Below are 126,496 nucleotides of genomic sequence, written 5' to 3' on the forward strand. Positions count from 1 at the left end.
ATTATCTCTTCTCTTATGTTGCAGTTTTCAAATGGCAATTTGCCATTATTCTTCAAAATATCTTCCCACAACAGTTTGTTTCTACTAGACAGCAAGAGGCGAGCTGTCAGCTGTCAAGTATCAGCACATTATTCATATCCATGCTATGAAAGCTAAAAAAGCTTCTTCAGATATTTTTGCAATTTAGTGCATTCCTTATGGAAAAGAGCTTAAAGTGAACTTTAGTCCAGTTAGACTCTGGACAATCCACAGTTAAAAGAGCCACCATGAATGCTCCAACTGCTGGAAGTATTTCTATTAAACACTGAGGCATTTAATGACCAAAAAGACCGATCCATAAGGTAGAACTTATTTCCTCAGCCACTCAAAAAACTGCCTTTATTTACCACTTTTCCTCTCTTAATCTCTTACTGGTTTTGATTTAATAATTTCATTTTAATATATACAGAGGCTGGCATAATTGTACCATTCTTAGAAAGGAACTAAATTTTCAGTTTTTCAATCCTTTAGCAGGATGGTAACAGAAACATCTTATACCTGTGACTCATCTTCCAGTGGCAAGTCTGCTGACCACTTGAGCACTTTCACATGTACATATATAGATATATATATACACACACACACACATAAAACACCCACACATGCACAGAGCACATATGGAATGTGGCACTGTCTTAGCACCATAGTCTGCAAACCAAAACCCTACAATACTTTGCATTTGTGCTACGATATAGCCACAATCTAGACATTTCTTACCAAGTATACCAAGCCACAGCAGAAAGATCTCATCGTTCTCACAACTCTAATTTATACTCAAAACAAAATAACTCACATAACCAGGACAACATTTTCTATTCACACAGAAGAATGGAAGTGTCAACCTGCACATCACTGGGATTGTTACAAGGCTTATATACCTGGCAGTAAATTGAAACATACATAGACTGGAATAATTTCATTCTAGTATGAACACTAAGCAGCTCCAAAATTTCATGTTCTAGGATGAACAGTTACATCTCCAAAAGAAGTGTCTTTTAGCAGCAACAATACAACCACTGGTTTATTATCAGCCACACCTGCTTGCCTGACCACCCTTTTCATCAGAAGCACATAAGCAAGTCCTGCTTAATAACTTCGAGCAGGTTTCACATGTTTACCTTGCAAGATGGGAGAAAAGCTCCAACTTTTCTATTAAATATTACAAAACTAAGTCAAGAGCTACTCACATTTCTTGGGGAGGACAAAATAGGATTCTCAGTAATCAAAAGAAATTAAGACCTTAGTATACACAGAAAGAAAATCAATTTTATAGTGTTAAAAATATAACAGAAAGAGTAGCTACTGTTTTTCATGTCTGAATCTCATTCTCACCCACATAAAATGAATAAAGAAGAAACAGATTTAAACACGCACCACTGCATAAATATTCCACTACCTCTGCTTTCTGTGAGTACAGTTTCACTTCAGTGTTTCTCCCCAGTTAACAATGAAATTGATTTCTGTATAACCAGCATATTTTGTTTCCTCGGAATTTCTAGTCATGATTTCTTCAGAATTAAAATTCAGGGACTGTCAGCAATGTATCCAGAGCTCAGAATGAATAAAATTGTAATTCCAGGAGAGTATTGATGTTGCAAATTAATTTGACATTCATTGTGATAAGTGATCAAGGCAAACTACTTTGCTGTTGCTGTTACTTTGCATGTGTTCAGAGGTATTGTCTGTCATGATAGCTATTTACACAGCATTAGAAATCTAATGAAATCTACCAACCTCCCGTTTTTAAATGTAAATTATTTCCTCTTCATGTGGAAGCGTGGGTTGAAAAGAGCACCAGATTTAGTTTCACCCATTCAAATGAATCTCAGAATTTCTGGTATTCATTACAATTGATCTTCTCTGACACTTCTATAGACATACAATAAAGTGTGTCTCTCTTTAATATTTTCACATTTAACATTTCAGTATTTAACACTGTTCCAAGTTCATCCTCTTTCTTCCAGGTTGCTAAACACATTCAATGCTCAGCTAATCAGTAGAGCCAGAGAATCGTGTTTCCAAGACCTTATTTTCACAGTGGGAACAGTTGCAAAGCTGTTAGCTCCTACTGTCTGGCATATTTAGCAAAATGAACAAACACATAAATAAATTATTACTTCTAAACAAGCAAAGTTTCTGAGAGGTCCCTAATGATCATTTCATAGAAATACAGTTGCCTAAGCTGCAATTGTGTATCTCAGGTATAACTCCACAGAAAATGGTGCCAAACGTCAGTCATTACTCAGTATACCAGAGATGCCAGTATTTGGCCAGTAACTTAGGGACTCTTTCCATGTGTTTTTATGAGAAGATCTTCATTTACATAAAAGATAATCTGTAAACATAATTTAAATTGATTAAAGCATGTAAACACTATGGATTTGTACAATTTACTTAAATGCATTGATTGATCAGAGGGCTGGAGCACGTCTCCTATGAAGAAAGGCTGGGATAGTGGGGGTATTTCAGCCTGGAGAGGAGAAGGCTCAAAGGACCTTATAGAAGACACCAAGTACCTAAAGGTGTCTAGCAGAGACCTGGAGAGGGACTTTTCCCAAGGGCATATAGTGACAGGACAACAGGGAACAGTGGTAAGCTAAAGGAGGGCAGCTTTGGATTAGACATTAGGAAGAAATTCTTTGAGTGTCGTGAGGCACTGGAACAGGTTGCCCAGAGAAGCTGTGCACTTCTCATCCCTGGAATTGTTCAAGACCAAGGTGGATGGGGTCTTGAGCAACCTGGCCTAGCTGATGGTGCAGCTACACACAACAGGGGGTTACAACTGGATGTTCTTTAAGGTCCCTTCCAATCCAAGCATTCAATGACTTTAGCCAAGGAGAATTCCATGTAATTTCATCAGGAGTTTTGCATAAGGGCTGTTAGAGCATGTCCCTGGTTAAAACAAGAGACATCGAGTAAAGACAAAATATGAGAAATATTTGCTTCTGATAGCAAGCAAGGTGGACCACAGCCAGTGCTACACAGCATTCCAACTTACGTTTCCTCTTTCTAGGGGGAGTCCCAGACACTAGGGCAACACAATGGTTTTACATTCAGTGAGGTGAATGTGCCAATGAACATGGCTGGTGATATTGTAGCAACTACATTGTCTTTAACTCAAGTCTCATGTAGTTCTTCAGCTGGAACAGAATAAAACACCCATCAGTTCCTTTTCCACGTATGAATTAATCTCAGCAAAGGGGAGGAGACCCTGCTGAGTTCATAATATTGAATACTGTAATACATTTGTCTCTAAAACTGCATTACATTAACTGAGAATAATGCAGCCTTTATTCTTTCATACATATATTAGCCTAATGAGCCATTAAAATGTCTAGTATTTAAAGCATACAAAAAGATCTATAGTTTAAGCTTCAGAAGTCATACAAATATCCTACAAGTGCCAATAGTACTCTCAACAGGAGAAATTTAGCCTTTCATTTATTTTTAAATTGCACTTTCATTTTATTCCATAAAATGGATTTATTTACAAGAAGGCAGTTGAAATCTTTAATACTGAATCAAGAAATCTAAGTTAGAAAGAGCAAAATGGGAACATATATGTTGGATAATACCCTGCTCTTAATCAGGTCCCAGGAAATTAGACTCATTTTCTCTTTTTCTTTCTCTATTCAATTAATCAGAAAATTCTTCCCTTCCCACTGATCAAAGTTCCATAAGGAAATCTGTCCCCTTGGAAGAAACAATATCCACAAAGGGGCCATATGCTTAGGTAGAGACCTCTAGATCTCCCAAGGAGGCTATTGAAATACAGAAATGCTGTGTTTAGATGTCACCATGGGAATTCCCCAGCACTCACATGGCCTGTAAATGTGACAGGGGAGTAATTGATTCAGCCTTGCCACTTTTGTAAAGTCCAAACAGTTTGAAACCACAGCAGATGCATGCCCAGAGGACTAAGACAGAACATGGTTTCAGAACTACAACTATTTTCTATTGCAGAGCAGCCTCACCCATGTCTTTTTGCCTTCTCATAAGTTTACTGCATCTAATTGCTTCTGTATTATTGGCTCAGGAAAACACCCATAAATCTGTGAAATGTCTACATGGTATTATCCTTGCATAACCTTGGCTTACTTGTAAATAAAAGCCTTCACCAAATGGAAATTTACTGCCAGTAGCTTCTAGGCAGATGTGATTTTCCAAAATCTGTTATTTTACTCAGTATTCTACCAGAAGTCTGGTCTGTCCTGTATTTCTATATATGATGAATAATTTCAGTAATGTTATTTTAAAAGAACCTTTGAGCTCTGTTATTTCAATTTTTCCATCATTCTATATCTCATAACTATTGCCATTGACTAATATGAAAAGGTAATTACAGCAGAGCATCAATTTAGCTGATGCTAAAATATACACATATATCAAGAGTATTCAACAATTTCCTTCCCCTTGGTTCCAAAATAACTGCATATAATACGATATAACCTCTATTATAACTAAATGTATGTTTCATGGTTGTGAGAATTTTAATATATCTCAGTCTAAAGTCTACTGGTTCAACGTGTGTGATGGTTCAGGACTGCTAGCAAGATTAAAAAAAAACAAAACCTTGTGCTGTCATACTTAGGAGGAATTACAGTTTGTGAGCCAAGAAGTAGCTCTGTCATGCAACAAAAGACTGTAATTCAACACACCTGAAAAAGCTCAGCAGCTTTGAAAGTGTGCCTTTTAGGCAGAAAAGACAGCTAAAGGGCTAAAAAGGACTAACAATGCAAAAACTTTGATAAGGAACCTTGGAGTTTTCAATGGATTACTTCTTTTTTCCACCTTCATAACTTCTCTGATAAATACTTTTTAATAGGGTTCTTAATTCTACTTGAGGCAATACGGAAATCATAGAAGACCAGTTCATGCAGATATGTAAAAGCAAAGGAAGCCTTCAGAACAAGGAAATGAAACTACTGCAATTTCTACTGTTTGTGGGAGAAAAAAAAAAAAAACAATGGAGAATGTTTGGAGAGGACTGAAACTCCTGAGATGCTAGAACATATTCCAAAACACATTTGCAGCAACAGTGCAAACTAGTGATAAGTGATGTAAACAGTAGTAAGAAATTATATTGGATCTCAGCATATTTTCCAAGATATACATAAAAAATTTACTTAATCTAACACTGTTGAAGACTAAAAACTTTATAGTCTTTATGCCTGCTGAAGAAGCTCTGCATTCCAGCACAGAGTTCTGTCAGGCCTATTTAAAGTCAAGTTCAGACTACCCATGGGCTATACTCATATCCTTCATTTCTCCTTCTCTATTTCCTTCTGAAGGCCAGAAGAGAACTGAAAAAAAATGAGTTTAGGCTATGTTAATAGTTAATACTCACTTGATAAGCATGCAAAAGCTTTATTCTCCGTAGGCACATGCAGAGAGCACATGTATATACCATATCTATACATATATATTCACACGCATACATATACGCAGTTGGCCACACATTCTGTGGAATGGTTTGGGCTGGAAAGGGCCTTAAAGATCATCTACTTCCAACATCCCTGTGCTGGCCACCTGCAAGGCAGCAGTGTGGTCCAACTTGCCCATGGCTACACCACTGCTATTGGTAAGGGCCGCTGGGGGACAAGGATGGGGCAAGTGAGTGCTCCCCTCACTCCTGTGAGGTGACAGGGTAGCCAGAGTCACAAGCAGGAATGGCATCCCCTGCCAGCCTCTGCCATAGCTGGGAAGCTGATCTCAGTACTGATTCCCACAGAATCACAGAATATTCTGACTTGGAAGGGACTCACAAGGATCATCAGGTCCAACTCCCAGCCCTGGACAAGCCAGCCCCAAGAAGTCCACCACATGTGTGAGAGCATTGTCCAAACTCTTCTTGAACTTTATCAGGCTTGGTGCTGTGACCACTTCCATGGGGAGCCCATTCCAGTTCCCAACCACCCTTTGGGTGGAGAACTTTTCTCTAAAATCCAATGTAAACCTCCCCTGACACAGCCTCAGACCATTCCCTTGGGTATTGTCATTGGTCACCATAGAGGAAAGTTCAGTGCCTGCCCCTCCTCTTCCCCTCATGAAGGCGTTGTAGACTGAAGTGAGGTCTCCCCTCAGGCTCCTCCAGGCTCCAGAAGAGACCAAGTGACCTCAGCTGCTCCTCATACAGCTGTCCTTCGAGGCCCTTCACCATTTTGGTTGCCCTTCTTTGGACACTCTGTAATAATGTCCTTTTGATATTGAGGAGCCCAACACTGCACACACAACTCAAGGTGAGGCTGCTCCAGTGCAGAGCAGAGCGGGACAATCCCCTCCCTTGCCTGGCTAACCATGCTGTGCCTGAGGCACCCCAGCACATGCTTGGCCCTCCTGACTGCTAGGGCACTGCTGACTCAGATTCAGCCATCAACCAGGACCCAGGTCCTTTTTTTGGCACTGCTTTCCAGCATCTCATTCTCCAGTCTGTACACACAACCAAGGTTGCTGTGTACAAGGTGCAGAACCCAGAACATCCCAGCTCACTTCTCTTCACCAGAAATTAGAGGAAGAAGTTAAAGGAAACATAAAATCAGTTCCTGCATCTTACAGTGACAAAAATATTTGGAAGCTTTGTGACAATATCAGGAGTCAGAATCAGGACCCTCTAGAAGAATTTCATGATGTTTCCATGGAAAGTAAACATTGTTGTCTTGAAACGGTCTTTCACCCAGTGTGCAAGGTGATGATCCATAATCAGAGTGGAGGTTATGTCTGGTTTCCTTCTTACAGTAAAAGATGTTTCTTTCTTCTATTCTTCTGTTCTTAGTTGCTGCAATTACTGAGACATTAAACATATTTTTTCCATTTGGGAGATGTACATCGACATTAGAATGTACTGAAGTCAAGTATCACAGATAACTTAACATCGCAATTTCTTTCTTCATTGCCTAACAAGAAAAAAAGACAAATTAGGAGTCACAGTGTGAATGAAAGCAAGAGAACCTTGTTTGCTTCTTCATCAAAAGAATCAAGAGTCTGTTGATAATTACAATTATTAGTAATGTTTAGCCAATACATGTGCTAACATCTTTCTAGACCCGTTAGCGTCAAACAAATCCTTAGACCCAAAATACAGAGTAGGCTAGAGAGACTGGAGGAATCTGTATTATGGGACTATGGATCTTTCTCAATGATGGTTTCAAAAATGAGAAAAGAAGCAGTTCCCAAAGTGCCACAACTAGAAGCTGGAACTGTTCTTTTCTGCACTCTGATTAAGTACTTGTTAAAATCTCTCTTCATATACAGCAAAGGTTTCTCCTGATCAAGTCATGCAGGCACTCTGAAGAGGAGGTATTTTTTGGTTAAGTGGAAAACAAACAAAAAAATCAAGTCCAATCACAAAAGTTCAAAAGCACTGAAATAACATAAACAGGTCCCTATTCACACCAAACCACATCATTATGAGAGAAGGGTGGGTGCATTTTTCAGGACTGGCCTGCACAATCAGAACAGAGTCTATTCTAACTCTGCATCAGCTGTGGAAGAAGAGATTGAGATGACTAGGGCCAAAGAGAACAGGCTTGCTGGCTTGCTCAATTTTTTAAGGCAGACTGAGAGGCATAACAAATTTTATCTATTCTCAGGCACAAGCATCTGAAAGACAAATGAATTCAAGGGCCTTGAAGCTGAAGATTGAATATCCAACCTATCTTAATGAACTGAATACTGGGAATGCCCAACTGGGACCATGGGTTCCTGTGGAAGATTTCTGCCTAGTTCTGACAACTCAGAAATCCTCTCTTAGAGGCAAAGATTAGAAAATTTGACTCATTAGCAAACTATCATAGGCAGAAAACTCCCCATTTGTCAAATTAAAGATGCTTGGGCCATGCTAGCTAAAAATAAAATGTGGTGAGACTAGAAAAATCTCAAGTTCTTGTTATGCGTTATACTTCTTTTCAAGAATGGAATGACTACTATACAAGCATTACCACATGTGCCTGTCTGCAAGAGGGGAAAGAGGAAGTGACACACTGAGAAATGCACCCTCCTTTCACAACCTCCCACCCCTGAAAGGCTTCTGGAGAAGACTATTGACAGACTGAGGTTAAATGGTTTGAGAGCCCTGAGTGGGTGGACCCATTGCCTTCAAGCCTTTTCCTGCTGAAACTGCCAAAAATTATGCTACATACAACAAAGGTTTTACTATATGGAGAAATGTTTTCCAGACTGAAATTAAAGCCTTGAGAGACAGGCAACCAAGCTGTACAGAGTAATGCCAAATAAGCATGATGTTCACAGTGCACCCATACAAATACACACATGTATAATAGCATGTGACACAAAGGGCTCCAAGACAAAAAATTCACCTTCACTAACGCAGTTTTGTCATCGTCTTCCCTATGTCGGTAAATGCACTGGCTAAGAAGAGCATACAGTCTTTCCATGCGAGATATACTGACATTCTCTGTTGCCACAATGACCAAATCCAGCACTTGCTGAAGCAAAAAAATAGAAACTGCAATTCAGAATAGCACAAGATACATCCTACTTTCTTATATTGTTAAATAGAAGTGGCACTTCAGAAAACTGATTGAGTATCTCAAAAGATTTAACTGGAGGAAGCAAATTAATATTCCACACATCAGAGAAAAAGCTTACATTTCAGACAGGATTTTCTTACTCATCACTATATGACATCAGTGATCATAACTGTGATTCAACTGCTTCTAGAACAGTGGGGAATGACACGATCCACTTTGTCACTGAGGAGCTGCCTCAGGGAAGTCATGGTTGCATTTCATTAGAAATGCAATACAGGGCCCTAGAAAATGTGTTTTTAGAAATAAGCCTACAGATCTCCCAGACAGGGCTGTACCAGATGGAAACGGAAGCATCCTTAGGTGCTCACCTCTACCCATTAGCTGAATCTGTACTGTGACTAACATCAGTCAGCTCCTACCCTTCAACTCAAGAGTGGATGAACTAGCAGAGCAGTCTGTAGGAAATTACCAATCTCTCACACAGTCCCTTGTGTTACCAAAGACCTGAATGTGGTAATCTGGGGAAAGCAACACTAACAAACTAGCAGCAGCACTGCTGGGGCTGTTCAGTAGCTGTGTGTTGAGAGAGGCTGTACAGATGTAGCTGAAGAGTGCAGCCACACCAAATAAAAATATTACAGCCTCACACCTGCTTGCCTTCAGACTCAGCCTCCCTTACATCACCAATCACAAGATTTGAGTTCTACACCTAATATCAAGCAAATAAGTGAACACACATACAAAAGAAACCCCCAAGAAAATAAATAAAATCAACTAAACAAAAACCCGGTACAAAACCAAGCAGATCCATTTTGGAGGGGCTCTCTGCTATAAGCAGTGAGTTTCAATGACACCCATGTTAAGGAAACAAGTCTTCTAAAAGATGTGTTTCATGGCTGTAGCCCTCTCCTCACAGCTGAAACACATATGAGCAGAAACATCAGTAAGGGCTCTACTCTACCACTTCTCCAGTCAGTAGGCAATAATTTCAGATTACATGCCATTAGCATCCTGATTCTAGAAGAAAACCATGTAGCTTTTTCAAATATACAAGCAGCCATGAACAACACAAACCCCTGAAATCTGCTTCCTTTGGAAGCCATCTTGGAAAGTTAATTTAACCTCTACAGTTCAGATCAACACTTAAAAATGTGATAGAAATTATGCTGGTGACCTCTTTTACCAAAGGGGACTTTCTACCCTCACAAGGGAAACAACCTAGTAATACTCCCTTTCTCATCATGGCAGGTAAGCAGCAGCTTCTTCTACTTTGACTGACCTCCAGAAATTCAACCTAGTAATTTCCTGAATTTTTCTTCTGGCTATGTCCCCTGAAGGGCAGGTCATTCTTCCACCCTCTCCAGTTCATGCAAAGGAACCTCTTTTTCCCCTCTGCATCTAGGCCCATGTTTGATCCTTTCCCTGACTACACCTTAGGATAACAACTTCTATCCTACAGGGGACTAGAAAAAATGTGTAACTGTATGCATGCAAAATTCTAACACTGAATTTTGAAAGCATTTGAGAAATGCAGATATTAGTATTTTATCCAGGATGGTCTTTTGGTCAACCTTCTAATTTCAGGTTTAAAGTCACCACTGCTAAAAATCAAGGTCCTTTTCCAGGTCCAAATTAATGAAAGCATGTGAACAGCAAACCAAAATACACATCTCCCCAGTCCATCATAAAAACTGCTAACCAACAGCAGTAGCAGGTTGACAGTGAGCTAACTTCAAACTTAACAAACACTTTTACATTGAAAATTAGGAGGAGAACAGTCTCCTAAAATTCAGTTCACCAAAACCAAAAGCAGCCATCAACACCACCTCTGGAAACAACAGTCATTACAGGGTGAATTATTTCACAAGCTATAGATCCCTCTTGTGAATTGTTTGAATTGGCATTGGTTAACAAGTGACTTGATTGACAACCATACAGGTAGCAAGAAAACATCCTACTTCAGTATCAACAAAATTGAAATTAGACTTACTCTGAGTTCAGAATAATCCACAGACATTCCCTGTGTGTGAAATTTCCTTACTTCCCCACCACATACTTGCAGTTGCTCATCCAGTTGAGAATGTCCCACACAAGTTGTATGATGTACTTGTGAATCTGGAATTACACACATTTTTGAAATCAACATTTCTCTTTATCTGTAATACAGTATCAGTGAAGTATCCTGTACCTGGAAAAGACTAGCCCTCTGCAATAACAGAGACAGAATTGTTATCCATTTTTTTTACAGAGAAATGTTTGACTTCTATCTTTCTAGTGGTGTTCCATAAAAATTAGGAACTCAGACATGAAAAAAAGCACTAGAGAAAAAAGGCAGGGTAAAAGTAAGAAAAAATATTCATGCTGCCACTACAGCACTGAACAGTAAACCTGAAGTTGAAAAAAACAGTCTAAAAAAGTAGTATTTTAGGTTAGGAAACACATCTACACATCTTACATTTCAAACAGTAAGACATAATTCTTCTATTCCACAGGGTTCTCCAGGTCCACACTGTTTTAAGTACAGCAGTACAGTTAGGCTGCTTATTTCTGGGAAATACCTGTACAATTCAGTATCATTTGAAAAACAAACTATAGAATCAAAAAAAAAAAACAGCCACTGTAAAAGACCATGGCTGTAGCCAACATAACTACAGGAGTAACATCATTATGCAAGGAACACTGTGTGTTGATTTGAGACACAAAAGAAGTAACAGAATGACATTCAAGAATGTTAAAACCTAATAAAACCCTCCTCAAGAACAAAAAGGAGCTAAATTACCTGTTTGACCTTTCACTTACCACTTGAACCTGCATCTTCAACAGTTCTGGCTATTTGGCAATCTGGCATTTCACTCTCCTCTCTTAGGTCTGAACATTCAGGAAACATGACACTCTTTTCTCCAGCAGGGGATTTAGCCACAAGGGTCACTCTCTCACTTTCATTTTCTGTCACATTTTTCTGTTGTCCTTGAAGTACATTTTCATGTTCTTCCATAGGACTGTCCTGGGAGGATACAAACTGAACATTCTCCCTCTTTATGGAGATACTTGAAGAGTCTTCCTTCATTTTGCATTTTCTTTTTGACTTATCTACAAAGAAATACCAAAGAAAGTAATCCAAAACATTCCCAAAGCAGTTCTTTCTTCAAAACACAGCAGCAGTATCTTGCAAGGAAAATAACCACAGGAGCTTCAGTACCATCTCCCTACATGTGTCTAGAGAAAAGGTTGCAAGTTAATGAGATCAGTTCTCTATTAGATATATTATAAGCAGGATAGGGAAAAACAATTTAATGTAACTGAAAACTAGCTGAATATTCAAAACAGACACAGACAATGTTTTGAACTTCAAGTTATAAGTGCCATTAAATGTCAGTTGGGACATCAAGGCCAGGCTCTTACAATGTCATGCAGCGAGTGCATTCAATTTCAGAACCATACTGAATGAATGACCTCAGGATTTACCCCACAATTTTAAGCAACATAATGAAAAATTCAATGCCTCTGTCATGAAGAACCAAGCATCACAGGAACCTGCTTTTAGGCCACAGGAACAGAGAAGGTAGCAGTGACTTTAGCACCTTCTCCGAGAAAGTCTGAATGAAATGCAACTTGCCATTAGAGCAGGAGGTACTGGTGTCCATAGGTGCTGTGGGCATCTTCCAATTCTCATTACACTTTGGGTTTTCTCTTTTACACCCGCAGAGCAAAAAATTGGGTCTTGTGTGGCTGGTTACAAAGCATGAGACAAGTCTCTAAAATCCTGAGTGTACCATCAAAAAACGTACCTCTTTCCTTACGAGATTCTTTAATTTTTTGGCAGCGTTGCTCAAAACCTTCATCCATTTCATTCCTCACTATGGAATATGCAGTATCACTCAAAGTACAAGCTTTGTGCCTCAGAAGATGATCTGAAATTTTACAGCCAGAACTGAGCATTTTCCACCAGTCAATGAAACTCTTTATTTTGGTTAATTAGAATGATTTTTTTATTTTTATATATGCAGGTTCTGAAAGGTTATCTCAGACTTTCAGCATAAAACCAGAAAAGTTACTATTTAAGAAAAAGTACTTGTTACCAATGAACACATCTATCACTATTCCATACCCAAACAATATATCTAACACTAAAACATTTACAACCTGGGAAGAAATGCTCTCTGGGGTTGTTTAAAATTGTCTAACGGGGTTCTTTAAAATTATCTGATACTATATCCAGTGTGGGATTACTAAATTTCCGCAGACAAAATCTATCAATTTATACATCTGAAATTTTTCCAAATTAGGGATAAAAAATACACCCATACCTGCAGGCCCTTTATTTGGTTTGTACTCTAAAGCATTGCTACAGATTAGATCAATGTCCTTTAGAAAATCTCTTGCAGTTAAGTATTGGTGCATGTCAATCTTGGAGAGAACTGTCAAGAGGTCCATGGGCTGTTTAATGGTGTCCTTGTTATTGGGTGCCTACAAATTAAATATGTATGCTCAGAGATTTAAGCTACAAAAATTAAGGACTTTCATGAAGTCAAATAAAGGACTTCATAAAAGCCCCAAATATTTCTAATGCCCTCAAAGATGCAGAAAATAACCAGCTTCTTGAAAATAGAAAAGGTATTTCAGGTGTCTTTGAAGAGACAAACCAGGAGAGAGGGAAAAAAGAAGCAGGGTGGTCAGAAGCATATGTGGAGCAGAGAGGGGAACTGGCAGGATGCATTTCACTTCCTTTCAGAAAATCTCAGCAGAGAAATCTTTCTCAGTAATGTCACCTGCGATTCTCTTTGTTGTTGGCAGCAAGAAAAAAAAAGCAGAATTTGCACCTTTGAAGCATCTGTCCTATGCATCTACTCTAGAATGAGATAACTGGACTCAGAAATGTCAATTTCTTTACTCAGAGCTTAAAAGGAGCCTAATGACTGCTTTAGATGATCTATATGTTTATAGGTTATTCGCACCTTGGAAACTACAAGGAAAGAAAATGACAAGTGAGTGGATGCTTAGGGGAATGGGACTTTGCTGAAATGCACAGCTATCTTAAAACTGCAACTGACTTTGAAGTACATGCCTCTGGCAGAGACTTATTCAATAAATTCAATGGGAAGTGTATGGGAGCAAGAAAAAACATGCAGCCCTTATGGCTGATTATGTACCGAGAAAAGCCCCAGATGAAACTGGAATAGTATCTGAAAATTTATTTGACAAACTGCTGCTTCTACTCCTGTTCTCTCAGAAACTATTTAATCAAAGAGCTTTAGACTTTATTAAAGCAACCCTTGAGGTACTTTTTATAAAGTGATCCCTCTGCTTTTTAGTGCTGTAACATACCTATGTATTCAAACCTTGGGATACATAGGTATCCCCAATTTCCTTGGGCAAATTGTGTCGGCATTTGGTGTAACTGGCACTTGGACTAGACCATCCTTGTAGATCCCCTCTAACTGAAATATTCTAAAGTTTTAAAGACCTTTTAGAAAGAATATAGGGCTTTCAATGAATACTCAAATAATAAACATTTGAGAATCTCAAGGAGTCGAGCAAAAGCAAAATTCATTTCTTTCTTCTTGGAAAATCAGAATAGTACGGTCCTAACATGAAAGATAAACCTTCCTAGAAAGAGCACAAGAACACCAAGAAACATAAACACAGAGGAATTATGAATACACACAGTTATAATGGTATTATAAGTCAATACTAACCTCCTCTGAAACAATGGGCTTTGTAAATACTTTGAAACGTTTGTCAATGACAAGTCTTTGAGCCACATCTCTTAAGTAAATCCTGAGTTCACGCAACGTATCCTCTTCCTGCTCTTCCAACTGTCTTATTTCTTCCTCTGTCAGCTTTCGAGGTTTAGGTGGTGGTGCTACAGGCAGCACTTCTAAAGGCTGGCAAGCTTAATTGAATCAGAAAGTTGTAGTTAATTGATGGTACTCATATATAAGCACATGAAAAATGATTGATAGGAAATTATCACCCAAGCAAATACTTTATTAACTGTTAATCTAGAGTTAGCAAAGTTTTGTAGGTAGAACATCCTCCTCACTTCTGTTGGTTTTTAATGCAGGAGGTTGAGCAGCTTGCTTCATAACTAAGTCCTCAAAAAAACGTCTTCTCTCAGCACAGGTAGGACGCGGGATTCTGAAAACTTCTTCATATTCATTATTAAACAATGCTTTTATCTAAGGCATGAAGAGAAAATATACTTCAGTTATACAAGGCCATGCAAACTTCTTATATTCTGTTCCAAAAAGATGAGTACCTCTCTGAATTAAACTGAATACTTATCTGGACAAGACTATAAATTAACAGTTATCTTTGTGGCCTTACAACACTAGGTTTTTACAGCATGGCAATTTAAAGTGCCTTCTCTAAGGATCACATTCTAGATTTTAAGCTACATGAAGAAACTGAATGATAAACAACTGAGAAAGGGGTGACTGGGGATTCACCATCCCAAAGGCTGCTTATTTTCCATTTATGTGCCTTGCTGTCCTTTGACTTGAATCTTTATGGCAGCTACAGAGGGAAAATGGCAAGGCTCAGAGGACAAGTGCTGGCTTTTTGGTAAGGTGTTTGGGCTTTCTCTGATTTTATTTTTAATTAATTTAAATGAAGTGTCTCAATTTGAATACTTCCAAGTTGTATTCCATTTTTCTATTTCTACTACCAAAAGTTACGGAAGGGATTTCAATCCTTATTTTAGAAGAACTTATTAACAGTATGAAAACGTCTGTTACTGAAACAAAATAATCCGAGCAACACATTCACATTTTGAACACCTTCCTTTAATGGGCAGTCTCACATGTCTACAAGGCTTAGCATGTCTTCTTGAGGAATTTTGTTAAAGAATATACCTAAAAATTGATTTCCAAGTTGCTTAAACAGAAACTGAAACTTAGCTTTCTAATGTGTCGATTTCTCACCTAGATGAAGGAAGTAATTATTTTTTTTAATAACTTACATTTGAAATTACATTCCATCAATAACAGTGCGACCTCTGTATTTTTTCAGAAAAAATTCATCTGACTTTTCAGTAAAAATGTTTTCAGAAAAACAGTCTTTCTTTCCTAGCTACTTTTCAAGCACCACACTCTTCACTAAGGACACAGCTACAGCTAACCAACTTGAAGCCACCAAAACCATTGTTGGAAGCAAGTCCATACATCCGTCTAATAATCTTGAGTATGTGAGAAGGGAGAAAAAGCTGGATCAAAGTCAATTTTTACTCAGAAAATACTAGGCAAATGCTTTCAGCACTGTTTTGTCTAAGCAAGTTTTTAAGGGACTGGGTTTGGATGCTTGAGTAACAACTACAAATTTGCTTAAGGGTGGCATATAACTCTAATGCTTCAGGGAGTTATAAATTAATAAGAAATTGAGTAACAAAGGAAGAAAAGTATTGACTGAAATACCTCTTCTGGGAGATTTCTCAGTTGTACATTAGACGTTGCAAGGAATAAAACTGGAGTAAACCTTGGGATATTCTGCAGTAGTGTTGTAAAAACAGATCTCAGTGTAGTTCCAATAGTGTCCCACCATGAAGGGATTTGTGGGACATATATGATACTCGGTGCTGATCTCTGAGCTTCTTGCATCAACTAGTAAAATGAAAGTTTTTTGGATAAAACTCCATCACGTACAACAGACTACTAAATAACTACATATCAGTCAAACTACCTTATAAATAAGAAGTATAAACACAAGACGTAAAGACAAATTGATAAATGACTCCTTAATAATCAGGTAAAATTTGCACTTTGACTCCAATATGGGCATTTTTATGCAGACAGAAACAGACCTCAATCTCAGGCTGATTTCAAAACTACTTAGGTATAGAATAACTCAGAAGAGCCTAAGAACTCAGCCAATGTAGTGGTGTGCCTGAAAAAAACCCCAAAGCTAACCCTTTGGCAAGATGTACTTGCCTGGAGAAATCACTATGCAACTGCAGCTACACCATTTTCAGTTCAGAAGGGACACACACCCAATTTGGACTGGAGCACAGGCTGAACAAACAAAGGCCTATGTGAAAAGGTGAGGGCTAACACAGCACAAGATGCCTGGCTATAATTCATAACTTCAAGCATATTTTATAAGAGGTGACCACTCCTTAGACTGTCTGAAGAGCTAAATCACTCACTGCCTCTCATTACCAAATGTGGGCTTTGGAAAAACACAAACCACTACCTACAGATGGCACCTCAATCACAGAAGACAACATGCATTGACTGCATGAGGGAAGTGGAACAGTCCTTTCACACAACAAACTCCTCCATGCACCATTTCAGATTAACAATCTGAAAAAGACTTGGTCCTTCTATGTCACAAATAAGTATCCAGTCACATAATGTGTCTGTCCTAACTTGTACAGCTCTGAAATGCTGCTTCTAGACATAAAAATATTTTAATACAGCAATGTCACAAAACAAAGTGGATTTACTGTCCAAAAGTAAAAAAGCAAAACAGCACTAAATAGCTTACATTTCCTTTTCCTAGTTAATGAAAACTCCACACCATACAAATCTAAGTATTCCACGAATTTCAACACTTTTGCTGCATATACTGCAGCATTAAAAGCTGCATATGTAAAAAAACCTCAAACAAACAAAAAAATTATTTGCCTCAAAACCTTGGCTGCCCTACAGACATAATTAAAAAAGAGGTTACAGATTGTGCGTTGACATGCTATCGATGCAGAGCCATCTACTGGTAGCACAGACTCTTAAGAAGCAACAAAAACAACTCTCTAAATCCCACATGAGACCAGCAGGATTTCTTGCCACAGAGAAGGGTTTATTAGCAGCAATTCCCATCTTCCTGAGCTGCTAGTAATATTCCCCCTGTTACATTTCAAATGGATAACATGGCTATGTAAAAAATCCTTATGTGGTGTCATTCCAGTAGAAAAGTGGATTTTCAGAAAAAAGTAAACAAAACAGCACATTTAAATCAGGCCACTTATATTGACAATGATTTTTGCTTACTTCACTAGTTTATACACTAATCCTATGAGACTAACAAGAAAAAAAGCTACCTGCACACATGTTTCATCTGGTAATGTGCTAGCAAACAAAGTCGGTGTATCTAGTGTATAAATTGGAAACTTTTCCAGGGAATGCATTACTGCAGCTGCCAAATCAGAAGCTTGCCCAGATCCTGGCTCTTCAATTAGTAACAAGCGTGGCCTGTAAGACGTTGGTTGGTCACGAGGATTTCTACAGCAATAAGTAGAAAACAAGTTTAAAAATGAGTGATGAATAGGAAAACAAACAATAAAGTTTTTTCCTATGCACCTTGTTTGGAAATACTCTCCCTGTTCCACAAAATAATAAGCTGGTCCATGAACAGGAAACCTATCAAGGCCTACTTTCTCACAAACTGGTACTCTGCCTCTGCTAGAAATCCTGTCATTCCCCAGCACATCTGCTACTCTTTTGGCTGGGTTAAGTAATAGCTCTTAAATTCCAGAGTGAGACTGTCCAGCCAAATACCCACACAACAGTTCAGTTTGATGGGTCAGGGCAAAGTACTCAGAACAGGAGTAACCAGCTGAACCTTCACACTTATGTCGGGCAAATATTGATCGCTCCACACACACTCTCAGCTCCTTCATCTAGCATCCCTCACACCAAACAGCTTACACACTCAGCTGTCTTAAAAACAGAGCCATAACAGGGACAAGCATACCTGCTGAAAGCGAGGAATTCTGCCTTCTTGTGATCACACGTTTTATGAGTCTGCTTCTCTTCAGAGATTGATGGTGATTCCTCATCACTATCAATCACATAATTTCCTAAAATAGGATTTAAAGAGAAGAGAGGGTTGTTTCCTGCATAGTCCATCTCTGTCTTGCATTAATACACCTTCAAAATCAGTGCTGGAAAACATTTCTCTTGTATTTTATCATTTGAATGCTATTTCCTGAAGAGTTCATTCTACCACAAATCAAAGGAGAATGCACAAGTCTCTACAAAGCTGTCCTATGTCCCATGATTTGCATCAGGTATTATCTCTCTGTTGACAACAACTTGTGAGTTTTTCTCCTTAGAATAAAGATCGTTAGGAACAACTTATGTGGCTCCCAGACACTTGAAAAACATTTCTCCTGCTTTAAGCATTTATTTGAAAAGAGGTGCTAATAATTTAAAGCTTAGATTCCTCTCTGCAGGCAGTAAATGTGATGTTAGCTCCTGTCAGAAACAGGGTCCTGCAGCAGAGAATGTGTAGCTCTCGACTGCTTTTGCATGTCACTCACAGGTCCCACCCAGCATTGGGCACACACAAATTGTAAAATTGTGCTGCTAGTACAGCTGAGTACATTTGTGTACATTGATTGCACAGATCACAAGCTTTTGCTCTGGCAGATTTTAAAACAAGTGGATGTAGATGTTCTACCTTGCTGTTGGTCCTTCTTTAGTGCAAGCTCAGCATGGGGAAATACTCTCTGCAAGGTTTGTAAAATCCTTTCCAGTGTGTCTTCTAACAGTGGCTTTGAAATAGCTGATAGTGCTTGCCCAGGGGAAGGCACAGCCCTCCGTGAAGCTGGAACAGTCTTCTGCATGGCCATGGAAAAATCATTTGCTTTTATTTTAATTGAATCCATGTTTATCTGCAGTCTCTGTCTGCTTTCGTACAGCTGAGGATAGCGATGCCGCAAAGCACAGAGACCAGTTTCAGCACATAAGGCTTTAATATCAGCACCACAGTATCCTAATAAACAAAACAGGAATCAAATGTTATGTCAATCTCAGACAAAACAGAATTCAAGGCCAGTACTTCTAAAGGGCAAAAGACTTTGTATGCAGCCAAAAATTACCAGGCTAAGAGACAATTTAAAGAGTTACTGCACCGCAGAAAAGTTCTGTTACATGCCTCACAGCCTAATATCCTGCACTTAGGCAGAAGCCTGCTCCTCAAAACTTTGTTCCTGGGAAAGATGTCACAAACCCATTCAATGTTCTGAGAGACAAAAAGAAAATTGAAAGGAGTGTCTAAATTTGTTCCCATGCCAAGTGCCTCCTCACTGCCTCTCTCTGCCACAAGGTACAAGAGCTCTCGGTACAAGAGCTGCCTGCTACAAGCTCAGGTTCCCTAGGACTCAGGTCACATGTGGCAACCCACAGTTTTCAAGCTCACCAACACATTCTTCAGCCAGCTCTTCAAGTAAGTGGTCCGATGGCTTCGGCTTCCAGTCTCGTGTGTGAATTTTGAAAATTTCTTTTCTTGCCTGGAAACAGGTGCATTTCAGTTTGCCCTAAGTTTTCTCTTAAAAGAGCAATGACAGCACAAACCCACAAAATCCCTTATACCAATACAAATGCTTTTCTTATCTGCTAAACCTTTTAGTATTTTAAAGGTCAATTATTAATACACTGTCTGCTTCTTCAAGCAGGAAATTTAATAATTCTGAACTTGTTCCATTAAACTCTTGCTGGGGGCTGCAGTTAAGTAAAAGGCATTTACATGTACCATAAAAGTGAATTTTCCCAAGTGTGAGACCTAACAATTCTGAAGAAAAAATCATTGTAAAATCCTTATCTGCAAACAGAGGTATTTTCATCAAAGAAAATTCTCTCAAATTAAGTAAAACTTCATGAAACTTTTAGCACACAGATTAATTATGGCAGTTTTTTAGAACTCTATCACAGTAGAGAATCATGTATTAGATCTTTTTAATGGCACCTCATCTCCTCTTCCTGAGAGCAGATGAAAACTGGAGAAAAATATTTGTGCATTTCACTAGCTTTCAATCCAATAAGCTTATTTGTCCTTTTTCCAAGAAGTGATAAGAAATATCAGAGATAGCCAGTGAGAAAATACAAAAAGAGGTCTCCAGTTTTGCATGCTATCTCCCACCTTTCAATATTTTTATTTTACCCATTTTTATTTTGCTTAACTATTGCCATTGAACTAGAAGCTTCCCAAGCCCTGCACCTGTGCAGTATCCTTCACATCTTTGTCCAAGTCCCTGTCAATAACTTCCAGTAAGATCACAACATATTTAATTTGCTTTAGCATCAGCCTTGATCAAAGTTTTTGCTACCAAGGAGGCATTCTCTCACCCTTTCTTTTAATTTCGAGATGCTAGAGGGGTAGTTTAAAACTAATTAATATACCCATTCTTTCTTAAACATTTCAGTTACTATCAGCATCCCATTTTCTTCACCAGTCACAGAGAAACCAAAACTAAGTAGAGAATCAACTACTTGTTGAAATCACCCTAATCATATATATTCAGCACCAGGTCTGCCCTGTACACTACAATGCAATTTCTCCAATATCCCTTTTTGTCTCCCTATAGCTTTGTTCAAACTGTACACTACAGATGGAGACTTGCACTGCTGCACAATGCTGCCTTATTACAGGGATTTGTTATGAAGATGGACTTTGCCACAGAAGCACAAGGTTGATTTGAAGTTCTGACCTCTTTGTTTGGCAAACTGAAGCGGAATTCTCGTTCAAAGCGCCCTGGTCTTCGCAAAGCAGGATCTATAGAATCCAGTCTGTTGGTGGCTCCTATCACCACAATCTCTCCTCTGCTGGCTAAGCCATCCATAAGTGCCAGAAGTGTCCCCACAATAGAGCTAACAGAAAAATATGGTTTTCATTCACCAGCTTAGTAAATTTTCTTCAGTTACACATAACCTTGTCCAATGATCACTCAAAAAGTACAAGTTTTTACTGATGAGATGCTGTTTAGCAAAAGACTCATTTTAAGTCATAGTAAAATACAGGGAAGGCAACACAGACCTTTTGCTGATATCAAGCTCAGCAAACTGTTTTCAATTACTGTTTAAAAATCTCTGAGATTCATTTGCATGGAATTACTAATTTTCAGGAAAAATGAATGTGTCACTTGAAGTTAAATAAGTTGCCATCTTTTTTTCACAAAGATCAAGCAGCTTCTATGTAGATACAAAACATGTCCTACCTATGAATTTGGTCTTGTTTATTGGACCGTACAGGAGCCAGAGCATCAATCTCGTCAAAGAAAATAATTGAAGGTCGCATCTGGTAGGCCTACAATGAAAACACAGGAATATTGAGATCAGGAAAACAGCCCTATTTGAAAGAGCAAATGCATGAAAAACATCATGGTTGGAAAGGCAACTAAATTATTCAGACTCTGTTAACTGAGCTAACAGAGTAAAGTGGCATGAGTAACAGAAGACAGCAGCCTATATCAACTCAAGGAGACTGGGTGACAAGAAACAAACCACACCAGTAGTTTTTACATCTACCTGGCAACCACAAGAACAGAGACAGGACTTAGTTAAGTTACAGGCTCTGGAAGCACCCTCTGTTATCAGTTTAAATGACCCTGCTTTCAGCCTGCATCTCTTTCCCTCTGATCTTAAGCCACGACATGTTACTTCTTGAAACATTTTTGTGACTTTTTGGGAGGTTGTTGCATTTGTTTGGGGAAGAGGGGGATGTAGTGGTGGTGCTTTGCAGGATTTTCGTATTTCCTTTACTAACCTTTCCCAATACATCTGAAGATTTCAACCCCTAAAACTTCACTGAAAAAGGAAACAGTCGCAATCCCATTTCAGTGAAAGGAGCTGACAAAACATGTAGATCATAGAAATTTATTTCCAACTCAGACAGAACACATGCCAAATTTCAACCTTACCTCCTCAAACAATGTACGAAGCTGTCGTTCAGATTCTCCTATCCATTTACTCAGGCACTCAGCACCTTTTCTCATAAAAAAAGTCACTCTCATGTCACCTTGACTGCATTCATTAGCAAGTGCACGAGCAAGCAGTGTCTTTCCTGTCCCTGGTGGACCATAGAATAGACAGCCTCTGCAATTAAAAAAAAAATTTTAAAAAGTCACATAAGAATAAAACATCATGGAAAAGCACCTATTACAAACCCCATCCTTAAAACACACAATTCTGCTCTCCTAAACAAAACACCTCATGGAGAAGATAGCAGTAATAGCTGAAGTATAAAAAAAGTCAAAAATGTTCCTGCACAATTCTCCAAAGCAGCAAAAAAAATCAGTAAAGAGGACAACGAGGAAATACAAAACTTTTATCAAAGCTTGCAGCATCCTAAAAGAGCACTCTCAAAACTTCTGGCAATCCAGCAGGAGTGGCTGGAACCAAACAAGAACAAACTTCCAATGCAGAATCTGGGATTAGGCTAACTTAGGAATCGTCAGTTCATTTTTCAATGATGCACTCCATTTTTTTTTCAAATAAGTCAAGGTTTTACAGTAAAACATTTGATTCCCCTTTAAAAAGCTTTGAGTTACTGGAATTGGCTTCCCTTTGCTGGTGATAAAGGAAAAAGTTTAAAGCTGGAAGGATATTCTGCATTTCTGCATTTACATCAACTAGAAAAGCACTGCTGCTTCAAAAAAGAATTTCAATTAATGAAGAAGCAAAGCACAGAAATATTTTTCTTTTTATTTTGAAATACTTTTAAAGTTACTGAAAGCAAAGAATTTTAGGTCCTAGTTCAATATGCCATGACTGAGTTTTGTTGACCAAGAATATATAAAGCTAACAATTAAAGCACTGGTCTTTTTTTGTAACACAGAAGCCACTTAGCTCCGTAAAAAGAAGACAGATTCCTATTTTAGCTCAAGTACAACAAACACTACAAGTTTCTAGTTGCATATCCAGTCAGTTGCAAAAGTGATACTTGAGAATTTGAAAAAAAAAGAGTTGGTGGCAGAGACAAGTGGACTTTCACTAAACAAACATTTGACTTCGAGTAGAAAGTACTTCCTGCTTACAAACAAATCAAGTCTACTTCCATTTAGAGCTATAAAGAAAAAATCCCCAATTCTGCCTTTGAAAGGCAAGACACTTTGAAAGGATGGCATCACCATGCAGTAAATCTTTGGGCCAACATATATATTGGATTCTACCAATTTTTTTTTAATTACGTTTTACTACTGTTGAAAAAAAATCAACTGCTGAGAATTTAGAAGCATGAAACGAATTGATGCCCCAGTTGAATTCTCCTGAAAATAGGTAAATTAGAACTTAAGAGTTTTAAACAGTGTCTGTTACCTTGGAGGTTCAATTTTCAATCTCTCAAAGATTTCAGGATAAAGCAATGGAAAAATGACCATCTCTTTTAAAGATGAAATGTGGTCAGAAAGACCACCCACGCCATCAAACTGCACCTGAAGATGAAGTCAACAGAACACATTTTATATGATAAAGAAAGCTGCAGCCTTGATAAGGTTCCATGAGAAGCTGGATTGCTTGAGAGAAAACTCAAGGGAGTTATAGATGGCCCATTACTGGAAGCTTTCATAAATACTGCAAATGTCTCACTGCCTCAATGAATCAAAAATACTTACTGAACCATCTATTTGTATTTGCTCCATGTCAGCCAGACTTCCTCCAGTTTTCATGGTATCCTTGTCAACTCCACTTGAGGCACACTTCTGAAAGCTGACCAGAAGAGATCTGATTTGAATTGAGGAAAAAAAGGTGCTTTCTAACTTACAATGCAGATAAAAGATTTTTTATTTTCTAATGACAGCAAGTGAATGCAGAAGGCCTTATAAATCAGCAAGAACTTCCTAAATAGGTAAATACTCATTCCAGTGTTTTACATTTAATGGCTATGAGTAGATAAAGGAAAATGGTCACTCCGGACATTAAACTGAGGTAATTATTTTAACAATACCACTTATGAATATCCAAGCCAGTTAACACAGCACATATAGGAATTCAAGCTTAGAACAATTATTCCATATGTGGAGACCATGGACTGACCTTGATTATTATGATGGAAGAATTCCTCCCCTTTCCAAACACACTGACATCTTTCAAATAGTTTTAGCTTTTACCTTCAAAAAGTTACAGCCCAGGAGAACACTTATTGCAGTGAGTGTTAACATTATAAAGGCTGCCCGCAACTCCTGGGCTTTCCTGAGGACTTTGGAATGTGTATGCCAGAAGATACACATCTGAAAGACGTCAGGCTGAAAACTCATCTGCTAGACTGTTATTAAATTAATATTCCTAGAACATTTGTTAAGTAACAAAATCTATTTCCCCTATTTTCTCTTATAGTGGTTTTTGCTTTGAAAAAACAACAGCAAAACACAGCAGCAATGAAGTTTTACATCAAGAAAATACATCAAAGTGTTTATCTCTACATTTCCTCCCATTCCCACCTGGAAATCAAATTTCTTATTAAAAGTCAATCCTAAAAATCCAGTTTAAGAGACTCCAATTACAGTTGTCAATACCAACAGGTATGACAATTTTGAAAAGGTACAAGAGGAAGATGGCAACACTTCATAGTTAGGCATATGCAAAGTCCATATGCAATCCTCCCTCCCCTATTCGCTAACTTCATTAACCTCCTTAAATTTCTCTTCTTCTTCTGTATTTCAAAATCCTCATCATCATCAGAAGAGGAAAAGGAATCACTGCTGAGGACTCCATATCTCTGTCTGCAAACATTCAAACAAGTAAAATATTAAAATGCACTCAAAGTAATACCAAAATTTAAGTGAATAATATCTCAGAGTTTACTTTGAAATAGACAAAGTTTTCAGATCATTGGAAATTTTATCTGATTTCAAAGTACATTGTGTCATTTTCCTTGTGACAGCAATATTTGATTTTTATTAGGAAGGTAAAATGTATCACTAGTGTGCAAAGAAATTTTTAATCAAGTTACTCCTTTTATCTCAGACACACAAATAGAGTTTCACTTAGCATTATGTAGCCACTCTGTGAAACATCAACATTTTAAACTTATTTAAAAACTTGACTTCAAAACCCCTTCCTTCCATAATTGTCTGCTTTCAATGATACTAAACAAAGTGTTCCAAAGGGAAGGCACTCTCTGTGCTCTGTTTGAATGATCTGACACCCCTTTGTCATTACTACTGCAATTCATAAATTGGATTTTCATTTAATATTTTTCTGGTTTAAGGATAGTTTCATACAGAAACATGAACTGATTCCAAAGAGACATCAGAATCAGTGTTTGACTGATTTAAAAATAATCCATTAAAACTTCCATGCAGGCTCTCCCTCTAACTAAATTGTCTTTGGTTTTAAGAAAGTAACTTTCATCTCTCAAGATTAAATAGTCTAAGGTTTTCAGAGGGAGATTCTGCTTCATTTACACAACAAATTAATTTCAAATACACAATCTCAGCCACAACCCTCATCATCACCTTATGTCATTGGACATCACTTTATGGTCATTGGACCATAAATACTGCATTTTCAAATAAGATCTGATGTCTAGTAAAAAGACATCAGATCTTTTTACTGCCACTGTCAGTGTTTGTTTTCTTTATGCTGTTAGACTACCACAGTAATAATAATTATCTTATTTGCCACCAGTCCAAAACCCCTTGAAAGCATTATTTAGTCACGTGACAGCACTATTGAGACAGAAAAACTATCACCTTTTGTTCCCTTTGCATGAATCTCTCTCTGAAACAGATGAAGATTGGACTGAAGAATCTGTGTCACATTTTCTAGGTGCTGTTGAAAGCAAAGAATTTAGAATAATGTCACAATCAAGTTTAAGATAAAGCAGGATAGTCAAAGAGGCAGAAAACAGGATGTGTATCACCCATCTCTAAGTTCAGAGGAAGTTTCAAGGCAGGCAGGGGTTAATCAATGCACAATAGAAATGAAAAAACACACACCTGATTTTTAATGAGAACTTGAGTAAGAATATAAAGTCTCTTTATTTACTATTCTTTCAAGGCTAGATAGGTCATATTTTTTACTGGAAAACAATAAAGATCCCCAAAAAGTAAAAATGAATAGCATGTACACAGGATACAGACATTTTAGAAAAGGTACTGGCAGAATGAAGGTAAGAAATTTAAAGTTGAGTGTGTGCATGTATTTCCATTTAAAAAATCTTGCTTCCATGCAAGAAATTAGCTCTTCAGAAAAACTGTGCCTAAAACCTACTTTCCAATGTATCTTGATAGCACTCAACAAAGCAAAGCTTTTTTCTTCTTGCTTCACTTCCTTATGATGAAATTACTGAACACAACATTAAATTCTTTAAGTACTGTTGCAAATAATGATATATTCAAAATGCCCTACACTACAGGTACTCCCTCCTGTCCACAGCCTTTTATCATGCACTTGTTTTGGAAAAACACTGAGACTTTTTTTGTCTGAATACCTATGAGCTCTTTACCAGTACAGCCCTAGAATCTGTGGGTATGGCTTGTAATGTCAAGAGCAACACAGATTTTTTAATAGATGAAAAAATCTCAGTAATTCAGCCCCTCTCAATTGCTTAAGAAAAAGCTTTTGGCTAGGGTATAGTCAAGGAAATTTAGAACAGAAGTAGCTTACAATGCTACCTGGATTGTCAGTTGTTTCTTTACCAGTTGTTTCCATATGTAGACTTTCCTAATTAAAAGAAACAGGAAAAATTACACAAACATGCAGAAAACCTGTGAGCATATCTGATGCCTTTATAGTATCAATTTCAAGGCACTCCATATGTGCACAAGATTAAATTAACACACAGCAAGAGGGAATAGGAACATCACTCAGGAACCCAGGATTAATAACAAGGATTTCTACTCTAAAATAGGGTTTAGTAGATGTGAAACTTAAACACTTGGCCAGACACAAAACTGGCTGTATCAATAAGTCACAGGTTAATTATCCAAGAGTGTGGTAAAGCTCAGGACAAAGCAATTCTTAGCAGAAAAAAAAAATATACTGGCATTTGAGAGATGATTTAGAAAGTACTATGGTAAATTCTGGTTGAAACAAACTGCAAAGGAATTCATATCTGACCAAAACTAACTATGAAATCAGGCTATGGATATATTTACAAAACAAAGTTCCTGGCATTCAAGAAGACAGTGGACTACTTTGATTTTACAGAGCAAAACCAAGACAAGGAAGTAATATTGATCAGTGTCTATAATTTTAACATGAGTTCTGCTTGGGACAGGGGACAACTTGAGCTTGCAGGCAAGAACAAACTGGCACAAGAACAAATACAGATAAAGCAGGTACCAGGAAATTCACTTTTTAGTAAGATTTGAATGAAACCCCAAGCCCTGAGACAGCTATTTGTAAAAAGCTGGGGGTTTTATTTATCCATTCAAAATTATAAGGCAATTCAGCAAGCATAGTATATTATATGTTTCAGCATATCACTATTCTTTCTTGTCTTCTGAAGAAGGTATTTCCTCCACCTTAGAACGTAGCTGTGGCATGACTGTAAAATATTAAATTATAATTAGAGAACATGAATAAAATATTAGTTTAGATTACACTAAGCTTTGGAAAAAGTTTTTGGCTAAATTAAAATTAAAGTAAGCAATTCCTTTACATGAAATGCCATTCATATAGAAAAATAGTAAATTATTTTGGTATCTGCTTTTGTGTAGTGGAATACCCATAGTCTCCCTTTCTTTGCTATCTAGGTGTCTTTTCCACATCATCCCTTTTTTTTTGCAAGATTTCCTCTGCAGTACTAAGATAAAGAGTTGACATGTAAGAGCAAAGACAGGTGAGCACAAAAAACCCCACTGAAAACAACACAAGTAGTTAGCACGATATTTTAATATAGTGTGCACAAAGCAAGAGTCATCAACACTTCACCAAGTTTTTCAACACTACTTAAAAAATAGGTAAAATGTTCCGTTTTTTATAGAGAGCATTTGCAAACATAAATTGTTTTCAGTTAATTTTCCCCTCTTGCTGAACACAGTACAAAAGAATATAATTTAGAAGGAAAAAAAAGAATTCTGAAGATCATACGAAGATAACAAAAAGAAATTATGGCAGTTTTTCACAGCACTTAAGTTGCTCAGCATGATAGCATTAAGTGAATTTTAGTTCACAGCCATCCTCAGACAACAGGTTTCTTAGTCTTCTTTTACTGGAATTAAGGTCTCAAGCTGATTTTCCATGAATATACACACTAGAAAAAATAATATGTCCCTGCTGATATACTTTGAAAACCTTTCAGAAAACAATGTCAATTTGGGCTTCAATTTGGGTAAAGAGAATTAAGTCACAGACACGCAAGCAGAAATGTAGGACTGCTTCACTTTGCCTGTATCCAACTTTCTGCCATTTCTTAACAAGACACTATTTGCAAGCATGAAAGAAAAGTTAATTAAACATGAAGCCAATTCTGGTGCCAAGAAGATAAATTTAGAGGGCAAGGTAACATCCACTGAAAGTCTAGGCATGAAGTGGTCATTTCAGTTCACAAGAAACCAGCCCACATATAAAAGATGCTCTGGTGCAAAGATCTCTCTAGAACTGGCAATCCCAAAAGGAAGGCACTGGTGGCCAATTTAACCATTGACTGTGTCCAAAATCTTTACACATAAAGCACCTGACAAATACATCCTCCTGTGTGTGCACAGTCTGTAAATAGTAAACCTTAAGAGAAGCCACAAGCAGGAGACACTACCTGACCAAGTGCAGTGGAACGTTTATGGAATGTTTGTCAGGTTGCTTGGCAGTGCCCCCCCAAAGTTCCAAGCTTGATCATGCCCAACCCCCAAGTCCCTGGTGGGATTTTACTGTGGCTGGCACCTGATGCCCAACACTTGGCAATCACAGAATCATAGAAGGGCCTGGGTAAGAAGGGACCTTTAGTGACCATCTAGTTCAACAAGGACAGGGACACCTCCCACTAGGCCAGGTTGCTCCCAGCCCCATTCAGCCTGGCCTTAACACTTCCACACAGGTTCTCTGGACAACCTTGCCACCCTCACAATAAAGATTTACTGTATACATAGTGGCACGTAGGGAGGTCTCAGCCCAACTGATGCATGCATTTACCACTTGCTGCCAGGAATAAAAACATCTTCTTCTGCCATCAAAAGAAAGTCCCTAGCCAATAGTATGCACAGCACAAAGGCTTGCTAGTAGGGCTCATTTTAGTAGCTCTGCATGAAAAAAACCCAGCTTACTTCATTCTAGGATTGCAAAACAAAATAAACTGATTTATAGTGGTGTAAAACTTTGTCAAAGTCTACAGATTCAACAGACCTCTAAATCCTCTAATCCCAATTTTTTCATCCTTTAAGCACCCAGTATTACAGAAAATGTAATGTAAAGATGGTTTGATAGAATTATATTCTATATATAATAGAATTGACCTTGGGTTGAAGCCAGGTGCCCACCAAGCCACCAAGCCCTGGGTGACAGGACAGAGAAAATAAGATGGGGAACAACTAGTAGCTTGAGATAAGGCCATTTACCAAAGCAAAGAAAGAAAAGCTGAAGTTTGTGCAGCTCAGCAGTAGCCAAAGCCCAGGTGTGTTATCAGTACTTTCCAGCTACCAACACAGAGCACAGCACTGCGAGGGCTGCTCTGGGAAAATGAACTCTATCTCAGCCAGACCCAATACAGATTACTTTCCATAAACACAAATGCATTTGCATTAATTGTGCTATTCACTTTTAATTATTTATTGATTAGTTTCATATTAAATGTTCCATTATTTTTCAAAGGATTTTTTTTTCTTCTGTTCTGTGGTTTTTGTTTGGTAAAGCAGTCAACACACATGGAGTTAGCAAGATGGATAACTACAAGTGATTTTTAAAAATAGGACTGATGATAATTTCTTTATTTAAGCTGTGGCTTTAAGGACATAAAGGAAAAAAGAAAGGTAATGCAGACATACACACAAATATTGTGATAGGAAACAAAAAAAAACAAAGTTAGGGAGGTTACATGTCAAACTGGGCCAGTTCAATATTGAAAAAAAAATCCACATTTTATCTTTATTTGTTGTATGGTTGAACTTATACAATACGCAAGTATGAATTAAAAGAATTATTAAGTCACAGGTAAAAAATGAATTAAAAATTTAAATTAATGTCTGATGTATTCTAGAACTAGAACAGTCACATTTCTATATAGTATTTTCTGAGGCATGTTCAAGAAGGAAAGCAGCTAAGACCCACCAGTGCCACTGAAACAAGCTGCAATATTAAAATACTGAATTTCCCTAGCCTACAGTCATTATTAGTTAAAATATTGAATTCTGTTCTTCACAACTAGTGTTTGAAAATCTGGAATGATCCAGCAACAATAAGAAATCATTATAAATTTAATTCTGTATTTGCTTCTTTGTGATTTCACATTCAAAAAAAACTCATGCAAAATAAAGGTCACATTGAGAGAACATCAGTGACTCATCCAGGAGATCAGAAACATCTGAGATTGCTTTTATAATGTTAATTCATCTCAGCTGTATGAATACATTTTCAGGTCATCTAATGAGAGGGATTTTTTCAGAAGATCCTCATATCACTTAGATCTGGCAATAAGTGAACAATTTGTGTTGAAGAAGATGCTAAATGTGAGGTAGCCAATCCCTCATTTGCTGTAGAAGAGTAATTTGATATAGTGAATAAGGTAACACTTGCAGAACAGTTGTCAGATTAAGGAGTTTGCATACTGCCCAGAGACATTCAAACTTCTCTCTCTCTATAAAATCCAAGACCATACTGGAATAATTTAAATAATAACTTTAAAAAATTGTCATTAATTCTGTTTTCCTCATTTTCTATACTCTATTTTAAATCCTCCCAGCTTGGGTTGTGGAATCTTAAGATCTCATTGTTGTTAACAATCTTAAGATCTCAAATGTTGTTAACATTTCATAGACTTTAGATCATACAGGAATTGCAGCTATCCACAGTCAGAAGTAAAGCTTTAGGATACCTGCTCTTCATCTAAACCAAACTGACTGAGAGAACTCATCCTTCTTTCCTTTTAGTATTCTTGGAACTTGATTCTAGAGGACTATAGGCAGTCTATAGTTATGAATTTCTATGAAATACCAGGCCCAAGGCATCCAAAGTCAGTAATTCTGGCTATACTTCCTTTGTTTCCATCTAAAACATGGCATGAATGGATACAGGAATGCACTTTATTTCATATTACATTTTATTGGGACTTTCTCGTTCCCTCATATGTTGAAACTGCTAAATCTCTAAATTCAAAGTTTGTATCTTTACCAGATAGATACATGTTCCAATTACCCAAACATACCCTGACAAATGTATCCACTAGATATTCAAAAGTTCATGGAATTAGTGTATAAACAAGATATAAGAAATTACACATCCAATTGAGCAACTTCCCCTGATACTTGCTTTTTCTAACCATCTGGTCTACACAATATTATTGTCACATACACTTTTTGTTCCCTATAAATTTCACTTTTATTTCTATATTAAAATATGGGTTTAAATAAATTATTTTATAAATATTAGTTGAAAATCTGTGGCATTCCAGGCACTACCTGCATTTATAAATCCCTGGTTGGTGCTTTGGTCACAGTAAAATCCTTCCTTCCTTTTATTACTCAGTAGAATTCAATTCTTAAAATATTACTGCTGGAAAACTTCATTGTGATTTTTTAAATTTAAATAGCAAGAGAAATTTTTTTCCAATAGCAATATTGAACGAAATTAGAGATTGATTCTTGTCTTGCTTTCAGCAGGATCCAATCTCCAGCTCAGCTTCTCACTTGCACAGACTTTACTCCCTACAGCATTCTAAATGTTCTAAATTTTAATTCAAATTTTCATTCTGTGTGCATTACCACCTGTGAGAAAAGGCACTTTCTTCATGCACTTCTTTTCATTTGTGTTAAGTCAAATCTCCTTAAATGTTCAGTTTACCATTCAGTTGGTTCCCAGCTTCATAGAAGGGTACCCTATCATTTGGGCAGCTATGAATAAAGTCTTTATCCATCATTCTGATCCCTATTTTTACATACGTCGGTGCATTGAGTATTCTAGCAAGAACTTTTCCCACCCATCCAGCAAACCAGAGCACCACTATGCAAAGGAGATGTTAGGCTGGGGCCATCTACTGGTTGAATTGTTGAGCTTTTGTTGACAAATTAGAAAAACTACTTTACACATGTAATTCTATTGCAGTTATAAAAACAACAGCATATATTAATATATTAATCACCTAAGTATGTGATGTTTCTTGTGCAATGGTTCTTTGCTTTTAAGATTAAATACTGTATGGAGTTAATATGGACCATTTATCAAAAGAAAAAATAATTTATTTGGCTTTCATAAACAAAATAAAAATGGGGGGAAAGGGGCCTCCTGCTTCCCAATAACACCTAAAACAAAATAAAGAATAAGGTAACCAAAAAGAAATTGAAGAATAAAGTGTAAGATTTCATCATGAATTTGTATGTGTTGTTCTAAAATAGCTAACATGCTAAAATGTACAGGTTTTGGGGGATTAAAATAGATCTGTCAATTTTATGATGTACCTTAAAGATTCTTATTAAAAATAAATTCAAAGAAAAAAAATTAGCAAATTAAGAGAAGACCAAAGCCTTTTAAACTGGAAGTTCTAATAAATGAGCAACTACAAACCAAGAATAATCAAGATTGATTGAGTCTGGAGACCAAACTATATTTACATAATTATGCTGTTAAGTATGTATTTACTCATTTATTACATGATAATAGTGGTAGTTATTTGTGTTGTAATTTAGTCTTATTTCTTATTTTAACTGTCTTCAGGAGCAAGAGAGAGCATTTTACAGATTGTGCAAGTTTAGGTGAGACTCCTTGCACTTATTAAATTGCTATGCATATACATTAATGTATCCACAGAGACAAAAATATATACATACTAACTCCCTATGCTAATGCCTATACTTTTATAAATATATATTTATACATGTATATAGGTATGCAATACATGTACATTCATTTATATCTATATATACATATGCACACATGCATGCACACATGTATATGACATGTAACTTGTACCTTTTATACTCTAAGTTAAACAAAATCCTCTGTTGGCTCTTAGTTATACTGGGATTAAACACTATTCACATCTGCCCTAAGCAGATCCATCAGCAGGAGAAATTTCTAGCAGGAGCTCTAAGCAGCTTGTAATTTTATCAAGAAATGCAAAGTGCAATTTAATATGTATAAAAGGCAGATAAACAGTAAGACTTCCCAGCATAAAGAGGAAAGTGTAAACATGTTGCAGGTTTGGAGACGAGACTACAGGAGCTAAATCTGGGAAGAAAAACATTGCCACCATCACAGACAGAACTGGTAGAAACACCTGCAAGAGAAAGAAAAAAACTGGTTTAGGAATTAAACTGAACAACTGTGGTTTTCCACCTCATTCATAAGAATAAAAACATGTTTTCTGCGACACTAGAGTATCTTTTCTCATGCTGCTGCAAGCTCACCCAGCACAAGAGTCATCTGACCTCAAAATACCTACAAGATAGGAATATTTTCTAAAGTACTCCCTCTACTGTCAAGGGGAAGAGATCGGCCTGGAATAGTACCTGAAATCCATTTGTCCACATATTAGGGACTCCTCAAGGACACTCAGGGCTGGGTGTTGTGCTGGTTTTGGCTGGGCCAGAGTTAATTTTCTTCACAGTGGCTTGGTGAGGAGCTGTGTTTTGGATTTGTGTTGAACACAGAGATGATAACAAAGATGATTTTGCTAGTACTGTGCAGAGCTTACACCCAGCAAACTGGTCCTGCTGTTGTTTATCAGGTAATTTGATCCACCTTCCTGTCAGTTTTTACTACAAAACTTATAAAATGTCTACTCAATTAAACATTAATGCATAATAATCTCATTTTTTATGTCCACCTGGTTTGCGTCAAACACTAAGAATTTTCATTCCTGACATTATCAGCATTAAGAAGTTGTCACAATCTCTTCCAAAGTGCAAACCTAAGTCTTGCACTCTATTAATACAGCTGTCCAAATAGAAGATTCTTTTAAGTTAAATTATGTGTCTTCTTGTCTCTTTGACCTCAATGTATTAATGCCATAGCAAGATTGCTGTGGGTGCAATTTAGTGTGAGCACAGGAGTCAAAGGAGTTAAAGGCCCATCAGCTGATATCTCCTGCTCTCTGATACCACCCTGCTCCACCCCGGACTGAAATAAAGCTCAAATTAAAGCCTTTCACCAGACCTACCAGAACATCACTTCACCCTCCACCACATCTGAGAGGAAAACTGTTCTGCCCTTCAGCACTTACCCTGAATTCAGCCCTTTGCAGACTACCTTCTTCCTCCCTGGGTTTTACATTTTAACACATACAAACAGTTTCTTTCTCAGATAAACACCCTCCAACTAATACCGTTGCTCTCCATATACCATCCATGGCTTCGTTGCCAAGTCGAAGCTCCCACTTTCCAGTTTTTCCAGGCTCTGATATGTCCCCCCTTCCTCCCTCCCTCCCTTCCACAGCCTTCTCTCTCCAGAGCCCATACGAAGACGCACTAAGCGAAGCCCTTGGGATCACACATGCAAGAAACCCACGTTTCGCCTTTGGCTCTCCCATAAAGCGTGGGACACGGCAGCTCTGAGAGCCAGCGCTCCACATGGGACAGGGCAGCTGTCAGAGCCTCCACACGGAACAGCGCTCCACATGGGACAGGGCGGCTGTCAGAACCAGCGCTTCACATGGGACACGGCAGCTCTGAGAGCCAGCGCTCCACATGGGACACGGCAGCTCTCAGAGCCCAGCTCCGCACGGGACAGCGCTCCCTCAGCTCCCCCACTCCGCCACCAAAGGGCACTTGTGAATCAAAACAAGCGCGCTGCGACGACGGCCTGGGCCGTGAGGGGCGGCCACGCTGATTGGTTGCGGCTCGGCGAACAGGGCGGGGCCAGGCCGAAAGGCTTTTCTGATTGGATGCAGAGCGGGGCGGTACGATCGCTCTGATTGGCTGTGACGCGGCGAAGCTCAGGGTTGTCAGCCGTTGGCGCGCAGTTTGAAGATGGCGACGGCGGCCCAGGACGCGCCGGGAGCGGCGGACGGCGGCGGCAGCAGCTCCGTGAGCAGCTCAGTCAGTTTGGCCCCGCCGGAGGCCCTGGAGGCCGTGGCCGCGGAGTGGATGCTGGAGTTTGTCTGCTCCTGCCTGTGCCGGCACTTCGCAGAGCAGAGCGGGGCGGAGTTCTGGCGGTGGAGGGACGTTGCGCAGGGTGAGGGGCACCGGCGGTTCGGGCTCTCCACAGCCGCTCCCGGGACAGCGAGTCATGAGGGGCCGCAGGGGCAGCGCCCTCCTGCACGCCGGGGCGCTAAAACACTCACTGCCCATCGACCACCGTGGTCAACAGCGCTGGGGGTGATGCTCAGCTCTTTCGGGGGCCTCAGGAGATCCCCGGGCTGTGGAGGGCTGGGGTGGTATCGGCAGCACTCGCACACGGCAGCAATATAGCAGTGCTAGAAGTATTTCAGAGAACTATAGTCTGGCAGACAGAGATGAGATGAGATGAGATGAGATGAAATGTGGTGACTGGGTTTTGAATGGAAAAACATGTATTTAAAATGGGAATAAACTTTAGCGTGAGAATGGTTGACAATTAGAAGTAAATGTCTAAGTCTCAGATAAATTTGATGGATTGATGATATTTTCTTCTGTAAGAAGCAGTTTTCCTGCGGATACCAGGTTAGAGCTTTGGGGGATATTTTGTCTGTGTATATGTTCTTGACTCAGGTGAACGTAGCAGTATGACTTGTTTAAATTTGTGCAAAGAATGGAATACAATGGCATGCAGAATGATTACTAAGTAGGTTGATATGGGATATGGTAAGAAATCTAATGATAATTTACTAAAGTACTTTGAATGGGGGGCTGCTAGATTAAATTATTTATGTTGCTTCTCGATGTGTGGCCTTTGGACTGCAGCTCAGCAGGAGAATTGTACTGAGGTTTTGTGCAGGTGGGAAGCAGAGACAATGCAATGCAAAAGCAGAGTGAAAATATCTCCTGGGAAGACTGAGTGTGTTAGTAGAAACTATTAATTAAGTTGTACAGAATTCAATGTCATGTGGAAATAACAAGTAATAGCAAATTTTGAACTTGCTCCTACACTGTTCAGCAACAGAGGAAAGAGTTTGGCACTCTAAGATTATGAAGTCAATATTGTAAAAGTCTTTGGGAAAAGCTAAGCACAGTCATAAGATTGTAATAGAAAAGTAGGTGTGGTTTTTTTCATAGAAACACAGAACTGTTACTCTTGCATGTGACAAAAGGAGACCCTACAGAAATGATGATTGGCTGTCAACAAGAAAGTCAATTCAAACTGAAGCAAGTGCAGAAAGGTAGGAAGGCAGTGGTTCCAGATGATACCCAGCAGCTCCTTTGAACCCCAATTATTCTGTGATTCATTTTTCATTTTGAATGGTTCTGTATTATGCTGTAAAGTTGAATTACTATATCCAGCACATTAGCATAAGAAATTCACAGTAACCTGAATGATGGGAATAAGCTCATGATAGCTCCCATTTTAAAATATGTAATAATCCTTGTGACCTTCCACCCTTACAAGGAGGATTTTCCTTGTAAATTTACATTTCTGAGTAAGCTTTCCATGTAGCTTTTACTGCTTTATTTCTGTAAGTTGCTATAGCAACATGCTATACCAGTCTGTCTGTGGCTCATGGTTTGTGGGCATTCCCTGGAAGTGTTCTTTGGAGCAGACAGCTGTCTTTTGTATTACCCTACTTACCAAAAAAACCTCTACATTTAATACTATGGTTTTTGAATTGGATGAATAGAAGCCTGTGATTAATTCTGCTGTTTCTTCAGAAAAGGATATATTCTTCTGGTCAAGCTCTTAAATATTATTTCAGTTGTTTTAGCAAGGAAGAATACTAATGAAGTGGGCTTCATTGGTTTCTTAAGGAATTAGAAATTTAGTAAAATCTGATAACACAGTGTCTAGTATATATCTAGCCACACTGTGGCAGTGGTGGAGCAAAACTGACTTAATTTTCTCTTCTTTTACAGCTCTTATTAGTGGCCTCTCCCAAATACCTCAACATCAGAAAAAAACAGTATATCTCTGCCAGCTTTTGATAAGAATTGCACAAGGAAAAAGCCTTGGTAAATACTCAGGCTCTTTTTTTTCAAGTGTTTAAAAATAGTTGCATGAACTTCTACACAGGTACATTAGACATACTTTCACACAGCCTTTACTATGCACATATATATATTTTGAATATAGATATAGCTATATATAAATAAATTGAATAAATATATTCAATTTATTTACTTTTTGGACTATGTTTATTACACGTGTGACTGAGCTGTCTGCAGCACTGGTGTCACTCTGTGCTGACTGACTTAGCTACATGGAGTTTGAATGACCATGTACTTCTTAAATTACCAGGTTTTTTTTGTCAGAGTAGTATCAACAAAAGAAACATACTGGAAAGACCTGACTAGCTCTTAGTGAGCAATACTTACAAGTTTAAAACTCGGGATATGTGTTCTTTTCTGCACATTTAACTCTAGAGATTAAAGTAGGACAGGCAGCAGGAATGAGAAGATGGATGAAAAGGATGACTGCCCATGTTTCCTACAGAAGACTGTAAGATCTCAGCTGGCAGCAAGTCCTTGGGGCTCTTACTCACTACATCTTCTGTTCGGCTGCATTTGCAACTTGTTGGTTTAGCCAAGATGATTTTGTTTGAGTTTCTGGAAGACTTAACTTCTTTTTTTTTCACTGTTTGATAAAACTCTTTGGAATTTAAAGACTTCAGAGGCAGTCTTAAAAGCATGAGCATGGAAGAAAAAAGTGTATTCTAGCCTAGCAATGCCAAAAAGTTCTGGTTTTATACAATTAAATTTCCTATGTTTCTTATCAGGTTTTATGGCATCCTGATTAGTTTAGCTTGGAAATCAAATTCTAATATATAAAATAGTTCATCAAATTATTTAAAATAGTATGCAAATTATGAAAATTTTGTCCTAATGCTCTAAATTATATTACTGTATATAACACTTGAGAATATTACTTCATTGTGTTTTTTTATCTTATCAGTAGAGAATGATCTGTGTGGTGAGGAAGATTGCATGTGTGTAGTAGGTATTACATCAGGTGTAGCTGCACAATGTACATGGAAAGCTAATATATGGTAGCTTTCCTATTTCTCTAGTTATTAAGATATTTGATCTGTGATGATCACACAGACAAGGTGTTTCAGCTCTCTAAGAGCTCAACACTTTTGTTTTACACTATTAAAATAAACAATATGAAGTGTCATGTTACTTGATTGAGACAATAGTTAAACACATTTTTGTTTTAGTTATGTGTATATATGCACATAATACTGTTTGAAATTTCACTGTTTGACATTATTGTGGATATAAAATAATTTTTCTCTTCAGTATTGCGTAAATTGCTTACCTTCTGTCTGAAAAATACTCAATGAAAGGAATAAGTTATTAAGAGAGATTCTGCTGATGCCATAAAATGAAGGCATAGGTGAGGCTGTAGTTCAGTGAACATCTTGGATGAAGTTGGCAGTGCCATGGGAAAGAAGCACTTGTGCACCTGCCAGCTCCTCCTGCATCTGTTACCTTGGCACACTCACTTCTGCAGTTGTGCAATGACCAGACTGGGAAACTGCTTGAGAGTGATAAGGGGATGAATATTTGGCTAGACTAGATTTCTGCCAGAACTGGTCACTGATCCTTTGCTGGGAGTTTGCACAAACCTTGGTGTTGGTGCAGCAGTACACTGGCATGGGGGGTTGCTTCTGCTTTTTAAGTGACACTCCTGTGTAGACCTGTTTGAGTTTCCCTCTTGGTTTAAGCACTTCAAATACAACAGAAAGTTAAGACATGGAAATAGTGATAGACACAGGAAGAAAAAAACAAACTGCTTAGCATGCTGATTATATTACAAAATTAATAGTATCAATATCAAATGTTGTGAAATCTCATGCTAAGTTTAATGTATTATTAATGCCAGACCAAATACCTAATTGCAAGTGGCATTATTTTAAGTGAACAATAATTAGCTGACATAATTGCCCCTGAAAATGCAGCAGTAATGTTAGTAGCAAGGGTAGGAAGAACCAGTCTCTGAAAAGAAGACAGTTGCCTCACGTTTCTTAAACACCTAAAACTTGAGGAAAAAGGAATTGAAATTGTATAATACATATTACTTTACTGCATACTATATTCTATTACTTTACTGCATACTGTAATCTATTTCACTTTATCCTTCAATTTTTATAAATACTTTGGGTTTTTTTCCCTCTAAGGATTACAGTTTGAAAACGATCAAAGAATTTCACCTTTGGAATCTGCTCTGTCTTTCTGGACTTTACTTGAAAGGGAAGAAATTAAACTGGAAAAGCTTCATGAAGAAATTCGTCGCTTGATTCAAATTCAGGTCTGTGTGACTTACTCATAATGCTTCAGGATGCTACCTACTCATTGGGAATGAGTAGCTGGAAATCTGCCTGGCAGGAATGGACCTGGGGGTGCTGGTCAACAGCAGCTAAACCAGAGCCAGTATGTGTCCAGATGGCCAAGAAGGCCAGTGGCACCTGGCCTGTATCAGGAACAGTGTGGCCAGCAGGACCAGGGCAGCGATTGTCCCCTGTGCTCAGTGCTGGTGAGGCCACACCTCAAATCCTGTGTTCAACTCTGGGTCCCTCAGGACAAGAAAGACTTTGAGGTGCTGGAGAGTGGTCAGAGAAGGGCAAAGGAGCTGGTGAAGGGTCTGGAGCGCAAATGTTACTAGGAGCAGCTGAGGGAGCTGGGAGTGTTTAGCCTGGAGAAAAGGAGGCTCAGGGAGGACCTTGTCACTCTCTATAACTGTCTGAAAGGAGACTGGAGCCATGTGGGAGTTGGTCTCTTCTCCCAGGTGGCTAGTGACAGGATGAGGGGAAATGGCCTCAAGTTGTGCCAGGGGAGATTTAGATTGGGTATAAGGAAAAACTTTCACACAAAGAGTTGCACAACATTGGAACAGACAGCCCAGGGAAGTGCTGGAGACGCTATCCTTGGAAGTGTTTGAAAAAGACATGTGGATATAGCACTTGAGGATATGGTTTAATAGTGAACATGGTGGTATTGTGCTAGGTTGATGGTTGGACTTGATGACCTTAAAGGTCTTGTCCAACCTTAAAAATTCTATCTTACTAAAACAGAGCCCTTTTTACAAAAATCTTGGGCTATTAGCAGACTGAACTGAATTTTCAGTTTTAGTACAGAGTAAATAGATCTGTACAGGGGACCTTTTTCTATCTCATATGGGTCCTGTTTGTACCAGTTAAAATTTGTTTCAAAAGCTGCCAATCTGAAAAAGATACCAATTGAAATAAATTTCAAAACTCATTTCAGAGTTAACTGTTAGAAGTAGATATGTGTCAGTAACCCTTAAATATATAATCATCTGAATTTTTGGAGTCTTAGAAAACTGTAGAATTGTGAATTCTCTTGCTTTTTCTGAATCTCAGGTGGAAAGTATTTCACCATATCTTTTAATTATATTTCTTGTAGATTGTAGCAGTCCATATGGAAAACAGATATTTCAAGGAAGCTGCTGAAGTTCTTGAAAGGCTGTTCACAGACTCTGAATCAGATAAGGTAGTAACTTGTTTAAATTGCATTAAAAGCTCTTGACTTGCAGAGGAGAAAGAGGGTAGTTGGTTTGCAAAGCTAGCAAATCCTACCTGCAAAACTTCAATCTCATTATTGTCTGTGCAGTCACTTTCATGCCTATGTCACTTTAAAATACAAAAGGAAATTTGTGGCCAGGAGATTGATAGACATACTGGATGATTTTTGTGGGAGTAAAATGCTTTTAGCAGCAGTTGTCCTTCATCCCCTCTTCCACTTCATATGAGGAGTGAGATGGCACTACAAATTCTAGGAATTTGATAGTGCTGACTACTAACAGCCAATTTGCTGATTTCTGTTGTAGGGGACTGACTCTATTTGTCACCTTTGATTAGTGTTCTATGTACCAAAGCATCCCAGGGAAGGAAAACTCATTAGCTTCAGACTGGATGCTATTATGCCTCTGACTGGAAAAGACAACATATATGTTAGGCCACCTCCTGGTTTGAAGTTGACTGCATCATTCAGAAAGTTGCAAGTTTGAGTGAATATCTCTCTAATATAATAGTTAGTGCACACACTTGAGTTTGCTGGAGTGGAGAAAAGAGCAACAGAAGAACTGCAGGTGAAAAGAAGTTAAAAATGCTTCCTATATCTTCAACTGGTATATTAGGACACATGCTCTATGTAAGTAGTAGCCTGTGTATAACTTACTCTTCAGATACACTTCCATTCAGAGGATTTGGATGTTTGGAAAGTATAGATTGTGGTAATAGTACTCAAATTCATATATAAAAATGTAACATATACACAGAAGATAATTCTCTGCCTATATTGGCTTCTGTAAAATTCAGAGGTATTGGTAGACAAAATAAGAATTTCTAATTATCAGTATTAATGTATCCTTAATGGTGCTGTACTAAGTTATCCTTTTCCTGAACACTGTACACCCCTTTCAATGGCAGTCTTTTTGAGGCAGCAAATGAGAAGAGAAAACCAAGTAATGGGTGGCTTGTTTTGGGTGTTTTTCCTCCATTGACACCCCTGCTTTCAGTGTTATTCATAATGGAAATGAAAATGTAAATATCTGGTCAGTTACACTTTACCATTTACATAAGGTAAATACCTGGCATTATGACTAGTTGACTCTAGAACTGTTTCAAATTGCAGCATGAACTGAATAGGGATATGCAGGAAACTGTATAATCATCATGTTGAGCTTTCTGTATTTCCTGTTTAGCATAGATACCAAGTTTGCTGCAGGATTGTGTTGTATAAAGCTGTGCTTTTCTTAGCCTTTAAGGGTGAAGCTGGCAACCGTAATTAAAACCAAGGATCCATATGTTCCTCTTCTGCAAAGCTTCAGTTACAGTCTTTTGATAAGTAAAATCAAGTCTTACATTGAACTTTTCTTGAAAGAAAATGAAACTAACTTCTTAATACAGGTATGTTGAAAGTATCTTAAAAACTTTGGAAAAAATTTACCTGATACGATTAAATAGATTTCTCCTTCCAAGGGGGTTGTTTGGGCAATATTCAATTACTGTATTAGATGAAAAGGAAACTTTGCCTTCCTTTGGATTGTCTTATTTTCAACCTTCTTGTTTTAATGAATATGTCTTGGAGAAAGTTAGTAGGAAAGAGACTCCTCTTAAATATCTTCTATGACTGTTTTTCCCACAACTTTTTGATTAGAAAAATAGTTAGGACATTAGTATAATTAAAACAAGAGCTACTTAAGAGATGCGGTTCTGATATGGGACTCCTTTAAAAATGTAGCTTTATATTTAATGCTTATTTTATTTAAGCCTACATGTCTTCCCATACTAAAAATAAAAAATCAAGACCTGTTAATTTGGATAAAAGCTTTAGGAATGTCAGGGGAGTTAGGAGAGAGCAAACTATTATTGCTGTTTTCCTGTAAATACAAATGTTCCTTACAAACAGTCTTGCTCAAAAGTGATTTAAAATTGGCAAGAACAACATTCCTTCTTCAGTTCATCTTCAGGAGGATTGTAAAGAATTTCTCTTATGTTTACTTCGTATAAAAGAATATTGAATTATTCAATTACAAAAGCACAGACGTCTAAAGGTAATAAGAAGCAAATTTTAAATAAACAATCCTGAAGTTCCTCTGTGTTTTTCATTCTCTTACCAGAGACTGGACAACTTATTGCATACACTCAAAGTATAATACAAGGAATACTTTTTAATGGTTTCACTTGAATGTCAGTTTTCAAGTTTACTTTTCAAGGCTCTTTCTTTGAGTCTAAGAGGAAGTGGAGGCTCGGAGGTGTCAGAGAAGGCCCAGAATTCCATACTAAACATGCCTAAGGCCCTCACTGCCTGCATCCCCACTGCCTGCATGTTTGTCCTACTGTCTGCACCCACATTGCAAATCTTATTTTGAACAGTTATTCTGGCACATGGAGGAGACAACTTTGTGAGGAATTCCCAATTCTGTGCAGCACACAGGTCTCCCAGCAGTGCACGCTGTCTTCTCTGCAGAAGAACATTCTAGCTTTAATTGCTAATTTCTCTTTCTTCTAGTGCCAGATGTAGAGGTATAATCATAGAGTAATTTGGATTGAAAGGAATCTTTAAAGGTAGTTTAGTCCAACCCACAATAAGCAGCCCTGCAATAAGCAGGGACATCTTTAATTAGATCAGGTTGTTTAGAGCCCCATTCAACCTGGCCTTGAAGGTTTTCAGGGATTGGACATCAACCTTGCTGGGCAGCATGTTCCATGTTTTGCCACTGTCATCATAAACGAAACAATATTCTTCCTTAAATCTAGTCCAAATCTACCCTCTTTTAGTTTAAAACCATTAATTCTTGTCCTACCTCTACAGGCCCTGGTAAGAAGTTTGTCCCATCATTATTCCGTGTAGGAGACCCCCTTTTAGGTACTCTATAAGGAGTAATGATTTACTACTTCCTTTGCTTGGCAATGGAGGAGAAATAATCTTAGTTTGTGGCTAGAAGTTTGAGCAGGATATATTAGAAATATTTTTTGCCAGTGCAAAAAAGGTTCTATTAAAAGCCTTAAGTCTGCTTAGACATGTCTTTTGAACATGCTACATGTATGCTTTGTCCTGCCATGTGCTATGGAACTAGATAAACTTGACACCTGTCAGTTTTAGTTTCTAACCTAGTTATAAAAACCAGACTTTGGAGTACTTTGATCGTATTTGCAGTCTTAGTTAAGTTCTGTAATTTACTTAACACATTCTTAAGTTCACTCATTATGCAGCTATTTGTTGTATTTCTTTGTGTCCCTATAAAAATCAGTTGCAGCTATGACTAAAATTTCTCCAAGTTATTAGTTGATAAAGATCTTTATGGATTTCAACTTAACATGCTAAAGTTGTTTTGAAACTACTTACTTTAATGTTAATACCTCTGAAATGTCTGTCAAATAAGCACTGCTAGTTCTAATAAAAAGTATGCATGTTAATCTTAGTGCAAACTCCTATTTAGGTACTGCCTGGCTTTAATTTTAAGATATCAATTACATTTCTCACAGGAAGCCACAAAACATGTGGTATCTAAAGGGTTGGGAGCAACAACATTGCAGAACAGACCTGTAGAAGTCAATGAAAATGGCAAAAGTGATTTGGAAACAAAACAAAGGTTTGTATTAAGTATTATACTGCTAAGGGATGTACTTGGATGGTAATATGAAACTTGTAGATCAAAGAGTAGGTAAAAGGGGGGGCACTAAATTCCAAATTGCAGTCTAATAGAAAATTAGCTACAAGCACATTCCCTATTTTCTTTAAATTTGTGTTCTTCTGTGGTTGTTACTTTTGGCATTTACATGAAAAAGCCTGTCATTAAGTTTAATTATTTGTGAGGTTGCACAATTTGCAGTTTTAACAGCTGTCGGTCTATAATATAAGGACAAGAAAGACTTTGCTTTTTTAATGCTTGATTGAACTCCTTTTAGTTCTAATTTCAGGCTATAGGTCATCTCAAGAGGAAAAAGAATTAGGAAATGGAATCAGTCTTACATTTTTCTTACAGCTGACCCCTTAATGATACTAGTGTGAAGGGAAATAGTTATGTTGCTTCATGATTCTGACAGTGCAAACCTTCAGAACAATGACATGATTATTTTGGAAAATGCTAATATTCTAGGTTTATCACCACTTGTTCAGGGGGAATAAATTGCTGGCTTTAGCTGGGATAGAGCCTGTATTTCTTCATTTTTCTACTTGGAATACTTGGCATCATTTAGTTAAGAAAACACTGACGCAGACAGTATAGAGGAAGACAAGTCATAAGATTTTTTTTTTAATTTGTTTTTTTAGAAGGGCAGCTCCTGACACATCTGAGAGATATGATGAAAGACTCGTTCAAAAATATCTATGGAAATAATTCCTAATGAAAAATAGAAGTGCAAAATGCCTCTTATCTTCAACTTAAATGTCTTGGGAACAGGCTACCCAAGGAAGTGGTCACATTACCAAACCTGATAGAGTTCAAGAAACATTTGCACAGTGGTCTCAGATACATGGTGTGACTTCTGGGGATGTCTGTGCAGAGCTGAAAGCTGAACTCAGTGATCCCTGTGGGTGCCTTCCAACTGGGCAGATTCTGTATTTCTCCTCCAGGTACAGGGAGGCAAGGTCAAGAGGGTGAATGCATTGAAGCAGTCAGTTATTTTATGCCACTGCTTCTGTAGAGAAGGCTTAGGATTCTTTCATTAAAATATTGTTGAATCATATAAATGGCAAGTTGCTGCCTAGGAAATAATTTTTTTGTCTTTTCTTTTTAAGGTTGGTGAAAGAGAAACAGTGTATCACAAGTCAGTCATCTGGAGTCATAAAAAAACCCATAGCAAGGTAAAAAATTTGTGTTATTGCTCTGGTCACAGACTTTTCATCAAGTACTTTGTATTTTTACTTCAGATCTGTGTTCTTTGCAGGAGACGTTCAGGACAGAAGCCCAAAGAGAGCAGAATTCTTCAGAGTGAGTATTAGTTTATTTTTACAATTTCAAAACAGTCATGTCAAACACTTATTTCTAACTGCCTTCCCATGTGATTGGATTAATGCAGAAATGATTGTGGTGGATAAAAACGCTCAAAGTTGTGTATGGTTTCTGCACAAATGCAAATTTGGTGGTTGCCATATTTAGGAAGCTGTGAAGTGGCTTAATGTTCTCTAGCTATTAATTTTGCAAAATTATTCACTATTTTCTGATTTGCTTGGTTGGTTTACAGGATTTATGGTATTCTGTCCCAAAGAAAGCTGACAGGAGTACTGAAGTTCATTTCTTTCTGAATTCTGTGCTAGATAACTTGATTGGGAAAGAACTAAAGAAGTTAGCTGAAAAACAAATTGTATTGTAAAATGTACAAAGTCAGGATGCTTGTGTGATTTCCTGGTATTACTTCTTAAAAAATCTAACACAGATAATATAACAGTTATAAGTAAGTTCTTAAGACCATTAGTACCCTCTTACCACAGCAAGATGATGTTATAGTTCCTGCACATGGCCATGTTGTATATGGAAGGACAAACTCTTAAGATGCCTTGAATGCTTGCCACAGTTAAAACCTGATACATCTACTTGGAAATGATGGAATTTGTATTCAAAGAATCATAGTTCTGATTGGTTCTTACTTCTCATTCTATGTAAAATGAGAGTCATGCATATAGTAAAAATGTTTTTATCAAAATCAAATGTTTTGTTATTATGTACCATTTTTTATCTAAGTGTTTAAAATATAATTCTGTGAACTCTATTGTATAGAAATTAAGGTGGGTTTTTTGAATATCCTATTTTTTGAAGCCCTTGGACTATGGCAAGATTCATGTGTATTTATTTATAAAAGTATGTATGTAAAGAGACATTGAAATTTTCCCAATCTGTCAAAGCATATCAAAATACTGTACATTCTTGTCAGGTCTAAATGGTAAAATGCAAAACTGCTGCCTTGATGTTGACTCCTCTTTGTTTTGGATTTATATTAACTGTCTTCTAGGTCTTAACAGCATGCAAAATGTGGGACAAAACGAAGTTTCTTTGGCATATAGCCGAAGAAGACAGGTTTGTACCTATTTTCTCTTCTAAACAGAGATAAAATGAATCTGCATGCACAGATTTTTTTTCTCAGCTTTAATCTAATTTTTAAATCTAGTGCTTAGATTTAAGATTCTGTAGATAACTCAAGTGCTACAGTTCCTGAAATTGTTACAGTCCCTTTCTTTTAAAGACAGGAAATATAACATATTTTTACTGTCTCAAATATTGCTGTTGCTAATGCTTCCAAGGCTTTTATTTGTTGAAATACACCATTACCAAAGCTTAGTGTGAGATAAAAAATTCTTTCCACAGTTTGGATTAAAGAATTCAGGATGTCATTTGCCTGTGAGAATTTCAGGCAATTATCAGAGGCAACTCATTTTCCAGCTTAGAAGCTAAAAGATTTAGCAGTTTTATAATTCAATACTTTTTTATGTCATGCAAAAACATATTTACTTGGAAAACTACTCTAGTTTTTATAAACCAAATAGTAGGGTCTTCTTATAATGCTACATTTCAAATGATCCTTTGTGCACTCTTCATGGGTAAGCCTACTTCATTAAATTACATTAAAATAACCCTCCTGTGTTCACTAATGCTAGAATTCCCATTGGTGGGATGTGCAGAAGTGTATGCCTTAATAGAATGCAATTGGAAGTTGCTTTGATGTTGGGGTCTTTCAAGCTAATTTTTGATTATAGCCAATTTTCCTTCATGAGCCTTCAGCATTTTATCATGATAACTGAAGAAATTAACATTGAATATGTGTATTGCCATTGTTGGATTCCTCTTCATAATATCTCTTAGGAAGCAATGTAGAGTCTTTCTGTTTAGATTATAGTACAAGTTATATATCAAGTTATATACAAGTTATCATATATCCATTTTGATGTGAGCTGTTTCATTTTTCTGGTGTTCACTTTTTCACATAACAGGGAGGACCAAATCTGTTTTGGTTTGGTTTTTTTTTTTCTGCAGGAGAGTTGTACTTCCTCCTATTTCTTTAAGCATTTTTACTGAAGTTGATGTACTGATTAAATCTTCAGTTACATGCTGTCCTCAAATGAGACCTCATTCTTGAAGTTTAAGCCCCTGTAAAGAGATTTTCACTTTCTCACAAATCTCAGGAATAGTTAGATCACTGACAATCTGTTTAAAAGCTGCAGATAAAACCAGTGCCCTAAAAAAAAAAAAAAAGTATCACTTACTGGATTTGCTTTTTGCTTTTAAAGACAAAATTACTTTATTCCCACATATACTTGGATAGGTACCTTGTTAGGCAGTTGCTGGTAAGCATGAGCCCTTCCATCAAGCTTGTTTTCAACATCAAGAATTAAACTGTTTGGACCACAATGACACAGAGCTAATGAAAGCTTTGTAGTCACATATTTTTGTGCTGAGCTAGTCTGTTACTGGGTCACCTACAAGCACTGTGTCTAGGTCTAGGGCTTACACACACATCTTGTTAGAAAAAAATAGGACTTGTTTGCTTAATTATGTTGTTATGTTGTTATATGTCAGCCTTGATTGGAATATAAAGACTAAATTTGTAGAGAACTGCATCTGACAGGGGCATTGAAAATGTTAAAAGAACTTAAATGAAACTTAAGATTCAGAACTGTGTTTCTTTCAACACTTAGAAAAGTTGTAGGCATCTGTTCCTCTGTTATATTTATGCCTTACTCCCTACCACTAAAACCTCATAAATGTTTTATAGAAAGCAATGATAATTGGCCTTTTAAACAATAAATCTGCTCCTCTGCTTAATCATCTGGGTTATAAAATTGTCCACATGCATGAAAGAATGCAATGAATGTCAAGCTGTTGACTTCTAGAACTTCCTTTTCCATGTAGTCCCTCATTCAATGTTGGCATTGTTTGCTCTTGTTTTGTAAATGGCATTTCATTGCAATGGTTCAGTGCCCATTTTCAGCCTTTCATTGCAGTGTTTTCAGTTAGCTGCGTAGAACAATCTGCAGTGCTATTGAAAGGACACACACTTTATTTTCTCATTCCTAAATTAGGGGATGCAAGTGTCACAGAATTTAGAGAACTGTTTGTACTCAATTTTATATCCAGTAATTATATTGCAAGTCCTTTGAGTTGTCTAAAATCTGGATGATACGTGATATAAATTAGCAATGTGTCTGAAAATCTGGGTGTTTAGAGTTTTGTCAGAGTTGTATGGAAAAAAAAAATCATATATTTAAAGCTGAAGGAGAAAAAGCTCTGACTCAGAGCAGAGTCCCCTAATGCATAAAGGAAGACAGGTTACTAGAGCAGAACTGACTCAAAGGAATAACAAGATCTTCAGGTTTGTGAGAGAATGTCTTCACATTCTGCCTGGCAAACTCAAGCTTGCTCTGCTGGTGTTCAGAGCTGGCCAGATGTCACATTGTTGCTGTGGACCAGGCACTGTGCTGATGTGAGCTCAAGCGTAGTGCTGCATTATGTCCAGGCTTTCAACCACTCTTGTAACAGTGAAAAGCTGGAATCTACGTAAGTTCTGTCCCAGAGGGGACAGAGAGCTTGTCAGTGAGTGGGGCAGGGGACAAGTTATTGCTCTGTTCTGATCCTCAGTGAAAAGAGTCAGTCCCTGATTTACCTGTAAAGCAGGCCCTCATTTATACAATAAATGGAAGAAATTTATTTTTTTAAAAAGCTCAATGTGAGCAATTAAGAATAAAAACAAGCTAAAAACAACCCTTTTAACAGCAAATGTAATTAATCATTGCAAGTAACAAGGGTTGTGATTGTCTCTTTTGATAAAAGTATTTGAATTATCTGGTGCTGTAGGTCAAGCATAACTGTGTTACTTGAATAAAGATTTTATTTAGTGAAGTTTTCTGGCATGCTCTGAAATGGGATGAACTACATTATTCCAATGGAATCTCTGGCCTTTTAATAATAGCAGAAAAAAAAGCTATTCACTGCTAATGTTGCAAAAGATCTGTGGAACAGGAAGAATTAGAAAAAGGAAGTATTTTTGATAAAGGTTAAACTACTTTAGAGAAGTTTTAGGTTCCTAACTGTTTAGAAATACAGTTGAACTACTATTACTTGTAATTCTTTCACTGCTTAGTGAGGTTTGTCAGTGATCAGAGTTTACTGAAAAGGCCCCGATACTTGCATTAAGCTGGAATAAATCCAGCTTGAAGATTTGAAGTTTGATCTTTACACACCTCAGTTTGCACTTTGTGTAAATGCCACATTTTCCCTTTTTGGAGAAAAACCAGGATACAGTTTTGATCTGTTACAGTTTTGAGGCTGAATGTTATCTAAGTTCCCTCCCCCTCAGAGACTCCCCCTTGTCTTTCATGTCTGAGCCCTGCTGCAATTTTTAGAAGTTTAAATTTAACAGAAGGGTGGAACCATGCAGAATAGTGCTTAAAATTGTCACCTGGCCAGAGACTGTACTGATGATGCTTACAAGAGCAGAATCTTTTAAAGATCCCAAAAGGGTTCCACATCATTAAGAAATAAATTTATTTTTTCCTCCTATTTCCATGGATGTGAGTTCTTGCGCCACTGACAGTCATATTGGCTGGGTGTTCCTGCTGCTCATCTTCTCTTTGTGCACAAGCAGGAGGGTATGCATTTGTGTAATGGCAGCAGCCATAAGATTTACATTTCCATTGGGTACATTATTTTCAGAGTTAAGTGATGTTTGTTCCCCTGTAATTCACATTTCCTTGCACTTACCAGATCTACTAGCTGGCTTTAAGCTGAGGCTATTCCTTTGCACCTGCATTTCCCTTTGTGCCCAGTTCTGTACAATTTTGAAGGTTTCAGTTGTAAAGGTGAGCCATAACATGATTTTCTAATGTTCCCTTCTGCTCTATAGCCAACACCATTTATCCATTTGATAGTTGGAAGTGATCTGTTACTTATAGGAAGAGGTTTTATACATACTCTGGGAAACCAACCTTTCTTTTATCCCACCAAGCTATAAATTTTAGGCTGTCAGATTCAGCCATTAACAATTCTTATGGCTCTTGTAATGTTCTACAAACATTTTTTCCTTCCAATCCTGTTACTCCAATTAACCCAAGGCTTTACTAAGGTCCCCTTTGGGAGCCCCCATAAAGCTCTACAGGTTCAGTTACAAATTTATCATTTATCTCTAGTTTCAAGATATGGTGCTCAAAAAACCCCTCTGACATGTGTACTCTTACAACTAGAGAGCTGTTTGAAAACTTGCTTTTATATTTGCTATAAGCTCTCACATTAATACCTTTCTCTGTTCATATATCTGGTGTTTTTCTTGCCCTAGAAATGGACTCCAGAAGAAGACTTGGAGCTGAAATCAGGAGTAAGGGAGTTTGGAGTGGGTAACTGGGCTAAAATTTTAGCCCATGGTAACTTCAACAACCGAACAAGTGTCATGTTGAAAGACCGGTGGAGAACATTGAGCAAGATCAAACAAAGTTGATTTGGGCTACAGGAACCAACTCTTCTTGACCTTTCCCTACATAAAGACCTACTCTAGCTTTTCAGAATAACATCTTATTTTAGTCTCAGAGTGTCCAGCAGTGCTGCTGTCATAAAACATGAAACAGAATAGTAATAGGTATAAAACATTTGTGTAAGCTCACCTACTCTGGTAATGATGACTTCAATGTAAAGTCTGGCCTTTTTTGCTACAATAACAGATAACCTAGATTCTGAAATGTGAAAATGTTCGCAGTGATTTAAGAAATGTCTGTTATGTAAATAGGGGTATTAGATCTGACTGACAACATCTTTAGTTTGATGGAGGCTAATAAAAAGTCAAGTGTTCTGTATTTTTAAAGGGCTGTATCTCTTTTTAGATTGACCTTTTCATAATTTCACTTCCTGCCATATAACCCATTCTAGTGTGTTTTGCTTCACTTTGAATTTTAGGTCAGACTTGACATTTCTGTAACTTTTACCAAAAAGTATGTATTTATTAGTATTGCTAATTTTCTTCTGAGATGATGGTTTGTTGTGGTTTTTTTCTGCAGTTAAAAACCGTAAATTCATATAATGTTGTATTTTTAAGTAACAAAGGGACTGGTTAGTTTTTTACATGGAAAGGAACCCTATTATACTAGCACTTAGCATCTCGTGGTTAGCTTGTGCCACCTACCTTGTCTTGATCAGTGCCTTCTTCCAGACCAGCAGGAAAGGGAAAGCTCAAAAACACATGGCCAAAGTGGGGCTCAATAATGAGTCTACACTGTCACTGACAGCAAAGATATACTTAAATGGAGGTCACTATTGAGGTCTCTGCTGGCCACTGCAACTCTCCTGCTCATGGGAGACTGGAACAGATGGATGATGGCACTAGCCTGTATCTCTGGATTCAGATCATTTGGAAGAGATTTGCACAATCTCAGAAAACTCATGCTTTCCACTGTCATGCTGGTGTGAATCTAGTGACTTGAACTAACACAATACAGCATTCTTTTAAAAGCAAAATCCCCTGAATTCAGATGTTTTCTGTACCTTTTTTTCTTGGCTAAAGTTTTTCTTTTCCAAGAACCTTTTAAGAACAAGCACCTGTCTGAATTGGTCGTATTAAAACAAAGCTCTCTGAGAAAGGTTTGTTTCACAACACACTCTTATTGTGGACAGAACCTCAAGCAGATCCACTTCCTCATTCTTGCTAAGAGACTCTATGGCTTCTTCCAGGAAGTCTTTATGTTGCATGGAGATGCTGCCTGTCTTAATAGGAAATTTTCTCAACCTGCATAGCAGTCTTGCCAGTGCTCAGATGTTGCAGGTTCTTATGTTAATCATTGTAGATGAGCATTTTTAACTAGTAATAAGTAATTTTTTTACGCTTAGCCAATTAAGTAATTTTTTTACTCTTAGCCAAGGCCTTAGTCACAAAGTCTTGTCTAAGTTCAACTGCCAGAAAAGTCAGACTGTGTATTACTGACATGAAGTTCTGACTAGGTCTATGTCTTCATGAAGGTGGCTGAACATGAAAACTGCAGTGTAGAGGAAGAATACTTACACAATTATAGTGTAAAAAATTGTCTAGATGATACTGGAGACAAACAAAGTACCTAAACTGAAATCAGTTTTAGCTTTCAAAAACTTCATTTTTATTCACCCTTGCTTTTAAATATTGACAGTAACTATTCTCAGACTTGAAAATATTTGGCTGGCTCACTACTAAGTAGGAGCATTGCCTGGAGACAGGGCTATGGCCAGTAAAGATGGAGAACTTAAAGAAAGCAACTACTATGGTTAGAAACATTAATTCTTTAATTACAAAAGAGAAACATGGTAACATGCTTGTAGTGTTCTAATACAGAGATCAGTCTTCGCTTTTTGTATTAAGGCAAAGAGAATTTCCTGAAATGATTCTGCCAAAGTCCTGACTCATTTAAAATTTGTTAAGGCTCCAGAAATGCAGCAGAAATATATAGGTTTCTTGGCATTGGTGTTAATTTTCTTAGTCTTTTTGTTGCAATTTTAAAGGCCTTTTAAACTTTTATGTAAAAATAAAACTATGCACCAGGGGACAGGAACAGTGGTCCAGTTGCCGGATCTTCTTCCAGGTTCCTTGGCACTGAGAGTTGCCAATTGCTTCCCAGTGTAAGATTTTATCTCTGAAATGAGAATAAATATGAAATTAGAGGAGTAAAGCTGTGTATTTAGTGTTACTGGATTGTGTTGTATAAAATGTCAGAAGATTTAATCATGTGAGGCTTTATTAAACTCATCTAGCTCTTAAAATGCTTTCTGGAGCAGACATTATATTCCTAAGTAAAAATATCCTGGATGGTGGGTTGAGCAGCTGGTTGTACAGGTATTAAGTAGTATGCATATTAATAAATGTATGGATCAAATAAAAATCAGTTCTGAATAATAAGTATCTACTTTAATAATAAATATCTTCTTTCACAATTACTTTTCTAAAAACCAGGTATATATGCTTGAGGGGAGTACCAATCCACCAGTGTTAAATCTGCAGATTTGGACTATGGCAGGAAATACACTTTTTAAGTTAAAGTGCCCACAGCTGTAAAATATCCTCTTCCACTACACAAGTTCCATCACTTCTTCACAATAGTGAATAAAGCATTCAACTCCTATGTTGAAATGACTTCCCAATTTTATCTAGGTTTTAAAAGCAATTTCTGTGAGAAGCAAATGGATAAAACCTTCTGAGCTCTACAAAAGATTTGAGCTGTTCCATTTCGTAGTTACAATAAATGCAGCTTTTAACGAGCTCCTGAGAAGTCTGAACTCCGGTGCTGGGTTTGTCTTACCCGTGCGCGCTGTGGCCGTCCCCGGAGCAGCGCCGCGTGGCCGGGCTCATGGCCGGCGGCTGGCAGGCCACGCACACGGTGTGTCCCTCGCGCAGGTACTGCATCCAGCGCGCGTGCGGGCGCGTCTCCAAAGCACACTGCTGGGAAAGAGATTCCGTCCGGAACTCCACACAGTATCTGCTCAGGAGGGAAAGCACCAAATTATATGAGATCAAGCATGAGCTAAGTAGGCACTTTGAATGGACTTATATATCGTAAAGGTGGTGCAAGTTAGACATCATCATTGCTAACAAATCTCCTGACCCTAGCCCAATCAGTGGATTCTTAAAAACATTATGCCAACTATTTCTCATTCTATGCCCCAGTCCTGTGCTTAATGTATAATCTCACTTTCTGGTAATGTTCTGTATTCTTAAATTATTTTGAAAAACAGATCTCAGTAACCCATATTTTTTCTTCTATGCTGCTGAAAGAAAATGAAAAAGAGACTTTAAGAATATCAATGAGTTTTATTGTTCTAGGAAAAATAGCACAGGACAAAACATTATGAGCATTACAGACCCAGTAATAGCCTAATTTAAACTTCATTACCATCTCTACTGGTAACTAAACAAAATTTCTTACTGCTTGTGTCAAACAGTTTAAAAAAAAGGTCTCTTGAGACCAATCCCATTCAGCCCACGTTGTTCAGAGACCTACATCTAATTTCTCAGACTTACATTTAGGATACATTCAGCTTTGTTTTAGCATTGTTTACTGCTGGCTTTCAAAAGCAGCTATCATCAGATCTGCCATGATCCCAATGTCTAATTCAGGACAATTAGCAAGTAATAAACAATATGTAGAACATGCAAATAAACTGCGGGAGAGAAAACCAGTACAAGCTATAGCTTATTGTTTAATTATTGCATTTAAATTTAATTACATTTTTCTCTGTAGACAGCTGTTTTCTACCAAACAAGATGACCCACATACATATGATAAATAGATTACCCTGCTGCTTCTTTGTCTGAAGGCCAGAGAGAAGATGCTGCTCGTCTTTTTCTTTCTTTACCGTATTCAGAGGTAGTTATGAAAGCAGGGACTGAGGAAAAAAACAGTTATGGTAAAACAACAAGGCACAGCTGAGTCATATTTCAATTACTGTAACAGTGGGTGAATGAATCAGGAGCTTGTGGATAGCAATGCTGGCTCACTTTATTGAAAAAGTGATAAAAGGCTGGCAACATTGGACCTCAACCCCATTCCCTACAGCTAAGCTCTCTTTATTCAGAAAAAAAAAATCTAATAATGCATGCCATCTAGCCAGTGAGGTAATAGGATGTACTGGAATCCCACAAGGAGTTCTATTTCCTGTTTCATACTGAATTTGTGCTCTGACTTCGCACAGAGATAATTTGATACTTAGATTCAACTGAAGGAATGCACACAGCTTAGTTGTTTGCTTAACAGAAATTAAGAAAAGCCAGAGTAGAAAAACAAATTATTGAATAAAAAGCAATATGACAGTAGAAAGTTCTAAATTATAATTTTAACCAGCTAACTGCAGATAGATGCTTGGTTTTTTGCTGTTCATTGAGATCAGTAAAATTAATGATGGCTGTGATGGACACAATATACAGCAGAGAGATGAAATTGAGAATACCATGTTCGTGGCCGCAGTCCTCCCCCTGGTAAGTCAGGTATTCCAGGCAGCCAGCCTTCTCCTCCAGAGCTGGGCATGGCTCCCCACCGTTTTGAGGTTCCTGTTGTACATAGCGCCGACGGACCCGCAGCCCAGGATGACATTGCTCTGCACAGCCACTCCAATGACTCCACTCCCCCACAACACAGGGAATAGCTGCAAAGCAGTACTAAAACCTTATTAGTGGTCAGGACTTTGTTTTTATCCTAATTGCTCTCAAAAGCTTGAGATAATAAGACTATTTTGAGGGGCTTTTTGTTTGGTTTGGGTTTTTTTTAATTTCTCTTTTCTGATTTTATTTATATGGGTTTGAACGCTCTTCCCGGATTTTGCATACTCAAATTGAAAGTTCAAACCTGCTTGCAATGCTTGGCTCCCTATTCTATCCCTTGTCCCCAAAAAAACAGCCCTTCATCCAAACCTTTCACTACAGCCGTGGGGTTCTTCTGTACCCTCTTCTGAAGCATAAAGCATTAGCCTCAAAGGAGACCAGCTCATGGATTACCTACACCAGACTGGTCTGACCTTCCCTGGCAGCTCCTACACCACTAGATTCTGTTTAAAGGCTGGAACATTAAACAGCAGCATTCTTTATTCCCTTCAGATCAATTTTTAACTCCTTTTTCTTCAACACTGAACTGTGTCCACTGCCACAGTTTTGTTTCTCTGTTTTAACACAGGTCGTGCTCATTCCCAACTACAGAACAGCCCACTGGATATTTGAATTTCAGTTCTCATGGATCACAAACTTCCTCTGAACTTAGTCAAAAATTCTAGGGAAAGTACCATTATTTTTTAAGTAAACTTTGAATCATAAGAAACCGCATTTCCCTCAGGCAGGGAAGAAAAGGTTTTGCAGTGTCATTCGCAGAATACAAAAACAGGTTATAGATACATTATTCCTGAGTGAGAAACTACACAACATAGAAGTCTTCACTTCATTTTTCCATTAAAACAATATGCAACTGTAAAGAACATACAGCCATTTTACATCTTCATGAAACTGCTTTCCTCAGCCTCATCTCCAGGAACACCAAGTCCATTTTTGAAAACTGTACAACCTAAAAATTTTCCCTTTCCCTAGCAGTTAGAATGAATACTACAGCTTTTCAAAGCTTCACTGCAGGCTGAGCCCTGAGGGGTTGGATTAAGATGATCTCTGGATGCTCACTGATGGAACAAACACAACCCCTCCACCTGGGAGCTTCAAATCTGCACAGCCGTGGCAGGAGGAGCCATGAAAGAGCAGACAAGAAAAATGTCTCACACATGGGTATCCATCAAGTGGAAGAATTCTCTAAGGATAAGCAATCATTTCCCTACACGAGTTGTCCTCAATTTGTGGCCTACAAGGACATTTAATCTGACTGGTGATCCAATCCCAGTAGCCTTTTTTCCTGGAGGCTACCTGGTAGGTGCTCCAGGTTAGAGAATGGTACAAAATACACATTATCATCAATAGGTGGGCTATCTTAAACTGGTTCTTGATTGGTTTGGGTCATGCTTCTCATTATTTAGTTAAATAAAACTTTTCATTTCCCAGGTGTACTATTTCTCATTAGCTTGTAATGGAACATATCACATGTTTTCAATTTTTTTTCTGCATTTCCAGATTACAATTTAAATCCCCAAGAAGCTTTACAGTTTAACCACTAGTCACATCTTTGTATCAGTGTTGCAGGAAAGTGATGGGACCAAACTAGTCTTTCAGGAAAATATTTTATGCCCTCTGGGATTCTGCCAGTACAAGACACTGGGAAGGAAGACTAGAATATGATAACCTCCTTGGGGTTTGTGACTCTTCTCATAAAACATAGAAATTGCAGTGTTTGCTCTGTCATTACATCTCTAATTTCTTGGACTATTACCAATATCATAAAGCAGATAAAACCTCTAAAACCTCTGAAAGAGGCTACTTGGCAGATGTCCTTACCACTTTACTAAAATTCCCTTCCTCTGTTCTCACTGTGCTGTGCACCAGCTGTTCTGACCCAACTCGCCCACTTTTGAGAGCCCTGACAGCACCAGGTGTATTGTGGCTGAGGATGCTGCATCCCACGCCCTAAGGAATTCTACTGAAACAGAACCACAGGGCTGCCCTGGGTATTGGGCCACCAGTTGTCCATCCTGCTCAACAATTAGTATTCTCTGGTGTTTTCCTCTACTTACTGATGAACACCTTCCCAGACAGCTCCTGAGTATGATTTGTAGAACAGTGCTGAACAACCACAGAAAAAGCCCCCTTTGCCACATGCAGACACCTGACACTGCACCACCAGACAATGCCCTCAGACACATCCAGGTACCCCAAAGTACATGACACAAACTCTGTGGAAGAGAAGGCACCACACTGACATGCTGCAGTACAGCTCTCAGACTGTTTGTTCCAAGAATTGTGAACTAGAAAATAAAACCGGTGATAGTTAAAATGTCTTAGACCCCACCATGGGATAGCCAGGACAAGTGCTAAATGCAGTATGGACCTCACAGGCTTTGCAACCTGGCTGCAGGGTCCAGACACTGTCCTTGACTCCACTTGATTTATGGTACAAGCAGACTTGAACGCCTGATCACACATCTTAGCTGTACCCAAGTATCCAAAGGACAGTAAGTGTCCATCCAGCCTGTTTCCTTATCTATTGATTCTCTCCCAAGCTGCCTGCATGAATGACCTGCATAAATAAGAATTTCCACAGAACTTTAATCCCATATTAGCACCTTGATATGCAGATAACATCGGTCTAACATCAAATTTTCCAGGAAGAAACTCCCAAAGGGACTGAGTAAGTGCATAACAAAGCGATGACTTCATGTCTTACTGGAATCAAACCAAGCTGACAGTTAAATATTGGTCATCTGCAGAAATAGATGCTAATTTTATGGTTATCAAGACTTAAAATAAGAAGGATGAATTGCCCTAGTCATGTGGAAAAATAAGAATATTGGGTTGCTAGAATGGAATTTAGGCAGTGAGATAATGTCACTCTTGCAGTCAGTACCCAAAAACTATTAAGGGACAGTGGATTGATTTTGTGCCTTGTTGGAAAGATGTCAAATTCCACAGCATGACAGAGACTGGGTCCATGAGCTGACATAAAAGGAATGGTGCCATCTCTTGACACACTAAAAGAAGTATTAGGGATCCATAGCTACATCTTTATAGATCCCTCTCTGTGTTGCTATTTGCTCAGCTTAGTTAACACAACGATTTTAACTATTTTTAATGATGATTCCTTGAAACAATGAAGAGGATGCAAGTCAAAGGAAACTGAAGGAAGGGATTTGTTCTCAGGTACCTACCAAAATGTGAAAGCTAATGCAACACTTAAAATTTTAAAAAAAATCACAGAAAAATTACATTGCTATCTTATGAAAGACAGCTCGAGTAGCCAAAACTTTGGTTTTGTCTTCCATTTGCAGCACTATGAAACACAGATCCTTATTTCTGAGTCAAACTCTATTTAATTTTTCCCATCCCTGGAAAAAGTAAAATGGAGGATTGTAGTATGTTCATTGTACAACATATATTGTAATATGTAAGGATCTCTAGCTTTTCTCAGAGTAACCACTTTGATTCAAATGGTGAGCTGATTCCTTCCTCAGGCTTTCTCATTGGACAGTAGTTCCTATTTAAAATGCTGTGTACAAAAATATTCTTTCTTCAAAAATATTCTTCATTTATTCAAAAATATTCTTCTGTGTTAGAAGTATAAGGAAGTTTATTTTAAAACTCTTGAACTTGGGTTCAGCAGTCCATGAACTTCTGCTGAGCCATCTATTTATAAAGTACCAAACCTACAATGATTTTTAGACATGGCAGAATTTAACCGTGCTGCTGGCAGCTTTAGGACGTTCATTCTTTCAGAGGTTTCTTTTATTTTGGAGCATGGATTGTACAATTCCTAACATTTCTTGCATCCTAGCATCTCTTGATTACTTACACTTGAGGCACTTTACACTTTCCCCAGAGGATGAAATGTCATTTCTGCAGGTGCTGAAATCATGAGTTGTGAACAGGTTGACAAACAAGCAGTAGCATGAGAACCATTGATCCCCTTTCTTCACGTTTCTATTTTAAAGTTTTGAACTCTACATTCAAAACAGTGAACTATGCCAGTGAACACCCCTGGTGTTATTAAACACGTAGATTTTAACAAGACTCAATGGGGAGACCTCAACATCCAATAGGAATAAAAAAGAGTCTAACATTTTCAGCCACACTTGTGTAAATCAATACAAACTTCCACTGGAACTATTTAGAATTTCTGTTTATACAGAATACAAGCTAATGACTACTTGCCATAGAGAGTATATATGATCACTTGCCTTTAAAAGAACAACTTCTCATAAATTTAGAATTGTGGATGTGTGAATTCTAGGACCACCTTGCCAGGGTGCCAAAATTCTGCCCTCCCATGCCACACCCATGAATGCAAAATGTGCTGCTCCCTCTGTTTGCGTTTGTATTGGTGTTCGCACAACTGGGCAGCGAGGCAGTGCAGGGAGTCAAACCAGGCAGAAACAGGCAATAGAGAGAACAGAAATAGTTCCCTGTGTGTTTAGCTCCCTGAACTGGGCCACCAAAGACTGACAAATTCCAGCTCTGGTGCAGGAGAGGAAGCGAGACAGGGAGGCTCCACTGAGACTCCATCGTCCTGACTGGATCTAGGGCACCCACCTCCCACACAGGGTGCAAGTGTGGTGTGCTTATATTGTAGACATACAATGCCTTTCGAGGCAATCACCACTGAGCCTGAGACAAAAAATACCATCTTGATAACAGCAGGGCATCATCAGGTGCCAGAAATCACCCCAGGCATCATGGTAATGAAAGTGCTTAAACTAGAACTTCTCAAACACAATCTTGAGCTTCTTTTTGAAGGATTTCAGCTCTGTTTTAATGCTAACACTATGCATGTTTATCAACTCTCTCCTTTTATGCTTAAATAATAATTTTATTTACTGAAAAGATGCAATATGCTGCGGCTGTAGGACAACCATCTTGCTAGTTCTCCCTCTACTGACTTCCCTGAATGAAAGAACAATCTATTTGAAAAATGCTAATTTCAAAAATGCTACCTTCTGTCTTACTTTGTGGTGCATTTTTTCCCTTCTGTTACTCTGAGGAGATTATTTAGCTGTGGAGGAGCTGACCATGCTCCTTCTAGAGACCTGGGGTCATAGCTCTGCTCTGCTGAGTTCTTCTGTGCAGTTCTACACCCCTTAGGATGGGTCTACACCATCTGAGAATTGCACTCCCCATTCCCAATCCAGGCAGATGTAAGCCAACTTGGGTCCCAAAGCTATGTGGCTATGTCAGCATGGCACTGAGCCTCCTAAATACACCCTAATTAGCAGGACTGTGCAGCAGAGGCTCATGACTTTTTGGCTGTAGGCTGGCATGCATCCAGCCAGCTGGGAAGAGACATTAAGCTGACCAAGTATTTGTACTGCACCTGCAAAGCAAGGTCTGTGTCCTGCATCCCAGGGCACAGAGAGGTCTTAAAATTGTGAAGACTGCAAAGGGTAGAAATCCCACAGAAAAAGGCACTGTGAATATCTACAAAGCAGACACTCAGTTTGGTAGAACTGGGCTAGTTTTCCCTCCTTATCATTGCTCACTGAGAGGCTTTGCGATCCCCCAAGGGCTGGCAGAGGACCCTCTCACTCATGCTCCTATGCTTATTTTAAAGCCTTTGCCTTCACAGTAAATTCCTGTGGATTCGTGCTCCTAGACAAAACCTCACCGTGGGGACTTCCCCAATTAATTCAATGATGTTTGTCAGGATGTGAGGAATCAGCTGAGAGACACAGGCAGTGCTAAATTAATCTTCCCGGCTGTCTCTGCAATCGGACATCACCCCTGCAACCAATCTGTGTTTGGGACTTTGCCTGAGTGAAAAGTAACATAGTATTTTAGAGGAAAAAAAACTTCAGACTGTCACCATACTACAGCTGATCCGGAAACCTTTTCTCTCTAGTGGGAGAAAAGTCTCTGTCTCCCTTCCTGAGCCTGGAGCTGCCCCAGCCTGGTGCCCGGCTGGGAAGGGAAGAATCTGCCCCTCTCGCAGCCCTGAGCCCATGCCCGCACGAACGCAGCGAAACCTGCATGCCGCGAAGCCCCGGCAGGCAGCTCCCGGACCCGGGGCGAGGGCCGGGGCCGCGGGGTCCCGCCGGCCGCCCTCCACCGCCCCCCTGTCAGGGCCGGGGGCGGACGCACCTACCCGGGCACGCCTGGCCGTGGTCGTGGCAGCAGTCCCCGGTTCGCCGGCAGCCTCCGTCGCAGTAGCAGGTCCCGTAGCCACCTCCCTCCCTCCAGCCCTCGCCGACGCAGGCGGCATCCCGGCCCTGGCAGCATTTTCCCTGGCAGCTGCCCCCGGCCCCGCTCCCGGCCCACAGCAGCCCCAGCCACAGCGCTCCCGACAGCGCAGTGCCGCCCATCACCGCCACACCGGCTACTGCCACCCCGGCCGCCGCCACACCGGCTACTGCCACCCCGGCCGCCGCCGCGCCGCCCCGACGTGCGGGCCCCGCCACCGCTGCGCGCCACGGCCGCCGCCAGCCCCCGGCGGAGCGGAGCGGAGCGGAGCGGGCTGGGCGGGCGCCCGGCGGGGGCGGGGGGCGGCCGGCGCGGCCCTGCCCTGCCCGGCCCTGCCCTGCCCTGCCCGGTCGGGCAGCGGCACAGCTGCCGCGGCAAAGCTTCGGGGTGTGGGGGCAGCGGCAGCGTGCATTTTAGATCTCTCGTAAATTTTAAAATCTCGTAAATTTGAAATCACACAGCCGCGTGTCCTCGGGGGTGTCCTGCCAGGTGGTGGGTGTTTACCGCGGGATCCGCATGGCAGGACAGCTGGCGATGTCCCACACCGCGATGTTCTGTATCAGGATGTCCTGCACAGCAGGAGCCATGTCCCACACTGCAGGACTCCCGCAGGTATGACCCTCGTGGTGATATCCTGCACAGGGATGGCCCTCACACCATGACCCACACTGCTAGGTCCCACACTGCAGGGACCTCCACAGTGATGACCTTCAATGTCCTCCCCATGGCAGTGTCTCCCACATGCTGACAATCTTTACAGCAGTCCTCAGCAGTGTCCCACACTCAGTGACCCCCCCCAGCAATGCCTCACATGGTGATGTCCCTCCCACAGAGCCAGGTCCTGCACAGCAGTGTCCCATGCATTGATGCCACAGAGCTTCCTTCACAGTGGTGTCACACTGTCGTGTCCTGCACAGGACTGATCGGCACGGCAATGTCCCAACCATCAGTGTCCTGCACAGCTGTGAACGGTGCAGCTACACCCTGTGCAGTGGTAACTCACATCACAGTGACCCACAAAGCTGTTCCAGGGCATCCCCAGCCATCTCCACACAGCCCCGTGGATGGGAACAACCTGGTGCCACTAGCCATGGTTTATTGGTACAGGCACTTCTCATTTCAGGGCATGTCCCACACAGCATTTGCGTGGGTTATGTTTTTCATTCTCATTCTTTTTTTTTTTTCTTTTTCTCTTTTTTTTTTTTTTAAATCTGTTTCCAGAACAAACAAAAGAAGCTGTACTTGCAGGTGCGCAAGAAAAGCGAGGTGGATTCCCAAGTAACTTCTTAGCAACAAGGGGTTTGGATCCTGGTTTTCTGTTCACTTCAGTGCTAAGAGGTTTTCAGGATTAATGGTACCTGATAATTTTAGCCAAAAGTCAAATCCCAAAAGTAAGTAGTGAGGTGACTACAAAAATATGTTAGCTTTGCACACTTCAGTTTGCAGATAGCTGCTAAAGCAAGAGACATCTGGTCTCCCAAAGCTGCCTACAAGGGGAGGTAACAGTTTATTATATTATCTACTACATGTGGGTACTTAGACCCCCTGAGACAGCTCAGGCCAGACAGAGTTTAATTTCTTCTAGCCATCAAATATTACTGTTAAAATGTTGTTTAAATCTCTTAGGACTGGGTCTGATCTGTTATCCAGTGTGCCACTAATGAATTTGCTGGCATTCTGCCAGCCTAAAACTTGAACTCCTGAATAGCAAATGTTGGGGGAGTTCCTGGGGTGAGTGAGAGGAGAACAAGACTTGCAACCTGCCTTGGTAAAAGCAGTGTGAGGGAAGGAACACCTCTTTATGTTTTCCTCTCCTTTATTGTATTCCTGCACTTCACCTGAAAGGCAAAATATTAGCAAATAGTAGTAGAAACTACCTTTGTAGGTGGATAAATTGTTTGCAGATGACTTATGCTGAAAGGATGAGTCAATAAAACTTGGATGAGTCCAGAACAGGTCAAAGAGGGGGCTCTCTCTTAGTGGATATGTTTACAGAAAAAACAAGAAAATATGTCTGCATAATCTAGTAAAAGAAAACAGAATACAAATGAAAAATGTTGTCATTTCTACTGGACATAGTAAAGCAGATTCTTCAGAGCAACCAGGACAAAGGGAATCTTAATTAAAGGAGAGAACAAGCTCACTCAGTTTGTTCCAGCAAATAGTTTGTGGGGTTTTTTTTCTTTTAGTTAATTTCTTTCTATTAGGAGTAGCACTAGGTAACTAAGAAGGACAAAGAAACACAGTGATGTGCCCTCGGCAATGACTCAACATTGAAACCCTTACATGCAATTCCATCAAAACAGGTGGACAGAGATTTCTTTCCAGTCTGACATGAAATGGTCCACAGAAAGTAAGTGTTGCTCAGTACCTACTGTTGGTTATCTTTTTGTCGTGCAAATAACTTTACAAGAAAAGCAGAGATTTAAAATGTATGTGTAGGTAAGCTTAGGGAACATGCAGAGTCCTTGCTTTTTCTTGTAAGCCACAGAGGAGCATTGCATAGAGCAGAGGTCACCAAGCATCTGTTCCACATGTGCTCTTCTTGCCAAAATACTTCACAATCCCAGAGGTAAGAAGAAATCTAAGGACTGTATTGTAGTCCTCTCAAAAACAGGTGTTGCTGTTGGCTCTGAGATTTTGAAAACCATGATCAAGCTCAAGTTGTCAGCCATTTTTCTCTCCATTTCTGCCCTATTTTAGCTTTGGAATCTCTAAACTCAGATTCCCAAACTAAAGAGGGGAAAAGAAACCAAGACTGTGAACATTTTTTTAAACTAATTTTTCAAACATGTATACGGTTCCAGTGAGTTTTGTTCCATTGTTTTATTTCCAATCCAAGTGTCCCCATTGCCTTACATGGAGTTCTCCCTGGTTTAAAATATCACAAATACAAAACTGAGCCAAGTGTGTTCCAACAGTAAATTAGAATGAGAACTGGTCTCTGTTATTTACCATGATTACCAGTATTATTATTTACCATGATTGTTAATGCTTTCTCTATATAAAGAATGTAAAGCAGAGCCAAGCTTTTATTCTCCATCTGTTCCTGTGGTGCACATCTAGCCATAACAGTAGGTAGAAGACTGAAAGCACCTGCAAGTGGGAAAAGCTTCAGACTAGGTACAAAGTATGTGTTTGATAGTAAAAAACCTTTCTTATTTTTTCAAGTTGAACTTACAACTGCAGTGATTCCGAGTACCTGCTGTAAGGTCTATTCAAGTAAACTTCTAAGTCCTTTTTCAAATATATTATCTGCCAGCCAGCAGCATTCCACATGACCACACCTCCTCACAGCAAACTCTCTGGAAGGTCCAAACTTGCACAAATAGAGCTAATTTTTCTTTGCTGCTAGGAGGTTAATCCAATGGCATCAAACTGAGAGGACTTCAAAAATCCTGCAGGGCATTTCTTTTTCTTTCAGACTCATGTTTGCACACAGCTTTATTTATTTGAGAGAAATACCCTTCCAAAAGCAACCTGCCTGCATTTTATATTGAGACAACATGGTGACTGATGTAACTACAAAGGCTACAGGCTGTCTCTATCCTGCTACACAGGGCCAGGCTTCCCAAGAGCCCCACAGTCAGCTACAACTTGATTTGTCATATAAGGCCCTTGTTCCCATTGTTCTGGAAAAGTGGACTTTTTCCTGATAAGAAATAATCCCTGCTAAGGTGGATAACCAAATCATGGTGTTTGCTAGTGTAGCTGACAGCTTAAAGCAATAGCAACATTTTGTATATAAGATAAATTATGTCTATTTTTTCTTCACTAATGATCAACCAGTATAGAAACCCAGCAGAGGGTACATGAAAGAGGGTTTCTGTAGTTTCATGGCCCATGATGTTATACAGAAAGCATGATGCTGTTTCAATGACTAGCTTGAGCTGTTCTCCATTGAATCACTCCTAAGAGGGAAGGCTGAATACCTGGCTGTATTTGAGGGAGGTCATTTGCTGTGCATCCACTTTGCCTTGGCAGTCCTGTCAGGCACAAGCCTGTCATGGGTCATGGGAGATGCATTGGCTTGCTGCATGTCAATTACAACCATTGATTTTCATTGGGGCTGGTAATGATGCACAAAATTGTTTGAATTGGAGAAGTTAATGGAAATATGGAAGAACTATATATCAGGATATTTTCAGCTGATTTTTAAAAGCCTTCACCCTCCCTGTAAGTTATTAAAGAAATGTCCAAGTAGTGTGATGAACTCAGAGCTGCTGTTGAGCTTCCATGCAGAAAAAGTCAGGCAAATCTGTGTGTTCAGCCTAAGCATGTAAGGACTGGAAGACATCCTTGTTCTGTCTTTTCCCCTGAATTTCTCATTTTCAGATTCAGAGAGCCAAAAGGAAATGGAGCACCTGAGCCAGCATGAGGAAGAGGAGGTAACCCAGGGCAGAAGGCTGCAGAACTGTCTCCAGCAGCAGCAATTAAAGATGGCTCAGCTGGTGCACATGGTAGAACATTCCCCTTGCTCTATCAGGCTACAACTACATCTCCTGTCTGAATTAACAGCCTCTGGCTTATGGAATAGTAGTAGTGCATTAATAAGTACATTTTCTTATGTTAGTTTTTATTTCATCTTAATTCTAAATGCTATATAATCTAAAAGTTACTGATGTTCCAATTTTCATTTGTCTTAGTAATTTTGAGAACAATACTCCCCCAGGGGTCACTCATGAGGGAACATGCTGAGTACCTGGCTGTATTTGGAGAACCAATGATGTGTTTTTAAACTCCTGATCCTGGAAAGTCAGTCTGTTATTCAGACAATCTGTTCTGGTTCTTCAGGCCAAATAGGACACTGCTTTCAAAGGCTTTGCTGAGATGTGAAGGCATCTATTCATTATGTGTGAGGAACACAGTGCACTTGATTCCTGTTTGTTAGCTATCTTCCTGCAGGGTTTCCCAGGTAGTTTTACACTTTAGAGGCACATGATCAGCCAGAGTAAGAGAGGGTGGCAGGTTAACACTTTCCGAAACAGAATTGCCTCTTACTAAATAAGCATCCCAGGGTGTTATTCCCCACACTTTCCCATTTCCCCTACTTTGGAGTTATTTTCTTTGGTATTTACAGACCTCCTCTTTTCTGCAATTATGACTAAATAAATTATTTTTCTTCCTGATGTAGGAATAGTTATTACTGTTTTAAAGACAGGATAAAAAGATACTGACAGATTAGGGCACCTATCCAGCAAAACACTTAAGCACTTGCATAACACAGGGCACATAATAACACCACCATAGGACTGCTCACTTGTTCCAGGTTGTGCAATCTTGAAGGATTTACTGAGCCAGGGCCTCCCGGTGTGCCGTAGGTCTCTGAGGCTCAGCTCCTGAACTCTGCAGCCACCAGCCTCTCCATGCATCACCTCTGAGCAGCCACATTATTCTGCCAGACCTAGAGCAAACATTAGCCCTGATTTGCACCCAGTCAACTCCTTTTTTGTCAGCATATAAAGCCAAAGAGATGAATAGCTCATCCTCAAACTCACTATTAAAATTCATACAAAAAGTAGCTAAGACTTTATTTCTCATTAAATCCAGAGCTGATTTTCCCTGCTGTTTTAAACTGTAATCAGTATTAGCACAGTCCAAAACTCAGTCAGTTTCTTTCTTTCTCAATTATCACATCCAGTAGCAAAGATTCTTCATCTTGGAATTATTGGATGATTTTGATGATGGTGCATTTTGCAGAGAATGCAGCTCCCACTCCTGCAGCGGATGAGCATGATCTGCTAGCAGGAATAAACACACATTTCTGTCAATGAAGAAAGCAGGAATAACTATGAGTTTATTAAATTAGGGCACTGAACTGTTGAGAGAAAGAGTAATTTTTTCTTATCATAATCCCACTTTTGAGAACCTCTGCCAATCTTTCCACTGGACTGATGAAAAGATGAATTCTGCTGACTTTAATAATTTGAAAGTAAATGATTCTGGTGTACACTGGCTGGCAGAGGGAACTGTTTATATAATTCTGGGCTTGCTAATAACCCTCTTCATAGCTAGAAATGGTGCCAGGAAAGCTGCTGGCTATGTAAAAATGCTCTCCCATTTCCTTGCCTTTATTGTTTTCTGTCACAGCTTGTTTTTTTTTAATTAGTACGTGAACTATTTTTAGTGTCTGGAGACAGAAATGTATTGTTCAGACTAAAATGAGGCCAGGTACCATGAAAATATTTTCAGGGAGAAATATTTGGAGGCAGTTTATCTTTGGCTGTGTGCAGTGAAAGTTTGCCTGCTTAGTCCAATTAGTTACAGCCATGTCACTTCACCTAAGTGAATGGGGTTGTGTCAGTGCACAGGGCAGATTTTGTCTCTCAAGCTGCAGAGGAATACTCTAAACCACACACAGCTAGAATCTGTAGAATCTAGAGCATTCTGAATTTTTTTTTCCATACAAATTCCATGCATATCTTGAGCAAATTAAACTTTTCAGTCAGATGATGACTTAAGCAAATGTGAAGTTTGATAAAGCACCTCTTTGTAACTATCTAATCAGCTCTAAGAGATCTTAAAGTCCTTGCATTGTAGACAGACTAGCTGCACTGAGTTCTACCCATATGTGTCCACACACCTGTGTGCACCATGCAGATAAAGGTGCAGCGAGCATTTGTGACCCACTAATTCAGCCTGGAAGAAATAGAAAATACTCCTCCATATGCAACAGTCTCAGCTGAGAGACAAAATGTGAAGCCCAGCCATATCAGTTCCCTTCAGAATTTCAAATCAAGCTCAGTCTTGACCATTTTCTTCATGGTTGCCCAAAGCCCAGTCCCATGCTAGTCGACCATTAAACTCCTCTAATGTGATGGGGGCTCTATTACCAGGGTAGAGCTTATCTGTGTGGAAGTATTATCCATAATGGGAATCAGAGGAGAAATCCACAGGAAACAGAGAGTTCATCCAAAGAACCCAGTTCCTCCTATACTCCAAATACTACTGCATTCTTTGATTTTGCCTAATTAAAAAGAAGCATATCTATTTACCAAAAAGACCCCCAAAAGCTACTAAAATAAGTCACTCCAATGTACAGACTTGCATTTTAAAAAAAGATAGCTATTACTCACGTCGTTAAACACACCTGTGAAAGTTTATCCAACACTAGGGTGACCAGAAAACCAAGACACCAAATTTAGTATCTGCGTATGTGAAATGGGTCTTGATAGTATTTTCATTAAAAGAAACTAAGTATTTCAGAAGAAGAGAAAAAAATAGTATCTCCCATCATCTCTCATCAATGCAACGCAGGCTTTTAACACTTCTCCAGATAATTCCCTTGCAGAGGCAAATGACTTGCAGTTAGAGTAGCTCTACTTTGCAAGTAGCAGGAATTTTCAACATTTTTCAGGTTGAGTCCCTAAAATATTTCATTAGATGCACTGACCTCTGCAGAAAGAACTTTAGTTTAGAGACCAGAAATAATGGAGAAGTCTCCAGATCCTACAGTAATCCCAGTAGTTGTGTTTTCATGTGTCCAGCTCTGTTTTCAGCCTCCTATCCTTAGATCCTGCCAGCAGCATAACTACCAAACCTGCTGTAATACACTGGTGACCTTCAGCCAAAATGGGACAGGGCTGCATGGAGAGAGAAGAGAGGGCAATGGGATGAGCCTCAGAGCTTGGCTTGCCTGGAGGATCTGCTTTAGATCTGCCACAGCCAACTCTGGTCATTCAATACCGCAGGGTTGGAGTATACTTTTCTGCCTGAAAGTACCAGGGCCAGGACCTGAAGTCCTCAGGGGATGTGTAAGTGCCTCAGCAGTAGAGAGAAGCTCGGAAATAATGCAGTTAGTCCAATTGTTACCACTTTTTTCTTGTGTTCAAACCTGTCTTGATAGCAGCAGCCTCTGATTAAACTGCCACAGAACCACAGTACATGCATGTAGGAAAAAAGGAGCTTCACCTGCCAAAAAAACAGTTACCCTTGCAGGCTTGCATCAAGATCTAGTGTAGGAAGATCACTCCATTACCACCAATACTTCAAGACTTCTTTCAGGAAATTCCCTGCAGGTGTCCTTGGGACTGCATTGCCTACCAAACTGCCTCCTACCACCTTCTCCACGTGGCTGCTTCTGTCTGTGGCAGCCATGGGCACTCACTGCCCTTGCAGCACCTGATGGGTTTGTGCCATGTAGGCAATTCAGCTGGACACAGCCAGCTGGCTTGGGAAAAAATTTTCTGCAGAGACCCTGAATGACTTTTCAGCTTGTACACTCTCAACTCCTTCTTTAAAGCCTGTCCTTGCAGAGGTACATGGCTTCTCCTGGACTCACAGAGGAGTGCACACGAAGGGCTGAGAGTGGATTAGTGATTTCTTAGCACTTACCTCACTGAGAGGACTATTCTGTGCTTCTTTCTTTTGGGCTATATCCTTATTTATAGAAACACTAACTTGGAGTGCAGGCAGGGGCAGTGATCACAGAATCAGAAGTCCCTCCTGACACAATGTAAATATTCTTGAGTGCTTTGCAGTTCCACTCACAAAACCACATGCATTGTTTTAAAGACAAATAATGTAATACTTAAATAAGAGGACAATCCCAATTCTCAGCTGGCATCACTCCATGTAATTTACATGGAAATATGTTATTTTACACAGAGATCTGCCTTTTCATGTTTTGCCTAATTCACATGCTCAGAAATTTTTGGAGTGTTCTGCACTTCATAAAATAGCCTTAAAATAATGTGGGTTTCTTCCTGGTGTGTGATACCTGCATGTGCTCTCCTTTTTTTCAAGAGGTCTTTTCAAATTAATGTGATTTGGAGGAGCCTTCTGCCCAAATGGCAGCAGGAAGAGGTGAGAAAGTGCCAGCTGGGGACAAAGAGTGAGAAATAATCTTTTTCTACTGAGGTGTTGAATTTGGCTCCAATTCAAACTCTGAACTCAGGATGGGTTCATGTATTTTTGCTCTTATTTCAGTAATAACAACACCAAGCCTGGCCTGATGTGGATGCAGCCTGGGTACATCTTCGTCACCTAAAATGGAGATTACCCAGAGTGTACCGATGGTTCATAAAACATTGAACAGTGCTAAAGAGCACAAACAGTTTATGCAGCCCAAGCCAAATTCTTTCCAAGACAAATTTACTATTGTACCATTTTTGAAGCTTTTAGTCTTTATATCACACACCAGCAGGTTGCAATTTGGATGCAAACGTGACGATTCATTTCCTTCAAGCATACTTCAGATGGATTCTCAGATGATAGCTACTGACTCCTAGACTCTCCCTGCTTATGAAGAAGGTCTAGGACTTAGTTATTACCACTGCATAGTTGGAAGAAGACAGAGCTGATCAATGTGCTTCACATTCTGTTGGGGTGAATGTGTGGTAAGGGCAGACAGAGCACTGAACTCAAGAGGAGTCAGCTCAGCTTTGCCTGTAGCAGATGAAGCAGAGCAGGCAGTGCCTACAAGTGTGAGGAAACCACCTGGGATACCCACTTATCCATGGCTCTGAATTTATCTCAGTATCCCTGAGTTTAAATGTACATGTCAGACGTGTAATTGAGTATTTAAAAAGGTTAAACTGAATAATATATAGAAAAGTTATTAGTTTTAGGGCTACATTTTGTCTTGATTTATTTGTATCTCTTTCTCTTAAATGTCTGATTTTGTTATCTAGCTTGCAATGTGTGACTACTACAGCTGTATTTCTGTCTCTCTCTGGATTTGAATATTGGCTTAGCTACAAAGCAGAGGTCTCCAGGGCAGAGGGTGCCTGCAGTTAGGCTGCTCTGTCTGAAACATGTTTATCAATTCTTTGTACAATTATCTGTGCATTAATTTGATTATACACCAGCTGAGCATGTCTACAAATTTGATGTTGAAATTTTTTACATCATTTTTGTGTTCAGCTAGAACTATATCCATGGAGAGCAAAACTAGATATAGTGCACTTAGTGCATGGAGAAGCTTTTATCTCAGAAAGCAGAGCAATTTCTTTTCTCAAGGGATCACATTCCAGCTTTATCCACCACTCATGAAACTCACAGAACTGTCCTCCTGCCGACTGAATGTATATCAATACAGAATGGGCCACCAGCAATCTGGTAGTGAATTTAAATTCAATTGAAAAATTCAAATTTGTATGCTTTTATACACCTAAACTCCACTAGCTCCAATGAGAACATAGTGTAGATACTCTTTGGTGTGACTTTTGAAGATTCTGAATACCTACATTAACCAGGCTACCCATTCATAACTGTTCTTTCTGGCAGACAACATCAGAGAGATCAAGTCTCAGAGAGATCTTTTTGTTCATCCAAAGAAATCAAAAATACTGCAATCACTCATATGGAAAATAAAGAAAGCCCTACACCCATTTTGAATGCCTTCTGATTTGCAGCATTAGTAAAAGGTTTGACAGCACCAAGTGTTTAATTTTCAAAGGGATTATAGCTGTCTTCACAGCATGCGTACATCATTAATGTTAATGGGAACTGCACCTCCAAGACTCACCCTAAAAGGTGGGCTGTAAATTGCATCCCATTAGGATAATTAAAAGTCTGGTAGAAATGCAGCAAGTTCCAACAAACATTTTCTTCCAGGGTAAGTGATCAGAGTATTTGGAATTGAAAAATATAATTATCAGTTTGCTTGCGAAAGGTAGTGCATCAATTTTACAAACGAGATCACACACAATGGCTTTTTCCTACTTGGGTTGGGTAATTTTAGTTGGTAAATTTTGTTGTATGTTTCGTAGCCTACTTGTTTTTGCCTTCATTTCTGTAATCCTACTTGACCTGAAGTTCAACACTGGGCTACGTTTGCAATCATTATTGTATCAGGACTGACAATTCTCATTTCTATTTCTCACATGCTAACTACTGGGAAAGATTATCAAAACTGCTAGCAGAATTATATCTTTTTTTCTCTCTTATTTATTTTTTCTCAGGCTTAACAGAAAACCATGTTTCATGACTGGATGCAATTTCTGGAATAGAGTATGTCAAAATTAACTATCTTCTAAAATTATAGGGGCATCAGCTGATAAGTACAAAAGTGATTTGTCTCATTTTCTTATTCTGCAAAGATTGATGATGAAGGTAAAGCTAGGAATGAAATCAAAATAATCATCTAATACCCATGAAGTCCAAATTACACTGTCAGAAGGAAATAGCCTAGAGCCTCTAGACTGCTTGTAATGTCCCAGACGTTATGCAATTTTGAGATGACAGTGTTTGCCCATGGGAACAAGTAAGCTGTGGGAATGGTTTTCCTAATCCACAGAGGTTTTAAAGTTTCTAGGAAACATTAAAGGTCTTGACACATTTTCAGTTGATCTAAGATGTTCATACAGAGACTCAGAGCTTATCCAGTAGCCTATGAATCTCCATCACTAACATCAAGAGACTTCAAACTTAGTCTCCACCATTGCTTTTTTTTGGCCTCAGAGAAAAAAAATCTCCCAGTACATTCCTGCGTGTACATTTTTAAATGTGTGCATGGGATGAGTTCTTTAGCACAGGATGTAAAATGCTTCAAACAAAATGGGACTTGATTGTTTATGGGGAAAAGAAAATCGATTTGGAACTTTGGAAGTTCTGCCACAGGCAGCATCTGATTGTGCTGCAAAACACAAGGCCTCAAGCAGATTTTGCTGCCGTTTTTCTGGAGATAAAAAAAAACAATTTCTTTAAGTGGATATTTTCAGCAAGCATTTCTGCAAAAATTTTTCAAAGAAAAAAAGAGACTGGTTCTTTGTTTTGGTGCTTGTTTTCTTGAGCTCCTCTCAAATCAATTCACATTCTCTTTAAAATTTTCTTGATAAAACAAGTGGTGAGCACTTTCCTGAAACAGATGTTTATTTGTTTACAGAATAGGACTTACTGTACACAAGAACCAGATTAATCACTTGTACTACTCTATTGAAATCAAAAGGCACTCAGTGAGGAATTGAATCAAAAAAGATTACAGAAATGGTGTTTAACTTCTTTATACATCATCACTTTTTTTTTCAGAGTTTTTTTTCTCTTTCTCATGGACCCAGACATCATCCTCCAGTTCTGCACAGCACTGATGTTCCCACTGCCATCACCCAGCAATCAACCCCTAAAGACCTCACAGCCCTGGGAGCCATCTTCATGTCTCTGGTGCCACCTGTCCCTCCAGCATCATGGCCAAAACACATGCTGCCCCTCTTTGGCTCTAGGGCTTCATGCAATCCCTTCTTCCTCTGGACTGAATCTCTGGGGAAGAACAGACACTTTCTTCATAGTTAAAGTGGTGAGACACTGGAAGTAATTGTTCAAAGAGGCTGTAGTGTCACCACCATCTTTGGAGATACACAAAATTAATTTGGACAAGACCTCAGGCAACCTGATGTAACTTTGAAGCTGGCCATGCTTTGGGCTAGATCTCTGGATGTCCTGTTAGACTAGTATTGCTTTATAATTTTAAATACAGCTCTCTTCTTAATCAAATCAATGCATGTCTGTACTGGTGGGAATTGAGGAGTATCCCTTTCACATCTTGTGAAGCATCTAGTGACCTTGACTGTTTTCTTTGTTTCAGCATCATCAGAATTCAGTCAAAAGAATGGTGTTTACATGTTGCTTGGCCTTGCACAGTACACACTGAAGGTTTACAGAGAATAAATGGAGACATTTAGATTTCACCCACATTGCTCCTTTGAACTGCACACTGTGTGAAGAGGAACAGGCAAAGCAGGGAGACAGGAGCCTGCTATACAGTGAAAAAGGACAGAAACTACACATATGTCATATTTCCTTTCCATGTTCTCTAGGTTAGCAAAGGATTTGTCTTAGAAGGGATTTCAATTGCTCAAGTGTGTGATTTCTTTCTGATGAGAAAAAAAACAGTTGTTTTCCCTCTAGTAATTCGGAACTGCTGTGTGTTTGGTTGCTCACATCAAACAGTTGTATATCTGGACTTGACAAGTAATTTACAGTATACAGTTAATTTTGACTTCCCTGCACCCATTTTGTTCCTGGCAAAGTGGCAAATTAAAAGACACTGCACCACTCCTTAGGCCTTTGCTTGCACTAATAGATCAATGTCCTCATGTGTTCCACCAAAGAGTGTCATGTTATATTGTAGAATTTTCTTCATCCTTAATTTTTCAAGCACTGTTTTTGTTTGGTCTTAAGCAACATAGTGGAGAATTTTCTCTGGGACATGGAAACTCTTACTGGCTTAAGATTTTCAGTGAAGTATATTCAACTCCCTGCTATAGTAAGTAACAAAACCATGTGTTGGAAGCTATTTCGGACTATTACTTTGATTCATAATAGAAATCATGTCTTTAACATAAAATTAATTTGATAGAGGCAGGTAGAAATAAAGCAAAGAGTAAATGATCCCCTAAAATCTCATAGATATAAATGAAAATTTGCATTTCTGCACTCTGGTACTGTGCAAGCAACTTTTTATTACAATTACATTAATTTTTACTGCAGTAGTACAAAATAGTCATAAGAAAGAAAAATTAATGCAGCCCTTGGGCTTTCTGCTTAGCACGTGGTGTAGTGATTTCTACCTGCAGAAAGCAGACAGAATACACTACCAATGGAGAAATATCAGTTCACCTGCCCTGGCTTTGAAGCCCAGTTTACACAGGTTGGAAGGGTTTCCTAATGTGCAAGGTAGTGAAAAGGCAGCACAATTAGAATGAGACAGACCTTGTTACCCTGAGCAAACTTGTGATGTAGAGGTCCAATTTAAAGAATAACTTGAGATTTTTCTAAGACCATGCTTTTTTTGAAAGGGTAATCCTGCCTTTCCAGTGCCCCCATCTCTGCTCTTTGGGATGAACAAAGAGCCAAGTCAGATTACTGATTCAGCTAAATGTTGACTATTTTCAGGCAGCTGTGCAAGCAGATCCAACAGTTCTGAGATTGCATAGTAGCCAGTGGTAATGAGAAAGACGTGGTAGGCACAGGACTGAAGCACAGGACTGAAGCACAGACATTTTTGATGGCAATATGGCCTTGAACTGGGTGAAGAAACCACCTTTAAAAAGCATGTCTTGATGCTGAATACAGCACTAGCATTGCCATAAAGTTTTAAAGATAATGAGTATACAGCTTTATATGCTGTTCACCACGGTGACATGTTTACCCTTAAACTTACACTATTATACCCCCTACCCAAGGAGCTCGCTTCAACTTCTATTAAACATTTAACTTAGCTTGATAAATTCAGCTTTTGTTAAAAATAAACAGAAGCACAGTATTCAGTATAACTTTTCAGTATTTCACCGCAAAGCCAGTACCAGAAATTCATATTGCTAAGGAGGAAATAAAAAAATTTCTGTGTGTGTCTGCCAGCTTCTAGAGAGCTACAGGTTTATCAAGCCAAAGAATATCCGAATTTCAATTTGTTAGCAGAGTACCCTCTCTTCCCTTGAAGAACTCCTTAAGTGAGCAAACTATTTCAACACTGGAGTCCACAAGAGCTGATTTTGCAATTTGACTTCACTGGAACTCTGAGCAGACCTTTTACAAGATGCTTGTCTTTCATTTCAGGGGAAAAGCTGACTGGGCAAGACTATTTCCTGCTAGTTTATCACTTTTTGCACCAGAAGTATGGTTTTGGCATCTTTCCTTTCAGCTTCAATGGAAATGAAGAATAAACTTGATTGAGGTGTTGCCAGGTCTCACAATTTCATCACAAGTCTCCCTACTTATGGGTTTTCTTAAAGCCTCAAGATTCTGGCTGAAAGCAAACTAAAACTTTTCTAATTCATGGGACTCTTCCCTTGCATTCAAAGCAAAGCTTCTGTCTTTTTACTTGCAGACCAAGTATGAAGAATGTGAGACAATTATAGTTTCAGGGCTGAAAAGTCCCAAGTCAGCTATTAATAACCCACTTTTCTTTTTCTTCTTCATGACTTTTACACCATTTAAAGGCTATGGGGATTATATTCTTGTTTTCTCTAAGTTTGCAGTTGGCAGCACTGCAAATGTAGCAGGAAAAACATAGGCATTTTTTATCAGTTTTCAGTGTGACCTATCAAATTGAAAAAAGAAGGACTGGGACTTACAGTGCTGACTCCAAACTAGTAAAAATGAAAGGAAATGGTGCAGATGAATGAAATTGGTTTTCTGTCAAGGGAAACATGATGTTTAAGTAATACCCAAGTTGATGATATTTTTAGTTTATTTCTGTTCAATATTCTTTTTAACACTAGGTCATCAAGGTTGGTAATCTATAAATACCACAAAGAGGTTTTTTGAAAGTACTAGTCTTCCAGAAATTAAAATGTTGCTGTTTGTTCTGTCAAAGATACTTCATATGATAGTAAAATTTCCATATCCAGTGAATCATCTGGATATATCATATGTAACAGTGTATATAAATAAAAGAGAATCCTATCCTACCTGCAGCAAACTTAGTCACTGAAATATTAATATTGGGCAAACTCCTCAGAAATTTCATTCTTTTATTATTTTAGATGTATTTATTATGTTATCAAAGACAATGTACAGGTCACAGGCTCCTAAGCATTCAGGTTTTAACAACTGAATCACGCACAAAACAGGCATAAGCATAAGCCAAAAGTGAAATGCCAATATTTTGAACATTCTCCACTGTTATTTTCCCCATCAGTTTCACCTCTTTATAGAGTGACCCACAGCCTGGCAAAGAATAAAGGTTTGCTGTCTTTAACTCTTCCCCATAACTTACGCTACACAAAAATCCAAGCAGCAGTTTGTTTATCTAGTAAATAGATAAACTGTTGTTGGAGCAATTTACATGGCTGTCATGAGACATAGGTTTTACTGCCATTTAATTTATACTAAATGAACACAAAGAAAAGTAACTGACTCAGTTATGCAACCAAGCTAAAACTTATTAATCAAAAGCAAATTATTTTTTTAAATTTCTACAAAGTAAAAATTGCTGGAAAAAGTAGTACGTGTTCATGGTTCTGTATTATTTGTTTAATTCAGGATCTTTAACTCAGTCATAATATGAAACTCGATATCCACACTATCAGCTCAAAAGAAAACTGGTTTATGAAACTGAAGATATCCAGTTAAATGAAAACCTGACAATTGTGATTCTGTTGTGATTTCAGATTTTTAGCCTTTAAAAATCAAGAACTGAAAATGTGGATCACTCAGGCTTGACCCTTGAGTGTCATGGTTTGGAACTCTAGAAAAAGATTTTCCAGGGGAACGAAATGGCCTAGCTCTCTCAGAGAGACAAGCCACACCTGAGGGAGGCAGTTCTGCCCTCTCCATGGTCCCAGCTCCTCCTTTTGCTTCCTGATTTATCCCTACCTTTGCACCACCCAAAATGTCTTGAAATTACAGTACAAAGTCCTGATCCCACTGCCCAAGCCCATTGATAACAACACATATGCATTGGTCATCCACCATGTTGAAAGGACCATTTCCACTGGAAGTCAGGAGTTAAGGAACTCTTGGTCCATGACTTTGGAGGAATTTGTTAATTTATAAATAAAACACAGTGGGATTTATGGTTAGTCACAAAGGAATTCTGGTGCAGCAGAGGTGGAGAGGAGCAGTGATAGGAAAGCTTCAACCAGCTCTCTTTTCATCCCACTGGGAGGGGCCCAAGCTGAAATCCGGAGAAGACTCTCAAGCAACAAGGCCAGCCATTGCTCCCTGATTGCAGCGGGACTGCTCCCCTCTGCCCTAGCCTGCCCATCCCCAGCTGCCAAAACTCCTCCTCCTCTGCCTTTCCCTCCTCCAGCTGCTTATGTCCTCTGTAGCAGAGTCCAGCAAGGACATCCACCTGAGGCTCTGATGGCTCACTGGCTCAGCTGGATTTCTGTCCTTCCGTCTCTCTCTCTCCCCCCTATTTTTCCCCTCTTCCACCCTTTTCCTTTGGCCACACATGCCACATAAGTGGAGAGGCACAGGAGGGTGACAGAGTAGCAAGAGAAAGACTTCATGGGAAGGTGGGAGATGAAGAAAGAAACCTTGTTCCTGTGGTTTCTCAAGAAATATTCTCTCAGTTGCAGGGCCTGAAACCTCCTTTTATATCTATACCCACTAAAGCTTCCTAATGGTCCTAATGGTCCACCAGCCCCAGAAAAAGCATGGAACTGCTTCAGCATTTCAGCTCCACCTTCCTCCCTCAACACAGTGTTTCAGAACACATTCCATTCCCTTTGGCTTTTTATAGCTTTCTTAGAGGCAATAAACTGAATTGGATTTTCTCCTACAGGAGAATCAATCAAATCTGCATTTTTAAGCACCCTGGAGCCTGCAGAACTGGGACATGTAGAACAAAATATGTCTCACTTTCCTGGGAGGTCAATATCTCTTATTTCTGCAGGCTGGACGTATCTCTGAGACTAACAGGATTTGTGCCCTGTCCTGCTGGGTGTGCAATATCATTCAGTCCAACACAGCCTGTACTTTATTTTTATTGAAGATCAGAATGGGATTCATATAAATAAACTATATTTATTTTAACCTTCTTGGAACAGGTGCTCATGAAAGAGTAGAGGTTTTCATAACATTTACTCAAAATATTTATTTAAACTTTGGAGGCCTTCAGCACATACAGTTTTACTGTTAGCATTTCACAGACATTATCTGTAGATCAACTATGTTAATTTTATCAGTTCACACCATATGTGGTATGATATTGGGACTTTTCCAGGCTGTTGCCCATTTTTATGTATTCTCCTCACTGGTAAAGTCAAGTCATTTTATTTGTGTGGTTGCCTCCACTAAAAGATCTGGTTCTTTTTAATTGTTTTGTCCATACAAGGAAATGTTGAAGGCTTTAACTCTAGACCAAACATGCAGGGAAGGAAAGAGGGTGCCAAAGTTGTGACCCACTTTTTCCTTCACTCCATTTATATTGCTATCCCCTTAAATGCATGAGAAGAGCTATGCAGCTCTTTTGAATAAGCTCCATAAACCAGATTCAGAAGCCTGTGGAGTTAACTCTGGACTTGCATTAGTATAAAGGAATTTGGAACTGAGAGTTCATGTTGTATATAACATATGCCCTTCATATGAAGAAAAAAAATCCAGCATGATCCCTGCCCAAAAAGGCTGCAAATGAGATTCCAGACCACTTCTTGAAATACATTTTCATGTGGCAATACTATTGCTATTTCTCTGCTGAATAGCAATTAACATCTTTTTTCCAACCTTATTCTGGCATTTATTTTTTTGTGCCAAAGTGCCTTGAACCCAGTTGATATGCATGAATCCTCTTAGACCAGAGGCAAATACATTCCAGCAACAGTGAACTGTTCCTGCAAGGATTAGAAATGGGCAAAACATTCCCACTGTGTTTGATTCTAGTGCAGCAGACCTTTGGGAAGAAGTGTTCCATCCAGCTAATAGTGGACCTCACAATAGCCCACTTTCTTCCCAGCGGGTTTCTGGCATGTTTTACATAGCCCTAGTCCTTCATAGAGCATCACAGGGGACCAATCTCTCCTTCCTCCTCAAAATACATCAATTTCTGTGTTGCTCTGCCAGCAACAGAAAGTTTCCACAATATCTTGACAATCAGCTTGGAAAACTTAAAAGAAAAGTGGCAAAACACATTTCTTAATGTTTGAAAATGACAAGGAAACACTGAGGGTTTCCCAGCTGCAGTTCTAAAATCATTTTCATGGGGCAGTCCTGCTAGACTTTGGCTGAAGCTAATGGCCAAATCACAAAACTATGTCCAAAGAATTAGCAATTTCGTTGCCATAAATTCTTGAACATCTTGCATTGACACTGCATTTAATTTTAATTATATTTTCATTGAACAGTAGGAATATACTTCTGCCAATTTTGATTTGAAAATAAAAAGTGGGGAGAAATCTTCCAAATGTTTCAGACAGAGGTGTTAAATGTTGAAATGTGGTTTTGCAGCCTTACACAGTCACACAAATAACTGAGGAGAACATTTCTGACAACTTCAGGTATATTTTGGTATGACAGTTTGACAAAGAGATGAAGAATTTTCATATATTTGAAAAACTGAAAGTATGCCTGAAGAGAGAGCGAAACCTCCAATACATTTAGTACCTGTAAGATCGGGGAAAATCAGAAGATGAATAGAAGGACAAAAATAATCTCCCTAACAAGGAAAGACAGTTTAACATAGTGGTTTCTACTCTGGTGCAGCATCCATTTGATCAATGCACCCTGCTACTTCTTGTTACGTTGAAGTGAAAGGGGATAACAAAGGAGCTGATTATACTGCAGTGAGGAGAGGGAGCTGAGAATGAAGACATGTAACATACAAAGCTATAGGAAACTAACCTTTATTTGTTCAGCTACACATAAAATCATTTTTGCTTGTAATATGATTTAGGGTTATTACTTGCACAGATAGGTTTGATGATTCCTTTCTAATTTATTTGTTGAAGGGTGTTGAGGGGTTCATTCAGTACTAATAAGAATACTGCAATACAGCATTAACTGCCAAAATGCTTATCTGAAAAGGATTTCCAGTTGCTTTCTGGTCGAACATGTGTCAGCAAAGACAAAGATTTAGCTATTATTCAATAAAGCAGTGCTTGAAAGTCTTCCTGAAACGCAATATTGAAATGTGTTTGAATTTTCAATTATGCTGTTACTGCTCAAATAAACTATTTTGAATGCAAATAATTTTATGTCTTGCATTTAAAATTACCTACAATTAAGCAAAAGTCAAAGTGATTTCAGGTAGAGCAAGACTTGGTCTAGTTCACTGACAGATTTATATTCCTGGGTGTGAACACTGCAAGCAGTGAAATATCCTCCCTGAAGGAAGGAGTAGGAGGCTACAGTGGTGTGTTCATAGGAGGTTAAATGCTGCTGAACTGGGGCACCTTTATTCTGCTGTGTTTAATTTGTATTAAATGGGAATTCCTTGCTATTCAACAGGCAGCCATTTGGTTCACATTACATGAATCACAGACACACTGAATATTCTGAGTTGGGAGGGACCCACAAGGATAAATTCCAACTCCTTAGTGAATGGTCCATATGGGGATTCAACCTCGACCTTGGTATTTTTAGCACCGGGCTCTGACCAACTGATCTGATCTCAAAGGATGGAAACATGATTTGACAAAGTCACATGAGATGAACAAGATATCAGAATAGCATACTTTGTGAGAAATGGTACCTTAAAAGGGATTTGGTTCAGATCTGGAGACACAGGGGAGATAAGATTAACCCTTAAAATCTACAAGTTTGTTCCTGTGGTTAACAATGTACATTATTCTACTTTTTTCTTGGGCTTAGAGAAATACAACAGAAAGAATATCTGCACAAAGCTTTGAGGATGGGCATGAGCTCACACTTCCTACTGAACAAGAATCGTGTTGCTATGCTAAATGCATCCCTAAGCCATCACTAAAATACTGTTTGTCAGCTTTCTTAGCCATGGGATTTATGCCAGGTGAGAGGACAGGCAGAAAGAGCTCATGTTTATTTTCAAAATACTTTTTAAACAGTGGTAGCTACAGGTAGATATTGTCATAGTAAGAAACACCAACTATTGGTTTTGACATCCTTTCTCTACATTTCCTTGCAAGGAGAAGAGGAGGGGATTGATCAGACACTGATCTCTTCTGTCTGGCAACCAGTGACAGAGCCCAAGGAAATGGCCTGAACTTGTGTCAGGGAAGGTTTAAGTTGGATATTAGAAAAAGGTTTTTCACCAGGTGGCTGTTTGGGCACTGGAAGGAGGCCCTCAGACATGAAGTCACAGCACCAAAACTGACAGAGTTTGAGAGTTTGGACAATACTCTCAGACATATGGTGTGATTCTTGTGGTTCTGGGCAGGGCCAGGAGGACTTTGATGATCCTTGTGGGTCCCTTCCAACTTAGCATATTCTATGATGCAATGAATATAACTGGTATTTATGGTAATATTCCAGTCAGATCACAAAATGCACATCTTTTAGTGAAATGGTTGTGGCTAGCATTTAGCAAAAATGAAATACTCAGGTTGTAATTTTTGCAGTTGCATAGGCAAAAATTTTGAGAGTAACTGTGATGAAAGGGGTTTGACCATAAAGAAGAGAGATGCATACAGAATGCCAACATACAATATTAGCTTTGAGTGCAATTATGTGCTCCAACAGTTCTTAACATTAGTAGATATTGTATCCTAAAGAAGCAAGATCATTACATGGGGAAGAGCCCCTTTATAGCTAAAACTGCTTGCAGGAACAAACATGCTCAGTTTATCTCTACAGGCCACTGGCCTCAGCAGCCCCCCATGCTGTCTGGGGGCCAACCAAGTCACTGGGAGTGGAGGCAGACTGGGCACTTGGATGCTCTTTTCTTTTTTGTGGGTGTGCAGAACAGCCACAAGTGCCCTTTATCTTTTAGGTTGCTGTCACTGGTCTTTGAAGGAATACCCATCTTTTATTTCAGTGACATTGCTATTTCTTGGTTTTGTGAATAGCATCACTTTTTCTTCATCCTGTTAACAACATCATTCCTATGTGAGCCAGTGTCTCCTGCAGCTCTTCCTCTCACATTGTGCTGAGGGTTGGACCATCTACCTTTAAAAGGTTCATTGCTCTTCAGCTGGATCATACAGATTGTGGCTCTTTAACACCATGCACAAACATTCTCCCTCCATTCTGCAGGCACAGTGCTCATACATTCTCATTACCTTACAGTGGTTCTAACAGGCCAAACAATTTACAGGGAGCCACAGTATTGCTTGGACAAGAGATAATTATTAAGTGGACAGGGAAGTTTCTTTGCTAGCACAGTATTTCTCTGTTTAGAAGCTCTTCAGAATTTTTTCTTTACAACCATGAGTAGTCACAAGTTTATTAGTCATGATATCCTATTTGAAGTTATCTGATTGCATATTATATAATCTGGGGAGTGGAATAGCTTCTTTAAAGACAAAAATACATTAACACAATCCTGATGCTTTTGTGGCTTTGCATCATTCCAGAACAGGAGGTGAGCTGGTCCTTAAACATAGAATCATTTGTAGTTTTGAATATTTCTCTACAAGCAGGTGACCTTAGGTCAATTCTTTGTGTATTTTCCACAAGTTCTCTTTTTTTAGTTACTTCATTTGTGGTTTTGGTAGATACTGACCTCAGTTTCTGAGTTCCTCTGAGGTTGTATATCCCAGCTGGGTGGAGCTACAGAGGATAACTTTTAATAGGATTACATAGCATTTTTTTATTTGAATATTTTTTTAATAAGATAATATAGTCCAGTCAAAGGATTCTTGTGGCTGAGTGACTTAAACAGAAAAGCTTAGGGAAACAATCCTTTCTTCTGCAAAGTATTTCCAGTAAGCCCTCTGTATCCTCAGGAAATGTGACAACATGGTACTGCAGAATTCTGTAAGGTAACATAGCAGCTGAGAATCTGTCTTGTAATCTTTACATTCATTTTGTGGTATAGAAAAAAATCTTGGAATATATCTCTGCTGCTTATTAAACAGTGCAGAAGAATCAGCAAACATAAAAGTACAGGTACCCTGAGATCACCACAGTCCTTGAGCTCTGGCAGGCAGCAACTGCAGCCAGAGGTCCCTGAGAGAGTGATTACCTTATGACAATGGTAAGGTCAGTCTTTCTTTTACAGGGAGACCATTTGCACTTTGATAGTGAAAAATAAATAATGGTGTTGACATTTTAGAGTGGTTTAAAGTGGTTAATCCTTTGTTTGGAGTCAGCATTTCATATGGTTATCTTAATACCCGTTCAAGATACCACTCAAGAGCTTAATGTCCATTCCAGTCCCTCCCTCTGTTCAGACACACAGTTTGGGTATAAAAAAGCTGTGATGTTTCTGACAGCTAGAGTTTTGTGGCAGGCACCAGATGGATACACATCCATCACACTTTGGAGTCACCTGGCAAGAAGGGCTGAGGAATTTAGGCAGGTCCCCCCTGAAAGGTAGAGCAGAGGCAGTCCTTGGGGGACTAAGCTCCCCATGCAGATTCAGGGACAGATACTATAAACTACTAACCCCCCAAACACCTTAATGTTTGACAATTTGCATAGCTTGAGCCAATTCTAAAATCCTCTCTGGCTGTATTGCTACAGTGACTTAATTTTTCTATGAAACTGGTCTTGATCCAAGACACTCCTTAGAAACTTGACTTCCAGAGAAGAAAACAGGGATGTGCATGATAAAACACCTGTTAGTTGTTAATTTAGTAAGGACCTTTGGAGCCTTAGTTTGTCATGATTCTGTCTTTCTGGTTCTCCTTAAAGACACAAGTAAGTAATGCAGCTAAAAGTAATTTTTCAAGTGCCTTTCATCTCACCCTTTTGAATGTAGTTCTGGTGCAAAACTAAGCCTTTCATTTTGAGATTTTTATAATGTGGGACATAAGCCAGACACTAATAATAATGCAAAGGGAAATTTTACATCCAGGATTTTTGAAGTTTCTACCCAGGGCTGAGCCAATTCAAAGATCTAAGTGGACAGAAACTTTCTAAGGGCTAAAGATGTTATTTTGAGGAAATAATTTATTCCACAGATCTGATTTCTTCTTTCTAAATGTGGAATCTTACAAGCAGTTGCCTTGTTTTCTTATTATTTTAATTATCCAAGCAGGTAATTAATTTTATATATGTAATTTGCTATAGAAATTATGACAACTGAACTGTATCCTTTAGATATCACAAGTTAGATACATGCTCAAATAATGCTCAGATTTCTCAACATGCAAGTTTTTAATACTACTGCATTCAATGTTCATGGAAAGTGGGTTTAGTTATTGGAACACTATAAATCAGTAAAATGCTACCAGTACAGGAAAAGCCCAGGCTGTGCTGACTGTAGGACATCTAATTGTCCTACAGTTCTTTCCAAAGGAAGCACGCAAATTTGTCTCTGAATAAACCAGTAAAGGAAAGATGGAAAAAAATATTCTTGCTTGGAGTAAACTCTTCTAGGAGAGGGATTTTTAATTGGTTTCTTCATGAATGTTTGTCCTGCAAAATCCTAGGGGGAAAAAAATCCTAATTAAATTTAATTTGAGACCTTTTCTTTAATAGAGACCTTTTCTCTATTCTTATGGAAATAGTCTTTTGAAGGAAGACTATTCCCATACGAAAATAGTTTGTACTCCCTAGTATTACCTCACACCAAATATGGAAGAAAGTGTTCATCACTGGAGGTATCCATCACAGCCAAGGACCCTTACTAGGGTGTCAAAAAAAGAGTCAAAACTTAAATTGTTGCACCTGATTCAAGAAGAGGAACAGACCCTGTGAGGAGCAATCCAAAGCCATGCAGGTCCTGTCTTTCTCCATTGGGCAAAGAAAGAGTTTAGTGAAATTGCCCACCTAAAGCTTTGGTATTCACATGCTCCCTAGGTTTCTTGTTCATTCCAGTGATGGTCTTTTTTCTGACCCTTTGCCTGTAAAAGCCTGTATTACACAAGACTTCCATAGCTAGTCTAATCCTCACTACTCTTCATGTTGCTGTTCCATATCAGAGATATCTGTTTTGGCAGAGTGGACAATCCTGGGTGGGTTTTTTCAGGCTACACCTCTGGTTTCTGCATTCTGGGATAGAGAAATATTATCACTGTAAATGCTGCTGTCATTGCATTATCTGTAGCCTTTCCAAAATCCACTATAAAGGAGCCTTCACAATAGGCTAAATCTTGCACAAATTGGATAAGATAATGACCATAATCTGTACAAGGATTCATCTTCTTTGTATATACAAAAAGGGCTCTGCATCTTACAAATTCTAAAAAGTATAAGACTTAAAATGGTGTTCAGCAAGTTTAGAATGTTAAAATTTGATCACAGGCAACAAGTGGATTCCAGTTGCTTCCCTCTCCTGAAATAATAAGTTCTCATAAAAATGTACTTCAGAGTCCCCTGTGCACAAGGAAAACATTCCCTAGCCAAGGATGCATAATGAAGTGCAGTCCTTGTTAGTCACACAGGTAAAACCTCCAAATGTAAAACACACGAGGTAAATAATAAGGTATTTGAGATTTATTCTAAAGAGACAGCCATTATCAATGATACTTTTCATGGTGTTCTGGTTCACCAGGAAGGCTCTGAAGACACATACCATTGGATTACCTCCTCTTGTGACAGAATGGCACATGCTCAGCTGTGTTGTATCATATTTGGATCAGCTATAGGTCCAAATAGCACCTAAAAGCCAAATGCCAAATGCCTAGATGAGAGGTTGGACTCACACCTAAGGATTGAAGCTTCACTCCAAACTTTTGAGTTTGGGCCAAGCACAAACTACAAAAAATACGTTTGCCAGATTTTTTCCAGATCAAACCCAAGGAAGTAGAAACTGCACAAGAGCTGAAAAATCAGCAGGTTTTTCACCATTTGGATGCAAAAAGTTCATCCATCAATTAACCCTGGATCACTGTAGATTTGAACTTTGAAAGATGACCAAACACAGCTGTACTGTACTTCTTGCGCCACTTTCCACACTTCAACAGGCAATGAACTCTGTTTAAATCTCAAAAAAATTTTGTCAATTGCTCTTCCTTGTGTCAGTTTCTAAATTTTTCATCTAAACCCCTGAAAGCCAACCTAGCTTGACTACAAGTCTGCTGGGTTGATGTAAAACCACAAAGTCACATCTAGTTTTCCCTCAGTCAGGGCTCACTTCTTCTATCTCCACCGAAACTGAGATGAAACTTCACCAAGCAGTGGCTGAGCCATGGCCAAGCTGGAAAAGACAAGCTGGAAACTTTTCCTCTGATGATGATTCAAGTCCAGGTTGGATGGGGCTTTGAGCAACTTTGTCTAGTGTCAGGGGGTCGGAAATAGACGATATTTAAGGTACCTTCCAACCCAAACTATGCCACAAAGCCACGAGTCTATTAATTATTTCCGTGCACCATCTGGTGGTTCTTTGCAGTCGGTGCAACAGCAGCTCCCAGCGTTCCAGCGGTGTTTGCAGCACTCCCATCTGACCTTGCAAAAAATCTTGGGCTAATGCAGGAGATAGCACCTGTCACCAGACTAGTTAATAATGTAAAATAACACAAATCCCCCTGGTATGGCAGAAATCCTGCTTTTTGCTTCAGGTTGCTCTTCCATCATTCTCATCACAGAGCTCTTCACAAAATCACGTGGAGAGTGAAAAATGAAATCTGACGAAACTCTATAAAGGGGAAAAAAATCAGTAAAGGTTTAACAAATGCTTTAATCAGGGTATTCTATAAAGCCTGCCAGAGATATGTGCCAACTAACAGCAACTTTTGACCCTGATTTTTGGCTTCATTGATTCTTGGCACTCAAACAACGTGCTGGCTCAGCACTCCGACAAAGCCGACCAATTGGACCGGGTTGTGTTTAAGTGGTTTTTGAGGAGGACAGTCGTCATCATTAGGTGGTTAAAAAAATCTCAGGCTCAGGAGTCATCCAACAAATTCATGTTGAACTATCTGACTATGGAGCACAGGTCATAGGATAGCTTAAGGAATTGAAGAAAACCTCCAGAAATAATGTATGACATTGTAAAACAAGTGATGTCTTCACTTCCTGCTTATGGAACCTGAATCTGGTGACTGTGGTGAAATGGTTTAAGGTCTCAATTGCTAAAAACAGCAAATCCAAATGGATCTGATTAGACAAGTTCTGCAAACATTGCCAGATGCTGAACTGCTCAATTTAAACCTGGACTAACTCCACCAAAGCCAGTAGAGAAATTATGAACGAATGGATTTCGTTCAGCCCAGAGTCATGTCCTTCTTGTACTTTATAATATATTCAAAAAGCAAGATTCCATGTCTTCCTGCTTTGGACAACTTCCTTTTTAGAAGTCATATAACTTCTGTACATTCTGATGGTCTCTGGACAAGTGAAAATGGGCCATAGTACTAATGGAACCTGACCTTTGAGAGTATTCCCTGCACACAGGGAACAGCTCTCAGAATGGTGAGAGCCTGTGGCTCCTGTCCCTGATACAAGAGCTGTGAAGAGACTGGTGAAGCTCTTAGACTGCTCTGACTATGATTAGGATAAGCAATACTCTTCCCTAGAGACACACACAGCCCAAAGCTGCAGGAAATTTCAGAAAAGGCTGAATCTTCCACTTCTTCCTGTCCTTACACACCCACAGTCAGTGAAGGCTTGTTCTCTTTCCCTCCCAGATCAACTAAATTTTTGACCAGAGGCAAAACAATATTTAAACTTTCCAGTGTGGAAGAAAATCTCTGTCTCCCAGTTTTACTGGGTCATATCATTCCAGCATTCACTACCAAGCCTATTCCCCACCTGGACATCTGTGAGAAGGACCTCACACAATCAGGTCGTTCTCTCATATGAAAGATTTTCCAGTCAGGCACACCCTTGAAATAAATGGGATACAGTAAAAGTTTTTCAGAAAACATTTCCTCTTTTCCTGCTTCTGAACTTGGATAGCTGTAATTTCATTGACTTGCCAGCCACTGAGCCCTGTTCTAAGGAAAATACTGTACAGACATCTTCTGTTGGAAGAAATAATTGAGCTGTTTAAAAACCTCAGCAAGACACAAACTGAAAACCAGGTTTGTTTTTAAACCTAGTGGGTTTGATCTCAGCAGTAATGTGAGTTCTCTGACCTGTCATATGTCTGTCTTCAGTACTGATATTCTTCCCAAAGAAAAATTCCCATTAAATCACTTCCATGAAAAATGCAGAATACCCTCCTATTCCTAAAATAATAGGGAATTTTCCTGGGTTTTTGAACCTTATCTAGACTGTATCTTTTAAACCTTATTTTTTTAAAGTTGATCCAGCACACAGATGCAGGACATTATATGCCATGAACCCATCTTTAAAACACCTTTGCTGAAATTTATATTTGTGAGTAGTCATCTTTTAAAAAGATTCATTTCTCAAGATTGCATTTACATCTGAATTCAGGGTAAGGATTTGGCTCTGATAAGAGCACAATTTCTGCTATAACAGTCCTGCCTCCACTGGGGACTACTTTCTTTGATCTGTTATAAACTGATCAAGACTTAATAGTCATCTGAGAAAGTTCATAACTCATTTTTACAGCTATCTGATTTCTTTTCTGTTTTGGGTTTATCTTGGATATGAGGCCCCTGAAACAAATTTAAACTTCTCCACAAAACTATGAATATAAAATCTCCTGTGAAGCAATCCAGTTTATCTGTTATCATGATTAATCTGACTGTGACTCCCCAGCAAAGCTGTCACAAGGCCAGAGCAATTAGCAAACTTTCATCCCTTTGCAGTTCCTGTTTCATATTTATTTTTATATACTCTCAGTAACTACCTCATCATTTCAGTTTAATTGCTGTACTTCTGTACCCCTACCTCCACCTTGAAAAAGGAGTTCTTCATGAACTTTTTGTCCCCAAGCACTAATCTGTTTTCGTGACCTGAACAGTATTTATCCCCTGGTTATAAATGAAATCTGTATTTCATCACATTCATCACTCTTTTTCATGCTACAGCCAAATAGCTGCACTCCTACAGCTTCAAATGATGGCACAGAAGAGAATTGTTAGATATGCACATTCCAGCTATCCCACATCTGCCAGGTCTGTTGTGGGCAAAAATGAGGAAACCAGAGCCAAAAAAACAACCCTGCTTTGTGTGTATGTTTTATTTTAAATCGTTCTGAAGCCAAGAATGTGAAGATCAACCAAATGCTGACATGCTAGTAATATTTTGTTTTACACAGATCTATAAATATACTTATCACTGTTTAAAGTAAGACTGAATATACCGTAGCCATAAGAAATACACATGTTTTAGAGGACAGATAGAAATAATTATATGAAAGAAAGACTGGAAACACTTTCTTTTCTGGGTGGGGTTAGACTTCCTATAAAACTTCATTGGGGATAATCTTCCATTCCTTGTGCAGGTGAACTTAATGGGAGCTTTCTCTAGGATTGGGCCCAAAAACAAATATAATTTTTGTGCTTTGGTTTTCAAGTTTTCTGCAAACTTCTTTTATTCTGGACCCACTTCTAAGCCATCTGTAGCTATAAATAGCAAAACTATTATCAGTAACTCTGAACTCACCATATAGGAGCACCTCCACGGGAAAAAAATGTAGGCTCCCATAAATAATAAAAAAAATGTTCAAAAGAAACACAGAATTGCCTCATCTAGGATTCAGCCATGATTAATGTACTTCACTCTGCTGTCTCTGACAAAGACCAGCACCAGACACAGGGCTAGAAAACTGGTATGAAAGGATATAGCAGGACTAGGAAGAAAAGGATGAAAAAAGGTAGTGAGGTACCTGCTGTATGGGCAGAATGCACATACTGACCTTCTGGAATTTCCTTATACTGGAGCTCAAGGAGAAGGGAGGGACAGATTTCACAGACTGTCTTTGGTATAGACAAAGGAGAAAAAAGAAAAATTGTAATGTTATTAAAGGGTTGTAAGCAAGAAAGGGAGAGGCTTCTGTGTAGAAGGGACAGGGCAGGCAGGAGTGGAGGCAATGTAGCAGGAAGTGCAGGATCTTTGGATAAGTTCCACTGAATCTACACCTCTACAGGAAAGAAAATGCATACACCTGTATGCCTCTGGGGGAGGCAGTTGAGTAGGTCACTGTCAGACTAACAGGTAAGAACAACCCCATTGGTAAAGGGAAAAATGTTAGAAGGCAACCAGATCTCGAATAAGAGGAAATAAAGGTATCAGATGAGATTTGTCAAAGTTTAGAGGGCTGCCTGTCTCTTTAGCAGTGACTGGAGAGCATTTCCATTTCAGAAAAATAAAATACAGTTTCCCAAGTCAGTGCCTGAGTTGGCTGAGCATTTCCAGATTGCATAGGTCTGAATTCAATGGCTCCTCTCACCAAGTACCACACAAGGATAAATGCCCTTTGAGGGGCATGAGGACACCTTTGTGAGTCACTGTACCATTCTAGCTCCTGGCTCTGAAGCAAGATCTGCATTCATTTGTAGCAGGAGATGCATTTCAAAGCACATCTCCTTCTTCATTCATGGAACACAACACATACTCACAAGCACAGTAAGAGGCAGCTTGAGTGAAGGAACCAGTAAACTCTCCTGTGCTTGCTCTTCAGAAGTGGCAGTGGACCAGGGGGAAGCATCCAGTTACCCAGATCTGACTTGTGTGCTGGCAACTGGGCCACACTGCTTTTGCCTATGGTGTATAAAATGAACAAACATAAAAATGGGTATTGATGAAGTGTGATTCCACCCTTAAAGTGCAGCTGAATTCACTGCATCAGCCCAGGCAAGTGCCAGAAATGTGAGGGAGCTGCAACAGCATCACATAATCTGTGCAATGAAAAAGCTCAGGGTTAAATGGACCTCACAGCATGAATGTCAGATTGCCCATCTAGTGTGAGAGTATGAGTAAAATTCAGAGATAAATCCTGCAGGAATTGCAACAAATGGGATACATAAACAAATTTCAGGCCTGTGCAAAAGCTATTGTTCCAAGCACTTAATGTCAGTACCAGGGGAGTATTGAGCTCTGCAGTCGTACATATCCATGGGTAAGCCAGTGACCAAGCTGTCTGCTTATTGTCTGCACATTTACACCGCTGAGTCCTTGAAAATTTGTCATCTTTGTATGGTTCTATTTACTCACTTGGCCCAAGGAAAAAAAAGTTGGTTAGGAAGGAATGAGTAACTTTTTTTAAACTTGCTTTTTTTCCCAATAAAGGAGCAGAATGATCTCCATTTTTTCCCCCTAGTTTTCCGCCAGCATGCTGAAAGATGGGCATATTATCAGGCTGATAAATTTTCCAAAGAATTCTAAAGAGCTGATCTGAACCAAATGTAAATACTAAGCAGCACAACTCTTGTCTTTTTTTTTTTGTTGTTGTTCAGTGCGGTTACAAAAATCATTACATTGAGCAGGGCTTGGACTGAGATCTGTAATACTTTTTTCCATGTTCATCAGAGACCACTAAGTAACTTGAAAAATGTTCTTTTGTATCTTGGTAAACAAAAACAAAAATTAAGACCAAGTTTTTCCTCTATGTCATTCCAAGGTGAAACATTTTAACTTCCTTTGTGGTTTGTTCTTCCCTTGAAAGATGTATTGGAGTTTTAAAAGTGCCTTTAGACTGACAGACTGGCATGTCAAAACTGGTTGGGTTATTACTGATGCTTTATGCTCTCTGGAGCATGACTGCCACAGTTATTTGGTTCTCAGTTAAATGTTCATGTGGGTAATTCCACTGCAGTCTTCCAAGGAGAAGTTCAAAACCATCAAGATTTATGCTACTTCTGATCCCTGAAATGTGATCTGTACACATTGTTTGTAAAGCACCTGAAGTTTATTAAGTGCTTGGCGCTCATGGGCATCTTTTTCACCTAAAAGCATCCACCTACTGTTTATTGAAATCTACATAGATCTAAACAAACTAAGCCCAGGGCTGTATCATCATGACAGGCAGCCACAGAGGAGTTAACTAAAATGTGCAAGCTAAGTCTCAATTTGTAATTAATAATTAGCATTCATGAGATTGCAAACCCTTTACTCCCACTGTCAGGCTGTTACTTATCAAAATGTTTTCAGTGCAGTCAATGAAAGGTGTGTAACTGCTGACAAACTTGAAAATGAGTCTGCAAGCCTTCAATGCTTGGTGTACACTGCTGAGTCTTAATCAAAATCTTGCTGTTGCTTATTCAGGACAAACTAGATCCATTATATAGCTGTTGTTACTTTGAAAACTAGTATTATTCATTTTTAAAAATTATTATTTATTTATTTTTGACACTCTGGCAGGTTTTAAGAAGATTCATAAAAGTTTAGAGTAGCTCACCCATGTCTACAACATGTGTGGCTAACAATTGGGCAGCATATGTCAGTAAGTCAGACCAGCATGGAACTGGCAGGATAAACCCCCCTATTTTCTGTGGAAATAAATCTGCAGCAATTCCCTTTGATTTCTCAAACCACCCATGCACACAAATTGTGCCAGAAATTTGACCTGATGTGTAACAACATGTATATCCTGACACTGAATAACGCTGGCTACATCCTTAGTTGCCACAGGAGGTTGAATTTCTTCCACAGCCAGCTTCCTTCACTTCATTTGTCAGTCCCTCCACTTGATAATTTGCATTAACTGAACTACTGACAGCTAAAAGAAAACCGAAATGGAATGTGAGCATCTCCTCTTGAAAGCCACAGCAGAAGGGACACCATGATTTTTCTCCCTCTTACCAGACTTGCATCGAGGCAAAGAGAGGCTGGCCTGTGACAATTGCTCTTGTTTGCACCCTTTTCTTACACATTTTTATGCTATACCATATACTTTGACTATGGAATATCTTTCATAGACCATAGGTGCTAAAGTCTTTTACTCATAATTGATACCCCACTACCCAACCAGCTATCAGTGCTGTTCTGGGAAACACAGCACTGTAAGAAAACTGGTATTGGCTGTGACTCAGCTGAGCCTTGCATGTGATATTTGATTTGGGAAAAACAGAGAATAAAATGCACACTGGAACAGGAATACCATAGTAGCCACCTTCTTACATTTTCATCCCTCTTCAACCTGAAAAATTACTGTGGGTTCTAGAACTAGGTGTTTAACTTAACATCTCCTACATGTCAGGTCCCCTTGTGTACCCTATTTCTCTCCACTGATCTCAGCAATACAAAGGAAAGGAAACCTTAATTTTTGCTGCTGCATGTTGATAGAATGACATGAGCCACATTAAGTTAACACCAAGTTGTGAACCCAGACACAGATGCTTTATTAGCATTTAAATCAACGGTGGGTGATCACAGGACATAATATGAGAATCATATTCTTAGAATGACATTAGCATTAGAACCCTTGAGGCACAGAATATTCACTAGAAATTTCAAACTTCTCAAGCATCTAGAAATGTGTCTTATCCTGCCAAGTACTGAACATCCATCTTTTGTAAAAAGCTGTTCCACGCATTTCTGAAAGCTGGAAAAAGGAATGCCACCTCCACCCTTAAGCCACTGGGAGAGATAGCAAGTTGTCAGTGTGTTTTATTTCAGATGATTGAAGGTTTAACTCTGCTTTCTTACAGTTTTGGTAACAAAGATCTATATTTACTAAGGAAGTTGTTGTTCTTCACCTCCCACATGCTATTGCTTCTGTTTCTTATATTAAAATTATTTGATTTTAAAATATATTGATTTTGATTCTTAAATATATTAAGCAACTAAGGCTCATGCTGACTTCATGGAGAACTCTTAATTTCTCAGTACACCTGATCCTCACTCATTAGTCCTCTACTTCATTTTCTCAATAATGCAGACCTACGTCACTTTCCATGAGATTTTTATGCTCTTTAATTTCTCACACTGAAGACTCTTTTTTCTTTCAGCTGTATGTTACTAACATACAGCTTCTGAAGGCATTCCTTATTTCAGCAGTTAGATACTAGTTATTAGCTATTCACCTGAAAGTTAGATGATAGGTATTATCCCTAGTTTTAATAAAGAAAACTTGTGACCTGGGGGCAAATGGGGAAAGGTTCCTCCTTCTTCTTATACATTTTTTCATGAAATCTCATTCTTCCTGCTGATGGCTGTGTAAGGTTCCTCTCAAAACTGGAACTGTTTCTTTATGACTGAAATTAGTTGCTAACTGAAGTAGTGGAAGATTACAGTGATGTTGATGAGAAGACTGCTGGAACTGACCTGAGAAGCTAGTAATTAGTGAAAATTAATCTCAACAATTACAGTGGGAGAAATAAATCGAAGGTTCTTGCAGTTTTAAGGCACATTTCAAACTGTAAACTGACATTAAAATCCTCTAAGCCTGTTATTTCCTTGAATTTAAATAGATTTCCTAGAAATTCTTGGAGTATCCTTGGGAAGAAATTTTTTTCTTGCAATTTTTTGTGCCTAGTGCTTTTCCCGGCCTTCTTTGAAGCTTGACTGACAAAACCATGGAGGTCCACCCACATTTGTTTCAGTACATACTGTAAGTGATACTGCTTACATAGTACTGTTTGCACAGTGAGACCACAGGTGGTGAGAATGGCATAAAGGCTGCTGAATAAGCTTCTTATTTATGGAAAAGAAAACCTCATAGAAGACATTTCTTGAAGAGAATAAACCCACCTTTTATTCAGACTTTCATGCAGCACCTATTTCTTCGGGCATGCAGCGCTTTTCTCACACACTAGTATTCTGGATAGCTATTCTGTTTGACTGCATAGGCCTCCCAGGGATAGCCTTGGATGGCTGCATCTGAATATCTGGGCAGTATCTCCAACAATTTTGCTTCTCTGTTTCATGAGACAGAATCCAGCTTTATTAGATTTTTTTTCCCCCTGATTTAATGTGCTGGATATGTGCATGGTTTGATGTGCAGTGTAATGCTTGTTTGGCTTTATTTCCCCTCTGTGACATATAAAATCTAATAAGCAAGACTTTTTCTTTTGTTGCTATGGCAGGAAGATTCTTGAAACACTTAATGATAGAAAATAATTTAAAAACAAAAACCAAAACCAAAAAAAAACCCCCAAAACAGCAGAGGGGCATCTCACTTCTATTTTTGGCAAGTTTGTTCACATGTGTTTACAAAGCCAGAACTCTGAAATGCTCTAAGCTAAAAGTTCCACTGTGAAACCAAGCCAACCTCATAAAGTTCAGTAACTCCAGAGTCTGAATTCTTATACTAAATGTATTATTGTTCAAAAGGAACTTGTAAGGATCATTTACATGGGAAGGCAGACCTTCCTAATAATTTCCAAATAAAGAACTACCTGCTTGCCACAATGATGAAACAGGTAGGGGCTGTGCTTTACATTCCATAATTTCATCCATGCAGTTGTTCAGTATTGCAGAACCCCATTTATAAACTTCAAGAGATTTTCTTGCCCAGCTTCATCTGAAGATCGATATTTTTCCAGGTGTAACTGTTACAAAAATTTCTAGCAACATTTATAGTGTTTATTGGTTTTAGGTTTCAGGAGGTGCATAATCAGAATGTGGTATAAAATTAATAATGCGGAGAATTACAAGATAACACTTCTATAAAAAACTGGTGAGGAAAGGTGCTGAATTGGATGCCCTGGTTGTATGGTGTTTTAACTTTGATTATTAATTTTGGTTTGAAATCACGTTTGATTACTATGTGGAGGAAAAGGGGAAAACTTAAAACTTACCAAGCATTTAATGTTTTTATTTCTTCCCTTATATTTACAATGTTTGCCTTCCATCTTCCTGCTTATTTATCTCATTTCCCATCTTTTCCAGTACTCCCCAAAAACTCTCCTGCATGATCTGTTCTACCATGTTTTGTCCAGCCTAACCCCACAGGAAGCTATAGCCAGCCTTTCACACTGCTCCCAGAATGCACACACACCACAGGACCCCTTTGGGTCTGAAAATTTCAAGAGACAGCAGGAGTGCAAGGGGATGTAGTGAGGGAGCAGGGAAAAGCTGTAACAGGAGCAAGTTCTCCTATTATGGTGGGGCCTTTCTGTTCTCCCTGTGCTTTCTGGTACTCTTGTTTCCTTCAGGGCACTTCCTGAGCTTTCCAGTTCGAATCAAAAAAAGGAGCAAATAAAGCATGTGGAACCTTATCACTGTCACATTATGTTGATGTTGCCTTTCCACACTGGAAAATATTCACCCTGTTTAACTGCAGGTATCAAATTTATGCTCACCCTGCAGGCTCAGTTGCTTCCACAAGTCAGATAACTCAATTAAATACTCCATGTTGCAACCAGCACCGAGGTAGTCATGTAACTTTCCCTTTTTGTCACATCCATGTACTTCTAATGCTTTTTCCTGCTAAAGGAGACTGGTAGGGCACTTGCTAAGTGCTTGATTAACTCATCCTTGATGAGTTATCAATGAGTTATGCAATCAACAGAATTAACAGCTTCTCTGGCATAAGCAAAATTGTGTGTCAGGAATTTTCTTAGCAAGTGTCCACCTTAAGTCAGTAAAGTGTGAGTGCCGGGGGCAAAAAGCACAGCAGAGAGCCAATGTGGCTTTGGCTGACTCAATTTTAAAGAAACAAGATGAGCTTACAAGTCTGTTAAAAGCAACTTTTTACCAATTGTTTTTTTCATGGAAGTGTTAAAAGCAACCAAATACAGTCATACACAGCCAGGTATGAGTTTGTTGGTTCCTTGCAATCTTGGAGTCATGTAGGAGTTTTTTACAGGGACAAAATCTTCCAGCACACAACTTCTGAAGCTAGGACTCAAGAAAGGAACAAGAAGAACCTGGTACTTCTTCTAAAGGGCCCTAGGAATTGCTGGTGCCAGGAAAAATTAACATCCTGTTTAATGGAAAAATATTTTTTTCATGGGTGAGAGGCATAACACTGATATAATACCAAAAAAAAATGTGAAAACAAGGAATTTACAATATCTTGTTGAAATACAATCTGAGGAAATTATGTAATTACATCTTATAATAAGAATCTGGTTTTGATTGCTTCTCTCAAATTCTTCTCAATGTCCCAAGTGCAAGCAATGTTGCTGCTATAGCTTGCACAGCAAGTTAAAAACTAAGGTCAGATAAGCATACACAAGCTCCAACATGTTTTACTAGGTTATGAATTAAGAGAGAGTAGCTGGAATTTCAGATCTCGTTCTGCAATACTTGGTGAGAGTGGGAACATCACTTCATCTGTAAGATGCTATAAATCTCTTTTATATATGAGCATGGGGAAAACAATGAAAAAAAATCAGATTATGGGCCTGTTAAAAATTGTATAAACTGTTCTCTATTTTTTTCAGATCAACAGATCTCATGAGGCTGACAAGACTCAACCTTCACTTAGATACCTTTACTTCAGACTCACTTTCATCCCAGCATTCCACAACATTTATTGATCTTAGGTTTTGAAAAAGAAGAATAAGAAAGCTCCATCAGGATCAAACCCTTCATGGACTGTCCCCAAGCATGCTCAGGCCCAAAGTGATAATTCACGAGGGCCATCAGGTCAGTATAATGGCTCATAAAAGATCAAACTTAGGGGTGGCACAAGGGAGGATGCTAGATACAGAAAGAATTCTGGGTCAAGCTTGAAGGTTAGGCAGATAGCTCAAAACAACTAAATAAAACAAGGTTTTGGAAATTCAGTGATGATCTTTCTTCGTGTGAGAGGTACTAGAACTGCCTGGCAGCATCTCCACACTGAAAACAAGGCCCTGAACACTGTAATGAGAGGGGAAAGGGAGAGTGACTGGAAACCCAACCCAGGGCTGTGGGAATTGGCAGTGGCATGGAGCACACTGCACAACAAAGGCCACATCAAGCAAGGAATATCATCTGTGCAACTGGGAACACGGGGCATTTGGGAAAGAAATCAGTATGTATTCACAGGAAGTAGGATCTTCAGGAAAATGAACCCTAAATCTGTTGACTGAGCACAGGTGATGAGCTCACTTTTAAAACTAACTAACATTTAAATTGTTTGAGATATTATTAAGGATAATGCTTTAAAAGTAGTTTTCTAAATGTTGACTTTATAGCCTTTTGCATCGCAGGATCATATACAAAACAAATTAGCACCCAGGATGCTTAATTTCCTTCTGAAAGGTGAGTTTTTTATTATGGTGTGTAATGTAAACAGCTCGATACTTCCCCACAAAATAAGTGGATTTTTAAAAAGCCAGAGAGCATCTCCTGTTGTAATTAGTCTCCAGTTGCGTCAGTCTGGCCCTCTCTGCAGTACTGCTGATTTGAGTGCACACAGGGATTTAAGGCTCTGTTGTGCTGCAGCCAGATATCTCTGCTTTCTGAGTTTTTCAGGCTGCACAGCCCTGCAGGGAGGGAGGCAGCTCTGGATCATGGTGGGAGGGCTGGCTGGGCACTGGCACTGTCCTGTGCTGATTGTATGGCTGTGTCCCAGCTCGTGTGAGCACCGCAGGGCTGTCCCAGCTCCATGCTGCCGGTGGCCTCCAGCTCGGGGGAATACACCAATGGCTTATTTGCTTTTTACTCCCTCCAGGTTCTCACTTCTCCATGCCATGTCCTTTTCAAAAAGCTGTGATACACTTCTAGAAATTTAAAGAAGCTTTCATGGCATAGTGCAGTTTTTTGCAGTGTGTCCTTCAGGAGGAGGTGACACGATGCAGCAGGGAGCTGCTGCCACCTGCTCTGGCACCCCTCTGCAGAGCCTTGCTCTGGCTGTAGCAGCCCATTCCCCCTGTTTCATTTCCACCCAGCATAATGACTGTGTGATTCTAGGATCAGTCTGTTCATGTGGCCCATGGCATAGGGAACTATTCTGTTTTTTTCTCCCAAGCAAGGGTTTCTCTTGGATTGGCTCATACATGGCTGCACCTTTTCTAGATTTAAAACATAGTAATGTTGAGGGGTTTTTTGTTCTTTTTCTCTTTCTTTTTTTTTTTTTCATTCTTTTAAATACAGTTATAGAATTGAATTGGTAAGATGCAGAACCTTTGTTTTTTGCACACATACCATAGGTGTAGTTACCCATTTTCAGTGACATTCTCACGTGCTAAAGTAAATCACAAATAATATTTTTTCTGTAGAGACAACTAAACAAGTGGAGAGCACAATTCATATTAAAACCTTGAGGAAGGTGCTGCCTGTGTTGCTGTCACCACTTCTTGTCTCCTCTGTAAAGTTTTTAAGCCCCAAGAAAATAATGACAGAACTTTTCAAAGAATGTGATGAGATACGTGTCTCATTAAAAGAATTGAGAACTCTCAAAATCTGCACTCTTCACAGCTTTCCTTTGCTTTAGGTGTTGCAATTAGTGCAGACAGACTTGAAATGTGTAATGAGAGACCATCCAGCCCTAATTAATCTGACTCATCTGGCTGCAAGGGAACTGTGCATGTGGGCAAGAGGCAAGTTTCTGTAACATGATTAAAAATGCAAAGCTCCTTTCTCTCAAAAGCAGCATGGACACTGCAGGGGGATAGAGTTGATCCAGGTGGTACCTGCAGTTCAGGCAAGCACACATTGACAAAGATACCTGACTTCTTCAAGAGTCCACCTCACAAATACAAGATATCATGACAGCCTTGGTAATGGAGACCAGATCTCTTTATAGCTGACAGAAACATTTGTTTGCATTCCACCAGATGATTCTGTTTCCCATCACTAAGAGCTTTAAGAATTTCTTGACATTATGAGTTTTTTAATAGCTTTTCTTTTTATTAACTTAAACAATTTTCCATTAACGTGCCAGTGTTCTAACTATTTGTTTAATGTCTGAGGGTGATGTAAAATCACCTTAATGGCTGCTATATCACCATTTTCTGTGCTGGTCTATTCTTTCCCCAATATGTAACTTGAGTAATCCTGTCTTTAAGAATCCTGTGTTCTTGCTGGAACAGTATGTTGTCATTATAATAAAAACAGTATAAAGCCCAGTCAGCCTCAGACAAGTTCTGACTCATAAAGAAACACAACTGATATCCAGAAGATTTCAGTATGTGTGTCAGTGTAAGAATTTTTTCTTTTCCCTTTCAAGAAAAAATGGGGAGTTTTATATTATTTTAACTAGTTTTGACAAGTTTTTAATGTTCCTTGCTAAAACCACAAAAAACATTCTTTGCAAACTCACATTTTATTCTGTATTATTGCACTGGTGTACCACTATTCTGAATCTTTTCTTGAATGCTTTTAATGACAGTCTTTACTGACAGGAGAGAACACTTTTTCATTACAGAAAGTTTTCATGGGAAGGATTGTGGGCTTCTGAGTCAATGCAGGTCATTCATATCCATGGTGAATTCATAGCAATTATATGCTCAGTCATGCTTCATTTGTGAATTTGTGGCACGTAAATGACTTATCCAGGGAGTACAGAGGTAAACAGAAAAGTTTCAGCTGAAAACTTTATTGATAGATTCAATTCTATTTTCATTGAAAATATGTCAAATACCCTCTTCGCTTCAGCAATCAATACCCATAAATCAATTTCTATGTTTAAAAATATAAAATTATATCACCCATCAATGTCAGTCTTGCGTAACTGTGAACCACAAATCATCTGACTACTGAAAAAATTTATTACATTAGACATTAAGAAAAAACATTAGCTGGATGGCAAGCAAAATAAACAAACATGGAAATTTGGAAGAACCTATTTGGGTGCCAGTTAGGGGCTGTCATGCTTCCCAAGGCATGTTGTGAAATAGTTTCTGTCTGTCTACTGCATTTATTGGCACTATCACATATCATCTCTGGAGCAGATATGCATATCTAGTCTTTAATTTCTAAAGAACAGGAAGCAAGTATATGTGGATTTTCTGGGTGTGAATTTGAGGAAGAACAACTGATTCTTCGCATACTTCCCACTTTTTCCTAGCCTTTAGATTTACTGATATGCATTGCTTTGCAAAAAAACCCAAAAAACTCAACACATTTAAAAGTAATCTGAGAAAGACTGGATTTTGAGAATCCCTAGCCCAATATGTCTGCACAAAGGGGAAATATTACATGTTCTTTTGAATAAAAAAAAAGCCAATAAATTTAAGCATTTAGGCACATCTAATCTATTTTTTTAATTTCATATTTGAAATGTATAATTTTTATCTCAGGCATCTTGGGAACAAAAATCAAGTTTTATTTCTGGTCATAGATATCTGATTGAAAAGATTGCATCAAGAATATGATTTGTGTGCTTTTATTTCAAAGTAGCTGGAGGAGTGCTGTGTTAAAGCCACAGAGGGTGAAAAAGTGGCTAAACTTGTCCTTTCATGAACTGCAGTGTGGGTCACTTAAGAAACTTCTCACAGTCTAAAACTTCCTCAAGGGAGGCAGTGGAGGAGGGGTGCTGATTTTCTCTCTCCACTGGCACATGGAATTGGAATGAAGATGCATCAAGGGAAAGTCAGACGGCGGATTTCTTCACCAAGAGAGAGGTTGGTCACTGGAACAGGCTCCCCAGTGAAGTGGTCATGGCACCAAATTTGTCAGAGTTCAAGGAGTGTCTGAGCAATGCTTTTTGTGATATGGTTTAATTTTTGGTAGGTCTCTGAGGAGCAGGGATTTGAACTCGACGGTCTTTATGGATCCCTTCCAACTTCTTATATTGCATAATTCTCCAGTGACTCCACTGGAGAACTTGGTGATGAGATCCAATTGCTGTGTTTTTCTGAGTCCATTTCTCCACATTAAGTAATTTCTCCTTAGAAAGTAATTAGGGACTGTGTGGGCTGACTAATTACCCACCTTGAATTGCAGTTTTGCTGCCTGCTCTGCTAAAGGTTGCCACATTCTGCCACCCAGTTGCTTATATGAGCACACCCTGATCGCTGTCCGAGGGATAGAAACAAGTCAGTTTAGCAGAAACCTACCAGTTTGTATTAACTCTGTAAAATTTTTATGAAATTAAGGAGGGAAATGATCACACAGCAGCTCTGGTCAGAAGGACAGTGTGCTGGGCATGAAATTAATGGCAGAAGGCACAGTAGTCCCAGGACATTTTAGAACTTCAGCAAATTAATTCAGAGGACTGTTATTTTGGATTACTAATACATCTTTCATTTTCTGCTATTTTTAAAGCTTTCACATTACTATATTAACATTGCCATCCCATTACATGAATGCTTTTTTCTCAAAAAAACTCCTTCTGATTTTAATTTTATAGTAAGAGTTTAATAGAAATGAATTGGTTAAACTCTTTATTATATCAAATATCTTTGTTATGATCTGATTCCAATATTCTGTGTGGGTCTGTTAACACACATTTTAAGCAGAATATACTTCAGCCTTTGACATGAGGCAGAATGAAGAAAGTGTTGTGACACCTAATTTTGCACAGAGAGTCCAGAACTGTCAACCAATCCCATCTCTTCAGATAAAAAAATATTTAGTGCTCTGCAACCACTTCCAACATGGCATACAATATATTCTCTTGACTAGTTGGCATCCTACTATAAAGAGAGGGTTTTAGGTTTAATTTGTTGTCCTTTCTGCCACTTGGCAGAAATATTCTTAGCTTTCTAAAAACAGATTAGATATATTTATGTGACCCCATGTGTTCCAAGCAGCAGTGAAATAACTTCTCCAGTACCATCAGTGCTATCATTCATTGTCCAAAGAGATTCAGGTCCTTCCTTTACATGCTCACAATAACAAGAAGGAATATTGCGTTTACAATATTTACCCAACAAAATCCAAATAGTTGAGCTCAGCCCTTCTCACCCTTTGTACTTCTCCTACCAGGAGTGTTCAGGGCGTAGATAACCTACAGGCAAACAACAGCTCAGTTGTCTATTCATTAGCTTGCTTTCAAGGCTGAGTTCACTATTACCTGTTCCTTTGAAACAGGACACACTGGCTTTCTATCCCTTTATGCATTCCTTCCCCTGTGTGTCTTTCAGGTCTGGGGCAAATGTTAGGCTTTCTTATGGTCTTCATAAAACCTCTTCTTTTTACGTGCTTGTTTTAGACATTAGGTAATCTAATATTGACTTCGTCTTTGGTACCTCCGTTTCCACCCACTGAAACAATAGAACAGTTTACACTTCAAAGCTGCTCTTTGTATTACCTGACAAGTGTGTGCCCATGCAAGTCATCCATTCTGGTTTTGGTAGAAAGGGAATAATGGTGAAAAAGAGAATGCCCACGTGTTTTCTTCATAATAGCAATCAAAATAAAAACCTGGTCCTCTCATATCCCTTTTTCAGAGAGACTGAAAGTTCTCTGTGGGGGAGCTGTGTCTGTGACAGATCTGCAGGTGGGGGTGAAAGAATCCTTGAAGCTTGGCATTAGGAGGACTGGAGGCATGCATGGTGGAAGGGAAGATGGAAAACCAAAGGTGTCTAATTTGTAGTATATATAGGGGAATAAACTTTTATTATATAGAAGGGAATATTAGCTATTAGGCTACTTCAGGAAAGTAAGGTCTTGCAGAGAGAAGCAACAAATAGTTTGTGTTTATTTCTCTAGACAAGCTCACTGAGGTCAGAGGAATGCCAGTCCATCTCTCTTTTGCTGCGCTGCATATTTACATCTTAAGGGTTGGAAAAAAATTTGGAAAGGGTAAGGTGGGAAAAGAACCCATATAAAACATAATAGGATGGCTGTGAGGAAAGATGAGTTCCTACAAAAATAGTTTTTGTTATTGCCATGGTGGTGCATTCTTTGATAATACAAAACATACCATAGAAAATCCTCTCATCTCTGGCTTGGCTTTAACAGGCTGTTTAGCAATACAGAAATCACTGCAGTTTCCTGTACTGTAATTTCCCACCCTGGAATTTGACTAGGAAATTTGTTGTAACTTTATATAGGTGAGGAGACATACTGACCACCATGCAAAATCCTTCCTCTCCTACATACTCCACCAGAAAAAGAAAGTTAAGCTTATTGCAACTGAGAAAGTTGAAGCAACTATTTCTCCCTTATGGCATGGATATACGTTTGTGGCATGTCCGAATTCTTCCCCAAATTCTGGGGAAGTTTCTTAAACAGTGATAATTTATTTAGCACCACACTTAGGACTAGCTTACAGACTGAGCACAGACCTGTGAGACACAGGAGTACAGGAGTGAAATCCCTTCACTGGACAGGAAGGAAAACAGGAACTCCTTACTTTGCCATGGGCACTGGAGGAGGCAGCATAGCTACACCCAAAGAGGCAGACAACTTTGTATTTTAAGTACGATGCTATTACACAGTACATTCATTTCAGGATTTTTGTTTTAATGCAACTATTGGTGCAAGAAAAATAAATCCACAAAATTTCTAGATTGTACCTCCTTGCAGAAGAACCCTGCCAAAAACTTTATAAGAAAGATACTTATAGTATTTATGTTTTCAATAGTCTTTCTTACTTTGATTCTGTTGAAAACAGAATTCTGTAAAAATTGCAATGACCATCATTTGCCAAAAAGATTTGTACAGTCTTTTCCACAATTTCATCTTTTTTTTCTAATAGTTTCACTAGTTATAATAATGTATGTATTCATTTAAGGGATATTTTTACCATACTATGAACATACACATTTTTATGTGACTTTAAACACGTTAGAGAGTTGGGACTGTGAAAGTCACTTTGAAATCAATTTAATATGGAGAAGATCCAAATGTATAAATACAAATTTATTATAAACACCTCTCCAGCTACTAATACTAGCACAGCATCATGAGAGCTTCTATGGAGCAAATTAACAACATCTCAGCCAGACCCAATACAGTGACTCATGAATGAAAGAAAATATCTCCAAATAAAATGGAAACTCTTGGCAGGTTTTTTAAGTGCTTTGGTAAAGTAGCACTTCTCAAAGTGATCATAAGTGCCTACAAAGCAATAGAGACAGGGCAAAATAAAATACAGAAGCTTCAAACTTAATTGTCTTTATTTTGTCTGTAGAAAATATTTTAACTGCATTTTCATATTTTTCAAAGCATTTGCTTCTCCTCTGTCTTTACCTCAAGGTTCTAGGTAGTTCCTCTGTTGAGATCATGTTAGGTAGGCTCTTTCAGCCTGTCAGCTTTGCTGTAACTTCATTTTCCAATATTAAAGTTTAATTTGAAACCATAATACCAAAATTCAGCATTAGATTAATCATCCACTAAAGGAACAAAAGAAAGTCCCAGATCATGCTAACGAGAACTAACTATTTTGTAAAGTACTTGATTATGTATGACATAATGAATAGTTCCTGGTTTGGGGCTTTCTCTTAACTACCATTACACAGATCCTTTAAATGAAGCTTCACTTGAATATCTTTGAAGACTTTCTGAAACAGCTTTATTAGGATGTAGAAATGTGTATTAGGAAAGAAACAAAACAAAAGAAAAAGAAGAGAGACTTGTGGGCAAAGTAGCAGGAAAGAATAATTGAATAATACATTGAATAATACATAAAAATAATTCATTTTTCAGAATATTATTCTGGGCACTAAGAGTTTCTGACCACTGAAATCCAAAAATTGCCTTCCTGTGCTGTATGGTATTTAGTAACTTTTCCTTAAAACCCTGCCAATGTAAGCAATTCATAATTACCATAATTTGATATTGTGGAATTTTGTATTTATGTATATTGGCTTTACATCAATAATTATAGTTATGTAAATACATATTTTATAACACTATTTATATCAATATTTTAGCAAATATTGGCTATTTGTGGTGGCCCTCGGTGCCAGTGTCTCTCTGGATCTAGACTTGCCCTAAATATGTTCATTCCACGCTGTGCAATGAAGGTTAATTCAGTCCTCTCTCTCTCTCCCCCCTCCCTGGTCACACACACACACAGAGCTTTATTTCCCTTGGAAAAGAAACTCCAGGCTAATGGAGATGCTGCACCATATTCCAACAGGTGTGCTCATGGCAGACAGAGCTGCAATCAAAGGTCTGGTCAGATGCCTTCAGGAAGTCCCAATTACCACGATTTTTTTTTTTTTTGGTTGGTGTCAATCAAATCAGCTGTGAGTATCATAGTAGTTTTCTCATATAATTTTGCTATTTTCTGATGCAAAAGCTAAATAAATAACTTCGTTTAGCTAAATAAATTTATTGATTTCATTTCTTCATTTGAAATACCAAGGAAATCTTTTACCCCCCTCAACACTTTTTGTTCTATAATTTTAAACTTCCACTGGGTGGCATCGTTTCTCCCATTAAAAAAAATCCAGTACTTGTGATTCTGCAGCAAACTTGGAGCTTTGAGCTTCTCTGCCACGACTATGGCTCACACACTGATGGCATAGATGGTAAGAGAATGCTCCCAGTGAAGCATGTTCCTTCCATCTATTTCTGGCTGTGTGCAGATGGTCTCTGCCTTGAGTATTTTAAGACTCTGCTGAGAAGAATTGCTAGGTAGGTTTATTTCATTTTCTCCTTTTACACTCAAGATATCTGGGGAAACAAGCACAACTCAACATAATTTATTTGTATAGGACAGATTGTATTTATGAAGTTTTCTCTGGAGATGACAGTATTACTGAAAATGGAAACAAAGAAAAAATGTAAGAATTGTGCTCTTCAAGGACTGAACAATAGGCATTTGACACTCTTTCTAATAGATTTACAGATCACAGCTGGTCGCAAAATGCAATAAAAAAACCTTGCAGCCATGCTGGAAGAATTCTTAGAATCTCAAATGAGAAGTAAAAATTTCAATCATCACCAGAAAAAAGGAATATTCACCAAAAAAAAAAAAAAAAAGAAAATTGAATTAAGGGGTAACAAGGATATTTTTGCTTGAATTGTCTGTAGAACTTAAAACCAAATTGTAAAAATGTGTTCATCATTTCATCAAATAGAGCAAGCACATTGTGTGCCTGAATCTAGTTTCTAGATTGTGAATATTCTGTGAATATTCTTAACCTGAATATTAAGAATTGATCCTAACTGGATGCCTACTTTTCTACAAAGAAACGATACAATATTTTTGACATGAAGTTCCTACTTGATGAGAGGGAACTAAAATGTTTAAGACCTGTTGGTATGTGCTAGGGCAGCATGCTGGCATGAGACATGTACTCTCCTAGTCCTCTTTAAAAGTCACCAATGCTTAAAAGTTGAGTGTCAAATCTTTCTCTAAATTCTTCAGTGAAACCTGGTGAAGTGATCCTTGAATTGTGCACAGTCAGAAATCTGTTATTTCCTTGTTTGCTTCCAGGCCTTTGGATGGCTTGCCAACCTTTTTGAACCCACAGAAAGACAATTTCTGGAGTGTAGTTTTTGTGTGGCATCTCATTTCTAATTATTGATGATAACTTCTTTCTCCATACTTTCTGGTTACTGGTGGCACGCTCTGTCCCTGCTCCCCCTCTTCCCACTGTTCCCAGTGTTTAATCCAAATCTGTTTTGAGGGCAACAGTGCAGTTCTCCAAAGCAAGAGATGAAAATGTTCCAACAATTTAAAACAAAACAAGCAGACAAAATATGGTGTGGATTTTCTTAATCATGAACAAAGATCTGAAATCTGGAGAAACTGAGTTTAAATTTGACATATACTTCACCACTGATACATCCTTTGGATTGTAGCTGTTTGTGGTTCAGGGTGGTATTTCAGATGAGATGGGTAGAAAAGCAATGAGTGAATACCATTGTTAAATGTTCCCTATCTGTGAACAGCTGCTCAGAAACTAAATTAGTCCTTAAGTAAAGCACATTAATACCAATTAACTATCTAATTGCCAAGAAATTGGCATCTTTAATATCAAAACTTTGCAAGAAATATTCTCTTTAGTGACTTACTTCTTCATCTCCTTCAATTCATAGAAGACCCTGAAGGATTTGCAGAAAAATGTCACAATATGCAAACCAACTCTGAAACTTGACAAAATGTGATAGTTGTCTTGAAATCCATTCAGACCTTTTAAGAACTGTCAAAGTCTTCACCCTAAATTTAGCTGGTTTAGGAAGATAATGCTAGTATCTCCTTTAATATGTAGTGCCATGTTGTGAGGAACCAAATATGCCAAGTTTCACTGCGTGGATATCAGTCTTTGGAGGAAAAAAATGAAGCTTTCTTCTAATTTTTGAAGAAGTCTGTGGGAGCTGCAGGTGCTCTACACTTTTAAAATTCAGACAAGTTACCATAACAATCAGGGGACATTAAACCTGCTAAGCATTTTTATTGATTTAATTAGAAATGTGGTCATATTTCTGAAGAAACAAAACAATTAGTATATTATAGAACCCCGGAAGCAACATAGGTGCAATACATAAAGAATATGAAAAAATAGTAAATTAGCCCAATCTTCATACATGTAAATATTACCATGGTGAAAGTTAGAAGAAGGGATGAGTTGACAAAATACCTAGAATTTTTTAACACAGTAGTACAAAATCAAATGCCAAATTGTGGAATGGAGATCTGAAGGACAGCCCAAATTTAGGCACAGGTTGAATTTTTAAAATTACTAGGTAATGTGCAGACTGAAAAGGCCTATAATTAGGTAATTTATTGTTGGGGAGATAAATTTTTGCTTCTCCTGAAATACGAGATATCAACAGCTATCAAAAGAAATTGTGGTGACTAAATCATTAGGTCTTCTCCAGCACAGAAGTTACATTTTGCTTCTTGAATAGTTGTTCTAAGTCAGAAAGTACATTTATTCCACTTCAGGTCAGCATCTATGGGTCGTGGAAGTGAATGAAATGGGTAAACCCATGTAAATTAAGCTGATCATACTTAAATTATGCTGTGATACCTTGCCAACTGCTATATAAATATCCATACAATCTGTTCTTTGTATCTCATTATTGCAAAGAAATGTGTTCAGGAATCAGGCTATAAACCTTCTGTCCTTCTCTGAGAGAGTATTCTCATGACTAAGCTGTTAAAGCTGTGGGGTTTTGGTGGGGTATTTCTTTTTTTCCTTTTTCTTTTTATGTATTTTTCTTTCCTCTTGCAGAGTAGCTAAATGGAATACTTATGGATGATTTTCAAAGCTACCCTTAGGACATTTTGCTAATAAAGGGAATCGACTGGTTAACCAGGCCTGGATTTTATAATTTGAAAAACCTGTATTGTATTGTTTTAATATTTTGTCAACTGCCTCATGTATCTCAAGATTTTCATGTACTTTCATCTGGCTCTGTTTCAAAGAGGGTGAATCTTCCAGGTGGATATGGTCATTCTCTAACATGCTGAAGGTTACTCATATAAGTCTTTGACAAGATATCTTTTTTCCACTTGACTAGATTGCTACAAGTTTTCATGACATTTCAGTTTTGATATCCTGCAAATATGTTGTTTGCTTAATGAACTCTATTCTGTTTTCCTAAAGTATTTCCTCAGTAACTATTTTTTCTGTTCAGTTAAGATAAAATGAGAAAACCACTAGTTTTGAGACAGTTTATCGTAACTTTATCTGGTCAGGACTGTTTTCAGAGGCCTTACCAAAAATTTTGTTAGCTTGTACAAATTTAGTTGAAGAAGGTTTCTGTCTGGTTCCAAGTTCTTGGATAGGGTTGCTGAACTGGGGCTCAAAACTGGTGCTTAAAACTGAAAGACATATTCTTCACTCTTGCATTTAAATGAATTTAACTAATTCTCTCTGACAGCTAAAATCCAAATCACCAAGTGAAATGTAAATGGAGCATTAGTCTATGCTCCAGTCCTAGCCAAATATATCTTATTTAATGTTTTCCACTAATGTTTTTTTGGGATTTGGATGTACAACTTCTCAGAGTGAACCTCCACAGGTTCAGAAAACTCTTGAACATGTAACAAATATTTGAGCATATGGCCTGCAGTGTCATTCTGTTGCTGCAATAAAAGTATGTTCCTTCTCACATATTTCATTCAGAGAGGTGGAATTGTTGTTTCCTGTAGGTGAATTATTTATAATTTTTCTCTGACTTTTCCAAATTTCAGGTATTTATCTATTTATCCCCTTCATCCTGCTGGTCAGCTGCAGCATCCTGGAGTCTCCTAAGAAATCTGAACCATGATCAGGTCAACTTATGGATCCTGAGGACATTCTCCTTCCTGAGAAACTTTCTTTCCATTTGACATGACCATGTTTATCAAACAGAGTGCAGAAAGCATTTATCCTTAATGCTGCTTCTGATCCTCTGTGCCTAAGGCTTAATCTGCATTGAAGCAATCAGCCAGCATGTCAGTGCTGCCCCTCTCCTGCACTCCCCTCAGCCCCTTAGACTGTTTCTCTACTCCATGTCTTCACTTTGTTTGAAATATCAGTCCAGCAGTTCTGATGCCTGTGGCAGAGCTCCCTGAACCAGGGATTGCAGCTGGTTGCGCTTAACATTCTGCCCTGCACTGGGCTCTTCAGCTGCTCCCTAGGACAAAGAGCTCTTTTCTAGGAATCCTTCCTAGAATCTCTAGGATACAAATATCTGAGCACTATTGCATAATCATCCCTAAACTATTTTTAAAAACCTGACTACCCAGGAAAATACTTATCTCTTTAGCATGTTAGCTGAGATAAAGTGGAAAGCTTTTCCTTGGTCCCATAGCTACAATATCCAAAGCCTTTACCAAGGCCTGAACACCTAAAACTTTTCCTTGGTCATTTCAGCAAAACCAATTTATTTCATTCTTGTAAAGGCCTATTACATAATTATTTAGATGAGTCTTTTGTAGAGTTTGGTTTCAACTGATAGACCAAATTTGATTCATAAAATGGTATTTTTAATGCTACCAATTGTTTGGCATTATTAAAATCTTGTGGATTTTTAACTTACATAGTTGCTAGTCTGTAATAATAATAGACAACACAGGAAAAAAAATAAAACAACATAATTTTCTTCCTAACTTTCTTGCTGGAATCTGGAAAATTGTGGACTCTAATTCAGAACAGCTGGATCCAAATATGTCAAGTTTTGGTTGATTGCATTACCATTAAATAATATTGAAATAAATGGCTTATCTCAATGAAACTAAGCAATCTGATGCCTTATTTGGTAAATAAGGCTCGTGTCTCTGAAGGCTAGAATTAGATTCAGCCTTAAAATAAATATTAAGGATACCAACAACATTTTTAATGATTTTAGTTTTAGAACATGCTCAGAGCTCTCATGCTGATTCTTTTGTTTAAAGAGCACCAGCTCTAGTTTCATGCATAAGTGCTGTGGCATGCCTCTTCTGGTTTTTGCTAAACAAGGAAAATAAAGAATTGATAGACAATACATTAGTATCCAAAAATAACTTTTTCTTGTCATTACATGGGCTTTTGCATTGACCTTTATTAGGCAATATTTTTTTTATGTTTGAAAAGCTCAATACATTTTAACTGATAAAAATCAAGGTCAGCCTATTGGTTTTCCTGAATCTGTGCCAGCTGTATGAGCTGAATCATTCTGGTTTGAGTTATTCACAAATAAATAACTGGCAACAGCATTTAGATTTAGTTGGATGACTGAAACAGTGAAAGTGCTTTAGAAACACACCAATACATTGTTCTTCAAAGCTCTGTTTAAGGCTTGTGAATTGTATCACTAAAAAGAGAGAAGCATGTGTGAAAGGAGGGAAGGTAGAAAAAGAAAGAAACTTCAAAATTTTCAGTCCTAAGGTTAGAATAGGAGGGAGGGGATACTCAAGATGGAGGAGCTTTAGTGAAAGTGGATTTGGATGATGATCTCATGACAAACCATCCTGAGCTGCTTTGGTTTGGTCTTTGTGACAGTGGGGAAGGACATCAGCTTTTGCTTTCCTGAGAGGGGTGCTCTGTCAAAGATTACTGTTGTCCAGGTTTCTTTTAAATTCAAATCATTTAATTGGAAAAAGATTTTAATTTTAACCTTTTTTTAAGAACTGTTCACCTTCTATTTGAATCGAACACTACTTGAAATATTTTTTAATCCTATAGGTAAAAAGCCTTAAAACATTCCTTTTGGAAGGATTTGGTAAATACCAAACATTTCCTGTGTAAAGCCATGCAGTTTTTAAAAGAAAACACTGAACAAGCAAAAAGAGTTAACCTGATTCCACTGACGGAGAATCTGCTTGTGAGAAATCTCTACAGCAGACTGAAATCTAGCTGCTCTTAGTTTATTTGTTGGAAGAAAACCAGACCATCGTTTTGCCCACTTCCCAGAAGAGAGTGTCTGTGGGTGTTCTCTTTTCTTTCTCACCAGTAATAGATGAGATCTTGCAATAAGACCTGACTGCTAAAAAGACTACCTCAAGAAGCTATTGTCATGGAAAACAATGACATCAGCTAAAGATCTGTGTTGTTGCTCTTGCACCCTTCCTGTGGTGCAACATCAGTAAAGAATAGTTATTTGTTTTTTGGAACAAGAAATACAGCAGAATTACTAATTCTTTGCTGGATTGTTTTGCTTTCTTAGAGCCTTTTTTATCCTAACCTCTAATTATGTTTCCCCTGAGTAAACATGGGTAGGAGACAAAAAATTATTACAAATATTGAGTTCTCCAGGAACATGTGGTATGAAGATGATGGGAAGTGACTTCTCCTACTTGTACATGTGTGTCCCCAAAATAAAGTATTCCTCTATTTCAGAAAGAGACATGCAAATTTATGTGAATCTTTTATCCCATATGACAGGGAGCCAGCACCATGATTTTGACTGCTAAAGGAAACCTGGACTCATGAGTCTTTGTAGCACTCCTTATAATAGCTGGATACCTGATATGAGCATGGAAATTCACTCACTTCCTGTCTTGAGCCTGTTATGAATCCATTAAATAAAAACATACAATTTAAACTGGGTTTCTGTTCCCGATGTAGTTTATTCATTTCCTCCTGGTAGAAAAGGCTGATTTCAATGGATCATTGCTCTTAGTAAGTCAGCAGAGAGCAAAGCAGGTTTCACTGTAAAAATGAAGGTAATAGAAAATGCATACAGTGACTTCAGTACAATTTAAATACACAAGAACAGTGTATATGGGGTGGAAGATGAAGACTCAGAAGCAGGATCATCTGCTGGAGGAGATGCTGGCTTTTTGGTAGCCAAGATGTTTCAGTGGATATGTCACAGCTTGCTAACTGTCATCATTCCCTCCTTTTTCCATCTTTCATCCTGGACAGATAACTCAAATTCACCCAAGTTAGAAAAAGGTGATGACTATGATGAAAATGTAACCATTCAGAAAAAGGCAGCAAAGTAGAAAATATTAGTTCAGGCTTTCAGCCTCACAAAAGTATCCGAATTTGACAGACACAAAGTCACAAATTCCAGCCCCCAAAAAGCCAGGATCTCGTCTAGCTGACAAGCCTGATGATCTTACTGGCTTCTTTTCAATAGTTATGTTCTTGTCACTGTCATCATCTTCTAGAGATCAATTAAGGTCATTGATGCATGAAGGATGGAAAAATGAGTGGGTGGTGGGCAGGGAAGGCTGTTAAACAATTAGTGGTGTAACTAAAAAAGCAACAGTGCAGAGTGTTGTTGTGCTGTATATTGAGGAAGTGGTATAAAACATCCTGGGGTTGGTGTGCATTCAGCAAAAAAGGCAAAGTCTTTCCTATGCTTAACTGTGGTGGGAAGTCTTAATCCAGCATAAACTCTCCATAGTGTACTAATACTAGAATTGACATCATGGAAGTCATGTTCTTCCTCCACTGACCCTTGGACTAGGCTGTAGTGTCACTATATAGCCACAGGCTTTCTATTCAGCAGCACTCCTGCTTCCTTTGGTGCATCAGATGAACGATGCTCACTTAATGAACAATAATCCAGTACTGGTTTCTCTTTGATACTCGGTGTGTGGCCCTCCAAATGATTTAATACATATTGTTTTGAAGACAGAGCTATGAATTCTCTTAGGAGTTTTTCTCACTACAGTGCATGGATGTGTTCCACAAAGTGAATTATTTCACCGTTGTTGTAGAAGAGGGGCTGTTCCACACAAAGGGTACATTTCAAAATACCTGTTGATTTTGGTTGCCTAATCTGAGGCATGCTGGATCTGGTTTGTTCAAGGCACTTGCAATGAGTAGCCCTTAATATGCAAAAATGTAGATCTCATTACTCTTACTGCAAGCTCTCAAGGCTTTTACAAGTAATAGCCTGAGATGTCCAGGCAGGTACATAGAAAATTAGGAAACACAGAGTTGCAATCATTAAATACAGTGGAATTCAATTCTTTATGGTAGTATGAACTGAGGCATTTTTCTCTCCCAGAACCCCTGTCTCTTACACTCTGTCTTTAGATATCAGCAGTAAAACACAGGAATTCTGAAACCAGTATCCTTGCCTCCACAAACTCTGTTTGTGCCTAGAGACAAGGGCTACAAACAGATTAGAGGGCTGAGAAGAGGAGACATGGGGAAAAGGAGCAGGAAGGCCACAGTGCAGAATTCTGAGGTCCCTTTGACAGACAATGGCAAGCCAGTGCATGCAGTCACGTTAGAAGGATCAAGACAATTCAAAACAGGAGGCAGCTGAGCTGTGGGTGTGAGGTGACTGTCTGCAGTCCTGTGCTTCACACTTTCCAGCACTGTCAGCTGCTGGAAGTCACAAGGTGAGCAAAGAGTTGAAGGAACAACAGAGGAGCTGAGCATACAGCAGCATCAGACCATGAACAGAAGACAGGACATTTGTAAAGAGAGACAAGATCCCAAGCCCCACACTGTGGATGGAGGAACAATAGGACCCCAGTTGTCCTTGGGGTATTCAGCCCTCTGAGCTGGAAGACAGGAATGGGGAGCAGAAAGATGCCTCCATAACCCAAGGAAAAATGGTCAGCAACGTGCTATATCACACACACGTCTGTGGGGCTGAATGGGATCCATTTGTGAAAGGCAGGTCCTGCTTGACCTCCTGCTGTGACCAGGTGACCCACTTAGTGGGCAAGGAAGGCTGTGGATGTTGTTTGTCTAGTGAAAAAGATGTGATTCCTGGGGACATGAACCCCTGCAACAGTAAAGGCTGACTGCACACTGATCAGTGTTAGCCAGAGCATGGCAAGTAGGCTGAAGATTATTTCTCTTTACCTAGCACTGATGAAGCTACGTCTGGAGTACTGTGCCCAGTTTGGGACCTTCCAGTAGATATGCCAGCACAAAAGGAAATCTAGAGGGCTACTAAGGTAATTCAGGAAGATGGAACATAGCACCACAGAATCATAGAATCACAGAATGGTTTGGACTGGAAAGAACCTTAAAGATCATCTAGCTCCAACCCCCACGCCATGGGGATATATTAGCAGAGACTGAAGGAACCAGGTCTGTTTAGCTCATGGAAAACACTAAAGGAGAACAAAGAGAATTGCAAACTCAAAGTACTTAAAAAGAGCTTAGAGAATGGACACAATCTCCATCATCACAGCACAGCAAAGGAAGGAGAGGCAACTGCCATATTGCAAGAGGGAAAATTAGTTATGTGAGAATAATTGGTATCTAATAGAAAAGCTGTATCATTTCCATCCCAGGAGAATTTCAAAACTCAGTGCTCTGAAAGCTTGATCAAACTTTGAAGTTACAGCACTTTAAGCAGATTATTGACTTCAAGATCTTCCTTCCAAACTATTTTTTTTCATTATTCATCTCTATTCGTTATCCAAGTTCTCATTTACTTTAAAGTTAGCTCCTTGTCAGTACAGAGCACGCTTTTCTGTTCACATAAATCACATTTCATTGTTGCTCTGAGATGAAAGTTCTACTCTTTGACGTTTCACCGTGAATGTTTATCCGGCTCTTAGTGCTTTGCCACGGATCATAAAGGAATGCCATGGCAGAAACAGAGTTGCCATATCACCTAGTACAGTTACCCATATTCAACAGCAATCACGACAGAGCCACTCTCTGCATACACAGTGAGATCTACCTCATTCTCACTTTGCAGGTCACTATGATAGGAATAAATCACTCTAACAGACTGTGGGTTTATTACCTTGACAATAATTCTGTGTCTAATGGACACTTTTCATCAGTGACACATTGAGTAAAGGCAGTTACTGCCCTGAAACTGAGTCTGCAAAGAGATGGACATGCTTGCAGTTCTTCTATCAATCAGTGACATGATATGAGCAAAGATCCTCCACTATTAGGGACAAAAAGTTTCTGGGTCACTCAGCATGTAATGCTCTCTGAAAAGAGGAGTTATCTTGTGCAGTGAAGTCAGAAATAAATTGATGTGGTGCAGGGCTTTTGGCTGAACAACTAAATGTTACATAGTTGAATGGTTCAAGGATTAGTGCTAGATGGATTCCAAGCAAGGCAAAGCTCATGGTTCTCAATTTTCTTCACTGGGTATTCTGCAGCACCTGTGAGCACAGTAACTGCTGGGATCTTAACTCTTTGCCAAGGAAGAAAGCAACTGTGAGGCTGCAATTATCTCATGAACCTGAGATAATGCAGTCTAAGCAGTTTTTTACAGACACTGCAAAAAGCTATGTATTTGAGAGCTGTAGTTATCTCTTAATTTAATCCAATGTGGACCAAACTTGCAATGTCCCATAGCTCAGCTACCTTGAGCTCCAGTGAGACAGCAGGATAGAGGAGGCTCTGTGCCAAAAAGGACCTACCGAGTTGGTTTTAATTTGGCCAGTTTTAATATAAGTGCTTTCCTACCCTTCCACATACATCAGTTACCACTGTGAGCCTGTGAAATCACACATTTTTATGAAGTTTTATGAGGGATAAATGAAAGGAAATACAACTGTAAAGTGTTTCTTTATTATTATATGGTCTATATTATGAAAATAATAAAGAATAACAAATTAAACCAGTCAGGGGTTATTTTCCCTCAATGTTATATTTGCAGTCTGCAATTTCTTTTCTCAAAGCAAGAGAATTTTAAGCATTGTTCTGTCCTAACCTGTAAATAGATACCACAGACAAGAGCAGTGTTAAGCCAGCACACATAACAAAATTCTTTTCTAAAACAGTGGGCTAGTAAATGACAGGCAAAACAGATGTCACACCATAAACACAACACCAAAAGGGAATGTGTGTGACTAGCAATTATCAAAGCTAACAGTTCAGAGAATCATTAATGTGCAGGCAAATATTGCAGGACACATCATCAGCTTTTCCTACTGATTTTATGTATGTAATGGATGCATATGTGAAGATTGACTATGAGATAAGGGATTCTGACACTACATTAGCCATTAATATGTAGTAAAATATACTGATATGCAATTTTTTGACTACTAGCACTGCAATTTTTTAGGCTTTAAGCCCACCAAAAAAAATACAGTAAGGAACTTCAGTAATTTACAGGTGGATACAAAGATTTGGTATGGAATTGAATGTTTTCTCATAGCTGTAAGCCTTCAGTAGAAAAAAATAATTTCTCTGTCTGCAACACTCAGGCATGAGATCTGTTTTGGCTCCATCTAGAGATTCATTTACAAACTGACTGTGGTACAGTCACCTGTCATGTCCCTACAGGCTTTGTTTAAGTGACCAAAAGGAACATGGTGTTGAGTACCTACAACTATTTTTAGTGCTTAGATTATTACTTTCTTCTAAACCCCGTGCCCTGCCTTTCCCAGCCATTCCTAGAATGCAGACCCCACGAAAGGGCCTTGTTCTTTCCAAGTGAACTTTCAGAAAGTGGCCAAACCTTTGTCAGAGGTTGTAGCTTGACATGTGCTCTGATACTTTATTCATCAGCACCCAAAACATAAATTGATTACAGGATCTGTACTTCACATGTGAAGGCTCCAGATGGACAATGGGCAGCTTTTGGACTGGGGGCTATTTTCTCTTCCCAACTGAGGCCTGCTCTGGATGCAATTCTAATGAAATTTCATGTAACAAATAGTAGTATTGTTGGACTCCAGTTTAAGCACAATTGCTTAAAACAAAATGGTTTCAACACACTAGAGCAATAGCCCTCAGCTATGTGTAGCTTTGTACAAGGGTGTTACCAGGAGGAGCATTTCCACAGCGTGTTACTGCAGGAGCCTTTCTGTCTGATAGAGCTGTCACCACCAACTTCTGCGTCTCCATAGGGTCCTGAAGGTCCTAAAGACCCAGAAGCAACTCATAGCACTTCTGTACTACAAAGACACAGGTTTAAGTTCAGCACTTCAAGAGCAGACATTGCAGATGGCTACGTAACAGGAGCCCTTGGGAAAAATAATCTGTGGAGGGAGAATGTAATCATCCTGACTCCCAGACAGAGAAATTACCTGCTTTTCTTCAGAGATACATGGACTTTGTCGACAAATTTCTGTCCATTTCCCATGCAGGACAACTGTTACCCACTCAGCTTTATCTATACTGTTAAAAAAAATCACATAAAAAAATAATAAGAAAAACTGAATATATTTATTTGGTTTAGTTCAGAAGTAACAGGTTACCATTGAAAAAATATATATATTCACTTCAAAAGTTCAGCTTCTGAGCAAGAGTTAGGAGAAGTTCATTCCCATTGTTAAATTTTGGTTCAGGAAGACTCAGATTGAAAACATGAGGAGAAATGAAACACAAGAATCAAAATTTGCATTCTGAAAAAGTATAACTGAGGCAGAAATAGCCTATTTTGCTCAATCATTCATGCTTTGTGAAAGAAAAAAAGAAAGTGACAAGGGAATGAACAAAACCAGTAGTAATGAAGGCATTTAGCAAAAAGTGAATTTAAATCTGACTGCATATCAATGTTTTTAATATAACATGATTCACTAAGATTGTATTTTAAAGATCACATGTGCTATGTATGTGCTATCACTTGATTTACAAGTTCTGCTTATTTTAGTTTATAGATTCTTCAGTACAGCAAGTCTTCCAGAAAGTGCTGGTACAGCATCCAGGACAAAAGTTCTGCAAATTTATCTCAGGTTTTGCTTGTTACTCTGACACAACAAATTGTTAATCTATATTACTTGTATAGTGAAGAATCAATGGGCTTGGTTTAAACCAACATGTCAAGGGAAGAGATAGAAATCAAAGTGTTATTTCATTTTCATACCCTGTTTTTTTCATAGCTTTTCACAAAACACAGGGGTAGAACCTGTAAGAAATTAAGCCAATTTCCGTTAAAAAAATCAAGTAGTGAGCGATGGTCAAAAGAGAGTCTTGTTCATTTGAACAAACGAAGAAGAGCAGAGCTAAGAGGGAGCAGGCCATGAATATTTCCCCTCTGCTGGTCCAGACCACCTCTCACTCCAGCTGAAAACCCCTGGCTCAGACCTGCCTCTGGACACAGTTCCCTTTGCAGATAGGTACCCAAACTGGTATTTAAAGTCTTACTACAAGCTCAGTCCTGCAGGACTACAGCAGCCAAAATTGTCTCCTACAATTCTCTTGCTGTGCCTGTCCGGAGTAAAGCACATTTTGGCAGGGCAAGGAATCTCTGTATTTAGATCAAGTCTAAATTTATTTAACATCCATGATAGATGTCTATAGACCAAAAGATACTCAAGCCAGTAGGATAATTCAAACCATATGTAATGCTAACTTCAAAAGAAAGCATGGCCATTACTCAGAAAAACTCAATTTGTCAGAAGTGCGGGTAATTTTTGCTGCAGAATTATACATGTGAATTTGACCCCATCTCAGTCACAGAAAATTATTGAATATACACAGACAACCTCATTGCAGTTACAACTTCCTCAGGAGGGGAAGAGGAGGGGCAGACACTGATCTTTTCTCTGTCATGACCAGTGACAGGACCCCAGGGAATGGCCTGAAGTTGTGTCAGGGGAGGTTTAGGTTGGATATTAGAAAAAGTTTCTTCACCCAGAGGGTGTTTGGGCACTGGAACAGGCTACCCAGGGTAGTGGTCACAGCCCCAGCCTGGCAGAGTTCAGAAGTGTTTGGACAGTGCTCTTGGACACATGGTGTGACCCTTGGGGATGGTGCTGTGCACGGCCAGGAGTCAGACTTAGTGATCCTTGTGGTTCCCCTACAACTCAGGATACTATTCCATGATTCTATGATTATGCACTTGCAATTCTGATGGCTTCTCCCACAAAGCATGTGTGCAAGTGTATATCAGGAGACCATTCATATAAAGAAAAGCCTCACCTACTGTATTTCAGAAGTAGGAGGGAATATCAAAATTTTTAAAAAGCAATTCAGGTTAAAAAAGAGTACTTAAAATTAGAAATTTAGGATTGACACAAAAAAGGCCAGTATTACTAGTTAAACATGTTCTCTTATAGTTCAGTTGTTAAATAATACCTAGCAAAAGAAGATAGAGTCTGTCTGTTCTTCAAAATAAAACCAGGTATGCTTAGAGCCTTCCTTGAATCCCATTTTCCTACTTGTCTTGGCTCATTGTATCTTATTTTTTTTTATCTTGGAGGCCTTGTTATAATGACATGTGAAATACAGTATTAGCATCAAAAAATTAAACATGCATTGTGCTGAAATTATGAGGTACTACTGTGTTATTCTATTCATGAGATATTTGGAATGATCAGGACTTGAAATCTTCAATTGGATTTTATGGTGCAATAAAGAGCATAATATTGTGGATAACAGCTGCCATCAGATATGTCAGTGAAGTAATCCTTGCACAGCCCCTAACAAAGTGCAGCAGGAGTGGAAATGTGCCACGGGTAGAGCTCCATGGCAGTGCTGCAGGGCCTGGGCAGCACACACTCACCAGGAGACATCCAACACCCCAGGCAGGCTCCAAGGACTGGTTAAGTTGTACAACACGCCTCTGACTGCCAGAGCAACTCAGGAGGGGAAGCATGTAAAGCATGTGGCATGTTGGCTAGTTCAACTGGATTTACAGCCCCTCTGGACTGCCAAAACAGTGCTAAGCAAGTGAAGAGTTACACTGCTGCTTACACCTCCCTCTGCTCCCTTTTCCTCCTCTACTTAACTTTGCATGTGACTTCCTCCCATATACACCCCGTGGCTCTATGATTGCACATGCCCTTATTTTTCATTGCTTTCCTCCAAGTACCTACTTGTTTCATCATGAAAGATATTTTCTGCAATTAATATTTTATATGAAGAAATACTTAGCAGTATTCAGACTGCAATAACATGCAAAAGCAGATTTTTTATCTTTAGAAAAATAAATCAGGGAATATTGTTTACAGCTTGGGATTTCAAAAATTTGCTCTTGTTTGCAAGATGGCCAAGATCACAAGTACTTAGTTTTCACAAATTGGGCTAGAAATGGCTGGTGTGATCATCTACAGACTGACTAAAAAACTACATGCAGAAAATTGTTTCTGAACATCCTAGTTCTTAGCACTTGCACTTCATGAGCTCAGTGCTTTCTCAGGCTTTTCACTCATGAAAAACTTCAACATGTAAAAGCTTACTTACATCTAACCCTGCATGTTTTAGGGATCAAAAATGCCTGGAATAGTCTGGTGCAGTACAAATGCTTTTAGAAAGAATCAAGTATGCTAAGAATGGGAACATTATAGAAGAGACCTGGACCTTTTCCATTATCATGCAAAAGATCCAGAAAGACAAAGAAATTCTCACTCCAATTTAGACCTGACAAAACTAGTTAAGCAGAATATTTTGCCTGGGATTTGGGAGATTAAGATTTTGTTCCATTCTAAACTTGACTGTTTTCAGTTTCGTACCTGTCTGCTCTGCAGTTTCCTAATCTAAACTAAAACTTTGATCTTCTGCCTGCCTTAGAGTTTTGGTGCAGCTTCAATAAGGAGCAACACGCTGAGATTTTCTCACCTACAGCTCTGTGGAAAGGACAATCTTCTGGAAAATGGGACATGAGAGGAATGGTTTAACAAACCCATTGCCTAAGTGTAAGCAAACCTGTTGGATAAAGCAGGAACACCATTCTGCTTGCTGGGACTCAACATGGACAGTAAACACTTTTCAGTTCTTGAAACAGCACACGGGTTCCAGTTCTTAGGAAAGAACTGCCAGATCTGGATTCCAAACAGACAGAAGCAGCAAAGGCCATAGAGGCCCCATATGAAGTCCTACCACCTCTCTCCTGAGCAATGTTTATGCTGGGGTTTAGGTGTTTCACCCCTTTGTGCACTATGCTTGGACTTTGTAGTCCAAATTCCCCTATGAAGCATGTAACACTCTGAATAACCATTCTGAATGTCACTCTGGGGGGCCAGGCACCTTAAAACAAGGCTCTAACTTGTATCTCTCAAGTACCTGAAGGGCCTGCATTTAGTAACTTCTGCTGAGCAAGAGGCACCAGGACTGCCCTCAACAAATCTCTTAGAAATATATGTTTCAAAGAAATAAAAACCCAAAGCTTCTATTTAGAAATGACCATTAACAAAGAATCTGGCACACCACTGGTTAAGTGTTCCAGTGCCTAATTATGTTCCATTAAAATTGTTTGCTTAAAGCCCAACATTTATCTGGATTCAATTTCGAGACATTTCATCCTATTATAGCTTTGTTAGATCAAAGAATTCTCTATTATCAAACTACTTTTCTTCATGGAGGCAATTATAGGTAGATATTAATTTTGTAACCATGTCTGCCTTTAAAGTAAGGGCTGCGAGTATTACAAGGCATGTGCTTGATTTTTGGCACAAGAACTGGATACTGCATTTGGCACTAGTGTAAGCACTACTGGAACAAAAGTAGTATTGCCTCCCCCATACCATTTGATATTCTCTTTTTAATGCATCCAAGAATTGCATTTGGCCAAGTGGGGGCTTATGTTCAGCTGACTATCCATCATGTCTCCGAACTTTCTCTCGAAACACTGATCCTTGGGATGGGCTCCCATTCCATTTCCAGATGTATGACTTTACACTTGGTGATAGTGAAACAGGCTGTATGAACTGGACACCAGCAAAGAAAGGCATATCAATTAACTGAAAAGCGTATAAACCTTAGCATGCCTGAAAAATTTGTGAGTTGTTAGCATTTCAGTCTCCTGTTGCTCCTCCAATAGCTATTAGGTAAAGCTTCTGGCTTCAGTTCTGAGGAACGAACAGGAAGATGTTGGTCATTCTGAAAGGGGAGAGGAGTTCACAGAAATTTTATTTCAGAACATGTCAGCAGCTGGCAGTTACGGACAGTGAACGAGTAACAACATGTTTCCAAGAACCTGAACTTTATCATAGAACGTTGACAAAGGATCTGAATTACTTTTTGTTTAGGGATTGTCTTTGTCTGCTACATTTTAAACTTAAATTGCCTCATAAATGCTCCAAAATGCATGCATTGGGTAAGTAGACTGTACCACATTTCTAGTGCAAATTCTGGCCTTAGCTATCAGATTGTGAGCTGTTTCTGTAAACACCTACTATGGGACATGCCTGAAAAGCAACACCAAAAATCCTGAAAGCTATCCTATTAAAGGTGACCAATTACACCAAATTACTGCCTCAAACACAGCTACACTTTAGTATTAGTTTCCACACTATGTACTAACATTTTGCAGCTGTTACCTGAAAGAGGATTTCAGAGACAGGCAAGAAAAATGAGCTGCTTAAGTACCATGAAAACCAAATTAACTTTCTCCTCACTAATGCTTTACAATGTACTCCTTTAAACAAAATCTGGGACCCATAGGGCACTCTTATCAGACAAGCAAGGTCCTACAGAACTGATTAACTTAATGAGCTAATATTTTATGCTCTATACCTATCACACAATGTCTGTGATACATTTGTATGGCTTTTTTATGTTCACAAAATGCTTGTCTGTTAAGATACTAGAACATGTGTGAGTCAGAGGAAAATAAGTGAAAATGCTGTAGAGAAGTAGTGAACACACTACCAACTGAAACAAATGAACCGGGATACCAAGGTCAACAGTTTCCTTGGGTACACCCCCCCCAACATGCAAAATTCATTGCTTGTTGGTGCAATTGTAAACTGAAGTAACACTGTACTCTTACAAAATCAATTCCATTAATTATGCAAAGTGATTATTGTAATTTTCACTGTAACATTTTTCCCCTTCATCCAGCAACATTACAAAAATGCTTTTTTTCCTTCCAAAATAGCTTATCACTCACTTTATGAAGATGCCTAATGAAATAATTTTATGGTTTCAAACTCATTCACACATTAAACCTCTTTCAAGCATGTAGTCCCATTACTTGCACTGAATAGCTGTGAGGAAATGCTAATTTTTTCTGATTTAGTGCAGTTAGCTTAAATGGACCAAGGTGTTGGTACTTTTGTATTTAGGCACAAGCAGCTGTGTTACTGCATTCTGGAACTTGGCTCACATTAGGGGAATTTTTAGTTCTGGTTTTAGAACTCTGTTGTTCAAGTAGCTGGTAACACTGATCCAGTGACTGACACTCAGCTCTTTTGCCAATGATCAAACACATTCACAAAGAAAAGCACTCAACTATTTTTAGTTCAGCTGCCATCATAAACGTCCATGCCATTTAAAAACTAGCTTCTGAGAAACTTTAATAAACTAGCTTAATAAACTTAATTGTTGTTAAGTTTCATTTAAATTGAAGTGCAGAACTAAGCTCTTGCAGAAATTGTCATTAAAATCAATGACAGTGAATGTTATAAGGAGATCCTTCACTGGTACTTTTAATACAGCTTGCCTGTACCTGATCCGAAAAAAACCCAAGTATTTCAGTCAGAGCAGACACAACTTGTTGATCTGTTGCACCAAATGCCTCAGCAAGCTAAGACTCCTCCAGTAAAGTGCTTGCAAGATGAGAAATCAGTCTGAATGCAGAGTTACATGTTTTACCAGTCTCTGGCTTTCTAATCTGTTCTCTGCTACACCTACACATTTATCAGCAACTGTTCATATCCTCATGAAAACTGTGCTCTTCCACTTTTAGTACCTGCAGTCTAACACAGCAAACAAATTCTGTCATTAAACTGAGTGATTACATTTAATGTGGAAAAATTACTTTGTTAAGTACTTTATACTTCTTTGGCAAAAAATACCTGAAGATGTTCAAAGCTGGAATTATCCAGCTCAGAGGTTCCCAGCACTGGAAGGACATCAACTGATTGCAGAAAGTCCAGAGGAGGGTCATGAGGAAGATTAGGGGGATGGAGCACCTCTCCCATAAGGAAAGGCTGGAGAATCAGAATTATTCAGCCTGGACAAGAGGAGATTTCAGGGTGACCTGACTGTGGCCTTCCAGTACCTGAAGGGAGCCTACAATAAGCCTTTTTTCCTGGGTATGTAGGGACAGGACAAGGGGCAATGGCTTCAAATTGAGAGTAGATTTTATTAGATTTTAGGAAGAAATTATTTACTGTGAGGATGGTGAGGCACTGGAATAGGTTGCCCAGAGAAGCT

At 38.8% G+C, this 126,496-nt stretch overlaps 3 protein-coding genes across 3 annotated transcripts; 1 reads left to right on the top strand and 2 right to left on the bottom strand.

Annotated features, from left to right (window-relative positions):
• Window positions 1-6,893: 6,893 nt before the first annotated feature.
• Window positions 6,894-34,783, bottom strand: LOC136555329 (ATPase family AAA domain-containing protein 2-like). Its single transcript, XM_066547946.1, has 21 exons — window positions 34,653-34,783; window positions 24,868-24,960; window positions 23,854-23,962; window positions 23,558-23,673; window positions 22,162-22,336; window positions 21,460-21,548; window positions 20,953-21,112; window positions 19,665-19,755; window positions 18,924-19,238; window positions 18,216-18,321; window positions 17,563-17,743; window positions 15,941-16,126; window positions 14,572-14,707; window positions 14,225-14,421; window positions 12,836-12,995; window positions 12,313-12,439; window positions 12,145-12,257; window positions 11,328-11,618; window positions 10,585-10,643; window positions 8,355-8,483; window positions 6,894-6,932 (listed from the first exon to the last, which is right to left on the bottom strand). The coding sequence occupies exons 1-21, from the start codon at window positions 34,781-34,783 to the stop codon at window positions 6,894-6,896; spliced, it is 3,003 nt and encodes a 1,000-aa protein (XP_066404043.1).
• A 497-nt stretch (window positions 34,784-35,280) lies between these two features.
• On the top strand, window positions 35,281-51,540 carry TERF1 (telomeric repeat binding factor 1). The gene is made up of 10 exons (XM_066547166.1): window positions 35,281-35,500; window positions 37,312-37,407; window positions 39,576-39,706; window positions 40,822-40,908; window positions 42,177-42,326; window positions 44,409-44,515; window positions 45,664-45,729; window positions 45,813-45,856; window positions 46,875-46,939; window positions 51,189-51,540. The coding sequence occupies exons 1-10, from the start codon at window positions 35,296-35,298 to the stop codon at window positions 51,345-51,347; spliced, it is 1,110 nt and encodes a 369-aa protein (XP_066403263.1). The 5' UTR covers window positions 35,281-35,295; the 3' UTR covers window positions 51,348-51,540.
• Window positions 51,541-53,134: 1,594 nt separating this feature from the next.
• On the bottom strand, window positions 53,135-62,302 carry SBSPON (somatomedin B and thrombospondin type 1 domain containing). The gene is made up of 5 exons (XM_066547180.1): window positions 62,071-62,302; window positions 55,808-56,002; window positions 55,156-55,246; window positions 54,163-54,339; window positions 53,135-53,499 (listed from the first exon to the last, which is right to left on the bottom strand). Exons 1-5 carry the CDS (start codon window positions 62,285-62,287, stop codon window positions 53,382-53,384), a joined length of 798 nt encoding a protein of 265 aa, XP_066403277.1. The 5' UTR covers window positions 62,288-62,302; the 3' UTR covers window positions 53,135-53,381.
• Between the last annotated feature and the right edge of the window lie 64,194 nt (window positions 62,303-126,496).

This window comes from Molothrus aeneus, chromosome 1, assembly GCF_037042795.1.
Source record: "Molothrus aeneus isolate 106 chromosome 1, BPBGC_Maene_1.0, whole genome shotgun sequence".
Classification (NCBI taxonomy): Eukaryota; Metazoa; Chordata; class Aves; order Passeriformes; family Icteridae; genus Molothrus; species Molothrus aeneus.

Coding starts and splice junctions, on each gene's coding strand:
- TERF1 (XM_066547166.1), top strand. CDS start 35,296: ATGGCGACGGCGGCCCAGGACGCGCCGGGAGCGGCGGACGGCGGCGGC. Junction 37,408..39,575: donor TGCACAAGGAAAAAGCCTTG/GTAAATACTCAG, acceptor TTTCCCTCTAAG/GATTACAGTTTGAAAACGAT. Junction 40,909..42,176: donor CAGACTCTGAATCAGATAAG/GTAGTAACTTGT, acceptor TGCTTTTCTTAG/CCTTTAAGGGTGAAGCTGGC.
- SBSPON (XM_066547180.1), bottom strand. CDS start 62,287: ATGGGCGGCACTGCGCTGTCGGGAGCGCTGTGGCTGGGGCTGCTGTGG. Junction 55,247..55,807: donor GGACTGCGGCCACGAACATG/GTATTCTCAATT, acceptor TTTTTTCCTCAG/TCCCTGCTTTCATAACTACC. Junction 54,340..55,155: donor TCAGACAAAGAAGCAGCAGG/GTAATCTATTTA, acceptor CCTCCTGAGCAG/ATACTGTGTGGAGTTCCGGA.
- LOC136555329 (XM_066547946.1), bottom strand. CDS start 34,783: ATGGGCTCTGGAGAGAGAAGGCTGTGGAAGGGAGGGAGGGAGGAAGGG. Junction 23,963..24,867: donor AAGAAGAGAAATTTAAGGAG/GTTAATGAAGTT, acceptor AATTCAAATCAG/ATCTCTTCTGGTCAGCTTTC. Junction 12,258..12,312: donor TCTCGTAAGGAAAGAGGTAC/GTTTTTTGATGG, acceptor CTTTGTAACCAG/CCACACAAGACCCAATTTTT.